The sequence below is a fragment of the Gavia stellata genome, chromosome 19 (genome assembly GCF_030936135.1).
Source record: "Gavia stellata isolate bGavSte3 chromosome 19, bGavSte3.hap2, whole genome shotgun sequence".
NCBI classification, from domain to species: Eukaryota; Metazoa; Chordata; class Aves; order Gaviiformes; family Gaviidae; genus Gavia; species Gavia stellata.
In genome coordinates, this window is record NC_082612.1 from 3,182,101 (window position 1) to 3,297,318 (window position 115,218).

Here is a 115,218-nt window from a genome sequence, read left to right on the forward strand (position 1 = left end):
TGACTTTAGTCAGCAAAAGCAACTGACTGCTTTTAAGCTAGGTGACAGGTTCCTGTGCTGTTACCAGATAAATTTGTCTAATTTATGAGGGCTGTGTTGACCGGAGGTGGCAGCAGCTGTACTCTTCTGAGTCACTGATCTCCAGAAAACTAGGTTGAACTTTGTTTCCCAGAAGGATTTTTAAGAGGTTTCCTGGTAGTTTGTTTTTCTTACTGACATGTGAACAAGAATATAATGCCCAAAGCTCTTCCGCCATTTAATGCTGGCAGCTCTGTGAATGTCCGTTCTCATGCACAAAGCATTTTAAGTTCAAGGTAGTCATCTTCCATAACCTTGTTCTGGCCTGATGGTAGTAACAGCTTGTCTCTATACAAACTACTGACTGTTCTCATTTTTGGGGTTTTTTTATCTAAAATTAACAGAAATCTGAAAAAAATGAATAAAATGGATTTGCTAACTACTAGTCTGCAGAGTAAATATCCGCAGTGGATGCTTACACAAGACCAAGAGGGAACTTTGGGTGATAAAAAGGTATGTTGTCACATGGGGGGTAATTCAGTTGGTTGTGGGCTGCATAACAAACCAATGTCGGACTGCATGCTTTGTGTTAGACCTGTGCCTCTATGAGTTGTGAATGTTTACAGCTCTTTCCTGCTATAACTGTAATTAAATTTAGTACTTGTGTGTTATTACTGGTTGAATTAGCTTGTTAGTCTCTTTTTTGAATTAAAATATCATGTACTGACCCAAGGCTGTTGCTACTATCTCTGTAGAAATGTCTTTCTGATAATCTTGAATTTCGGTGGCAAAACCACACAAGTATAAGGGAGCTTTTGATGCACTGCTCACCCAGTATTATGGGCTGTACACCAGCAAGAGCTGGGGATTTTTTATCTATGTAATTTGAGAACTCAAAATGCAATGATGTTGAGTTATAGCCTGACAGGGGTGTTTGTTCTGGTAAGGCCCTCTGGCTTTCTGCATTTGCATATCTTCAGTACTTCAGAAGGTTTTGCAGCTCAGAGGTATTGGAAGAATTAATTGATCATCAACATTATGTCAATTTCTGGTGTTCCAGGAAAGATAATGTGTCTTTGGATGTTTTTTCTCCATATGTGAGTGGTTCCAGTGTAAAGTTTCCCACTAGAAGGGACCCCCCATAACATCTGAAACTGCTTTAACAGTTAGAAAGCTAATTCATGAGAGAAAATCAGAAGAGTCAGTTCAGCAGTTTTCCTTTTATAAAGCGGGGGTAAGAAATTAGTAGCATGGATATTAAAAAAACCTTCAATTAAAATCAACCTGACTTTGATTTGCCGCAGTACAGCCTGTGTACTGTGGCACCCTGCTTCAACAAGCTCTTTGAGGAAGGGTTTTGATTGAACTTTCACCCTTCATTAACTGGAAGAAATGTTTTGTTGTGCAAGCATGAAATCAGCAGTATCTTCATTTGTTTCAGAATCTCACCCTTCCAGGCAACTTACTGTTTCTGAAAGTGTACTGAAACCTATTTTGTGGCCTCTTTTGACAAGATAGTTTTGTTCTTTGAGTGTTATTGTGTGATACTTAAACATATTTGCTATTACTGGTGTCGTAGCTTACTTGCACATTTTTAACCAACCTGCAGGTTTTTCAGGCAGGTCGATGTTATCAGAAGCTTTGCAGCTCAAGTAAGTTTATCGGTTGATAACTTGAGTAAGAACCCTTCTGAAAGGGGGGGAGAAATGCCAACTGGAGTGTTACATAAAGCTTCAATTTGTAAACCAGTATTCATCAGTTGATGGAGGATATCAGTTCTCTTAAATATTGCACACAGTTTTACATCCATGGCGTTTACTTAGACCTTTGTGAAGTCCCTGACACGTATTTGGCAGGGTTAGGTGAAGTGGGCTGGCTGAGGTGTGGGACCAAGGAAATGGGTAACTGAGCTCTTCGGTACAGCTGTGCCGAAATAGAGATGCGACAGCGGATTTCAGCCTGACTAGATTTGAATGACTTGAAAAATGACTTAAGGAAATTATTGTCTATATTTCAATATTTTTTCCTTAAATTTGAGGTGTGCAAGTGCTACAGCATTTGAAGTAGTTTTGAGGTCATTTTGACACTGTCAAAAATGAATGTTTTCTCTAACCTTGTTCTTGGAAAGCTACTGTATCTTTTTGGTGGGAAGAAACCAACTAAACTAAATTGAGGTGAAAACTCAGCCTGCATGATTTCAGTCTGAGTGCTTGGGGTTAAGCAAAGAAGTGAGGGCACATTTTAATGAGGGGAGGGCTATCACCCTATTGTTAGTTGCCAGTGATACTGGCCCTGTGTGTAGACCATGGTTCTGCTGCGAGGTTTCAGTAACGACCGGTGACAGCCTTGCTGGGATACATCATTAAACTTGCATGCAGCAGTGCTGATACAACTCTGTGGCAAGGTTAGTTGCGGCCGGTAACCGAGAGTCTTCCAAATGTTGTTTGACAGAAGCGTACTGTTCAGAGGAGTGTTTTGGAAGATGGGCTACCATTCCTAGAGTTCTGCGGCTCTGTCATTTACAGCTACGAAGCCAGTGACTGCTCCCTTCTCTCAGAAGATATCAGGTAATAGGTCTTAGTCTGTTTTTTCTTTGAGTGCTTTTTCCTTTCTGAAAAGGACTTGGCTCTTATCTCTGCCTCCTTCTGGCTGATTGTGCATTTGATGTGTCCAGAGGTCAACAGATCAGCCAGAGCAGACATCTGGTTGTGTTGGCTGTTTTGTTATGTGTGGCAAGTGTGTCTGACTGGTTGCAAGCACAAACTGAACCTATTCCTCATTATGGTGAGTTATCTCTGTGAGAGGGGTCCCTTGTTAGTCTACAGTGACTGTCACTTTCAAAATACCTTTTTCCGTTGTGCTACGCAGTTAAGTTTCCCATTTGGTCTTTTTATGGGAGATGCCATTGCCGAACCTTGCAGTCCTTTTAAGCAGAAGCAGTAAAGGCTGTAACACAGATTCTTTGCCTTTCGCAGTATGGATGATTGCATGAACTTCAGTGATTTCATGGGGAAGTAAGAGCTGTAAGAAATCAAGCCTATGTGTTAATTCATAATTGGGGGCTGTATGTTTGAAGAAAAGGTAGTAAATTCATGATGCAAATTGATTTTCTTTTTTCCCCATTTCTGCATATGCTCATATTACTGGGGAAAAAATTCTATACAAAACTTTCGGTGCAGTTGGATAGGTAAAGAGCAAGCTTTCAAGGGAAAAATCGACCCTTCCATCACCTTTTGTATCTGGCTGTTTCGTGAGGCTTGCTATACTACTGTTTGCATGCAGTAAGATCGGCTAAGCTTTGAAGGGTTTCTTGCAGCTTTGGGACCAGCAGAAATTTCACCTCCTTATGGTCTTGTTTTTAAAATGGTTTCTGTGTCCTGTACATGAGAGAAGAAAGCTGCACTGGCTGTGATTATCTGAAATGATCTTTATGTAAGATGACTTAAGCCTGGTATTTTGAATACTGCTAGAAGAAGAGTTAAATGTGAAGAATATCCATTTCTTTTCAGGCAGAGTTTATCAGATGGGGCTGCTGTTGGATTTGATATTGAATGGCCACCATCATATACTCCAGGAAAAATGGCGAAAATAGCTGTAATCCAGATATGTGTAACTGAGGAGAAGTGTTATTTGTTTCATGTCTCTTCAATGTCAGGTACTGTACTTCCTCTCTTCTTATTAGTTAGGGCATGAGTTGCCCCCTGTTTCGTGTCATGAAGTTTGAACTTAAGCCTTGAGCAACAGTCAATGTTTTGCAATATGTTGGGTAGTGAAAAATCCTTGTCCCCTTTCCTGCCTATAGTAAAGGGATTTATTCTTTGAGTATTGCCTAGGGGGTCTTAGCCCAAGTCTTGCCCTGTCTGCTGGCATACAGCGTGTTAGGTTCTGAACAGGGCAAAAGAATCTTACTTGAGGATTATTTTTTCTCTGGGGAAGAATATTTTAATTCATTTTTTAACATTTAATTCCCTGCTCGTGTAATGACCTTTGTTTAGTGCCAAAATAAACAACGAACCGAAATTTAGCAGGCTGTGTTTCTTTTTAATTTGGCTCCAATAAGAAAAACACTCAAAAATGATGGCTGTCATGCTGTTAGTTCCTAATACCTGCATTTTGTGACACTGGTTTTCAGAAAGAATACTGGATACCTGGTGTGATGCAGCTGTGGGGAGAGAAGGGGGTGTGCTCGACAGCGTCTGAATTCATTACGCATGTGACTAAAAGGTTCTAAATAGGGAAAATAGGAATGAGGGGAGGAGGCTGCAATTTTATAACCTTTGGTTTGACTGTTAGATTGAAACTGTGCCTGTGAGATGTCTCTGATTTCCCTGGGGTGTGCATGCTGAGGTATAATAGCGATAATTTTAATGTTGGTGTTCAATCCTTTGTCATTTATAGCAAATGGGGTGGAAAATTTAATTGCTGGAGGCTATTCAATTCAGGAGGCAGAAAGGTACAAGTGCACAAAAGAAGATGATTTGAGGAAAGGAAGCTAAGGCAAGAAGAGTCATAAAGAGCTGAAATACTTTTGATTCTGAAAGTGAAGATGTTTGTGTGACGCTGAGTACAGTTCCATGTGGGCTACTGTCTGTTAAAGCAGAAGATGCTGTTTCTTCCCGAATAATTTCCTCAAATTTCTGTTCTTGCCAATGGGAGATGCACTTTGAACTGAGTGAGATGTCAACCTTTTTTGAAGGAACCACAGCCAATTTCTGCTTATTTTGCAGAATAAATTTGGTCTACAGAAATGTAGATGTTGGCAGAATTAGCCAGTTGGATAAGACTTAGAGTTTTTTCCTTGCAGAAAAAAACCCCAAGCTTTCTTCTACAGTAGGAAGAGAGTAGAGAGTTCTTGGACTGTGTATAAAGGACAAAAATTACATATATTTGTCAGGAAGGTTCTTGATAATTTCCTTTTTTTAACTCTTTTTTCCTTAGACATCTAAGAACATGTGGCCTATTCCTCAGATTGTAGCCTCTGTATAGTCTTGGACTTAGACCTTTTTAGTTCATATGGTCACTTTACTAGAAATGTGGTGGTGGAAACGGAGCAGAAGTCCTCTACTGGGAAGTTCCCTTTCTTAAAGGTTTTAATGATGATATTCTTAGGTGAAAATCCCTTGGTCAGTAAGTCAGCTGTGTATGTTGCATGCCATTATTCAGCTCAACTGTATTTATCTCCTACAGAGGATTTTCCATGTTGTGTTATGGCTGAGATGCTTTGGCAATGTTGCACTTAGTCTGCATCTTACAGCACCAGGCTGCTCCAGTTTTGTGGCTATTAACAGTAATTTCCTAGTGTTTTGAATTGGACCTGCGACTTGACAGTCCACAACACAGCCGATTGTGGCTATAGTTGCAAAAGTGTCTGTATAGTGTGTCAGCGGGAGCCATAAAAGCGTGGAGACTGGTGTGTAAAATAAAATCAGCGATGCAAAGTGGTTGTTGAAGTATATCAATGCATATTACAGTAGTGAAAAGGTGACATTTGAAACCAGAAACAAGCCAGATACCGAGTACTACGCATTTGTGCAATACTGCGTGTTTGTAGGTACTAAATTACACTTGAGACTAATTCAGGGTATCCAGCTGTGTGTTCCTGAAGGTATGTATTTAAATAAGATGTTCTGAATTTCAAATGGAAACAAACACAGAGGGGAGAAAAAGGCTGCCTTTGTTCCAGTATGAAGTGACTGTAGCTGTCCCCTCCTGTAGAAAAATAGATATGAAAGCTGCATGCTCTTATTGATTCCTGTAAAAATGAAAATACCCTTTGATCCAGGACTGCTGTGCCATCAGTTTGGATAAATCAAAATATAATACTTAGTATCTGTGTACATCCTTCAATATTTTTTCTCACTTAGAAGACTGACTTGTTTGGGCTTGGTGGACAATCTGGTTGGCGAATTCTGTTTTCCAAATACTATTGTTGGACCAGCCCAGCGTTAGCACTCAATATGCTTCCACAGAATCTGTTTTCCTGGTGATTCCCTATGCTTATGGTTTAAACTGTTTCCCGGGAATGTGGAGTAGCAAAACCTGGAAGGAATAATGTGGAAAATAGTAAAATAATATTGCCTTTGGTTTCATGAGCATCCAATTCTGACAGTTAAAATATCTTTTCCAGTTAGAGGTTGCCTTTTTATGTGATTTAATGATCAGTAACATAAATGAAATAAGGTGGTTTAACTTCTTTTACTTGATTTGTTTTCAGATGTGGAATGAACTTGTATATTTCAAATATTTCATTCCTGCTTGTCTGGAGATCCTACATTACAACCAACTGGTGTTTCCAGTCATTCCAGAGTATGAACAGTCACATAAACAGAGCAACTTTGGGGGCTTTTCCTCTAAAAGCACAGGTTTTTGCGGATGGCCTTTGTGCGAGGATTTTGGCATTTCCATTAGACTTTCTGGCATCTTGCAGTATTTAGTTTCTCATGTTTGGGCTTAATCTATTTTAGGTTTTCCCAAGGGACTCAAAAGACTGCTCGAAGATGAAACAATTAAAAAGGTTGGCGTAGGAATTGAGGGAGATCAATGGAAGCTGATGAGTGACTTTGAAATCAAACTGAAGAGCTTTGTGGAGCTGGCTGACGTTGCTAATGAGAAAGTAAAACTTAAAACCTTTTTGTTGTGGGAGGGAATCTTTTTATTGTGCTATACAAAAGGAGGCTTCCTTGTCTTCATAGGATTTCAATTCTGATAGCAAGTATTCTGTAGAATAAAGCAGAGATGTATTGTAACTTAGTTAAAAGAAGTTTAAAAACAACTCTCAAGAAAGTCTGCAGAACTAAGTACTGTCTTTCAGCGAGTCAGTTCTTAATGAACTTTTGTCCCCTTTCAGGTCTGTTCACCTTTTGCATTTACAAAGGTATGGCTGCTTAATTCAGCTGCAGATGCTTTTTCTTTACTTCTTAGTGATGGAAATTGCCAGATTGTGTCAAGTCAGGGTTCTACTGGCAATGGTGTACTTGTCCCAGCAGTGACTGAACCTTTAAAATAAGATGTGGGAAATGCTGCGGAGGCAGTGAAGGATGGATGCCTCTTTGAAGGGAGGCAGCCCTCCTGCCGTGGCATGCTTGGTGCTGGAAGGAAGTATCAAGGTCTTCCTTCAAGTCCTCCATGTGGAGGTGTTTGCCACATTATCTGGAGCTGTAGAAATATCTTCATTTCCACGACTCTAAAGTTGGTGTCGCCTCTGCTCTTCTGTGGGTGCAGTTTCCAGTGCCTGAGGGCCCATTGTTTAGAATAGTGTTGCATTTGGTGCACCCTGAATTTCAGTTTAGTTGGATTTTGGTTAGGTATAATTTGATGTAGGGAGATCTGTGCTGTCTTATTAGGGAAGAGAAGAAAATGTTCGTTAGCTTCCAAATCATCCTGCCATTCTTATTTCTAGTGTGTCTCTTAAAGCTTTTCTGTCTTTTTGCATATGCAAGGCTTTTCCTTACCTATACTTGGTCTTGCTGTGCACTTCTCTTTCCTTCTCTGCATATTTTTTTGTTTGGTAGGATAACACCAACAATTGTAGTTTCCTGGTGGAGCACAGAGGTCTATGCCCAGAAGTAATACTACTTTAAACCTTTCTCTGTTCTGTGCTTTACGTACCCTGTGTAATTAAATCAGAGTGGGGGAGAGGGGAATGTGATGTATCATGAGCATTTGGGGCAGAGCTCTGCATATAAGCCACCTTGAAGTTTCAGTTCCCAGTGGGTTGGAAGTTGGCTCAAGCAATAGAAGGAGCTGTTTCTTTTCAGACTTGGAGTTTACTCATTTCACACGCACCCTTTTTTATCCCAGCATCCAACTCTGGGATGATTTATTAAGATGAGCAATGTGATCTGAGAGCTGCTTGAAGTCTTCTACTAAAGAGAAAACAAGCCAAAAATAAACTTGGAAGTGAAGCTTGAGAACAAAGAGTAGGATTATATATAATGGCACAATGCGAGGGGGAGGGCTGGGGGAACCTAAAATGAACACTTGGTAGGTCTTTTTATACCAGATCTAAGGGGATGAGGTGATAATGCTGCACTGCTGCTGTTAGGCTTGGCAGTTCTGTGCGTTTTGCAAGTTGGAATAGCAGAAGGCTGTGCCTGTGAGTCCTGGATCCTTGGGGTCTGAAGGAAAGTTTCCCAAACTGGCTCTTAAGACAATAGTGTGTAGCAGCCGTGATTGACAAGTACGATTACAAAAGCAATTGAAAACAGCAGTGTGGTGGGGTGACTTCTAGAGACTTCTGATGAACTGCTTCCCAGCATACTGAATAGTGGTTAGCGTGGTCTATAACTGTGCTCTTTTGCTTGCGCTGTGGTCTATAGCTGCACTCCTCTGCTTGTGCTTGATTTCGGACTTGCAAAAGGTGACAAAACACTTAGAGGCAGACTTCAATATTTCTGTGTCTATATTAAATAAGTCCCTGGTGTTTGATACTGAGTTTTTCTAATTAGAAAGGCAAATAATAGAGAAATCCTGGAGGAGAGAGGGGTTGCTGTTTAAGACTAATGCTTTTATTTTATCAACCCGGAGACTATGTTGTACAGATATTTCCTATTTTTGGTAGCGTGACAGTACCATCTCACGTTGCGTGGACTCATCTGGTCCTAATGCCATCTTTCCAGCTTGACAATGTCGGTATGTCCCCTAAGAATACAGTTTCAGGGCAGGAAAGTACAGCTTTTGAATGGCCAAACTGCCTTTTAAAATTATGAGAGCAGAATTAGGCCTGGAGAACAGTTAATGCTTTGAGAAACTAGTTTGTTCTGACTAACCCAGAGCTCTTTGCTTCTAATGAGGGATTAAGTATGCTTTGCCACTTCTAAGAATATGTTCTGCCAGGTCCAATTGCCTCCCCTTTAAACAAGTTATCTGTTTTTTTTCTTTCCTCAGCTGAAGTGTAAGGAGATATGGAGTTTAAATGGTCTGGTGAAACACCTTTTTGGCAAGCAGCTTTTGAAGGATAAGTCTGTCCGCTGTAGTAACTGGGAAGAGTTTCCACTCAATGAAGAGCAAAAATTGTATGCAGCTACAGATGCCTATGTACGTACAAGAGATTACCATTCCACCCGTATCAATAAATTCTTTCTCTAATGTGCTGTTAGCTGCTGGTTTTAATGCCTTTCTGCTACGGAACATAACAAATGTAGGAAGACTGAGGTCCACTGTGGATATGGGATGCTTAAAGGTGGAAACAACACCAAGTTTGCTGCTGACCAATTCCTTGCCTGTGTTAAGTTTTTTAACCTCAGTGTTCATCCAGAGCTTCATGATATCTTCTCTGTTGAAGATGGTACGGCTTGTACCTGACTCGGTAACCTGTCATGTTGCTGAGATTGCTTGAAGAGGATATTGTGGTGAACTTGTTGCGTAGAAAGCTGCATGTATATGGAAGAAAGAAACCCTGTTCCACAGCAGCCTTGAACCTCCTGTGAGGTCCTTACCTCTTAATGTTTCATGGTGTTGAAAGATTTGACTTTCTATTGAGGTCTATTTACGAAGCAGAGCTCCTGGTGTGTTCAGAGCACAGCAGAACTCGCAAGTAACGCGGGCACCAACAAGTGTGTGCCTGAGAAGTGTCTGTCCGTTTGTACTTACCTCAGGGTGAGGTTGTCACCTCAGGGAAGTGAGGTTTTGATGGAGCCATCAGGTGAATTTTATATCTGTCTGTATGGAGTAAGTCTAAATTCTTGCAGCGTGATTATCCCACGGAGGTATAACATGGCTGCTGTGTATTTAAGTGCAGTAATTGCTTATGGAAGTGAAGAGTGGGTAATTAGTTTTTGGCTCCTTTGTCTGCAGGTATTCAGTGTAGCTTGTTAGCGCTTTCGGATATGTGTTCTACTGGGGTTTTCGGTCATCTTTCTTGAGCTGCTTTTGAACCAAAATCCTGCTAGATATAGTATGTGAGATAAAATTAATAAGCAACTTTGAGGAAGTGCAAACTTCTCTGGTGGCTAATACAGCAGAACCACAGTATGGATTACCAGAAGAGTAACTTAGTTGTATATAAATTTTTGTAGCTCTGTAGAAGTCTCTGCTTTTTCACCATTTGGAAAAGAGTGTAGTTTTCCTGCAGTTCTGTGAAAGGATTTAGCGATATGCTGCTGGATGCTGCCTGTTTCCTGGGAGAAAACTGGTCTTTATGGCAGCAAAATAAAAACCCCTCAGGCTTTTATTTCTGTGATGAGATCAGACAGAGGAAGGCAAGTGCCACAACGGTCTCTGTTTCCTTCTCTGACTCGGGAAACACTGTGTATTTTCCAGTTTAGATAGATGTTTGAATGTGGAGGGTTTAGCACCTGCAAAGACCCAAACCAGTAAGGAAAGGAGCTCTATTTTTGGTGCCTGGTGTAGCCAGCTTTTTTCCAGGCAATGCCTCTTTCTCGCTGTGCTCTTGGTCTGCCTTTTGGAGCCACACAGGAAAACACGAGGGAGTAACTTGTTTCTTTCTCTTTCCTCTTTAAGATGCTCTGGTTAACATGTGTAGCCTAATTAGCGCATTCCTGGCTTTAGGCTGCATTTTTCTGTTAGAACTTATTATTCATATCAAGGGAAATATCAAGCACACAGAATCTATCTTAGTAGGTTCATAGCTATTCTCTTGGAGCACTACATAAAATCTGAATAAGGTGGAGCAGATGGTGAGACTGGGAGTGGAGTACTTGAAGCTGTCTATTTGCAGTTAACTTTCTAAGATAACCAAGCTGGAGTCTATATAAGAGTATCCACTACAATGTGGACCCCAAATCAGGATTCTGCCTTAGGTGAAGCATTTCATAAAATGTAATCTGGTTGTGATGAGCAGTGCAGTAAGGTAGACCATTGACTGTTGTACGGCATGGGTCAACAACTCAGAACTTGATGTGCCCAATGTATTCATGCTGTGGTTTGCTGAATTAATCCTTGGGTTTTTGTTTAGTCTCTTAAGATGTTGTCTCTCTGCGGAGTACTGAGTAATAATTTTTTCCTTTTCTTTTGCAGGCTGGCTTCATCACTTACCAAAAACTGAAAAATATGAATAACAGTGACCGGAAATTATTTTCTGTAAGAGGTAAATCATATGTTCGAGGATAAGGAAGTTATTCAATGTATGAGTGAATGTTCTATTTCCCAACAGGTTTTTTCATAGTATCTTTGTGTCAGGATTGCCTGGCTTCTTGGTGATTAGAGATCACTTCCAGAGAGAGCAGACTGTAAAGACTTATAGGTGACCTGGCTTATCATACTGCGTAGCTATTACCCATAGTGATGTAGGAATGCAGTCTTGGTATGTTTTTTGTTTCTGCTGTATACAGAGATAGTAAGAATTCCCGCTGTCATTCCAGTTTGTTTATGGAAACACTTCAGTGAGTTAATTTCAATTCTTTTGATGCAGGGACAAAAATCTAGGTTAAGAAGAAATAAGACCACAAAAAAATACGTGTTATGAAGTAATGCTTTTCTTGAGGCATATAAATAAGACCCAAATTTTTTTAGAGTGGCTTAGCATTACTTACTGGATTAGAAAAGTGGTTCTAAAATCTTCAGTTCCATGCTTGATAAGGGAAGGTGAGTACTGTATGTAGCTTATGGTTGGAAAAAAGGGTGGGGGGAAGTTTGTTTCCTTTTTGTAGTGGTGGAATTTCACTTTTCTGTAAAAGACAGAAGTGGCAGTACTATCACCTTAATATGAGGTGCAATTTTTGGCTTTGGTTTAGTCAGCAGATCTGTGTTAGCAGCTCTTTCCTGGAATCTTGAGCATATAGTAGGGAAGGATCACTTGGTAATGGTCCTGTTCTGTATCTTTTTTCCCTGAGCATGTGTAATGGACCACTGGAAGAGATGCAGTGCTGAAATACATGAAGCTTGGCCTGAATCTATGTACTTGATTTTGAAGCACTGGAAAAGGCCACCTTATCAGCTGTACATCCTGTAGAAATGCAGTTACTTGAATGGAACTGTCTGCATATAGATGTTAGATCTCAATTATTGTGAAATAACTCTGCTGGCACTTCTTACAGATGACATGTTGCCAAGGGGTGTAAAGGAGCGCTTGACTTCACTAGCTGAAGAGATGATGGACCTGGCTTATCGCATCCCTGACTCTTCTGGACAACTTGAAAATTTGCCGAGGTTAGATTCTTGCCAGCCTGTCTCTACCTGTAAGATCAGTGTTTTGTTCTTGATCCCTGAGGTCCCACGCAACGAAATACGTGTGTGTGTTAACAGCCGTGTCTGTTACTTGTGCGTCCTTTTCCAAGAAAAAGCACTGTATGCTCGATGGGCAAATATTGTCTTTATACAAAGGAACATAGGCTTTCACTGATCTAATTGCAACGGGTTTGACACTCAACTTCTGCTGAGTATGTTTTCTTCTTGCTGAAATGCACAGCAAGACCTTATTTTGTACTTGGGACTCTCGCCTGACTAACTAATAAGTCTGGAGACTTGATATGAGTGTGGGGGCAATACTACAAACAGTGTTTTTAGAGAGTCTTTATAGGTTTCCTTCAGTGTAAGGAAATTAAACTTCCTTCTCACAGAAGTGGAATGGCAATTGCGTGTGAGTCATGAGCCTTTATATGTGAAGTTTTGGACAAACTCTTATCTGGAGAAACAGACTACTTCAGAATCCTCAGTTCTGCTTGTGGCTGAGATGTATGTAGTAACTGTGTTTATCATTTTGGTTTAATTTTCTTGTTTCACCCTTTTAGGGCTGCAGAAATACTAGCTGATATAACAGAGAAAGTAAATGCCTTAAGAAGCACACTGTTTGGTTCAGGTTCCCTTCCTGTACTGGAGAAGAGCTGTGGCGCAGCTCCAACGAATCTTGAAGCAGAGTCAGCAAATGTTGAAGCACGAAGAGTTGAAATGCCTGAATTTGCTAAACAACTTGAAGGTGACTTCAACATCTGCTCTGATGCAACACTAGCTGGCCTCCGGGAGGGAGATGGTAATGAAGAGGCAGAGAGAGGTAATGCTGTTGTGGAAGATGAGCCTGTAGCAGCCAGCGCTAAGGACAAAGCAGACAGTGATGACTTCATGTCACTAGACATTACTGAGCAAGATCTTCAGATGTTGGAACGTCAGGCTGTGAAAGAATTGGTCAACAAAGCTGTGCCTGAGGTAATGAGAAAAGCCTTCATTGATCATGGATGTTCAGCAGAGGAAGTGATCTTATCCTTCATTTCCCCAAGTTTTTTACAAGTTCTGTTCCTGAGAGAATATTAAGGTGGGCTGGAAGAAGGGCTCAGAATCTGGAAAATATTCGTGGAGGTAGTCAAGCACTGAGCCGCTCTTCAGTCATGTGGTTGGAAGGATTAGTACTGGATACAGAAGCTCTAGATAATCTGATTAGTTTTCCTCTTTCAGTTGCTATTATGTTAATCAAAGAATTTCTTGTGGTATGGGAAGAGTTCTGCACTCAAGCATCTCCAACTTGGTCATGAAGAAAAAGCAGATGTTTTCCTAATGTATCTGTAAATAGCAGTCCTTCCAGTGACGGCTGAATGCGGATTGATGCCTCTTAAATCAGCTTATAATTTCCTTCTGTTCCAAGTGTTTAACACATCTGGTGATGATTCTGGTTTTGTCTTTTACTACAAGCCCTTATTATGTTCTAAAATTTCTTTCAGACTCTTTTAGTGGGCAGGCTTCAGAGCTGAATGTTGAGCTTAATTATTTTGGTAGAAAGTAAAAGCATACAGAGAAGTTTTATAGTATGTACAGGAGGTTGAAAGTTTCTGGGTAGATGGAAATAACTGCTGATAATTATTTTCTTATTAGGAGGCCTGCTTCACAGACAATGAACAAAATATTTCCTGTGACATTGAAAGTGATGAAGAACTGGAAATGGAGATGCTTAAAGTGAGTGCCTCAGGGTTTTGGTTTTTAAGTTTTTGTAATGATGATGCTTTTGGGTCACACTGGAGTGTAGTTGATGGGCGAGAATATGAAGCAAAACGGTGTTGCTTATGGAAGGGGGGCAGAAGACAGATGTATGTGTGGATACCTGAAGAATTGAGTTTACTACTGTTAGACTTAAATATCGCTTGCATCCTGCTGCATCGTTACTATACCAGCTTGGACTTGATCCACCCACTTATTGCATTTGTGTAGATAATCATTCGTAAATGGATCTGCTCCAAGTGCTGTGCATTCAAACCCTTGTCCAAGGGGTTGGGCTGATGGGGGCGGTTTGTGCGCTGCCGATGCTCCTAACCTGGTCTGTAGGTCGGCTTGCTTTGTAGCCATGTTATGCAGGCCTCTCTTAAAGTGTCTTTACTGGTATAACTTATTTTCTGAAAAGAAGATATAGATGTTGAGTCTTCTTTTACTTGACCCGTTTTTTTCCTGATCGCCCAGAGAATGGTGTATGTATTTTAAGTCAAGTGACTGAACATGTCCACCAGAGCAATCATAAGTGTTTGTTTGCTTGTACATGTGTGAAGGTTAAGCGTGTTGCTTTGCAGCTAAGTAGGAAGCAAGACTGAAAGGTCTGGGGAAAAAAGTTGATTTTTCTTCTAGGGAAGGACCAGGTCTCTTCTGGATGGTTCTCAGTGCTGCCTGTCCATCTTCTATAAATGCAATTTTGGTGAAAAAAGCTAGTCTGAGTAGAAGGGGTTTAGTTGGTGTTCCTTTGAGTATCATGTTTTGGAAACAGTGAGTGGAACAGACACTGGGATCCCATCCTTTCTGTTTCTGATGACTAGCATCCTAAGTCACTTCCCAGTGCCTTCATCTAGTTGAAAGCCAAAGAAAAACCCCAACCATTTGTTTCCTAAAGTAACAGATTTTCATGTCTTTGAAACTTAGAAGACCTTTATGCAAAAAAGAAACAAAAGATGTTGTAATGGTACCCAGGACACGGCTCTTGGAATTTGACTGCTACCAACAAAGTATTTTGATCACTGTGCTTTTCTTTGTGCTGTGAGCCAATATATCTAAGTTATGGCCTAAGTAGATTAAAACTCATGGATCCCTGTATCATTTTACCTCAGACATGCATTTTATCTACCCTTTCATGCTTCAAAATAAATTTTGCTTCTTATTTCTCAGTCTTTAGAAGATGTAGACGATTCTGAAGGAGTTTCAGTGGAAAGAGAGGGCGATAAAGCCAGGAAAACTCCTGAAATGGAATTGAACATGGCACTAGATGGTGATGAAGATGAAGGCGTTGTAGAAGAAGAGGAGGAATGTTTGGGTATGTTTTAAAATATAGTGCACGATTAAATAAGATCTACTGTCCATAGAAGCAGATATGGAAGCACAGTAACATTTTGTGCCTGGTTTCCTAAAGCAGAAAGTTAGAGCTCATCTGGGTTTCGAAAGGAGGAATTGTCTGTGTGTGAAAATCAAAATTTAAAGGTGTCCTTGGCAACACATGTTGACTTCTGTCATGATTGGTAGATGTTATGTATGCTTAATGGGAGTTGAACTGCTGTGGCGATGTGGAGGTCGTGCAGAATGGATGGTACCTATTGGGAATGCAGCAGAGGGGAAGGTGGCACCTCCCCTACCTGCTTTTGTTCTGTTGTCCCACCATTCCTGCTTTGGGGTGGGATTCTTAGGAAATTCTGGCTTGGGGGTGATCTTGACCTAATGCTCTGGAGCTGGTCCTGTGGAGACAAATCAAATGGGGGAAAGAGGCTGAAATGTGAAGTGGCTTGTCTGGACTGTCACTGTGTGAAAGCTTCCTTCCCTGGTTGTGTAAGTTAGGCTGTGGACCTCGACACTGAAAGTAACAGCATGAGACAGGAGAAAAGCCGCTTGCTTCTTCCAAGTAGAGCGTAGGCTGCTAGATGGGGACAGATGAGTTAATCGTTTCTTTGTTCGGTTCATCTCTCTAAACAATAGCCAGACAGGCTGTTACAGAGAATGTGTGCTTGCCCAACAGACAAGAACTAGGTGGAAATATCATGCTTTCTACTGCTGAATGTTAATTATAAATTTCAACAGAGATTCTTGAGTATGTTTGTTCAGCGTTCGCAGTAAGATCAGAATCCCCTTGTATGTCATTTTTGGACCTTGACTTTGTTAGCAACTTGCAGCGTTGGGTATTGATTAGTGTAACTTCAGTAGGGTCTTCAAAGGCATGCCTAGTAAAGCATCTCTAGTACCTCATCTGTGTTGAATAATGCAGCTATGCATTACAATACCTATTGCTTTATCTTGTTAATCAAGCCATATGTTCTCCTCATGCAGGGTCTCTGAGGAGCCTGTTTGCTTTTTTTAATCTTTTGTTCTAGCTGGTAAATGACTTTAGAGTTTGATGTCTCTCTTCTCACTGGAGTTGCTCAAATCCTAGGCCCTGGGCATCACTAACCGCAAGCAGACTGTTTATCAAGATAGTGCTTTGTCTTTTTAAATTTTAATCACAGTTGAGGTTTTTTCCTTTCTCCCATTAAAGATCCATTGCTGCCAGTACCTAGTGAAAGCCACATCACATGTCTGAAGACGTATTTTGGGCATTCTTCTTTTAAACCGTAAGTATATTTTCTGTTAAAATGTACGCTCTAGGGTTCATTTTCTTTCCCTTCTTTCAACTCAGATGATTTTGTATTACTACTTCAAAAACCGCTAACAAACTAGGACCTGTGCAAAATCCCTAGGGGGAAAAAAGCATCCTTTGCCACAACAAGATGTCAAAATAAATCTTATGGAGTGTTAACTACAATACTGTAATATCACAGTAGAGGATCAGTTTCTGGACTCTTCTGATGGCATACCTCCTTTGATTGAAGCTTTATCATATCAGGTCTGTTTCAGGTGTGTTAAACAGCGAGCAACAAACTGTGCAAATGTTATTCTCTGTATGATAAACTTTCTTAGTCTGGTTACCCTTTGTTATGTGGCCCTAATTAAGGAGGGACAGGCTGTCTGTCTAGTGTGGCATAATCTCAATGCAGTATGTGCTTAGGTACTTGAGCATTGCTGTTAAAGTTCATGAATTCAATGGGAATGGGATGAAATCTTCCCGGATAAGTGGTGGTGGAATGCTTTCCGTGCAAAACACGGCCCAAGAGCAACACTTGGGGGAGAAGCTGTTTTACTCAATTGAAGTATTTGATAAGCTTGTGGAAATGGGGGTGGGGGATTTTTAATTGACTACAGTTACGTGCACTTGCGGGACCACAAAAGGATGAAAACTGTTTGGCAAAATAAAGGTCTTGTTTAGAATCTCTTGCCTTGAAGATGACTGTAGTTTTCAGTGTTTGTGGATCAGGTATTAATGTATGGGAGACTTGGCTTGTTTTCTGATCGATATGCAGTTTCACTAAATTTACATGTTACATGTGGTGGCAAAAATAAAATATTCCCCTTTGTTTAATTTAAAGGGTCCAGTGGAAAGTGATCAATTCTGTTTTAGAAGACAGAAGAGATAATCTTGTTGTCATGGCAACTGGTAAGTTACTTTTACATCTTAAAAAGCAGTGAAAAATCGTTTCCTTTTTGGGGAGAGTAGGACTCAAACTTGGAGACTGCCCATGTGGCTCATATGAGGAGGGTGCCCTGATTGAGATGGTGTAAGTCTGAGCCAGCTATGCTGGCTACTTGTTTTTCTGTCCTAGCCTTTGTCACTGCCCTTGGTGTAGAGAGGGGTATCGAGTGGATGTTGCCCGTATTTATTTTGCATCTTTGTTCCTCTACTAGCAGAACAAACATCAATTTTTATAGGGCTTAACAGAATTGTCTTATAGCTGTATAGGAAGCACGATGTTTCAATTCTGCCTTTTTTCTTTAAGGCTATGGAAAAAGCTTGTGCTACCAGTTTCCTCCTGTTTACACTGGATGTACAGGAATTGTCATCTGTCCTCTTATCTCCTTGATGGAGGACCAGGTGCTGCAGCTGACGTAAGTAGTGCAAGTAGTAACAAGCTGCTGCTGTATTGCCTGTAGAAACCCACGGGTTCTGCTTGTGGCATTTCTTGGTGTTTAAGGTTGCAGCTTCATACAGCAAGCTGTTTGTGTGTCAGCTGTAAAGCATATGTTTCTCAAGGAATGCATGCAAACTGTGTAAATAGTCTCAAGATCCCTGGATTTGCCAATTATATGAGCTGTAGGCTGAATTTGCAAAGGATCTATGCTAGTGGGTGTTACCTGAAGGTGGATCTTTCTCAAGTATTTCTGGATTCACAGGCCCTTTTTGTGCAGAGTGAAGTGATGGAGGAGCCTCACATGCTGTTTCAGCCTGTGAGAGTTAAGACGAAGTTTGGTAGGGCTTGCTTTGGATCTGAGAAGTAACATCTGAATGACATAGAGCTGGAAGCTGTAGGCCATTCAGATCAAAGTTACGGCACAGACCTTTAAGACGGACAGTGTAGTAGGTCTCCGAACACCTGGCCTCTTCACTTATTGAAAGGTCTCATGGGGAAACTAGTGGGTGGCACTGAGTTGCTCTTAGACGAGCAGTTAGAGGTGTTGTCAAGATATCTCTTTGATTTTAATACCTGATAATGCTTTCTCTATGTGTACTTGCTTTATGTTACAGCAGTTACTCACTTATGACATTTTTTCATTTAAGCTGTGAGAATCGTGCTGAGTTGTCTAGTTCATTCCTGACTTGCCCAACTTAGGAAGAACAGGTCTTTTGTGAAAGAGGGGATATGAAGATTTTTTTGAAGTAAGGATCATCAATTATATGTGCTATTTCCTGCTGCACATCATAACTGTGTGCAGATGAATGGCTGGACAGCCTAAGCTGGCTCTATAGCCAGCTCCTAGTCTGACTATTAATCAGCAGGGTGTCTATATGTATTCAGCTGCTTCTTTGGCTTTTATACTGTTTTCCTCAGTGGAAAGGGTTTACTCACTACCTTCTCAGTGGGTCATTCATTTTGAAGACTGAGGAGACGGAATTTCTGCAACCTGATGCAATTCAGTAATTTGTCTGTCAGTCTGGGTGCAGTTCTGCCCAGTACTGAAACACAGAGGAATGAAGGGGGAGAAGCTTTTGAAACGAAGGGCTGTAATGAAATGCAGTGGATGGCCAAGTTGGGAGGACAGGGGTTGCGGGGTCCTGAAAGAGGGCAAATCTGAAGTGGCTGAGCTGGTAAGCGTAATTATTGAATCTGTCATTAAAAAGCAGCCACCTGATTGAAAAATTAGCAGGTATAGCACCAGTAGCTCCCAAAAGACTGAAAGGCAAGGCAAAAAATTGCAAGCTAGTAAGGCTTACATCCAAATGCAATGAACTGCATAACATACAGCTAAAGAAAATATATCTTCTTGTTTTGGATGTTTTATTGTAAACTTAGCTCTTGTGCAAGGAAAATGGCCTTTATTTCTCTGATTCCTTATTGTGCTAATAGAGTGTGTTGTGGGGGACAGCTGGAGGCAAGTGGGAGAGCATTTGGGTGGCAGGAATAGCCACTGACCGCTCTTGCTTTTTCAAAAGGCTTTTCCCACAAAGGTCCTTGGAAGAAGGTCATATCTGACCTCGCAGCTTAAACTTCCTTTAAGACATGCTGGCATAGGCTGAAAGCTAAGGCAGAAAGTGTTGAGAGTAAATCTGTTCATGACTGTGCGTTTTATTTCTGCAGGATGTCAGAGATTCCAGCTTGCTTGCTTGGTTCGGCTCAGTCAAAAAACATCAAAGAATGCATTAAAGCGTAAGTCTTAGCTCAGCTTTCTGGGACTGTGGGTTCTGACGTAGGTGTATTTGAGATGTAGGATGTCCTTCTGGTCTGTCATTGCTGAAACTTGTGATTCTGGCTCAGACCTGGAACCTGGCAGTCAGTGATTGTGCTTGTATTCTCCCAGGCTGAGCATATGGGAGGCTATAGCCACCGTCTTGTGCCTTCTGGCTAGGGAGGTGGGGCTTGTTGACTCAGCTTTATGTTGTGACTTATACAGGATTTTACACAGGTTTTAGACCTGAATTTGTCACCAAGTCATCACAACAGTCCCTCCTTGTTCTAAAGGCTACTAAATCTCTCTGCTCTTTTTCCTTTTCTTGTAACGCAGTGTCCTCCATTGCTTTCCTACTGTTCTGGACTGCTTTCTACAGTCTTGACTTGCTTCCTCTTGTTCCCTATTCAGAAGCCTGTACTTGTTTTCATTCACATCATCATAGACGATCACAGTTTTGTTTCACTTGGTTGAGTTGTCCGGGGCTTTTCTTCCTGTGACAGTGTATTTTCTTGATGTTTCAGGGGTCAATACAGAGTCATATATATGACTCCAGAGTTCTGTTTGGGGAACTTAGAGTTACTTCAGGATCTTGACCAAACTATTGGTAAGTGGGGGATAAGGTTGTGGGTGAGTTGGCAGGCAGCTTAAATTCATAATTATGTTTAAACTTTCTTAATGCTTGAACATTTTTCACCAGTTCCTTACCACTAGTGAGCTCAGAGGCTAGTGTAGTGACGGCCAATAAATGGTGTCAGGAGATCCTGTCGTTGATGAAAAAAAGATCATATGTGAGTAGTGTCTTTAGCATGGTCTTGGCATGGGAACGTTGGAAAAGTTACGGTGAACAGAGGTGCTAAACCACTGATCTTAAATCACAGGAAGTGAAATGTATATCCCTAAATGTTTTAACCTTTTAAGTATTCTAGTATCTCTGGTATTTCTTACAGTGTAACAATGAAATTGTGTTTTGAAAAGCTATAGTGCATCTTAAATTCTCTTTTCATCAAAGATGATGCAGCTGATGCTTATCTCATAGTAGGGTAAATTCAAGGCACGTAAACTCTAAGAATTTTTTTGACTAAGGAACTGAGTTTCTAGTGCTGTAGGCAGGGAGGACTATCTAGGGAGAAGACGAGCCATTTGAATTTCTGGAGTCCCAAGAAACTGTATACTTGGCCTCTCTGACACTGGTGTGCTTTGAACGTGTGGATTAGAATGGGTTATCTGTACTCGAGGGGTTTTTCTGATTTGGAAAATGTAAGGTGATTTTCTGGGGGTATCTCTAACCCCTCTTGCCTCATATTATTCTGGACTTTAACTTATCTCTTCAGTGCAGACCTGACACTTGGGCTTTGTTTTACAATCCAGAAAAACCTAATGACATCTGTAGTCACAAATGCTGATTATTATTAAGAAAGTCTGAGCAGCAGAGGGTGGGAAAAGGTCCTGTCAGAGGTAGCTCAAGATATTTTGACCTGTTGTGTGGGACATTGGAGATCTGGAGCTTAGAGAAGGGAGCAGAGGTGGTGGTGGTAGTCCGTAGAAGCTCTTGGGCCTTTTTTACAGAAGAGGCCATATAAGAATGGGCTTGGGGAGTTGGTACAGCAGAAGGCATTCTGGAAACAAAAAATTAAGGAGACTGCTGCTGCCTTCTCAGGAAAGCTTGTAACTGAGCAGAATGGGGTGTTTGTATTTTGCCACTTCCCATGTTGGTTTGTCTTGTTAATGTGTCCGTGCTCTGGTTTTGTGCCCACCAGGTATTACCCTCATAGCTGTTGATGAAGCTCATTGCATTTCTGAGTGGGGCCATGACTTCCGAAATTGCTTTAGAAGTTTAGGCTCATTAAAGAAGGCGCTGCCATCGGTGAGGTTTTGAAATGTTTGATTTCCAATGTCAGACAAGGGTACTATCTCATTTTATATGATAGTTTGAACCATCAGTCTTCTGATGTTGCTCTCTGGGTGTACTTACTGTGTTGTTTTGGAGTTTATGCAGTCCCTGTCAGTGATTGAACGTTGTGGGTTTTTTCAAATGCTTAAATAAAGGATATTCTGATCCTGGGCTACCAGAAACTTCTGAAAGTTCAATTACTTAGTTGGATCCTTGTGCTGTAGAAGATGATGTCCCTAAGCTTCTGGTTTAATATTGAGGTATTTTTTTAAACTGGTTGGCTGAGTGGCTTGCAAGAGCAAGCAACTGTGATTGCTAGACACTCATCAAGCATTTATCGTGTAAGGTCAAAAATTTAGACCTGAACTTTACGTGCTTCTCTTGGAAGTTTCGTCTGGTGTTCCCTAAATTTAGCCAACCACATCAGAAAATTACTGTAGACTTGTTGAAGGTGTAACTAAAGAAAGAGCACATTGAGACTAAACCCTTATATTTCAACAGTGTTCTGTCCCTGTCTACTCTGAACAGTGTAGACCAAAGCTCTAGAAGCTAAGTATTAGCTATATTTTTCAAATAGCTGAGCTGATCCAGTCATCATAAACAGATTTAAGTGCCTGTTTACATGCTATTTCAGTTTTGACTTGTGATTATTTTTTTTGGTTAAAAAATTCTCAGTGAGAGCTCTCAGACTTTTTCTTCTACTTCTCGTTGCAGGTTCCCATTGTGGCTTTAACTGCAACTGCAAGTCCATTGATTAGAGAAGACATAGTGAATTGTCTGAACCTGAAGAATCCCCAGGTCATGTGTACTAGTTTCGACAGACCTAACCTGTACTTAGAAGTTGGACGACAAAGTGGAAACATCATTAGGGATTTAAAGCAGTTCCTTATTAGGAAAGGAAGGTAAGGATTTAAGCCTGTTTTTGATGATCCCTCAGATGTACTTAAGTGTTTTGGTAGTGTGTACTAAGAATTGGTAGCAGTCTTAAACTGATTTGGTGAGGAGGAGCCTGGGCCTTCGCTGTAGCTTGGCTCAGATACCATGCTAGTCACTTATTGTGTTGCGTGTCCCAAATTAAAAAAAGGCTTTTGAGGCAAGGCGCGATGGACTCTCACTTTTTGCATGTTGCTAACTTAAGGATCTTTAGGTTCATTTGATCCTCAGAGGACCTGCTGATAGTGCAGCAATTTGAATGATTATGATGGAGTGGCTGGTGGCTAACTTTCCAAACAGTACTGTACAAAATGTGAGTCCGTTATAAATCTGTGGTAGGATTATTCTTTTAATAAAGCTAACCTGAGCAGAAGAATTGTAGTCCTCTTCTGTTAGCAGACACAGTGGTGCACCCATTCTGGCCCTGGTCCTCCTCCTTGTTGCAAACTACAACGCCTGCCTCTACAGCAGCATAAAGGAATTTCTCATCACTCATTTGCACCTTGTTACGTAAATGTAGACCTTTCAAGTGACAGCTGTAAAAGCATATTTCCTGTTGACTTTAAGGAACTTGGGAGGCCTTATCCTGCTGCTTCTACAGAGACCAAAATCTTATGTGTCTTGCAAAATAAACTGAAGAGCACCAAATGACTTCCCAGTCCATTTTTCCAAAGGACAGACAATTTGGGCATGAGTGGACCAGTAAAGATCTGTTTCAGTTTCTAAATCCCCAAGAAGCTGAACAGTTGGAAAAGCTACATTGCCTTTTCAGCTAGGTTCAGTTGGACTTTTTGCAGAAGGGTGGCTTCTTCTCTTCCGTGTCTTGACATGTTGCTATTATTTCTAGCAGTTCTACATATGAATTCGAAGGCCCCACTATCATCTACTGCCCTTCGAGGAAGGCCACTGAACAGGTTGTGTCTGAGTTGATTAAACTCAATGTGGCCTGTGGTGCATACCATGCCGGTATGGGAATCAAACAACGCAGAGACACCCATCACCAGTTCATGAGGGATGAAATTCAGGTATGCAGGAAGCTAAATCCACTTAGTCCTATTTATAGTTGCGGAGTTTCTGGTAGAGAAAAGCATTTGGGAATATGAGCATGTGTTTCCTGTTTACTCTGTCTTCAATTCTGGGGGAAGAAATTGCTGGTCTGGGCTGACAGTAATAGGATTCCTGGCTTATATTTCAAATTCCTTCAGTAAGTCTCTTAAAAATATATAACATCTGAGGAAAATAGTGGTGGCTGGAACAATATCATCACACGTTCTGTGAGCTACTTCCTCCCGCAGCTAAGCAGGCAAAGACTTATCCTGAGACTTCTTGTCGTCTTCTTCACGATAGGTTTTGTGCCTTTCATCTGATAACTGCTTGAAAATACTCTGGCATTTGTCATGACACATTATTGCTCTCATGTTTACAATCCTATGCTCATGCTCTGACCAAAATCAGACTTAACAACAGTTCTGTGGGAGTTGAGTGTGAGTTTGAAGCCATTGTAATTTAGGCTGAATTCTGAGTCTGTAGCAAAAAAAGTTGTCACGAAATGTGTGAGCATTAATCCAGGCTTATTCTTGATGCTCGTTTCAAAACATTCAGCCTGTGGCTCCTGTTTTGTAGTGTGTTGTGGCTACAGTGGCATTTGGAATGGGCATCAATAAAGCAGATATCCGGATGGTTATTCATTACGGTGCCCCTAAGGAAATGGAATCCTATTATCAAGAAATTGGGAGAGCTGGTCGCGATGGGCTTCCTGCTTCTTGCCATGTCTTGTGGACTGCGACAGACTTGGCTTTTAACAGGTAAATGAGTGAAGACAACTGCTTTGGCACGGAGAGCTCAAACATACGAAAGAAAGAGGAGCGGGGTGGGTTTGGTTGAAAATGTGTTGACTTGGAACCGTTCTGAGAAATTCTTTTCCTGTGTACATGCAGTACTAAGTATGCTACTCTTTTGCTAGAAAATAATCCACAAGTGCACTAATGTTCATGAGTTTGTCCTTGTTCCAGTTCTGCTTTCTGAAGATGCTTTGCAAGGCAGGCAGTGATAAAACCTGGTCAGTTGTCTTGTAAATCACCTGACCTGGTTTTAGACCTGTCATCACCCCTTAAGAGCGCTGATGCTGTAGGATTACTTTTTTTCTCTCCACTACCTAGATATGTAAATGGAGAAATACCTTTTTTTATTCTGGGTGGGGGAGTCCTGGTTGTAGAGGTCTGCCGTTAACTTTGTCTGTAGCTGCTGTAGGACCACAGAAATGTCCGAACTCAAGTAATTTGAACTTGTGTCAGCAGACTGCCAGAGTCTGTGGAAACTGTATAGTTCCCTGCTCTCTTTTTTCCAGGCAGGCAGAAGCTTCCTTAGCTCAACTTTGAGCTGGAATGGTGTAGCTGCATTAATGTGGTGCCCAGCACCTGCAGTATTGGCTTGTCTGCTGTGCCGTGTGGCACAGTGAGGGTGGTTCAGATGGTAGCTCGGGTTTGGCTCATGCAGCAGCTCAGAGCATGGGCAGAGTGCGTACTCCATACACCTATCAAGTACTCTCACGCTATTTTCTCAGTTGGATGCTTCCAGCGACTACTATGAAGTGTATTTAATTAAGTAACAGGTAGATGTGTCCTAACATGCTACCTCCAAGTTTCTTAAAATGATGGTATCTTAGCATATTTTGTCATCTGGCAGTGGCATTGATGAGAAATTACCAGAGTTTGTCTGGAAAACTAAAGACTGAGGGGAAATTGCCCTCTCTCAATGCCCTTTGCTCTTGGTTTCCTACTCTGTGCCTTCTGACATGGATTTCTGGAGCTTAGTAGCTCATGGGGTTGGAAGAAGCTCTCTCTCTCCTGCCCTGTAAAGAATAATTGTCATATGTAGAGGAATATGAACAAGGTCATCTTCTGAGTATGCCCTATGCTATAAGGATCAAGACCGCGGAGAAACAGGGAGGCAGTTTGGGTCTGGTTTTAGTAGAATTTTTTTTCTCTAGCTGTTTATGGTGAATTTGACTGAGACAGTTGTCTGGCATATTTAATTTTTGGTGTCAGACGGGGGGATAGTGGTCAGTATTTAAAGCTCTTTGTTTTTCCTGTTGACTGACAGGCATCTTCTAAGTGAGATTCGCAATGAAAAGTTCCGGCTGTACAAACTGAAGATGTTGGCGAAAACGGAAAAGTACCTTGTGTCAAATAGCTGCAGGAGAAAGTGAGTACTGGAATCTATTTAATGCTTTATGTCATTTCAGTCAGCTTTGATAAGAGCCATTGTGACTCGGTCACAACTGGAGGTTGTAACCAGAAGGCACCTTACACTCACGGTGTGTTCCGCAAACACTTTTTACATTAAAAAGCGGTATCAAAAACCATGGCCTTGAGCATATTTATGCATACACATCAAGTGTTTCCTTATTTACTTCTCAAAAAAGCCCCAACTCTTTCTTTAGAGAAATCAAGGCCAAATAATTGGCTCCCCAGTGAATTAATTAATGATGCTGATTTCACCTCTGTTTTCTGCAATAAATTTAATGTGTAAATTCTTGGTATTGTATTTAATTCCCTACATTCCCTTGGGTAGAATCATCCTGTCTCATTTCGAAGACAAACAACTCCGAAAGGTTTCCTCTGGCATCATGGGCACGGAAGAATGCTGTGATAATTGCAGGTCCAGGTAAGCTTTCTTCCCCTAAGACTGATACAAAAGGTTACGTTCTCTCGTGCCGATTTACAAGCAAATATCTAAAAGAATTGACTTTTGATGCATCGGATCGTGCAGATGTTCAGCCTGAAGTTTATCTTTGAACGACTGTCTCTAACCTCCTCCTGCATAGTTGAGCAAGCCATGAGGCAGTTAATAAGCTTTAAGTTAGGCTGCGGGGAAAGCCTGTAAACGAAGTATGGTCACAACTCCTAAAAGGGTTTAGAGCAACACTCTTAGACGGTGAAATACATTTTTTTTCATCAGTTGAAGTCCTGTTAAGTAATTATTCCAAAAGAAAACACTTGCAAGTGGAGCGTGATACCATATGTGTAAGGCTAAATTGCTGGCGTGTTAAGGGAGCTGTCCTCCTGTTGCGGCGTGTGCTGACATATGTTCTTCCTAGCACTGCTGCTAATCTCGTAGATGTGCTGAAGGGAAGCCGGGGGTCGGTAGTCACACGGGTATGAGCAGAAACACCTTCCTCGGTTTCTTCTGTGTGCATGTACACGCTTTCCCTGAAGTTATAATAAAGGATTCCTTGTTCTTGCTGGTAGCCTGAGGCTTCCTGGTCAGAGACAAGATGTTATGCTGTGTTGCTTTCTGGAAAAATGTTATCAATTCAGCTACACTTCCTGTATGCTCAAGGATTAAGAAATCTTGCCTGACCTCTACTAAAACTAACCAAGAGGAGAATTTGAAAGATCGTAATTTCCATCTTTGCAGTCATGTTGCTATGCCAGTAAAAAGCCACATAATGAATTTGTGTTGCAGAACTGAAATTGCTTGAAATAAATCATTGTCCTCTTTCTCCTGCTTAGAAGTGATTTGTGCCAATAATCTTTTGATGGGTTTTTCCAGTTGGCAATAAATGCGTTAACAAACCCTAAAAAAATCTTTAATGGGGTTGCTCTTCTGTTTTTTTCCCCTGTGTTATTTAAAAAAAAAAAACAAACAAAACCTCTTTGCTCTTAGATGCAATTAAATAAATGTCTTGTATGCCTAAAACAGTCCAAATATTCAAATACAAAATTCAGGAGATTGCTGAGACAACATTGTTCTGTCACAGCAAGTACCATGAAAAACTGTTTATTGTTGGGTTGGGTAACGGTCTTAACCACAAGTGATTCTTGACTTGAGCTTGGTCTCATGTTTTCAGTCCTAGTTCTTTACACTTAAACATGTTTAATTGTTTATATTTAACATCAAGTGTGTATTTTAGTTACCACTTGATAGACAAAATTTGAAAGAAGGGGAGGGGACTTTAGGGGGTGTGTGTTAAAATTGATTTTCTTTGTGCATTTCAGAGCCTCTTGTTTTGCAGTCTCCAGTGACTCAGAAGGTGGTTTACAGGACTTTGGGAAGCAAGCATATCAGCTGCTGTCTGCAGTGAGCGCCCTGGAAGAGAAGTTTGGAACTAGAGTTCCCATTCTGTTTCTCCGAGGGTCTGTAAGTGATAGTAAAAAAAACCTTGTATGTGTTCTGAGAGTGGAGGGACTGTTACAGTGTCCCTCTCACTGATACACCAAACAGTATATTGATACACTACATTTTTCTCGGAGAGATGGATGTCTGTAGAGAGAGGTAGTCTAGGCTTTCTGAAGCTGCTCAGCAGCACTTCCCATGCAGCAAACTAGATGGTTGTCTTTTTGAAGGCAACAGCCATAAAAATAGCGGACCTCCGAAGCACGTTGTACTTAATTTCATGCACATGCAGCAAAGGAACAGTTTCTGCCTCCAAGCTCTTGCCATCTCAGTTTTGTTATTCTTAACAGTGCAATTTTCAGCCCTCTATGATGCAAGAGTTCAGCTTAGAAATAGTACCTGTTATTTGCCTGCTGTGGAGCTGTCCTGTATTTTGTGGGTTTTTTGAGTTGGTTATTGACAATTGTCTGTTAAACACATGAATGCCAGGCCAAGTATTGGCAGAAGTTCTAAAGCTCTAACTGTAAGACTTGAGCTTTTGTTTTCTTTACGAAAACATCAAACTCACTGTAGAGACAGTAAGTGTTTTTTCGTGAAGATGCATGATTTCCATTATCCTGACAGGAATAGCCTTTTTAGAATGAAGAATAAAAACATCTTTGCTTGGTAATTGGTTTATGTTGGAATAAAGCAAATGATGGCTTGCATTCTAGTTTTGTACTGCTGGCTGACTTGGAGTAGTGAGATGGGAAGTAGGATACTAGAATGAGTATAAATGATATCTACATACCTTAATTACAATGTTTTCTAAATACTGGGCAAGAAATTCACCAGAAATAAAATACAAGAGTAAGAACAGAATTGCTCTTTATGTTTACAACCTGGGGGGAAAAAAATCACCTGTAGCACTTGATAAAACTGTGTGAATGATATCCTTTTTTTCCTTGAAATAAGAAAGTTAAGTTGCTCGTTGTCACACAAGTGTATCTAGGGAAAAATATTCTGTAACAGATTTTCATGTAGTCTTGATTTGTTAATTTATTAGATGTGAAGATGATGCCAAATTTGCACTGCAAATAAGGAATAACCCTTTACTGCCTACAAGAATACCCTTTTCTGGGCTAACATAACTTTAAAAAATGTTTCTTTACTTCGTTGCCTCAATGTATACTCTAAGTGAATGTATGAAGTAATCAATATCACAGTAAATTTACATACTGTATCTGTCTGAGGCTGACTGGTATGTTGCTTTTAAAACTTGTTTATATTTTACAGAGAACTCATACTCTCTAAGTTAGTGGTATTTTTTTGCAAAATCCAGGCTGCCTCCAACAGGCTTTGGGTGGACCACAAGGGAGACTGTGTTTCATTCAATATTTGAAAGCTAAATCAGACCATAAAAGCGAACAAGGTCCTCTGGGAAACTGAATTAGAGCTCCATTGGCAGAAATATTATACTAACTCTGCTAGACGAAGAAGAATATGCAGCTCTTAAGGTCTCCTTTTATCAGCAAACAGGGGAATTTGCAGCTATTTCAGCAACTATTTTATTGTTGTTGGTAGTCTCAGTGACTGGTTGTGAGTGGCTTTTAGTAGTACCTCTAGCATTTACTAAGTTGTACAATGCTGAAATTGCTATTTTGGCTTCTGTTGGTCAGTCCTATGCCAAGCTTAATTGACAATGCTTAGCCCAAGCATGGGCACAAAGTTTACTATTTTGCCTCTTATTCCTTTTATAGTTGTTTCCCTTGTTGAATTTGTTCTCTACGTCAAAACCATGCTCTGAGAATGTGCAGCCTTTGGAGTAACTAACATAACTGGTATAAGCGAAAGGTTAGGAATGTAGTCATGCTTTGAAGTAACGTGTGTTAAAAGTTGAATGAGGGCTCTCTAGAAGAGAGGATGTGGGACTTGGCGCTTTCTCTTTGCCCGCTGACTAGGTGACTCCCTTGTGTTCACCATCAGGACTCTGCCCTGGTCCCATCCAGCAGCAAGCTGAGTCCCTCTTGCCTGCGGCTGGTTGCTCCAGCTTCCATCCCCTGCTGCTAAAGGTCTGAAACAAGCCCTTCTTCCTGCTGCTTCTCTGACTGTGCGTGCAGGATAGCAGCTCCTTGACCGTCTGAAATTCACCAAATTGCTCCTTACTGTGATCCCTGGAGATGGTACGGAGCACAGCAGACCACTGTGTGCTGACCGCTGCCTATCCTGGATTTCTTTCACTTGGCTTCCTCTTTTCTTCTACATCAGCCTGTCCTCTTGTCCTTGATAAGGAAAACTGCATTGTTGGGATAGGTGCTCTGTGTTGGCATAGTGCCTAACACGAAGGGATTCTGGTAGAAGTACTAACGTGAATCTGGAAAACGTGTGTTAACAACCAGCCCTATAAATGGCGAGAGGTGAGCCTTCACCCCACTGTCTCCTGTTGTCCAACACTGTAATGGTTAGTCACACCCCCTGCTTTTTTTCCTACCACCCCCTCCCATGGGATGTCTTTATCGAACCAGCATCACAAATGTGTGTGTGTGTGTGTATATGCGTACGCTTGCTGGAGGATATGATTGGTGTATATACATGCACATGTATATAGTAAAAAAAAATTACTTGTTTGACCACGTAGTTTTCCCCAGTGGAGAGGGATTCAGCAAGTCTACAAATAACAGGATCTGAAGCTTGCCTTCCTGTTGATTTTATGTTCTAGTGATAAATTGGAACTTCGTTCTGTCTGAGATGCTTTTACCTGCTAATGCCTGATTACCCTGTTACTTCCCTGTTTCCGAAACTTTCTCTACTCTTCAGGCTCATCCCAGGAGTTAATCTTTCTGTGAATGGGGCATTAGTCCCTTGATATCCATTTGGGCCCCAAGTTCAGGGTGGGCGAGAACCCATCAGATGGGAGCTAATCAGCTCTTTTTAGAGGCTGAACCATTGGTAAGAGATGAGTAACGTGGAAAAAAAAAACCAAAACCCCAAACAAAGCCCAGCTTTCAATGAAGGTCAGAGGAGGAGGAGTAGAGCAGGCATCTGTAGTGAGCTTGCTTCTGGCTTTGTACGCCTGTCCTGGGATTTAAACAGGACTTCCAATTTAGTTTTATTTCTGTAAGCTCTTTTTAATTAAAAACAGGACTGGCAACTGCTTCTGTTTGAACTCATGCAGTGTAAGATTGACCTGAACTGGTTCAATACAAACCACACTAGATGACTGACTTCATTTGCTGCTGTGGATGGCTGGGTCGTTCCTGTAACCTCCTCCATATGCCAAGGGAGTTGTTGTAGCAGTTCTGTGATCTAAGTGTGGGTTTGTCTGGGGTCTTACTACAAAAGCAAGTCATGATCTTGTCACAGCGTTGGCAGAAGGTGCAGGAGTGGATTAGGTTAGTAGAGGTAAAACTGCTCTTCAGGTTACATGAACGAGGCAATAGGCATGGTTTATGCTCTTACCATTGAGGTGCTGTAGGTGTGGTTATTGTAATGGGTATTATGTAACTGGAATGAAATATTTTGGCTTGTGACTTTTCCTGTAAAGCTCTTCTGTGGAGAAAAGTTCTCGAGGACATGCTCCTCGCATCTCAGGTTTTGGTTTATTGGTTATATTGGAAACTTTCTTCCACGAGGACTGGAGAAGCCTGAGCAATTCTTTCAATGATTTCAGAGTTCTCAACGCTTGCCAGACAGATATCGAAGACATCCTCTCTTCGGTAGTGGGAAGGACTGGCCGGAGAACTGGTGGAAATCGCTCTGCCAACAGTTGATAATGGAAGGATTCCTCAAAGAAGTCTTTGGGCATAGCAAGTTTGCGACTACATGCGTGCTTACCCAGAAGGTACTCTTTGTTGTGAAAGTACCCATCGACAGCTTCTTTGAGTAATCTATAGCTAAGCCATATGGTTTATTTCTTACAGGGTAGAAATTGGCTGTTAAAAGCTGGATCTGCCTCAAATCCAAGTCTTCTATTACAGTCCAGTGAAGACCTTAATCTGCATAGACCTCTTAGAAGGTAATCATAGTACATATGTTATCTTCAGTGCTTGTTTATTAATTTAACAGCAGATCAGTTTCTGAAGCCGTTCTGAGACAGCTAGGCTGGAGAGGAGACTTCTGCACTTGATTTTTCTAGCGAGAACTTTCCCTTAAGCAATATCGTGATACCAAAAGAAGTCATTGGGAGTGTCTGGATAGACACCTCTAACTGCTGGTATGAAAGGTGACATGTTGTCTGGTCTTCCTGAGAGCGCGTGGCTCGCAGCTTAAAGTCTGACAGTGCCTCATCACCGAGGCCTTCAGTGGAGCTAATCGGATAGTCGAGTAACTAGGAACATTAATGGGGAAATGTAGTTGAGCAAAACTACCAAAAAAACCCAGTGATTTTGTGTAGCTTAGAAGCATGTTGTGGCAATGCATCCTCCTGGAGAAAGTAATCAGCTGAAGACAAATAAATGTTAGAGGAAAACCCATCAAGATTTATCTTGTTTCTAATGTTGATGAGAAATTGTCAGACTTCAGAGCAGCTAACAACTTGCTTTCGCAATTACGCACTTGACCTACTTTATCATAAAATTTAAGCTGAGAATGAAACAGAAAAGCCTTTATTCTAAAAAGAATGGATTCAACACAAATGTGTAGTAGTTTGTCTGTCTTTGTGTATTTCTTTCTGTGAAATTTTAACTATTTAAAGTCTTGGTGAGCAAGTCTGCAAAAGTGGGGTGTTTTTTCAGTGGTGGTCAGGTATTTGCCATCAGGGTATATAGCTCCAAAAAAAGTATGTGAAGTTTTGCTTGCCATCTTTTGCTTCTGGTTATATTTAATAAAGAGCGTTGTGTTGGTCTTCACAAACACTGATTCTGACCAGCCCTTGTAAAGTGAAAAATGATCAACTGGAGGTTGCAGAGGCTTTGCTGTGACAAGAAATAATATTAGAATAAAGCTCTTCAGTGCTGGCCTTAGGAGCCTGTTCTGGTGTCTAAATTGTCTTAGTGTGGCAAAAAAAGGAAAGTAAACCGGGTAATGACAAAGTACGATTTTTCTTTTGCCTTCTAACATTCTACTGTTGTGGCTCTTTCAGCTACTGTCTGCAGGTCTTCTAGAAGGAAAGAATTGCTTATTATTAAACAGTAAACAACAGTGAAAGCTGTGTGCTTAGTACAAACCAGAGAGTTGGTAGTTGTTTGTTTTCTCCAGTGACAGGATCTTTAAAACTGAATCTTTTTCAAGTGTTGTCACAAATTCCATTTTTGTCACCAAAATCTTTGTTTCTTCCTTAAGACAAGATTCTTGGTCCTTGTTAAAGTTCTAATATTAACAGGCTTTGAGGTCCTCAGTGGTTTCTCACCAAGAGTGGTTCTAATAATTGAAAAATAAATAGAATTTTTGATTTGCCAAAGATATCCCTGTACCAAATTCAAATCAGTTTGCTTAGCAAAATATTAATTTCTTTAAATGGCAGTGTCATTATACAAACTACTCGGTCTGATTTGATTAAGATAAAATTAATTTTACTACAGTGGTAGACCTTCGCCTGTGCGCTCCACACAGCTCTCCCCAGACACAAAAGGAACAACACAGGCATCAGTCAAGCAGGTCTGTATGACTACAACCCCTCTTGTGCTCCGTCCTTGTTGGTATTAAAAAAAATCTTGTGAGTGTATTATGGTGTCACAAACTAATATTTTGCTGTTAATGGCAACTTCAGTGGGAAGACTGGTAAATAAGCATTTGTTTGTTCTTTTTTTATAGATGTCTCTGTATGAAATGTTTTCATATGAGAGAAAAATTAAAAATTCTCCAAGAAGTAATAACATGCTTAACAGGTACAGTATTCTAAATTAAAACAGAATTATCGAATTTTGACTGTGTTAACAGGGATACTGTTTATAGGATGAACCTTAAAGCCAGCGTTCTCCTTTGAAGTGACCATAAAAGTGTTTGATTAAGTACTTGCCTTTTTCTTTTTTAATACGTTAAAATTTGCCATACACTGCATTATAATTCAAAAAATTAAACCACTGCAACATTTAACACGCTTTGTGGAATTTGGCAAGTTGTGTTAAATTTCAGTATACTTGCGGTGTGGGTCACAGGCGAAGCAAGTTTTATTAATTGCTGAAGTGCCAACTTCCTCACTGGTATTACTGCAAATTCAATAGCAAGGAAAACAGCAAGTGTTGATAAAATGAAGCAATAGCAGATTTATATCGGATACTTCTACTGGGCCTACATTTTTTACTGTCTTTCATGTGATGGTTGAAACTGCAGTGGGTTTTAACTTGCGATGATAAATAAGAAATGAAGAATAGTTGGTTTTGAACAGTTTGCAAATAACTGACAAAGTTGTGACTCTTAAAGCTTCAAGAAGTGAACGTATGCCTTGTGCAGGGACTGTAAGTGAGCATGTAGGTTTTCTGCCTTTCTATATGAGTCTGGAGAAGACCGAGATCAAGTTGAGGCTCTCTGAGGTCAAAAGAAATAAAACAAGCTTTTGCAAAAAGCAAACCAATTAATTTGTTTCCCTGGGTTGTCTGGTGCTTAAGATGAAACCCACCTTGCATTTCTGAGCAGTTCAATTCTTCCTTCAGGAAGCAGCCTGATGCTGGCAGATGACAGAAAAATAGGATATGTCACTGAAGATGAATAATTGCCACTGTAGCCATGTGAAGCAAAATCATTTTAGGGAAGCTACCATCCAAAGCAAGTGTTATGCCACACTTAGCTTAGGAAAGGACGCTCTTACTCCAGCTTGTCTACTAACAGATATTGCAGTATAATCATAGCAGTCTAATTAGGGGTAAATGTCCCCAGGTACATGAGCCTGTGGACTGGTAGCTGTGGTGCTGCTCTCTAGGCAGATGTGCTTAGTGGTAACATCAGCGAATTCTGCTTACGGCACACAGCTGTGTCCTTGTCACTGATGCTTTTGAAGTTAGTAGTTCTTGTTGGCCTAGATTAATGTTCTCAGCCATGGGGAAAAATGTAAGGTGTTTCTCGTGGGATGCTGTCAGAATAATGTCATGAACAGAAAAGTGCTTGTAAGAACGTGCTTTTGTTAACAGTATGGGAATTCAGCTGTTGGTAGGGATATTGGTGGGTTGGTTTACTTGTTTTCCACAAAGCTGCAGTTTAATCTGCTTGAGCTTTGTACAGTAAGAGGCTCTTTTTCTAAGTTACAGGTCCAGACACAGATGATTTCTGTTACATCAGGGATACTGCTGATTCTGCCCCAACCAGCTCAAGTCCTGTATGAGCGCAGCACTAGCATGAGGTGCCAGACCACAGTCTGGTGCTGTCAGAGAGCAGGCAAAATCAGTTGGGCTGCTGCTCTCCCACAGCCTTGTGTGAAGTTCCTGATCTAACGCAGGACTTAAGTCACACTTCATTTATTTTTTTTTAGTGTTGCAGAGCACTCACCAGTGAAATATTCTCCTTTGAAGCCCCCAGAACCTGTTGCTTCATCCCGAGAAAAAGAACTAGAGGTAAGTTTTTGCAAGAGGGAGTATATCTGTGAATTGCGGCAACCTGCAGACCACCGTCCTCCTGTGCTGGAGCAGCTGGCTTGGGCAGCTCTTTGTATTACAGAGATGTTTTGAGTAGAAGTCCTAGAAGAGGATTTTAATATGCTAAGATGAATTAATGGATGGTGTTTTTTTGTTATATTAATGGAAAGATAAGGGAAGCAATAACTTTTCCTCTCATATTACTTATACCTATGTGAGTGATCTGGAGCTGCTTCATGAGAATTTGGCTTTCTTCACAGACTGCTCTGTATGGCAAGTTGTTGACTGCTAGACAGAAGGTAGCTAATGAGAAGGTAATTCCTCCAGCTGTCTTAGCAACCAATAAGATCCTGGTGGAGATGGCCCGAATAAGGTAAAGCTAGCATGCATGCGTGTTGTACAAATTGAGAAGGCTGCAAGCCAAGTCACAGATAACCTTTCTGCTTTTTTGGGAGAGTATGCCTCATTGGTAGCAGAGCAGCTCTTTTCCTGAGGATCTTCATTTGCTCTAATACCCTTGTAGACCACTGACTGGTTTAAGTTAAACGGTTATGGCTGTCAGACTTGCTTCTTCAATCCAGTTATTTAAAAGAACAACACCAAATGACAACTTTGCTTCTCTTTGTATCCAAACCTCCTGTTAGGTTGGCCAGTCAGAGGAGGAAGGTGTAAGTTTTCTACTAATCCTTACCTTGCCATCTGCTTCTGTCCAATGTGTTTTAATAATTTTAGTATGCCCTTATCCTGCTAAGGATCACCTACAGGTCAGGAGCTGTCCCCTAACTTGCATGGGTAGCTCTGTAGTGTAAAAGAATAAGCACAATGTAGTGTTGCCTTCAACTACTAAAAGGAGGGGGGGGGAAAAGTCTTCGGGTTTTTTTTCTCACTGTGTGAGAGGGTATTGTGGAGCAGCTCAGTTGGGAAGGCACCTCAGGTCCCTTCCCCAGCTACTAAAAGGCATTAGACAATAAAACTTTTGGAATGTGTATGTTGTTATTCCATGGAAGAGCTCTGGGCTTAAGTGCTCTTGGGAGGTGAAAGCAAATTAAGATGGATGTGGTAAAGTGATCCTCCAAAGTATTAAGCAGCAAACTTGAAGTTTTTGCTGTGGTTAAGCTTCACGATTCAGAAGTGGAAATGGTGAACTTAACTAGTTGCTGAGACGATGAGGGTACGGTAATAACATTTTAAAGTTTTGGCTAATAGATCTGTAGTCCAGGCACGTGTCATTTGGAGACGCTTGATGTTTCAAAGCATTGGCATAAGATGCTTCCATGGCTTTTACTATTCATCCTAAACCAGGCCTACAAATGTTGAGAATGTGAAGAGAATTGATGGTGTATCTGAAGCAAAATCCACCATGTTGGTCCCTCTCCTGGCTGAAATTAAGGACTTCTGCCAAGTGAATGGTTTGCAGGTACGACTTAGTAAAGTGTCTGCTACTTAGCAAGAGCCTTAAAGACATAATTTTGCCTGCAGCTGTTGGACTCTGGAGTCTTCTTTGTGCTTTACAGAAAGCTATTATGATCTAGGAACGGGGACCAAAAGCATTCCTGCTTGTTTGTTGGGGTGTTTTAAGAAATCTGTGTTGAACAAAAGATTAAAACAAATGGAGGCCTTTTCCCGTACTAAGCAGCAGACTGAATACCACAGTTTGTTCTGATGGAATAGTTTGACATGTAAGGAGCAACACCTAAGAAGTTGTGTTGACCTGGACGCTGTTTTTCTGGTTGTTTGGTTTTTTGCAGTCCCTTGGACGATCCCGTGCTTGTTTTAATAAGATGGGAGTATGTGGGTTTCCATCTGGATTCCCGCTTTGCTTTGGGTTTTTTGTGGAACATGGACTTGTGGTCAAAACCACGCTCTGTAGAGATGAATGACTCGATTTATGTTACTCTTTGAAATCACTTCAGATGATGGGAGGGTGATCCATTGGTTGTCACTAGGATACAGTTCTTCTAAATCCTCTTTGTCTTGCTTAGACTGACGCATTCCCCACATCTGGATCTGAAGATCAGAAAGAAGCATCTCCTTGGAAGCGTCCTAGAGCCCTCTCTCCCTCAGAGCATGTCACGTATGTCCTGTTTCAAGAGAAAAATCTCTCTGTGGTAAGCTCTTCCCTGTGGATGTCCCTTCCTTTTTCAAAGCTAATGGTGGGGATGCTTTATCTAGAGGAGAGGGATTTGCAAGTTCTCTTGAGTCTTCTGCCCAGTGCTGGGGCGGGGTTGCTTTAAAACACTGAGGCAGTATCTTTCCTGGCAAATGGTAGCTCATGTAACTTAATTCTGTAGACCAGCAAAAGCATGAAAAATGGGGCTCGCTGTGAGGTGGGATACAGTGAGGCAAGATACAGCTCCTTACTGGTTACGATGCCTGCACAGATTGGCAGGGCATCAGGCAGAATTGTTGCTGTTACTTTATTGGCCTGTTTCAGTACAGTTATGAAGTGTGCTTTTCTAGTGCAGGTGTCAATTCTGCCTGTTTCTTTTTTTTCCCTTTTCACAGTAGTAAGGGCATACTTCACTGATCCAGTGGAGTGCTGGAAAGGACACCGAGCATGGGGCTGTATATAGGCATATCTTTGAGGTTAATAACCACTTGGGATAAATTTCATTAACTCTGTTTGTGGTTTAGGTAGCAAATCCCTATCCCTTTGCCTATGCCACATCCACGTCTAAGACTTTCATGTCAAGAAAAAAAGCTCATGGGAAGATCCAATGCAAAACTAAAGTCTTAAAACGAAAGTGCTAAGTGTTATCATGGCTTTCTAGTTCAGAATTTGGAAAGCTGTGTTTCCTGTTATGAACAGAAGTTGAGGACAAGTTACCTGTCACATCTAAGCTATTGAAGTGCTACAGGGCTGTGGCTGAACTGGCATCACGGCATGTGCCCTGTGAAGATGAGCCTCATGAGCCACTTCGATATGGTTTTATTTGTTGCTTTTTAATTCTACTGTAGGAAACTGAAGTTGCTTTGAGTGTTGCTTTGCCCCTCCCAAGAGTATGGGTAAATCTTTCCAGATAGTGTACCTAAGACTGATTAATGAGAAACAGTTGTATAATGATTAATGGGTAACTTGATGCTCTGTATCCACTAATCCTGATGATGATATGCACAGTGTATGTATTGTCTGAGGAGAAATCAGTAGAAGCTTGAAACCTGCTCTTTCGAGGACAATGAGTAACCAGTTGGAAATCTCTCCTTGAAAAGTACAAGTTTAGGTAGATGGAGTTTGAGATTTTTCTTCAAGGCAAATGTTTTCAGAAAATAATTCATCTAACAGATGTGAAAATGAGGGGGAACTTGTTTCGGCATGTTCTGCATAGATGTTATGAATCAAATGGGCCACTGGAAGGTTGGGTGCATCACACTACTTAGCAGGAGACATCTGAAGCTTTGACACAAACTGAAGTAGGAGCTTGGTTGATACTCTGACTTAACTGTGAGGCGAGAGCATCCGTTTCCTTTGTGGTAGAAATTGCTGGGATTCAGCTGCCACAGGGTGGAAAGGGAGCGGTAGCGAGTGCTGTGACACAAGGGATGTGAGCTATAAGCAGGCTGTAGTAAGCCTTTGAGGTGGCTGCACAGCATCCTTTCTGTGTAGAACCTCTCTTCATCTGGAGTAAGGTCAAGCTGAGAAGTAGTAGCTTCAAGAGAAAAATGTTCTTCACAAACTGGCAAAGAAATGAGAAATACTAGGAGTCACAAAATGTTTTGAGAACTTGGCACTGCTACATGCTAGTATCCCCTGACTGCTTTTTGGGAAAGGGAAGTGCCACGTTTTGAGCTTTCGGTTGTATTTCGGACACTTCTGCCACCTCAATTCTTTCTGCCTTTGTTTCCCTAGAGGACTATAAGTGAGAGCAGATCTCTGCCTCTTTCTGGGGTTGGTGCTCACCTGTTGCAGGCGATGAAAGCTGGCTATCCTGTCAACCTGGAGCGGGCTGGTTTGACTCCTGAAGTTCAACAGATCATTTCTGATGTTATCCGTAATCCTCCCATTGACTCAGGTGAGCATTACAGCCCTTAACTGAACCTTCTCTTGACAGCAGCATACAGATGAAGGAATGAAAAACAGACAGCTCAGCTGCTGCTTTAGGTAGAACCCATCAGTTCTGGAAGGCCCATGGCTGTGGCAAGGCAGAGCATGATGACGCCAGGGTCATTGCTTTCCTTTCAAAGTTATGTTGTAAAATAAGGCAGTTGCAGAATCACAGAATCATTAAGGTTGGAAAAGACCTATAAGATCATCAAGTCTAACCACCAACCCAACACCACCATGCCTGCTACAATTCATTAATTTTGATTATTAAAGAGCAAAAATGACTCGTAGAAGAGCAAAAGAGGGTAGCCCTTTACAAATCCTCTCACTCAGTTGCATGGCTGTTGAAAAGATTTGGGCATCATCCTTAAATCTGTATTGACTCAAATGGTTTTTGGGGAAAAAAACAGCAGCCTGACAAAAATCTTCCTCTAAGGATGGGCTTCTACAGAAAACTCAATAAATAAGAGCTGTAGAATTTCCCCAGTGCAACTTATATGCAAGGTATTTCTTTGTGATAAGGCAGAGAAGTGCAGGAAAAACAGTTCTTCCTTGTAATACTGTCATCTGGTGCCATGGACTAGTTCAGAGGCTGAAGACAACCATGTACTGACTTATGGTTCTGAGACTGAGTGACTTAAAGTTCAGTCTTGCCCTAGTAGTTAAATTTCTTAAGTTGGCAGAGTTTGCTGACTTGCTGGCTTCATTACTGTTGTCCTGTTGCGTATTAATATGTCTCTTCAGTAGCAGTTACAGCTCAACCACACTCTCAGATTGCTTTCTTACATCTAGTGCCAAGCTGGAGTGGAGAACTGGCATGACACTATATTTAAGAAAGCAGAGAGGCTTTTCAGCCTGAGCTAATATAGCCTTCCTCTCAAGAGAAAATGTTTGATGGGCCATGCAGCTCAGAGGCAGATTATTCTGATGTTTAGACTCAGTTTGAGGACAGCAAGTTTGTGTGAGCACGCGTGAGGTGGGGATGTGTCCCATGAGCTAATGATGTGTTTTCTTATGAGTCAAACCTGTAAGTTGTCTTATTTTTTTGTCTTGTCTGTGCCTTAATCTATACTGTGCTTTAATGAGGGACAACTGATATATTTCACAACATAAGAAAACTGAATGAGGGGCAAGAGGATTAAAACACAACTAATATTGTATTTATATTTTTTCAAGACACCACCAAAATTCAAGCAATTAGAAAACTTGTTCCTGCAAATATTGAACTGTATCTCATCAGGATGACTATTGCTTTACTGGAGAAAGAGGATAGAAATAAGTCTCGGGGTGGCTCAGGTGTCAAAAGGATGTTGGTGTGGTCAGAAGGGGAGCAGGAAGAAACAGGAGCAGATCAAGCAAGCAGGGACGATGCTTTGTGGAGTAAAACAAAGGTTAGTAAAAGGTATAAAACTGTTTTTGTGAAAAGAATGTTTCTCCTTTGTAGGAGCAGACTAAAAGCCCTTCTATGTTGTTGCTGTTTGCAGTAGTGTTTAGTGTGTTGTCTTCACAATCTGTCTTTCCCTCAGCTTTGAGTAGGACTGCCTCCCTCTCCTCTAAGAGCAATGCTTAGAGCAGAACCAGAGGGTTCCCCTTGTAGAAGTTTTGACCTAGGAAGAGGGCTGCCCCTGTGCGGCCTAGCTCTGATCTGTTAAATATGTCACCTGAAATGATCTGTTCCCATGTGGGACTGTCAGCTTATTTCTACCATAGTAAGTCCTGGACATGGGAGGTGAGGCAAATGATGGTCCACCACTGTAGACCATCACAACTGCAGCTTAATAATGGCCTCGGAGAGGAGGGATGAATGCTTTCTGCTGATGTCCAGCCCTTTGGGATGTAGATGCAAAAGGTCCCCTGTAAAATCATAGAGTTGTAGAATGGTTTGGGTTAGAGACATTAAAGATCATCTAGTTGCAACCCCCCTGCCATGGGCAGGGACACCTTCCACTAGCCCAGGTTGCTCAAAGCCCCGTCCAACCTGGCCTTGAACACTTACAGGGTTGGGGCATCCATGACTTCTCCGGGCACCCTGTTCCAGTGCCTCACCACCCTCACAGTGAAGAAATTCTTCCTTACATCTACTCTAAATCTACCCTCTTTCAGTTCAAAGCCACTACCCTTTGTCCTATCACTAGATGCCCTTGTAAAAAGTCCCTCTCCAGCTTTCTTGCAGGCCCCCTCCAGGTACTGGAAGGCTGCTAGAAGATCTCCCTGGAGCCTTCTCTTCTCCAGGGTGAAAACACCAACTCTATCAGCCTGTCCTCCTAGGAGAGGTGCTCCAGCTCTCTGATCGTCTTGGTGGCCATCCTCTGGACTCGCTCCAATAGGTCCATGACCTTCTTACATTGTGGGCCCCAGAGATGGATGCAGTACTCCAGGTGGGGTCTCATGAGAGCAGATGGGAGGAATCAGCTCCATTGACCTGCTGGTCACACTTTTTTGATGCAGCCCAGGATACAGTTAGCTTTCTGGTCTGCAAGAGCACATTGCTGGCTCACGTTGAGCTTCTCATCAACCAACACCCCCGAGTCCTTCCCCTCAGGGCTGCGCTCAATTCATTCTCTGCCCAGCCTGTATTTGTGGTTGGGATTGCCCTGACCCATGTGCAGGACCTCGAACTTGGCCTTGTGAAACTTCATGAGGTTCGCACAGGCCCACCTCTCAAGCCTTTCAAGGTCCCTCTGGATGGCCTCCCTTCCTTCCAGCGTGTTGACTGCGCCACACAGCTTGGTATTGTCAGCGAACTTACTGATGGTGCACTCAATCCCGCTTGTCCGTCTTGCTGACAAACATGTTAAACAGCCCCAGTCCCTATACTGACCCTTGAGGCACACCCCTCATCACTGGTTGCCACTTGGGCATCGAGCTGCTGACCACAACTCTTGGAGTGTGACCATCCAGCCAATTACTTATCCACCGCGTGGTCCATCTGTCAAATCCATGTCACTCCAATTTAGAGACAAGGATGTGTGCATGACAGTATCGAATGCTTTGTGCAAGTCCAGGTAGATGATGTCAGTTGCTCTTCCCATATCCACCAATGCTGTAACCCTGTCGTAGAAGGCCACCAAATTTGTCAGGCACGATTTGCCCTTAGTGAAGCCATGTTGGCTGTCACCAATCACTACCTGTTTTCCATGTGCCTTAGCGTAGTTTCCAGGAGAATCTGCTCCATGATCTTGCTGGGCACAGAGGTGAGACTGAGTGGCCTTTAGTTCCCCCGGTCTTCCTTTTCTTCCTTTTCAAAAATGGGGGTTATGTTTCCCCTACAGTAAATCTTGTATTTACAGTAGCTGGGGCAGTGGAGGAAAAAGCTGCGATTCCAAGTTCTCCCCCGTAGGAAAACCTTTGATAAGCTGGATCCTTCATAGCCACAAAGTCCATGGTCTGCCCTTGCCTTGCTTCTGTGCCTTGGTACCTGATTGCCAGCCTGATGTGGCAAAAGTGATTCTCTTGCTGTGCGGAGAGCTCTAAGACAGCAGAGAAGTTTGGAGTGTGAAAAAGCCAGAGGCAATGCCAGCCAGAAATGTCTCGCAGTCTTTTGTGGGTGCCTCTGTTGCTTGAAACTGCTGGGCGTAGCTGTGATAAGAGGAAAAGTATCATGCTGTAAGTCTGACTCATTGGGGAGAAATCTCAGGAAATAAGGAGCTCTTTGCTGTTTGAGAAAGGCCAGGCTAGTCTTCTGAGCCCTCGGCTGGCCTCTGTGTCTCCCAAGTCCCAGTTCAGCACCTTGTACAAAAGGCCACCCTGCACTGAGTGGCTCCTGGTGGGAATACTAAAAAGAAATTCCCAACTCTAAAACCTTCAGATGCCTGTGCTAGGATTTCATGTCTGTTCCTTACAGGGTTTGGGGTTGATTACATGAACTCTGGCTCAAACAACTTTTCAAGCTCTGCCATTTTGCCAAACTGTTTGTTTCTTGCATCCCTGAGTGCTGTTTTGTTTCTACAATATCTGTGTCTGAGCCTTCTTTTTTCTGAAGCTGACCTCCTGGCTAGTCCAATTGTGTGAGCTCTAATTACACTTTTTTCTGCTACTGTTAGCTGCTAGAGCTAATAACAGGAATGACATGCTATTAGTAATCAAATTAATATTCTACAGATAAGTAGACTGCAAATCCAAAAGCTAATCCAAATAGTCTTTATTTACTTCTCCTTCAGAAGATATCCTGCTTCTAATAATTCCCTGCAGCAAACAGCTTTTAAATCTGCTAATGAATGTTCGTGGATTTTAACAACCTTACATTACTGCTGTTTTTACAGGGTAATTTGATCAACCCGACATTGAAGGAAGGAACAGAGAAAACCCATCTGCAAGTGGTGCCTTTGGCTTCGGTAAACAGATGTTCTTACTGTAATAAAGCACGCGGTAGACTTGCCATTAGCGATGCTCTCGGTAACACAGAAATGCGTAGTTGATCCAAAAATCTCGGCTGTTCCTACCTATGACCAGCAGGCATTATATAGAAATTAGAAGTTAATGTCTCTGTGCCCACTATATGCCATTTTTTAACTGATACCTTTTGCTGTAAAAGCACGTTTGAAAACACAGCACTCGAGGACTTGAAATGCTTGCTTCTGACTCACAAGAGCTACAGGGATAGAGGAAGTATTCTTCTCCACTAGGAAAAAAAAGGCCAAGTACAAGTTGCAGTTCCCTTGTGTTTGAAGTGGATGCACTTCACTTGCTCAAATTTTATTGTGGTGAAATGAATAAGGAATAGCTACTGCTCTCATTAAGCAGAGGTGTTGGAACTCTGTTTATAACTACAGACTGATTTACTTCCAAAAAAATCCCCTCCAGAACGCAGCCTTTGCATTGAGTCTGGTTTGTGCGGACTTAAGCTTTAATGCTGTGCTACATCTAACAGCCTGCTTCCTTACTGTTGTATGTAAAGGCTGTACAGAGCATGGATGACTGCCAGCCAGGTAGCAGAGGGGCAGCAAGCTGCCCCAAGCCCATCACGCTGGCCTCCTGGAACCAGCCTGCCCTCAATCCCGATGAGGAGGAACTGTTTGCTGACTCTCAGCTGAAGGTGAGACTGCCTGTAGCTCTGTGCCAGGAGCAGAGCCCAGACCTGATGATTTGGGTGTTGATCTTTAATAAAGCAAAATCCCAGCTTCTGTCTGGGTTCTTTACTGTGCCTAAAACCTTGGCCTGGATTGCCAGCCAACTTCACTTGTTGATACCCTTGACATAGTGACAGCAAGCTGCTTTTATTGCCCTTGCTGTGCTGGAATATACCTTTCTTATGGCATCAGCCTGCTACAGAAATTTTTGTTCCCTGGTACATCTTGTCAGCCATGTAGTGGCAGATGCTTCCAACACTTAAGAGGAGGTCTGGCTCCCTTTCCTCTTTCAGGTATAGGGTTGTGTGAGTTCGTATGCTGATCACATTAAGGATTTTTGCACTGGTGCTTGTATAAACACAAGTTGTGTGAGCATACATACTGTGTTTTCTCTAAAGGGAGCTCGTGTGGCTCTGACCAGCACTACTTGCTGTGCAGCTCACTTCAGTTTGAAGCTGGACATTGAGGCGAGTGTAAAACATGATGCAGACAAATCATTATTTGTGGTCTGGTCAGTGTTAGTAAGTATAACTCCTAAATAGCACAGCAGCTATCTTATTTGAAACACTAAATGCATTATAATGTTACTTTTTCGATCGCTGGTGATAGCTTCAGATCAGTTCCAAGTAAATCCCCTTTGTGACACAGAAACAAAGCACAATCAGGGTAACGGTCTCTGCACCCTTCCTGCTTCACCTAAGCTTGGGCTGGGAGTCCTGGTGTTGTGCACACACCTCTTGATGCAGGCACTGGAGCAACCTCTCTCCTGGCTGTGATCCATCCCCCTGATGTGTTTTCCAAGGGCAGCTTGCCAGCAGTCTTGTTCATCTTGAGATGAACATCTCAACAGAGATTGGTCTCCCATTATTCAAAAACTGGTGGCTGAAGGAAAAACAGAAACCCATTTATCCTGTAGCTGTAACCTCTTACAGGAATTCATGGCTTTGTGTTGCCGTAGTACCTCTTCCCACCCCAGTGCAAGAGATGCACCCACCTGTCATAGAGAGCATCGTATGTTCAGGCTCTTCTTGGGGGTACATAAGCCCTGAGTGAGTCCTGTGGAGCTTGTAACCTTTGAGAGGAGAGGGAGGGAAGAAGGGTGCCTTGCTCCCTCAGCTGCATTTGTGGGTTTCAGTCCCTGTGTCTCAGTAGCAGGTACTGCTGATGCATCACTGGTTTGGAGCATCTACTTTCATCCTGCTGCTTGGGGCTGTAGTCTTACATGTCACACTGCGGAGCTGTAGTTCTTTTATTTGTTGTCTTGACAGTTGGGGTTGGGTTTCTTGTTTTTTTTAAAGGGGATTCCTGAAGGAAGGTGTGCCAGTGTGTTTTGTTTCAAGCTAAAGGTTTCCCAGCTTTGTTTTTCTCACTGCTCTAGCATGACTTTTTTTTTTTAGTACCTCAATTACTTGAACAAGCTTGACATAAGCTTTCCACTAATACTGTAGAGAGTTCATGTCTCTTCATAAGCATGATTTGTTTGGTTTTTTGGGTAGAGCTATGCTGTTAGTGAACTGTAAATGTTTGTTTTCTTCTTCCAGAGCTCACATCCCCCTTCTAAGAGGAAGGTGCCAGAATGGTTCGGAACCTCATCAGCGCCAGTTCTACCTCTAGCCCAGTCCAAGAAATCCAAAGCAAATCTTGGAAAAGGGATTTTTAGTTGAATATAGAACTGAACATATCCCTTTTTTTACCTTTCCCTCCTCCTCTAAAGCCCATTTTATGTACAGAAGGCCGCTTCCCTCATCTAGGTTAACCACCTCCCCCTCACTCTTCCTTCCTCTATCTGACTCCCCTCTCCTCTTGCATGAGGCGAGAGGGCTTCGGCCCTGGCGCCACATTTACGCTTTTCACTGCGTGAAATTTCTTATTAAAGAATAAACAACTCGCCGCGGCTCAGTGTCGCAGAGGGGTGCAGGAACCGGAAGCAGCCGGCCGGCGCGTCGCCACGGCAACGGCGAGCCCACTTCCGGGGCGGGGCGTACCCCCGGGGGCTGCCGGGAAGGCGGCATGGCCCAATAGGCGGGGGGCGGCGGTGCTCGGCCTGCGCCTGGCGCTCCGGCGGGCGGGTGAGCGAGAGCGCGGGCGGCGGCGCGGGGAGGCCGCGGCCGGGAGGCGCGGGAGGAGCGGCGGGCCGGGCCCGCCCGCCCGCTGTGGGACAGGCGCTGGGGAGGGAGGGGGAGAGGTCTCCGGCCTTGCGGGGGTCGGAGGGGCGGCCTCCCCAGGCCGCTGCTCGCCGTGGGCGCTTCGCCCGCTCCCGCGGGTACCCTCGGGCCCGCTCCCGGCCGCTGGTTTCCGGGTGGTCGGTCGCCTTGCTGCCACAGTTTCCCCGCGTGTCCGTGACTTTCAAGTTCCTTGTTAACGTCGGGTGCCTTTGAGGCAGGTGTGGGGTCTGGGCGGGCTCCCCCGGCGCTTTCCCACATGGGTGTGAATTGAGGGCTGGTTGGGAAACCACCTTCTCTACCTTCAGGTTCTTCTTTGGGCTTGAGGTGGTGTTCTGACACTAAATCCCCAGACATGCCAGTTTCTTAAAGTCCATGCCCAGGAAGAGAAGGATCCGAGCGAGAAATAAACAACTCTCTAAACGGCTATCTCTGCTCTTAACTGTCTTATTGACTCTAATACCTCTTTCTTGCCTTTTTCTCTCTTACATCTCATGACAGAACTATGGATCCGAGCTTATTGAGAGAGCGAGAGCTATTCAAAAAGCGTGCCCTCTCCACTCCAGCAGTAGAAAAACGTCCAGCGCCATCTTCTGACTCCTCTTCCTCAAAAAAGAAGAAAGCAAAGGTAGAACAGGGTGGCTCCTCAAGCTCAAAACAAAACACAGGTCGGTGAGAGTCTCCTGTTCAACAGCTCTTTGGTATTTTCCACTGTCTGACTCTAAGCTATGGTTTATTACTATGAATCAGTCTATCTGTGAATTTTGCTAGTGGCTGTTGTCATTGTTTCTCTTAAATTGTCGCTTTTTGTTAAGAAATTCACTTGTGCGATGGGAAAAAACACTTTTGCTGCCACCTATACATGTCAGGCCTCATCCTGTGACTTGATCGCTGTTACTCAGTTGGAGGAATAGCTACTGCCAAAATATTATTTCCTATGAAGCTGAGCTTTGATTTGTGGATTTCGGTGCTTGCTAGACCCGCAGGACAAGCAGTAACAGCCGTCTCCTTCTTTTTCTCTTCTCTGTCTTTCTGGCAAGAAAGCGCCTAAAACTTAATTTTATTAACTGTAAGTCATTAGCTATCCATCTGTGACATGGATTTTGCAACTTGCATCCTGTCTGGCTGGCGTATCGTGATTAGCGGTCGTTCTTGTTTTACCTGGGAGCTAATCTTTGTTTATGAACACCAGGGCTTCTGTAGGTTTCTGTCTGCCTTGGTCAGGAGTTTCGTCATTTCCCTGGGCTGGTGGCGCTGATAGTGCATCTCTCAATATCAAATAAGCAGTTAATAAAGCAGTACCGAAATAGGGTGAGCAAATGAAAAGTGGAGCAACTGGAGCAGCAGGGAGAGAGAGGATTTCTGTGCACCCAGCAGCGTGCTCGGTGTTTGCTTTCACTGTGCGAGACACATAACTTGGGGGGGCCTTTTCACTTCTCTGAAAGCACTGACTTGTTCTCCGATGCACTCTAAAGGTCAAATCAAACGTCAAGAGTTGCTAAAACACAAAATACCCTGTTGTGCAAACTCATTGCATGCTCATGTTTTGAATGCTACGTGTGGCTCTCTTCTAAACTTCAGCAGAAACAACAGAGCTAAAAACAACAGAGAAAAACGTCAAGGACAATGGGAGGAGTGGAGCATCTTTTGTCTGAGGGAAGAGCGGGGAGTTTGCGTGTGTATCTCCAGCTTCTCCGGGCACCAAATAAAGTTATCGGTCAGATATTTTAAAATAAATCAAGGGAGGCCAGGTTTCCATCGGTCCCTTTGCCACACTCTCCTCTCCAAATAAAATAAAATTCTACGTGGAATATCCTAAACTGCATATCCTCCGTGAAAGTGGTTTGCTGGGAAAGAGGGATGGGGAGGCAGGAACAGGGCGGACAGTTCAAATGTGAGTCTGACCTGGAGGATTTGAGTAGATATGTGGGCAAGCAGCAGAGCAAAGAAAGTGTAATTCATTTTCTGTGATTTTGTGGGCTGGGTATTTCTTTAAGTGCTTTTGCAGTTGTCAAATGATTAGCTGACACAAATAGGAACGTGTGGCTGTGAGGAAATAACGCTTTATCTTTTACGCTGCTGGCTTCATTCCAGACGATATCAGAAAGGTTTCAGGGTTTCTGTAATGTTTTTATGCAGAATGAGTTCAGCCTCCTTTCATTTTCCCCTAGAGAGTGTTTCCTAACTATTGCAGAAGCAGCCAGGGTGGAAGAAAAATAACGTAGAGGGAGCGCACCAACTTTCTCCCTCTCGTTCTTGGGAATTAGCTCAGAACAAGTGTTCAGGCTGGCAAGCAACTGAGCGGGTTAAGCAGCCGCAAGCAGCACAAGTTGCCCTGTGATGCTGCAGAGTCACGGTCCTTTGCCTCAAAACCCGCTTTTTACTTGAATCGCCAGATTGTTAGGTGCCTATGCATGTGTCAGAGATGGGTCTTGGGGAGGTGGAATAAAAACCTGATATTGAAGAATCCCTGTTCCATCCCCCCAAAGAAATTAAAATTAAGATGGTCAGTCCTAGTTTTGTTGTGTAGCGACCACAAAGATGGTAAATAATGTCACGGTGCTTATGCGTTGGCATTGATAGTCCCTGGGTATGTAGCACCTGCAGGTTCTCCATCCTTCTGTGATTCTATGACTTGGAGAACCCGCCCTGGTCACTTTTTTTGGTATTGAGATTATGCTAATCTTCAAATGACCCCATAGCTAACTCTGGTCTGTACGTGAAGATTTGTTGTAAGCTTTCCAGCGAGAATAGCTATTACTATAGTTATTTGAAATGATTATTCGAGCAAGTTATTTGAAAAAATTCAAAACTGCCTTGTGTATTCAGTTTAGAATAGTAACTGGAAAGAAAATAAAGGAAATAGATTGTATCTGTTTGTTTCTTTTTATTGATCAATAGTAAGTTGTGGCTGAGATCTTAGTCTTTATGTTAAGACCTTTAGTGATCTTAGCCAATAGTAATCAAGAGCTGAAGTCTCCAGGAGCTGTTTCACGACTTAGTCTACATGTGGGAAAGGATTATCCTGAGGCTCTAGGGCTGTGCAAGGGGAGATCTTTGTCTTCCGTTCCTTGGGCAGACACCCAGCCCCCTTTACAGAGCTGTGAAATAAGTAGCTGGAATGAGTCCCAGTATTTTTACTTGGGTGTGCTTCTCAGGAAGGCGTAAGAACACAAACCCGGCGTAGCAGAGGCTAGCCACGTTACTTCCTGCACACTGCCTTCTTGTGTGCAGTGATGATAAGCGTTTCGCAGGAACACTGCAAGTAGCCAGCAGTCCTATTGCCGTTCAGAGTGTTTGCTTTCAGGTAAGAGGCATGTTAATTAATTCAGTGCGTCCCGATGGCTACTCTTGCCTCTCTTGAGCAGGACACCGGTCTTTCAGGTCTGACGCTGTCAAATACGGCAGAAGGTAATGAGGCATCTGCCCAGTGTCCCTGGCAGCAGAAGCCAGCATCATCACTAACGTTACCTTCGTCGTGTGTCTTGGGTGAATCCTAAGTTGTCTTGTACCTGGGGCGTCAGCTTCCGGTAATTGTGCTTATAGTTTGATTTTTTTTTTTTTTTTTTTTTTTTTTTAGCTAAAAGCATTCTCTGCATGTGGGACTGGTGATGGCAAAACTTCACAAGTGTATCTGAGATGAATGGTTGCAGCGGTAGTTGTGTCATTTTGCGATTGCAGGAAGGAGGTTGCTTCTCCAGGTGAATCGCTGGACTAGCTGTGCAGGTTAGCAGTGGCCTGGGTATCTTGTGACTCCATCTCGCCAATCAGGAAGAGCACAAGTCAAATTAGCAAGTCTTTCAGCGTGTCCAGAACTTCTGGAGGGAGCTTAGGCATACTGAACCTGATAGAGGGAGTTTACATATTTAAAAAAAAAAAAAAAAGGAAAGAGAGAATTATAGGCACTGGCCATAGCACAAAGGTGTTTCTGACATGGATAGACTGCGAGATCGGTGTTGTAGCTTACTTGTCCGTTTGGCCTTTAGGCGGGTTTTGCTTCCCTAATGACAGGAGTATTATTTGGGGTTTATATAGTTAAATATCATGTCTCACATGTAGCTTTGGTGTGGGATGTTTCTCGCTGGCCTGCTTCTCTATGGATTCAGGATTGTGAAAGACTTACCGGGTATTAGCGATGGTCACGGTGTTGGACAGAGTTATTACTGTTGTAACTGCAAAACTTGTACGGTTTTAAAAACTATAGACACAACGCAGCTACAGAAGAAAAATAAGCGGTGAGCTAGAGGTCCGAGTGTTACGCGGTCAGTTTGTGAGAAAGGTGTGAGTGTGAACTCTCTGGGATGCATCGACAGGCTGATGAAGCAAGCTGAGATTCTCTTGTGCAAAATGAAGTCACTTCTCGCTGCGCACCCATCCTGCAAGGCTTATCCTGGTGTGGCCTCCTTTGTGAAGCATGTCGACACGTGAAAGCTGCGTGCGGGCTGGGCGAAATTACTGTCATCGGTGTGGGAGGTCTGCGACTCGTCTGCTTGTGTTTCTTGGCACGAACTCGGTCAGTTCCAGTTCAGCTTTGAAAAGTTGAGATAGGGATGATATATCCAACGTGTCTTACTCCCTGTAGTGTTGTAGTTACCATAGAGGCAGCAGCCTTGCGGCAGAAAAATGTCCCTGTTTCTTCTAGACCGTAGTACCGCTACAGTATGCTTTTGTGGAAATAGTCAGATATTCTTATGGTAGGTAGTGCGTTAGTCACGTCTCGACACCTAGAAGTTATTAAACAGGTTGCATACGAAGTAAGGGGAGAGCAGTTCTCTGGGACTGGAGAAGGGGAAGGGAGAAAGGGTCAAATTGTACCACAGGAGGTTAGAAAAGATCGGTTTAGGGATACTTTTCATGTTGGCTTACTTTTCCTCCCACCACCCTCTCTTCTAAAAGCAAAAAACCCGTAATAAGCTGCCGAAGGCAAGAATTCGCACAAGCCTCTCCTGTCTCATGGGATCTCTCGCCGTTCAGCCCTTCTATCTCGTATCTTTTTTCTCACCCCTTGTATGTGTTTCCTGTCTCTGTGTGGTTGACCTCAGTGGGAGGACGCTGCTATGTCTTTGCACTATGCGGGATCAGATTTGTTGAGCATTTTTATAAACGTTTTCTCCAGTTAAGCAACATAGTTTTATGCATGTTAGGCAACATTTGTTCCTTCAGGTAGACAAAGATCTATGCTAGTAACTCAATGTAATCAACAAAAGTTCATTTAAAAACAAAAATATTTTCTTCCCCCGTAACATTGCAACAGATCATCCTGCTAAGCACTCAGAAAGCCTTTGCCAATTATTCAAGTTCACATCCAGAGATAAAATGGTAACTGTTGATGTTATATTTAAGTCCAAAAGAAAAAAAGCGCGACTTGCTCACTCATAAGATACAAGAGGCTTCATTTAAGGTGTTAAACGTTCTTCAAGTGCTGATGCTCAGTCCTTCCTACACCACCTCTGTTTCACGCTTTCTGAAGCTGTTCATCATTGCTCTAACAGGATTGGGTTCATTCTCCAAGTCTTTCACAGTTTTATTTTTCACGCAGCAGCAACAGTCTAGCAGTTCATAGAGGAAAGCCAACACCACCAGAGAAACTACAGTAAAGATGAATATGATCAGAATAACAAAGCAGGCAGTGTTCCAGTTATCATGGAAAGGGTAAATTTTTTGCACTTGAAAGCCCAGATATTGGGAAATGGATGTAGTCTCATTCCAGTGAGTGGTGTTGAGGGTTGCCATTGTTGAAGAGTTGTCTTAGCGTGCTCGCTGTCACAGATTTGGGGGCTGAAACAGAAAAACAAAGCTGTTGAGGACTCCGTTGATCAAGAACATGCTGTGATTTGTATACCAAACTGTAAGAACTTAAGCTCAGACAAAGTTCTCGCACCTCCTACAAACATGGATTGTCACATAGTCTTATTTGCTCACAAAAGTATCAAACTCCAAATGTATAACTTTGTCATTTGTCTGGAACGTTTATTTTGGTGACGGCTGGTCCATGCATGTATCATGTAGTGTGAGCTATTCTGGAATGAGAGCGTTTTTCTTCTTTATTTCAAGTATATGCAAAGACAAAAAGGCTACAAAGATAACTTTCAAGGTATACAGTGGTTTCAATGACCTGTCCATGGTTAGTCTTGAGGCTGGTACTTGCAGGGTGTGAAAGCCCTCAGCGCTCTTTGTGGCATTCTTAGAAAAACAAGAGATCCGTGTACCACCCTCCCATACCTGAGTGATTAGAAGAACATGTTAATGGCATTGGAGTTTTTTTGCTTGTTTGGTTTTTTTTTCCTCCTATTTGGGAGAAGGAAAGAAATTGCTCTTCAAAAAAATGTACAAATCATAACTATTTTGGAGGATGTTTCCAAAGAATGGAACTGAAATTTTGGTTGTTCTTCTAGAACAAAATAACGATCCTGGTTCCTTAAAACTCATTATTTTAGAATTGCCTATTAGCACAGACTTTTTAACCCTGCAAAAAACTCTTTTGGCTTCAGAAGGCCAGATTTCCCGACGTGTTCATTTCCCTGCTGTTCCTGCTGTTGAGTAGAAGTTTGTGCTCGAGAAAACCAACTGCTTCGTTCAGCTGCCCGCACGGCACTGAGCGCATTTGGAAATCTCGGCCCGTTTGTGGTGTCGTGATCATTAGAGATAACAAGGAAAACCCAACCCTTTCTGAGGAGTTCTGATTTCTTATTTTCAACTGCATTCTCTGCTTAACTGCTAGGAAAGGAATGTCGTCTTTGGTCCAATACTGTCTGTTTGTACCCAGCAGAAGAAAAGAGTGCTTTGTGGTGTGGGGGAGAGAAAACACGGAGTTGGCTTCAGCAAATCTGCCTTTGGCGCAAATGGTATTGCTGTCGAGATGTGCTGTTTTGGAAAGGCCATTGCTCGAAAGCGTGAAAGTAGGCTGTGCCTCGCATATCTAGAACAAAAAAGCATTTTTGTCTGTCTCTGAATTTTTCTGTGAATTATGGGTAAGGAGGCAGATGAGGCATTTGGCAATAACATCTTTACAGTTATGCATCTTGTTTTTCCCCCGGTTTCCTTCTTGCCCTGGCTTTGCCTCCCAAAACTGAGGGAACTTACGGTACTTTCAGTATATAGTCTAATGTAATAAAAAAATGTCCGAGGAGCCACGGTAACTTCTGGTTACCTGTCGTAGCATACTGTAGGATGCCGTAATAACCTTTGAATCCTTCAGGCAATTTAAAACTGGGTGTGGGAGAAAGAGATGGAGTCAGATCTCTGTATTCCCTTGAGGAAACAGCAAGGAGTTTTTAGGTGAGACGTGGTGGTGAGCAGCACTGACGGGCTAGCCTGTGCCCCGCATGTAAGCCTGTCGGTGAGCGTGTGCTGGCTAAGGGGCAGCTCGCAAAATGCGCTTTTTTGCTGCTGGAGTGCCCCAGAAAACGTGGGATTATGGAAAGGGAAGAGAAACGAGATGGTAACTTTGTAGAAACCCAGAGTCTTATTGCTGTGCCTCAATGAAAGGTTTTTTTGGTTTGAACATAAAGCAAAAAGTGAAAACGTAGCTAGTGCGTCACAAAACGACCCTGGCTACCCACAATTAGTTTAATTTCATTCAGTAATCAAAACTACAGAACGAAGGGGTAATGCTGAAGTTTTCTTCATTAAACTGTGCTCACAGGTAATGCTTTAATGAATGTTGCGTATCCCAGAAATAATTGTGCGATCGCCCTGTTTAGACAGTGAAAATTACAAAATGCCTGAATAAGTGGGAAGTGACAAAGGCGAGGTCTCTACTAAAACAGGTTACGTAAAGCAGTCTAAGCACCTGTCATTATTTTTGTGTCATTATTAGAAAAAAGGATATTATGAAAACCAGGATGATGCAGCCAAACCAGCTTGTACTTTATGTCTTACTTTTATTGTTCAAATATTATACATTTTGTTCTTTATCCTTCTGCCTTTAATGGATTTAAATTGAAATGGACTAGCTTTGTTGTTGGGAAGGTACCTGGCGCTAGCATTTGATACAGACATTTATTGGGGCAGTTGCAGTAACTTACTGTTTCCTCTGTTAAATCTGTAACTGAATACACAAATTTGTAATAGCAGACACAAAGTATGACTGAGATGGATAGGATTAATTAAACTGTTTGGGTTTTGTCTTAAACAAAAGTTTACAGAGCAAATCCAAGCTAAAAATACTCCTGAGTTGGGTTGGGTCCTGGCTTTGACAGCGTGGCTTGGTTTGCTGACGGTCTAGGAAGGAAACTAAGCTGACCTGTTTTATGGGGCTGAAAGTCAGGAGGGTTTTTGAAGGGGTGGTCTGAAGACTTATCTGAAGATCTGTGAGAGAGAGGGGGCTGAATAAAAGGATTTGGGGTCCCCTTTGAGGGGTAATTAAAACAAGCAGGATTTAAATGTGTATTTTAAATGGCAAGAGAATATCCTGGGGAAAGAAAGGAGAGGAGTTTTGTTTTGTACTTTTTAAACAGTTTTCCAAGACTGAGGATTTCATTGGAATCTGTTACACGTAAGTTTGCTCGCTCTGTAAACACCAGGCACAAAAATTAACTGTGTCTGCTGATACGGAATTTATTATTTTCGTCAAAAGAGATCAAGGTTTGGGGCCGCTGGAGAGACTGGGCACGTTTACATTGCGCAGCCGGGACCCTTTGCCAGCAGAGCTCTCTGCTAAGGCGGTAGCTCTGTTCCCGAGAGGAGAGGAGCATCTTCGGCACGGCATGGCTCCCCAGGCAGGAGTCCCTGCCGCTCGGTTGCCGGCGCAGTGCAGCAGCCGGCCCCTTCCCACTCCACAGCCACCATTAGGGCAGCGGTTTGCACAGCATAGAGAAGCTCGTCTTTACGCAGGGGGTTGGAATTTAATGCCCGTGCCGGAGGTGGTTCATGCTTCTCGAGGATGATGATGATCTCCTTAGGTTTGAATGAGGCGAGGCAGATAAATATCAGCTACTCGTTGCTGTAATTATTAAAATGCAAGACTGAAGTAGCTGTTGCCGAGCCTTCAGAATTAACACAGCACTAATAAGGTTAGCATCTTTGAAAGATGTCAAAAATGTCCTGGTTTCATGCAGTTTTACTTATTTTGTAATGGCACAATTTTAAATTCGTGTTGTAAGCCAGTCCGATTTGAATGCAATTCAGCTATTGTATGTATCCAACATGCAGCGAGTTAAATATTTAATGAATTGGCTTCTCTAATATCTGTATGAGGTTTTAATTTAAAAGCATCGTTGTCTTTAGACGCTGCAGAGGAGCATCTTTATTTGAAATCATATTCATGGAGCAGAGGGAAATGACTGGCAAAAAATCATTTCAATGCAGTACTGAGGAAGTCCTGTTTAAGAAACCACTGAACAGGCATCTTGGGGTAATAGCATTTACAAATCTCGGATGGATTCTAACCTGTCTGTTTGTATTGTCTTGATCACTGCTCCAGTATTTACAAGGATAATAATATGCAACGGGATTTTCTTCCTAGCCTAACGTACCAAATTTCTAGAACAGGTTTCTAGCACATCCACGAACATAGATCTCTTTTAGGCAGCTTAATTGATACGGTTTACGGAATACCCACTGGGGAGATACGTTTCTTAAATTTCAGGTTTAGCTGTCTTTGTTTTAAGGAAAAGCCTTTCACTGTCATTTCTCTAAAAACATATAGAATCAATTACAAGCAACGTGAGGCTGCAGGAAACAAGCTACCTCCCCAGTAAGCATGAAATCCATTTTGTTTACTGAGTCTTGGCTTGGTGTATTAGCTTTTCTGTAAGATGGAGTGGTCATCAATTTTCCATTAGTGCACAGATGGTGAAAGTGCTTGTCTGATAGTGCAAGACAAGCTCCTCTGCGTTCAGCGGAATAAAATCCTGCTAAACCTAGAGAAAAATCATTCTGATTCTAAGAAGCTTTTCACAGGCTTGTAGGTTACAGGCATATTTTCTTTCGGTAATCAAGACAAACCTAAGACAATGTTATAAAATGATACACACCTACCTCTTGCCTGAAAGGATGCTGAAAGAGCGCTGTTCTGGTCCCTTTTTTTAATGCAGCCTATGGCACAGCTAAGATGGAGCTTTCCTACCATTGGCCAGAGCATGATGCTGCTGACAACTTCCTTTATGCTCATTTGCATCAAGCCCTCAACCCCAGGAGTAAATCATTCATAAATTTGACTCTTACTGCCTCGAATAAGAAACAAACCCCTTGCCGCTCTCATTTTTGGGACGCTCTTTGTGCGTGATGAGCTTGTTAGGGGAGAAGCGCGCTGGGAGCGCGACGGTGGCCGTGACCCCGCTTCGCTCGGCGCTGGAAAGCAGCCGGTCAAACCGTGACGTTTGAAGTGTTAATATCTGCAGATTTCCAGCTTCGCCGTGTGGTTAGATTTACTTGTCATGAACTGTAGCAGGCTGTAGCCGGGCAGATTAAACAAGATAATCTTCTTGATTCAATCGACAGAACAAATACACGATAAGTCGTCGTAACTATTTGTTGTACATCTGAATTTATTTTAGTCGCTTTAGATGTCTCGTTACACGTATGTTTTTTTTTATTTATAAAATGCCCTGCATAGATGTTAATTCTTAAGGACAAAAGGGGACCCTGTAGGGGAAAATCCCTATAGGCTGTATTTTCAGGGGGAACTGGCTTTTGTTTTTCTCCCTTTTCCCATCTTAATTTAGTAACCAGAATAAAATGTTCTTCTGTAGCTGGAGTCATACTGATTCTTCTACGTTAATTTTAGAATTGTTGTGCTATGTAAAGCCTCTAATACGATGTCATGTAATAGCTTCACAATTACCAGTTACCCATAATTCAGATTGGGCATTTGTTCCTTCGGCATTGTTTTTTGCTATACTGGTACCAGTTTCCATGAAGTCTTCCCAATAATTATCAAAACTGGATTTGTTTGAAATCTGACTACATCCAAAATTCCCGCTTTGTAGTTTAGTTGTCTTTTATAGTGACTTACAGATCAACTTAGAAGTAGGTCGAGATGCACTGGGACAGACGTGAAAACAATTCACCTGAAGCATAGTGACTTCGGAAACTTAATTTGGAGTTTGCTGTTAAGAACTTGGCAAGGGCATCTAAATTTAAACACGGTGAACGTAACACACTTTCTCTAAGCCTGCCGCTTACTCCGTGGAGGCGACGGGTCTTTGTAGAACGTCTTAGGTGCATTTGCTGGAATATGATGATTTTTTTTTTCTTTTTTTCTTTCTTTTTTTGCCACTGCAAACCCCTGAGCCCTTCCACTCCTCCTTATCACCCTTCTCATCTGTATCCTCCAGCTACCCAGCAGAGCAAAGACTTTGCTTAGCAGCTCTGCTCAGCACCCGCTGCAACCTCTCCCTCAGTTAATGCACTAACTTTAATTGTTCTTTTCTCTTCCTCGACTGATTTTTCCACAGAAATAATAGGAGCTCAGTATCTCTGAGATACTTACTGTCCTGTCAAATGTGGTTAGAAATTGCCAGTGGATGAAAAAAATCCCTGCAGTGACAAAGAGGAAATGTTATTTTCTGGAGTAGCTGAAATTCTGAAAAGCTGTTACCATTAGGTTTGAGCAACGTTAGGCTGGTAATGGGCCTGTGGCTTTTGGTAGTGGCTTGTGGATATTTCTGTTTAATGCGCTGTGCTATAAAATTAATAAAACGATAATTAACAACCTTGCAAGAATTTTTGAAACAAGCCTTACACAGTAGCAAACCTCACGATACATTAAGACAGAACCAGACTTGACAACAGAGGGGATTCTGAATTGTTCCAGTGGTGCAACGCACCAAGTTGAATAGTTTTGAATTTTTTATTTTTTTTTTTAAATAAATTCTCCACCAGAGCTACTTTAAGGAGAAAAAAAAAAAGCCCAGCACAACAAGCATAGCCTTCCTTTACCTGGTGTGTGACTGTTGAATACCTTTTGGGAATAAGTGAAACTTTCTGCTCCTATCTCAGCAGCACGAAGCTATCAGTAGAGCTAATCGTTGGGCAAAAATGCAGCGTATTATTTCAGCGTGAATTAATGTAGTGTAAATGATTATGATATGTTAAGCCACAGAGTAAAACGTGTACTCTTACGGTAGTAATGCTGCGGCAGCTTGCTGTTTTCTTAAAGGTCAAGTCCCAGTAACTTTATATTTATGGAGCTCTGCTCAGAAGTGTTCCAGAGCCGTGTCTGTCGACAGGTAACTCTGTGGGTCTGAACCAACACGTGTGCTGGCACAGAGTCCTCTGAGGGTGACCGCTCCCGCAACACACGTTTCTGTTCGCAGTTGTAATTCTGAAAGCTTATGGAAATAGAGTGAGAAAGAGACGGAGTGGAAAGCCAACAGGGTGTTGTTGAAAGTATCATTTAATTGTTTGTTTTCTCCTTTTGTAGATCACAGCAATGGATCATTTAACTTGAAAGCCCTTTCAGGAGGCTCTGGCTACAAGTTTGGAGTCCTTGCTAAAATAGTGAATTATATGAAGGTACAGTGTTTTGATGTAAAATTATAACGCTTTTAAATACTTTAGTTAGTTATTCTTCTGTGGTAGCTGAAAGATGCTGAATATTTCAAACTCTAATATTCTTTTACTGCAAGAGTAAGAATTTCAAGAAATTGCTTGTTAAATTCAAAATGCTGTCAGTAAACAAAACGGTCAGCGTATCGTTCCATTATTGAAATCCTAATTATTCCGGGTCACTTTAAAACCAGGAGGATGGTTTTTATTTGCAGTAGAAATAGGGATTGCAGGATGCAGTCAGCTTTTAGGATTCGGGAGATATTTATCAAAATAACGTGTAATTTGGTGCTTGGCAGGTGATGTTGTCATCAATCTCAGCTGGTACTAATATTTTTTCCTCATATTCTCAAAACCCCCAAACTGAAACTCATATGCTATGTGTACCGTGTCTGTCCTGGTTTTGCAAAAGTTGTTTTGTTATCAAGTAATACCATTTTTAGTTACTTAGGATAATTGAGTCGCTGAATAAAACAAGTACAGAACTCTAATAGATCTTACTTACTTTTCCAGACTCGGCACCAGCGTGGTGATACACATCCATTAACCCTAGAAGAGATTTTGGATGAAACACAGCATTTAGATATTGGACTCAAACAGAAACAATGGTTAATGAGCGAGGTAAAGAAAACATACGTTTAGATTTTAATCAGAGATCAAAGGATTATGATAAGCCTGAATTATACATGTTTGTTTAATTACAAGCTCGACAAATATATAATCCCCCCTTTAAGAAACTACATTGATTCACGTGTCTGTCTGTCTTGTACCTCCTGCTGTTGAGGTAACTGTGAAATGAAAGCTATTCTGACATTTTTAAAGACCTGTCAGAATTGTTACACAGAGAGTATATTTTATGTCTAGTGAATTAATTCATTACTAAGTTTATATAAGCAAGCTGTTTTTCCTAAGGAATTTCTTTTAAAAAAAATTTCAAGTGGAGAGCTCTACCAATATCGAGGATGTTAAATTAACTAAGCCAAAGGAGTATGGCACAAAAATCATAGGCTTACAGTACTTTGTTACTTACTGAAATGAAGAACTCTGATGTGAAATGTGTGTCTGAAATTATGGGGTAATAGATCTGCAAATTCCACTGCTGGAGTTCATTAGTCTCACTCTAGATGCTAGGTTTCGTTCTTACGGATTCTCTGCAACTTGCCACCATATTCATCCTCATGCTTAATTGATCTGAATGTCTTCCTGGAATTTTAAGATTAATAAATCGGCAAAATACCGTATTCGGTATTTATACTTGATTGGCGTACCTAGTTTTGCTCAGATCCTATTTAAAATCCTTGCAACAGAGTAGTAAAGGCTGTTGAGACATGGGGAAAAAAAAACTCGGCGTGGTAGAACCCAGGTGGTTTTAACTAATGCAGCCTATAGCATTCCTTTGCTACCAGTACTAATATTCTGGCGTACAGAAACCTCCAGTCTGGCACTGTTGCTTATGATGGCAGCTTGACTTTGCTGACGTCTTTCAAAAGGTAGCTCCAGGTTGTTTCCATAATGAACCAGACTATCAGGATGGAATGAAAAAGCTCCTCCCGAGAAGTGTATATAAAATTATCACCGAATTGTTACTGGATGTGAAAAGGTGAACAAATACCCTGCAGCGCCATAGTTAGTTACCTTCTGTTACAGGTGTTTTCTCCCTCCTTTCTTCTTTCTGTGTCTCTTCTTTTTCTCCTTTCAGGGTCAGGCTGGCATCTGCAGAAGAAACTAAGTAGAGTTGCCCTCTGTTACAGGTGAACTTCCATTGTGGTACTGGCTGCCCAGCAAAACTGATTGGGAGCGTATCTTAAACCATTTCAGTTGTCCATGAACTCTGGTCAGCTTCGCTCTGAAGCTGGCGTCATAAGTAAAATCCTACTGTGCAGGAGGTCTGCTCTTCTCAATTTCTTCTACAGCTGCTGGTGCCAATTGACAGCAGTTGGGGAAGACTGACTCCTGTTTTGTTCATCCCAGGTTAATGCCTTTCACGTTCCTAAAATCCATATGACCCGAGCTTGATATGCCGAGTTGTGTGTTTGCATTTTATATTCAGCCAAAGCACACTTTTTTGCATTCCCTCTTCTTTTTATTTTCATTCCTTTCTCAATAAGTAACGTGTGGCTTTGTGCTGTTAGAGGCTTCATGGACCTTCGAGCCCAAAGGCATTAAGGGAATGATGCTAAGCCTCCTTTGGTGCTTTGTGCTTTATGTTGTGGCAAATTATGCCTAGGCTCATGGATCTAGGATCCAAGGATTTAAAATCCGTTTCAAACTCAAATCTCCAAACTGGCAGCTGTAACGTGTGGCTGATGTGCTCTAGCTGCTCAAAAGCACACTAGAAAAAAAGTACTAGCGTGTGCTCTTTTTCAAGGTTTAAAATTTATGTCCCTATTACAGGCTCTAGTCAACAATCCGAAAATAGAAGTTGTAGATGGGAAGTATGCTTTCAAACCCAAGTACAACTTGAAAGATAAAAAGGCTCTGCTCAGGCTCTTGGACAAGCATGACCAGCGCGGGCTGGGAGGAATCCTTTTAGAAGATATTGAGGAAGGGCTACCCAACGCACAGAAAGCTATAAAGGTGAGTAGCGCGTGTCTGCGATTCAGCGAACCCATTCTGGTTAGCTTCTCAAAGGGGAGGTAGGGGCTAAGAGAGAATTTTCTCATGAGTTGTTTCTGTTCTTCTGATAACTCAAAAGCTGTTTCAGAAGATGTAGTATTGTAGCTCTTTCTGTATGTCATCCCTCACTTTCAGATTTGGCCTGATGTCTCAGCACAGCTGTCAAAGCTCTTTCTCACAAAAGACTCTTGATCTCCCACATTCCAACTGTAGGCATTTAGTTCTGCTTTTATACCTTGATCTCAGTCCTCCGTATCTCATCTTTGATTTATTAGTGTACTTATCGTCAGCATCTGCTTTGGATGCTTTCATTGGCAGTTACTTTGCTGCTGCTTCTCTAGTTTGTTGTGCTTTTTGTAGCGCAAGATCTGGGTCTGTTGTTTAAGTTGGAATCCTTATTCCTGGAAATGAAGTGATTTTGAGTTGTTCTTTTGCATTTGTTTTCGAGGCTTTAGGGGACCAGATCATCTTTGTTAATCGCCCTGATAAGAAGAAAATTCTTTTCTACAATGACAAGAGCTGTCAGTTTACTGTCGATGAAGGTAGGTGTTTGTTTACATATGTTTCCACGATAGTTGATTTGAATTCATCTTAAGCACCTATATGTATAAGCGGTCTTCAGGTATAGCAGTCTTTTAAGGTGGTAGTGAAATATTAGGTATATCCGGATGTCAGGAGAATGGTTTATATGAACACGAGGCTAACAAGACTAGCGAGCGACTTCAGGGGTAATAGCCTCTGTTTTATAATGGATACGTTGGAACGTGGCACCAGGAATCCAACAATTCTCTTCAAGTGTAGGGGTACAGAAGAGACTAAAAATCACCTGACTGTGACTAAAGTGGCATCTAACATTTTGCTGTGTACAGGGCAGCCAAAAAAACCCAAAAGAATGGCTTCTGGATGCAAGTTTGTTGTTTTTTTCCCAGCTTATTAATCATGTGCCTTTTATTGGCGAACGTGACGAGAAGCCGCAAACGGAACAGAAGGAGGAAGCAAACGGGGAGGATGTGTGAGCAAAGTCCTGAGAAGGGGTAGTTCACAACTGGGAGGAGAGCGCAGATGTGGGGTAGTGCTGCTGCCTGAAGCTGGAGTGGATTTGGGACTTCAGAAGTTCAGCACGTGTTTTCTGTCTAACAAGTAGCGGTAAAATCCTCTGGTGCAATGTGCCTGTTTATGCACAGGAATTAATTACACAAATCGGGGGGTGTTCCAATAATGACGTTTATGCCAACATCAGATGCCTCTAAGTACAGAAAGGAGAAGACGACCTGTGTCAAAAGATCTTATTTTAAATGGCTCAACAACACTGAACACTTTCTGTAGTTAAGATATTGTTCTTGTAACATGCCACAGAATGCCATCTTATCATATAATGTCACATTATGGTAAAAAAAAAAAAAAAAGGGAAGAGTTGATAGCAACTTGAACTGCTCTACTTGCAAGACCACAGGACAAAGCATAAAGCTCTTTTTTTTCTTTGACTAGCTCAGAGAAACTCTTTATTTTCAACAGAATTAAGCAACTGGAAATGTATATCATTAACTTACTTGTTAGGTACCACACTTTTATTCTCAGTAATAATAGCTTTCTTCCACAAAGATAATTAAGTAGATGTGACATCTACAGCATTTAAAAATATAAAAATTGTTTCAAAATATTGAAGTGAATCTCTTTTTAAACCATGATTTCTGTCACTTCTTGATAGTGGCAGTCGAACTACATGTGAAATACAGAATTAAAAGCCTTTAGTCTGCATTCACTGGGGAATTTCTAACCTCCCAAATGCCTGTGAGTTTACCATTAACCCTGACATCCTGTTCAGTGTCCCTTCAGTCCATCAGCCCACAGCTTTTAGGGATCCAAACATGGCCAAAACATTTAGAAATCAGTGCTGTTGCAGTAACTCTTAAGACAAAACTTTTAAGTTTTTAGCAGCTGCTGGTTGTATTACAGTCACGATGGCTGGTCATTTATTACTGTGCAATTTTTTTCCATATAACTGGCACCCAACCATCCTAAATGAGTTAGCAGAGGGAGATATCTTTGCAATAACTCCAGGATTAACCGTGAAATTTAATAAAAGAGCCCATTTTATTAAGATGTAGCGAGAGACGTCTGCCAATTCTTCATCTTGTAGCTAGTATAAATCCAAGGCTGTTCATAAACGATACGTTCTATTTTAGCACACCCAGCACTGGTCTGTGTTTAGGAACAAGCAATGAAGACTATTGCTATGAAAGGCAGGGAAAAGGTTAAAAAAAACCCTCTAAAAGCCCTTGAAACAAAATGTGTAAGCGGTTTGGCTCAATCTCCCCATGAAGGCAGGCATTTAAGCCTGCAGTGTCTGTAAGGAAGGGACCGTCAGTGTGCAGTGTTTGTAGTTCAAGGTGGCTTTGCTTTCTTTCATCCGCAGGTGGCAGCATGTTCCCATCTGATCAGAAAGTGGGGAGGTTTTTTTGTTCTGTTCCTACTGGTTTTGGTTTTTCTTTTCATGCGGAAGATGATGCTTTGTTCTGGGAGAGGGCAAGAATACTTTCTCTTTCGTGAATTTTGTGGTCTGCCTGCATACGCCACAACTCTTAAAACAGCCCTGAGTAGGTTCGCTTACTTACTGCAGCTGGAACCGGGCCTTTTTCCAACCGTATTATCCCGCGATGAAGAAAACCCATCCTTCCCGAGCAGTTTTACTTTACGATTCTTTTCAGAGCACCAGAAGCATGTCTCTTAGGGAGTCATTGGCAGAATTGTCTGCGTACAGGATGAGTTATGACACGTTTCTGCGTTAGCAGTGCTGTTTCAGCTCATTATCTCCAGCAACATTAAAACAAAGTTTTTTAGAAGACTGCAAAATAAGCCTTGAAGTGGTGTCAGACTCTTTGATCTAGCAGCTGATGACAGTTCAAAATATGTTTCTAGTTTAATGTTTATCCTTAGAAATAAGGGCTCCACGCTCCTCAGTGCATGATTCTGCCGTATGACACTCTCCGGTTTCAAACACATGTTGGCTGGGTTTAATATCATCTGAAAGTTAGGCGTCCTCTCCCATCGCTCTCTGAGCTCCATCAGTAGTCAGCAGAGAAAGAGGAGCTGCCAGGGCAATTTGGAGCTTGCTGTCTGAAGTAGTGGGAGGAACTGCTTTCTGGCAGTGCCTATCTCTGCCCTAACTACAGTTGTTTTGATGGCTGAACAAGCTTTTCTTTCTCCCCCTTTGAAAATAAATCCCTTCAATGTACTGCAGCAGTGGTGCAGTACCTATATATCGTGATCTCAAGGGTACGGGAGAAGGTTTTTGCAGTAAGGAACGGCTTTTGTTCTTCCTTTTATGTGATTAGCCGAGGAAGGTTCAGATTGCATGTGTTCCTTCTTGACTTCCTGACTAATTAATCTTCTGTCAGTAGTGTGTAGCTGAAAGCGTTTATAAAAGCCGGGCTAGATTTCAGGTGGTTCAGCCAAGTAAAGCTGGGGTAGTAAAACCTTTTTGTGCTGGGGCTAAGCACTTTGCATGTGAACCAAGCTTTCACCCACTGAACGCTGAAAGGCAGTCTGATTGCTTAACTGTTAGAGATGGTATCTTTCACATCTGAATGCAATATAGGAAGTATTTTAAAGCCTAAAAATTTGGATACTTAATTATACAGGTTGTTAATATTTTTCCTAAGCACCTTTGAAGAAATTTAAAGAATGGCCAAAGCCTCTTAAATTTAACACTATAAAAACTGCTTGGGATCAGTGCTGACATATGGCTCTGGCTTTGAATTCCAAGATGCTCCGGGGCAGCACAGACTTAATATCGAGCGCCTTTTCCTTCTGGTATAAATCTAGTCCTGTGCTCCCTGGGACTGTTGTGAAGCAGGGCTCCATCTTTCCTGCTACTCAGTTGTTTCTTCCCTTCTGCCCTGTTATTGTTTGTTCTTGTCCCGTGCTCAGATTTTGGCTCAGGTCGGTGAAGATTTTTAAGCTGTTTTTAATCTCTGGCAGATTTTATTACCAGCTTGATGTAGCAGTTTATCTTCAGAAGCCATCTCAACCTTTTTGCAAGAGCAGGTGAAGCAGTCAGAAGTGTGGGATAGCTGAACTGAAGTCACCATGCAGCCATTTACCCATGACTTTGTTCCCCAAATGTAAGCGTTTATAGAAAGGGAGCGTGTTAGAGTGTAATCACTCAGGCAATCTGAGCGCAAATTGTTTTCGTATATGAGGCATCTCACGGTGCAGTAAAGTTGAGGTAACTGTGCATCCTTACCCCTTGGGTGTTTTGGAGAGAGAAGGTGTTTGCAAAATCTTTGTTACGCTGCCTTCTGCTTTGCTGTGTGTTGGTTACTGCTGATCAAAGCTCATTGTTTTAAGTCTGTGCGTGCAGGCGTTGTGGCGCTGGAGATGTTAGCAGGCATCTAAACTGGCCTTTCAATCAGCTTGTGCTCTCATTCCCTCCTCTTGTTGCTTCAAAGACCAGAAGTTAGCTATCTGGAGGAGCAAGGGAGCAGCCTGTGAGTAGTGTTGGTTCTGTCAAGCTTCTGAGTTAAAATATTTTATTGATCAAATTACAAGGCACTGCATATAGGATTTGTTCGTAGTCCAGGCAAGACACCGAGGACCTGCCTCTGGTACTGGGATCACAACCTCCTGCCTCTTCTGGGGAAGATCTGCATAGGCATCAGGACTTAAAAGCTCTGCGGAAAATGTGCATGTCTCCTTGAGGGTTCACAGCACCTGTGTTGCTTTAGCCAGAAGCTCTCTGGAAATTTCTCCCCAGGGGATTTTTTCTGGGCTCTGTCTTGTCATAGCAACCTAAGCGGTAGGAGAAATTGTCAGCTTGTCTGAATGCAGCCTGCTGCGATCAGGTGAAGCCTTACTGTCTTGACTGCTGGACAGTTTTTTCCTTCCATAGCTATTATATGCTTGTTCTGGCTGATCTATCAAATAGTTCAGTGGCTCTGATAGAAGACTCTCTCACCTTCGCCGTGGTCTGATGGTGTAAAGATCACCCAGCGGTTGACAGGACATGGAGAAGGAAAATTGGATGTGCTCTGTAATTGTAATGGTTACGTGCGCCGCAGGAATGCGTGCATCTGAAACCGTTCTCCATGCCTGGCTGAAGCAGGCCAGCATGCAGTGAGCCTTCTGCCCCAACAATCCCCTTCCCGCTCCTCGCACCAGTACGGAACTCCCTGGGCCCTGTCCACAGAGAAAAGAAAGACATTGTAAAAATGGATCCGGTATATTGAAACTGTCTCTAGGAACTGCTTTCTGTCACTGTTGTCTGCTCTTCAGACACATTGGCTCATCACAGCATTTTTCTTTCTGTCTTCTCCCCTCCCCAGAGACAGGCCAGCCTGCCCCATCCTCCTGCCTGGCCAACCATAAGCATGGACACTGCTCCAGAGGTGGTGGAGGACAGTAGCAGGGTTGTTGCGTGCCATTTCCTCCTCCCCGGCCCCTCTCATGAACTACTTTTTAGAGGTGGTGACCCTCTTTGTTGCTTGGAGCCACGGCAAAGGCCGGGGTGACGGTATTTCAGATTCTCCTCAAAGAAGTTGGAAAAATCTCTTTATGTCTTGGGTCAAGGGTATGAATACGGAGGTGCGGAAATACCACAGCTACAAATGCAGAGGGTTGTTTCTTGAGAGCTGTAGTCATTGCCAGCTTTTCCCATAGGTTCTCATATTTCAGAGAGGATGTCACAGTAATTCAGACAGCGTATTCCCAAGGTCTAAACTTCCACTAGCTGATAGGGGCATAGTCCTTGGAGACTTCTGAATAAATCTGACAGGTAATGTGGAAATGGTTCAGTGCCAGCCAGACAGCTGCTCTCTTTCTTCAATTCTTGCATTTAGCTCAGTGTCTGGTGTTACACCGAATCGGTTTTGTGATGAGATGACAGATGTATCTCCTTTTCCCTTTAGATGGCACCCTAAATGCAAACAGCTAGTATGCACAGCTGTCTGAAGGGTGGCAGCTCTGTATGCTTCTCCACCTTTATCCTGTGCTTTTAGTTCTGAACCAATCCTTTAACATGGAGTATTTCCTTGGGGGGGGGGGGGCCGTGTTGTTGTGACTCCCCCCTTTCCTAGGCAATAAGGTATTTTAATGCCCTACATGGAGCTTCAGCATGGGAGGAAGGTTCTTTTGCAGTTACCGCAATCAAAGCAATAGTGCTGAAAGCAGCCTGATTTACGGAGGAAATTCTAAATGGAATTGCAAAATACTGTATAGTGACTCTGGTGGGGCCAATTAGTGGGTTAAATTATCTCTATGTAAAGTCCATTTTAGCTTTGCGGTTTTGATTCTTGGGGACTGTTACATTCGTATTTCTTGGCCAAGTTTAAAAGGTGAATGTGAAGCTGTAATGATTGTATAACTGCTGCATTACAAGAAATGCAAAACGCTGTGGTTAGATATTAACTGTGATCCGCACTTCTGTGCATGTTGATCCTTGAAGAGCTGACCATTTATTTTCTAGTGTTTAATTTTTCACTTCTGTTCCCCAGAAGAATGTAGACCAGTTTAACCTTAAGCACCTACCCTCAGCCTTTTTTTTTTTTTTTTTTTTGCACTGGGGCATATTTGTCCATATATCATGAACTCTAATAAGGAGACACATCATCTGTGTTTGTAGCAGAACATTATCAATAAAAGGACACTGACACTGTCATGTAGAAGTTCAGAGTTATCAAGTGTCTCATCTGCTATCGCCTCGTGTACACGCGCCTGTCGTGCATCTTGGAGGACTGACCTGCATCTCTTCAGCTCCCACAGGAGTCATCTGTGCAGAGTCATAGGCAGTATAGCACAACACGACCTCAAAGTATCTCTAACGGGGATCTGTTTAATAGTCATGCATTTATGTGCAGACTTGTCACGTCATGTGTGAACTGCAGAAACATACAATTTGAAATGCGGTTACTCGCAAAGTGCGATACTGCATTTACACACCCGTCATCTTGATTCATCTTTCCAAGCACCACCGGGTCTTGGTGTCCAGCTGAGTCCAGCTTGGGTGTTCAGGACAGGGAGGGGGCATGAACAGAAAGGAAATAGCTTGAAAGAGCATGTTCTGCTCAGTCTGGAGGATGCAGTAGGACCCTTGCGCAGGCTTCTGCTGTTAAGACTTAATCTGAGTGCTCATTGCTGAGAAATCTCTCTCTTGCATGCTCAGCTTTGATCATAACACAACCTTCTCCACCTGCCGCAACAGGATTAGGTGAGAGATGATCTGCGATAGCAGGCACCGCAAGCTATGCCGAAAGCCCGGAATCGCACTCAAAATGGATGAGCAGATGGAGAATGTCTTGACTACAGTGTCAGTCCTTGCATTAAGTTATCTGAAAACTGCAGTCTCAATGATCCCGCTGTGCTGTATAGCCTGTATGAGAAGCAAGCTGAGCGCTATCTCCATGTAACCCAAAGCGCTGTTTTTACAGGATTTAGTTCTCTTCAAAAACACTGCATTACCAAAAATGAACATTGTTGTTCTTCGCTGGTGAAATTCCTTTCTTTTGTTTCCTGGAAAGCTTGAACAGCCCCTAACTATTGGCAATGGGAGGAAAAGAAAGACCTGAGACTTAAAGCATGTGCTTTCATAGAAAAACAAGATACCATTAGGAAGGGAACGGGTCCAAGTGCAGGAACCGAGTCTTGTTACGTACGCCTTTGGTACAGTGCCGTTTTGTTGCAGTGTGTCTAGAGCCAGTGTATCTGTGGCAGGCAGTCACTGGAGCGTTTCATCGCCTGCTGCATAGGACAGCTTCTTAAGCATGCAGAAGTTGTGGTTGTTTTGACAACTGTATACTAAATTTATCTGGAAATAAAGGGAAAAATTTAGTCTTGCGTTGCTATGTGTGCCTCGTGTTTTATTTATAGTTTGTTAGCCAAACCTGCTGACAGGATATATCTAACTAACTGCCTGGGGAATGAAGGGAGGTAGGATTGTACCAGCCGCTGCCTGGAGAAGGCATTCCAGAGGCTCTGTGAAACTTTACATGAGGCAGAAAGTGTGCAGGCAGATGGCAGCTGCTCTAATTAAGACTTACTGTCTCTGTCTTTTTTCCTGCTGCTGTGGCTTTTAAGGTATCTCTCTTCTTTTTAACACCAGAGGAATTTTGGTAATTTATTGTCTGTACAGCACAGTATGTATTATATTACAGCGATAAATGAGCTTAAACCCACTGAAGTAAATGTCTTGAATCTTCAATAAATTGGACTATGAGATGACAAGCCTCGCAAGACAATGGCAGCTGAAGATGTGTAAATGAAGTTGCCATTTATGGTTAGTTATTACCCTTCCCCAAGAGCTTTTGAACTGAGGCTTGTAAAACGCCTTGACAGTCTACACAGCTATAGAGGTGCTAAGCAAAAAAGAGAGACTCCGTAGCAAATTAACATTAAAAGCACATGTTGCCTGTGGGTGCTCCTGATGCTGGGGTGCTGGAGTGCAGTTAGGGCAGATGAGAATCCGCTCGTCTTTTTCCGTTAAGTGTTGGGGGTGTTTTGTTGTTGTTTTGTTGGTTGGGGTTTGGGGGGTTTGTTGGTTTTTTGTTTGGAAGTGCATCCGGCATTTGGAGTGGGTAAAGGCTGGGCTAGTTGGGTGCTTGCTGGCGGTGACCGCTGCCTCTGTACAGTCACAGGCTGATATGCCAGAATACTTCTGCGTTTGAAATCGAGTCTGTTTCTTTCCTTTTGTGCGGGGGGCTTGGCCCAGGGTCTGTTCATTGGGATGTAAAACGAGGGTTTGTTTGGTATTCCAGAATTTCAGAAGCTGTGGAGGAGCATTCCTGTGGATTCTATGGATGAGGAGAAAATTGAAGAGTATTTGAAACGACAGGGTATTTCTTCCATGCAAGAAACTGGACCAAAGAAAATAGTAAGAGATACAAATTACAGATATTTCTAGGAGATTCCCCCTTCCTGACCCTGCAGTGTTAATTCCAAAACATGTTGGGTGAGCCTATGCACAGCTGCTTTGTGTAGCTCAGGGAAGTGTGACCAATTTTAAGAAGCTGCAAAAAACAACGCTGTAGCCAGCAGTCAGTGTTTTTATAACTTGTTTAAGCCAGTGTAATCCAAGCAGCATCAAGAAGAGGGCAAATGCCAGAAATCCCTGTGAGCTCCGAAGTGGCAGCTTCTGCTTGAAGCTGTACGAATCAGTAGGACTAGAAGAATAGTTACTTTTTTGGGAGAAGGGTGGGGGTTTTTTTAGCTTTTTCTTTTCTGCTAAATAGCTTTGAAATCCTGATGAGAGCCATGTAACGTGCCTCCCACCACACGCACGCTGTTCTCCAAACTGGGTGCAATGCGCTTGTGTTTTACTGGGAGGCCAAAGTGGCTGCAAGCTCTCCAAGGATACTTTCTTCCTGGCTTCAAACAATTTAACTTTTTTACGTGTATTTGTATGTGATATATCATGTCTTCTCTCTTCTGCGCTTGGCTTCCAACTGTCCTTTCACGAGAGCCCTTCCACATGGGACTTGTTCCTGGTTTCTGCTAGTCACTACATTAGGTGCTTTAATGCCTGTCGTCTCGTAGGCACTCCTCGTGGATTCTTTATATGCTAAATGTGTCTTTGAGCATGTAATTGTGGATAGAATTATGGGGCATGTACCTGCTTCTGTAGCTGCATGGGAGCGTTTGGAAATTTCACTTACAAACGCCAGCTTTACTACTGTGCGTGGGATACGGAGACTCTGCTCTGTCCCCAGGGTCATCTCCCTGCCTGGATTTGAATTGAACACTGTTGTTTCTTGCAAAAACAAGCAAGCACCTTCCCCGCCTGCCCACCCCTGGTTCATGCAGGGCTCTTCTTCGCAGAAGTGATGACTAGCACAGCGTCACACATCAGGTCAGATGTCACAGCTGGAAGGCAGATCTTTTGACTACTGTTTATTTCTTCTTGTAGGCTCCTATTCAGAGGAGGAAGAAACCTGCTTCTCAGAAGAAACGTCGATTTAAGACTCACAATGACCACTTGGCTGGAGTATTAAAAGATTACTCTGATGTCGTTCCTGGCAAACAGTGACCGGTTGAATTCTGGAGCAACCGTGCATTTTTATACAAGCTTTTTGCCATTCGGGCTCAGTGTCTGCTCACAGAAAGACTGACTGTATATAGTAATGTGATGTGTTTCCCCCATCCCAGCAACTGCCAAGATGAAACAGGTCAGTTTAAGAGCAAGTATGGACTACTAAATTTAGAGTTTAATTTAATTAGCTAATGGGAAATGTGTCTTTAAGTAAGAGGTTCTCACTAGGCCTCTTGGCATAGAGTGATAAATGGTGCTCAGCATGTAATGCAGGAGTTCCTGTTCAGTGCTTAACTCTGCTTTTACATTGCTTAATGGGTGTTTACCTGGAATTACTTACAAGGGGCTTTCTAGTGGAATTGAATACAGCATTTGTTTTACCTATTTCAGGAAAACCTTTTCCTAAAATCACTGCAGGCAAGTTTCTTTCACAGTCAAATACACCCACTGGTTTGTATGCTTCTTCCTTGCCATGGGACTGAGCTTTACTGAACGTCGGTGATATCTGAGGCTCAAACTCGGAAAAAACCCTCTCCCGAACTCCCAGTACGCTGCAGGATGGCAATGCAGCTGTAGCTTTCTAATGCTAATCAGAAATTGCCCTCAGCGATTTCTCATCACTGTAGTGGATGCACGTGTGTTGCACAGTTCTACTCTATGGATAGGAGGGAAATAAAATGACAGTGTAGTACTGAAGCATTTTTTTTTTTTTAAAGTAATAAACTTACAATGCTGGTTTCCAGTGTTGCTTCCTTAAAGAATGAGAGAACCAACATCTTTTGTGCTTGTTGTGTTTTCCTTTTCAAGGAGGTAAAGGAATCTTTGCTATATTTTTGTCTTCTCAATGACTTACTGTTCTGGGCCAACACTATCATCTTTTTATCGTTCTTGGTTGGGGAGGGGGGAGGAACCACCTTAAATGAAAGCTCCCTGTAGATACCTGATGTTCTGTGCCGTACAGACTAATGTGGAATGTGGCCAAATTATGTCCTCTTGATAACTTATTTTTATGTACTGAACCAGAGTCAATCAATGCTGATATTGTTTTCATGGCACTGCGGGAGAGGACCTGTTTCTCTGCTCTTCTAGGGTTAGGATCAAAGATAAAATAGGTGACTGTGATACCCCACCGACAGTAGATTGCTGCTGCGTGCACATGAGCTGTTGTCTTGCTCGATGTATCGGGAGTTGAAGCAGAGGCCCTTGGATCTGGACACATGAACAGATGAAGAATAAGGCTTTGTTGCTGTCGCACTGAACGAGTTACGTCTGCTTGGGAAGTGCAGGAGGAGAAATATACTTCTGTAAGTGTAGCATTTATCCTCCTGATTTTAAAGACTGCTCTTTTGAGAAACAGACAATACTTGCAGCATTGCACATTTCAGTCCTGTTTAAAGAGTTGCTAAATGCCACTAGGAGGTTTCTTCTATTATTTTTTTATATTTTTTTTTTTCATGCTCTTTAAATATATATAAAAAAACCCATGCTGCTCCAGCTGGTTTTGAAACTGTTTTTCTTTCCTATATCTTCCAGGTCAGCACAAGCAATTGCTCTTGGAGTTTTTTAGTTTTCTGTTACAGCTCTGCTTTAAAGCACCCACGGCCCACTTGCAGAACTGTTCACCTCTCTTCTGTCATCTTCACTCAACAAAAAAAAAAAAACCAACAAACCAACCCCCAACAGGTTCCCTTCCATCTGCTGGATTTTTGAGCAGTGATATTATTTTTTTTGTGGTGGTGCTCGGACAAAAGCAGAGCTCTTAATGAGCTCTGAGTTGCCTTTCATACCTTTGGGGTTTTTTTGGGGTAACTTCCCAGTCACCTTACATAGCATTACCCTTTCTCTCTGAACCAAAGCTTGGAAAGCAGACTGTAAGGTAGGCTACCTGTTTTGTTTCTCTGCTCAAGTGATTAAGATAATAGGGGAGTCTAAAGAAAACGCCTCCAGCTACCTTCAAAGATTAAAAATGTGTTAGGTCAAAAAATAGGAGAGCACAAAAGAAGATTGACTACCAGCTCTGTGTGCTGTGCTGACATTGTTAGGCTCCAGTGTTCAAAGGAACAAAACAGCCCAGTTGATGTCCAGTTGGAAAGACTGGATTAGATGCTTTGTCTCACTGGAGGAAGTCTTCTCCTCTGCTGTACTAGCAGAGAGGGCATAATAAGTTTTACAGCTTGTTAGGGTACGGTCTCAAAAACAGCTGAAGGGAAGCTCACAGTGGCCCATTAGAGGTGGCGTGGAATATAGACAAGCACTCGTGAAGGAAACAAGTTCAGAAAATAAGCATGAGCTCCTCCCTTTTGTATGGGTTTCAGGAGTTGGGTTTTGTTTCTCTATCGAAGATGCTCCTCATGGTCCTTATGGGTTTTTTCCAAGACCTTTTTAAAAATCAAATGGTGCAACTTAAAAATGTCTCAGACTGTATCAATGGGAGTCTGTTTGCTGAAAGCATTTTGGTACCACTCCAGTCCACTTCAGTCTCCTCACAGCGTAACATCTAAATCAGGCTTTTCGCTGAAGTTCAGCGTAAGGATTCACAGCTGTTAAAACCTTAAACCTACTTCATCTTCCTCCAGGGTGTTCTCGTGTATTTTGCGTCTGACAGGATGGCTCTCCCACTAGCCAAAACCATCATGCCCTCAGCTTGCTTTCTTTGGCAAAATCCTTCTTCCCTCAGTCTGGCAGTGCGAAGGGCTGCTGAGAGGCATCATGCTCTCTCCTGGGGGCCATGGGCCTATTACTCCATTTTTTTCTTCCTTCCCTGGAATCGTCTGCTGCTAACCAGGAAGATAAGGGGACTCGAGCTGCCTTGGCAAAGATAGAACATAGAATAGAATATTCCAGTTGGAAGGGACCTACAATGATCATCTAGTCCATGGCAGGTACCTTCGTCTCGTGCATTTCAGGAAGGCTCTTTGACAAACCCATCTCAGTGCGGTCTTTACCTGTCCCTGCTAGGTGAGGACTTGCCTCTTCCACTCTCTTGAGGCTCCTCAGGTGATGCATGTCCTGTCCAGCGAGGACGTTGTTCCGTCAGCTCCAGGATTCTGTGTGTCGATCCTGGCGGGGCTGTCTTCTTGGCCTTTCTAACCCTCTGGGGCAATGGAGCAATGCAGGCACCGATGAGCAGTTCTTGTATTGCAGCATCCTCCTCTTCTTCCCCTGTCATACAGGCCAGCAGCAGAGAGGCATTCAGCTCCCATCCCCTGTGATGTTGAGGGACATACAGACAGGGCCCTGGGGAAAAGGAGGATGCTCTTTCTCAATGATGGGAGCTCTCCGAGATACAGCTTGGCTGTCTGCATCATCCTTTCGCTTGCACGATTGCATCTTGAGCCTGTGGCTGCGAGGTCAGTAGCTGCAGCAGTCGCTAGAGCTATTCCCAAGAGAACACAGCCCTTTTGAGGTCTGCAGGCAGCCGGAGATGTGCACTCCATCCTCTGTTTCCCCCTTGATACTACACTAGTTCATCTTGTTGGGAGAGAGGTGTGCCGACTCTGCCGTGATGAAACTGGGAGAGGAGGGAGCTGATGGGGTAAGCCGGGTCGCATCGCTGATCGCTCTTCCTCTCTAGCCGGGCGTTGCTGGTCTAGGATCCGATTCTGAAAAGGTATCCTCGTAGGCCATCAGGTAGCAATGTCAGCATATCTGCCCGCAGGAATCAGGGGCTGCACTGTCCCTTCCGGAGGAGCTCATTAGGACTTCTTTGTGTCTATATACGTGAACCAGACCTTTTATTTCGTCTGCTCCTCCTCACCCCCAAAGTAAAAGCGCTGTTGTTTTTTTAAGGTACAAGTTGAATAGTCCAGGGGTGTCACACCTCTAAACATGGAACTCTGCTGGCTTCTCTCCTAAAAGTTGCTCTAACTGAAGAGTTATTCCACCTCCTCCTCCCTTACCATGATCATTCTGGAAGGGGATGGAAAACAGCAGGATTTTGTATGGTCGAATGAGAAAACTGACATAAGGCGGTGTGTACCAGAGCTAATCTATAATTCATCATGATCATTCAAGGCTTTTAGAGAGCAGAGGAGAGAGAAGCAAGGGAGCCCTGACAAACCGTATAAAGACCCTGCACATAGATGTAGCCAGCGAGGGCTGTCACTTCACATGAGCACGGGCAGGCGGTGCAGGGCCACCCGGGAGAGCTGGGCTCCCGGTACCTGCTGATGAGGAGGGGCTGCATTTGCAGATGACTAGAAGCAACTATAGTACTGACATCTCATTATTTCCAGCTTTGTTGCTTGCTTTCCGGTCGCTGCTAATGTACCAGGCCCAAATTCCTTTGTGTGTTGCTGCCTCGGGGGCCTCTGGCAGCTACTGCATTTGGGGGAGGATGTCCCGTAGGGTTGAGTGCTTACTGTTGACTGGTTAAGACCGGCAAGGCTAACCGCTAACAACCATCAGGGAGAGGAGAGCTCAGACCCCAGTCTGCTGGTACTGGCTTTCTACTGCTGGCAAAGTCAGGGATACGGTTGGATCGTCGAGGCTCGCCGCTGAGTTGTCAGCAAGAGAGGGATCAGCCTGAAAACAGTACTCCCGGCCGCCTCAGGTAGCTGGCATTGCATTGCTACAGCACTGCCCAGCCTGGTACTAGGGGTGTTTGCAGAAGGCAGCGCCGCACCAGCCGGGAGCCCTGGGCTGGCTTTTTGTTGTAATGCAGAAGGCCAGGTGGTTTGGGGCTCGATCTCCTCCCAGGGGAGAGAGGGTCTGCTTCTGTGCTGCTTCTCGGGTCTGTTGTTCTGGCTCTGTAGGTGTGTTCCTAACCGTGTCTGTCTTGTCAGTCCTGCGCAGGCTCTCTGGACAGGTCCCTGTAAAGCAGGTAAGGAAGAACGGCAGTTTCCCAGAAGAGAGGACTTGTCTGGACACAGCAGGGCTCTTGGCAGGAAGGCAGCTTCTCTGTTGTGCTGGGTATTGCATAGCCATAGCAGCTCTCTTCCCAAATGAGGCGAATGCAGCCTGCGCCGCTCCGGCAAGGGCCAGCGGAGCGAGGGAAGCTGTTGGCTCTTTGCTCAGCACTGGGGAGGTTACATATGGAACCTGTCCAGTTTGGGCCTCCCCCCCATTCAAGAGAGATGCAGGGATGCTGGGGAGGGTCTGGTTGGGGCTTCTGGGCTGGTCAGGGCTGGGGGCAGAGGGCTTGGGAGGAGAGTGGGGAGCTGTGACAGCTCGGTGTGGTGAAGAGGCGGCTGGGGGCATATCTAATCACAGGTACAGCAACGTAAAGGGCCGTTAGGAAGATGATGCAGTCAAACTCTTTTTGGCAGCCATGGCAGATGACATAATAGGGGAACATGGGAAGTTTGGCTTGGATATTAAGAAAAAAAAGCTGGTGGGGAGGTGTCTCTATCCATGGAAGTTTCAAGCATCGCCCAGGCAAGATCAGGCTGCCCAGATCTCTTATTGGCAACAGTCCTGTTGCAAGAGGGAGTTTGGATCAGAGACCTCCTGCGGCCCTTTTTACCTGTGTGCTCCTCTGGGTCTGAGCCCCAGTTCTTTCGGTGCCGCCCGGCTTGCTGTAAGAGCAGTTCTTGTTTCTCGCTGGCTTGTATTGTGCTGCTTTGGTTTGCAAGTGTGTGCAGTGGCCTCTGTGTTACCCAGCAGCGCAGAAAAAAACAGCCGTGACTCTGAAAACCCATCAGCGCTTCTGTGGTTGGGACCCACATGTTGGACTCCGCCAGCCTCGTGGGTTGGATGTTGTGCAGAGTGCAAGGACAGCAGGGGAAAAGGATGGTTGAGGCAGGAGGTTGTCCTTCCATTAAGTTAATTTTTTGACTACCTGCACTTCTGGGCTTACATCCAAGGCCTGAAGTACTTGCGCGATTTCCTCCTGCCTCCATCAGTTATGTTGTATTCTCTATTCCCTCCTGAGCTAGTTATTAATTATGGAGACTGCAGAGATGAAGTCCAGACTCTGCTAATGGTTGACTTCCCCATGTATTAGAAGCAGCATTTCAGGGATCTGCTAATGGTATTTCTTAGCCTTGCTTTTTAAGCTCCGCTGTCATCTTGGTTTCTAGCCTGAGCGTGGCAGCGAGGCAGAGAACGGTGTTTAAATGTTGGCTGAAGCCTGGCTCTCCGGGCAACCTGCAGTTGCAGGGCACATATCTGCAGCACCCTGCTCATCATACTGGGTTGAAATGTCTCCCCGGTGCAGGTGCTGCCTGGCCTGGGGCTGCCCTCCCTGGATCTGGGCTGCAGGCACGTCCCCAGGGCAAACTTCAGGCTTTTAGGTGCGCTGTGCAAGCCCCTGCGTGCAGTTACCCCCGTCCTTCCCGGGGCGGTGGGATGGCCGATGCCCTAGCTGCGGGCTTTCCCAGGTGCGTGGAGCCTTTTTGTGCTGGCAGGGAGCACAGAGCAGCCTTGCCTGGCAGCATTCAGGCAGTGCAGTGACCCTTGCTGGCTGACGCCTCTCAATTTCCCCAAGCTTCAAGAATCGGGGAGCAAATCCATGGCGAGCGCTGCGCCCTCGCCCGGGCCCCAGCTGTCCTCACAAAGCCACCTCTTTGCTTTTAGCCGCCAGCTTCCCTCCCAGCCTGTGTCTCAGCCTGTAAAGGCTGGCCAAACCCCAGTGCTCGCTCATCTGTCCTCTCCCAGCCTTGTTATTCCTTCTGCCCCTCTCCCGAGGAGGCCCGCAAGAGCGGGTGCTGGGCTCACTCCTCTTCCCTGCCCCGTCCGGGCTGCGGGCACTGCTGACCAGCCTCGGCGCCGGCTCTGTCTGCCCTTTGCTCTCCCTGCCCCGGCTGGCCCGTCTCCATTCCCGCAGCACGATTCCCTAGTCCCCGCCACTGCTGCCCGCTGTCTTCTGGGAGATACAGCTCTCCTCCTCCCGTATTGTTCCCGTTCCTCCGCCGCTTGGTTGTGTCGGTCCGATGTGGGGAGTTAGCGCTGTGTTTTTTCTCCGCAGACCCTGCCAGCCTGTTCCCTGCTTTCGCCGTCGGTTCCAGCCTGCTGCCTGTCATTGGGCAGCCTTGGGGCAGCAAACTTCTGCGCAGGGATGCATAGGAAGGAGCTGCTCGCATCCCCCCCCTCCCCAAGCTTGGCCTTGGCCTTAGGGCGATGGGGAGAGAAGGACTTGGGAAAGTGGAAACAATGAGAGTGTGAAATTTTCTCATTTTGGTTTTTCCAGCTCTGCCTGCTCATACCCTCTGGGACTTGTTCCTGGTATCGGATGCCAGCACTGGCCCTGGAGTCCCTGGTCCCGTTTTGCAATCTCCCAGTGTCAGCCAGCAGCTCGGGGCCTTCCTGTAAGCGCCCCGACGGTCACGGGGAAGGAATGTTCCTCCGGCAGCATGGGGAAAGGTCACCACGGGCAAAGGGGACACGGGGGCCGGGCGAGCAGCTTGCCACTCCCGCCCCTCGCTGATGAGGGCAACGCCGATCAGCACGGAGCTGAAAACATTTTGGCTTATGGGGGAAATGAAAAAAAAAAAAAAAGATTCGAGAAGTTAAATATTTTCAGCAAGGCCCCGCTTCCTTTCACAGGGCAGATCCGGGAGCAGATGCTGTGCCCAGGCAGAGTCCAGGAGGATGCGTGCCTGTTTCATCGCTTTCTTAGCTGGGGGATGTTTGCTGTTGCATCCGCTCCCGAAAACATCTGCGTGTCTTGCTAAAGCGGTGCCTGGGACAGTGGTGTCAGCCAGTTACCGCCGCTCTGAATAGCTGTTGGGCTGAGCAATACGTTCGCGTTGCGCTCGCAGCTTGTTGCTCTCTTCCCTTCCTACCCCGGGCCTGCCAACAAACCTCTCCCCTGAACGCAACTCGGAAAGAAAGCTGTGACTTGCGGTGGCCGCGGGGGGATTAGCATCCGACATTAAGGGCTTAACTCCCCGGCTCATCCCTGCCAGCCGGGGGTTTCAAGTAACACCACCATGCCTTTTTCTTCCGCCCTCGGCAGTTTGCAGCCTGCTTTAATAACGTCCTCTGCGCGCCATTCTCTGGGCTGTGTTTGCTAAGCTGGAGCTTGCTCCTGGTACTGTGTTTTCGGAGTCTGGCCTGTTGGCTGAGGTTCCTGGGGACACTAGTCGCATTTATCGGGGCGGAGCGGAGGAAGGAGGAGGAATTTCTAGGTTGGGCTTATGAACGGTTTTTCAAAATTCTCGGCGTGTTAAAAAAAAAATTTAAATAATCTGGCCCTTCGTTTCTAGGTTACGTTTGCCTCTGCTGTGGCTGAGCTCATGGAAAATCGCAGCTTAGCTCCTGTGCTCCGTGCCAAGATTAGTAGGTTTAAAAACTAACCGATAACATCTTTGTAAACTTGGAGTCATTTCTTTAAAGCCTGCTGATCCTTCCAGCCTGGATTTTTGAGCTTTCCTAAAGATCCAAGCGGGACGGTGTCTGCCCTGAAAAATCACCGTGTCCCTCAGGAGCGTTACCTTCAAATACCCGAGGGAGGAGGGAGGCTGCTGTTCCCCGAGGCCCTGAAGGGTGTGTGTGGGGATCCTTCCCCCTGTTCCTAACCAGATACACAGCACACGGCGACACTCTGCGCGTAATTTATAATAATCACTGGTTTTATTTTTAAAAAATTACAATAGAAAAGTACCTTTAAACATAGTTCCAAAAGCGGAGTAGACAATGTGGAAGCTTCTCTCCTCTCCACAAGACAAAGTACAGGAAATAGTTTGCTAAAAGAGTTAGTCCGTCGCTTGGAAACGCTGGTATCGTTCCTTTTAGAGCCGCTCAGAGGTTTGTCTGGGAATTGATTTCTTCTCATGTCGCCTTTATCAATCCCGCTTTTTACAGAAGACCCCAACGGGACAGTTTCTCGTCGCACCATCTCACCCCCCGCCCCGGCTCTGGCAGCCAAAATCTCAGCCGTCTTATTTTGGCCCACCCACAGAATAAAAGGAAGGAGGAAGAAAAAGGTTATGATGTTTAACGAGGCCACAGGCACCCTGTGTCTTCAGTGCAGCTGGAAAACCAGCTACGGCGAAGCCCAGGCAGCGGCTGAGCTCGGTGTGCCCTGCAGCAGGGCTGGGCAGGTGGGAGGGGAAGGCAATGAAAGGAGAAGTTTTATGCCTCCTTTTGCAAGAAACTGAAATCTGTTTGAGGTCTTGGTTTGGTTTGCTTTGCTCTTTCTTTTTCCAAATTCCTCCTGGAGCAAGGAGAGCTTAGTATGTCAAGCGGTCTCTTTGCTGGTCCGCTATCTCTGTAAAGGTTACAGATACTGCCCCAGGGGTGTTAGCAGACTCCCTTCTTGTCTTTGCACACGGCAAGATGGAAATGCGACGCAGCGAGCCGCCGGACCGGCAGAACCTTGACGCTAAAACCCCAGTTCAGCCCAGCGCTTTGGCGTAACGGTAGGCACACGTCTAAGCCCCTCGGCTTGCTCGGGACTCGTGCCCAACCTCGAGTAAGCTAGCGAGCCAAGGGTTTGTTGGTTTTTTTTCTCATACAGCAGTTTACGTTGCCCGTAACAACTTCAAGCAGTCATGGCAGGAGGAGGAGGCAAATTGTCACCTTGCTACATTTGTGGGCTGTCTCTGCCCGTCCCTGATCCGAGCCGTTGTACCATGCCGAAGCTTTGCACAGCAAGCTATTAACGTAGCCCTAAGGTAAAAAAAATGACCATAAGAAAGTTTCTGATTGTCCTGCCTGGTTGTCATTTGGTACAACTGGGAAGAAAATGGTAATACTGTAAGTGTCCGCAGACGTCTTGCCGACACAGCCGGAGCACAATTCCTGTGCCAGAGAGAGCACGATTCCTACAAACCCGAATGGTGGGTCTCGACATCTGCACGCACGTGAACATCATGCCTTCGACATGCAGCTGACGGGGCCGGGGGGATAGAGACTCTTAATTACACGCATTCGAAAGTCAAGCACAAAACCTGTGGTCCGACCCAGTGTAAGATTGTCCTATTTAGGAGGTTTGGTACAAAAATACTTGCTCTCATTTTGCTTTTTTTGTAGTCTGCTTTCCTATGGTTCTGTTTGAAAAGACTTTTCAAACGCTACAGCAATGCCTGTCAAACCATGCTTTCAGAAGTAACACACTCTTTCTTACAAATATACAGTGTAAAAGAGGAAAATATTATTACTAGGTATGCTTTTTGTTTTTCTTCTAGGAGAGCAGATGTGTGATAGAGGCTGTGGGAAAGTCTTGGAGGAATCCAAACTTGTGTGAGGTTTTTTTTTTTTTTCAAGCCTGTAACAACAGAAAGAGGTGTTAAAAAAAAAGAAAAAGAAAAAAAGGCAGCCGCGATCTTGGGCTGAGGCAAAGCGGAAAAGGAGCTGTGGTTAATCTCTCTTCCTTCATGGGGAAGCTCCCGTGCCGCAGCCTGGGGGAGAGGGAGGCTTGTTTCGGAAACGGGGCAAGGAAGGGTGAGTAGCTTGGGCCGGGACCGTGCTCCAAAGACAGTTGTTTAACGGGGAAAGGGGAAGGTGGGAAATGCCCGTGGGGAGAGCCGGGGCTGTCGGCAGCCAGGGCTCAGTCGGCCGGGCAGAGGGGAAGGACCCCACTGGTCCCAGTTTGCCTCTCTGGATGGCTGTAGCCCCTGGGGTTTTAATTGAGGGGGCACCAGCTGGGAAACTGAGAGTTAAGTAAGTTTGAGTTGGATTTTGCACTTAAGAGGAATTCAGTCTCTGTTGATCCAAGGCAGGAAGCGAGGACGGCAGCGAGATGAGATTACCGGGGGTAATTCAAAGCCAAGAGGCATTCCTCGGCTGTCGAAACTCTCGCCCCAGATAACGATAAACGCGGGAATGGCAGAGCCATGGTTGGGTGCTAGAGGCGCCGTGCCATGCCGTAGCAGGAGCAGCGATGCCACCCTGCAGGGATCAGTCCCAGGGACGCGCCCGCCTCGCTGCCCGTTTCCTCAGGGACATCGCGTTGGCTCCCTCACCCCTTTACCCCCTCCCCAAAGCAGCAAAGCCCAAGGGGCCCTGTCCCCCTTGGGCAGCCGGGCGCCGTGCTGCAGCCTTACCAGCACACTGTGGTTTTGCGGAGAGCACGCCAACCCAGTAGCCGCCTTGGAAGACTCCATTAATACCCACAAGACTGACTGTAGGCCACCATCACACACCTGAGACCTGTGAGAAGACACGGCAGAGGGTTAGGGACGCTGGCAGGGGCAGCCAGGGGCTGAGGTCGGTGTGCTGTGGGGAGAGGTTATTTTGCGGTTATTTGGGGTCGGCGCTTCCTAAGGGGCCAGTTTGCAGCTTAACGCTGCCCTGATGGGCTCCACGCGGCAAATATGGGGAGGATGCAGGCGGGAGAGCCAGCGTGGCAGCAAAACCCTTCGCTGGACTGTGCTGTAGCCCTTCCTGGTTGGAGGAGCCTGGTGGGGAGCGGGGAGGTCCCAGACCCTCCATCCTTGCCGCCCATTGTGGCTACTGGGGTTGCTGCAGGCAGATGGACCTGTTCCAAGGGATTCACTCATCTCCCCTTCCCAAATACGGCTCTGCTTACATTTTAGCTGGAAACATTGGCACGTTCCATATTTTGGAAGAACCACTGCTTCCCAAAGCCTCGCCACTCCCTATTTTTATCTGCTGGGCCTAAAATAGCCGGTAAACGCTTTGCGGATCCAAGTCTCGAGTCGGCTGCAGGAACGGCCAGTCCTCCTGCCCTCCCCGGGTGAGTGAGCCTCGTGGCCACGGCGCAGGGCTGCGGGTGCCGGGCGGAGCGGTGGCACAGGAGCACGGGCAGCCGATGCCGGAGCCTTGCCGCCTCCTTGGATCCGCTGGGGTTTCTCCGCAGGTGGGTGCGGACGTGGCATAGGAGGCTTCCCAGCAGGCAGCGGCGGGGACGGCAGCTGGGATGGTTGGGACAGGCTGAGATCACGGGGCAAGCGATGCTCAGCATCGACCGAGCCTCTTACCCTCTTCCATCTGAATCCCCTTTGTTTACTTAGCCATGAAAGGCTGAGTTATTTGCAGAGCCTATCTTGCAAGGCTTTTTCTATCCAAAGAGGTCCCAGGCGTAATGGAACCAGCCCCTCCCTCCTGCCAGGCAGCCGGGCACTCGCTAATGCCGCGCTTCTCCTTTTGGCAGCCCCGCCACCCCGGGCTGCCAGGATAGTTTTCGTTAAGGTTTAATGAGATGTTTGTGTTGCCCTGGGAGGTGGAGGTTGCCTTCAGCTGGGTGGCCCTGCTGCAACAGCAAGGGCCAGCCACCGACCTGCCTTTCCATCCTCTCCAGGGTTATTTGGGAAAGCATTGGGGTGGACGGCGGCAGAGACATCCCTTTCCCAATGGCAAGCCTGGTGCGGGCAAGGAGAGCGCCCGGACCTATAGTGCCTGCCGGAAAGCGGCCCCACGGGTGCAGGGCCTGGATGCCCACCCCAAGCTGCCGGAGACCCGGAGAGGCGCGTGGGGGGAGCTCAGGGTAAGGGTGGAGGTGGCCCCCAGCCCGCCACGCCGGCGGCGGAGGACAGGAGCGAGGAGGCGGCACTCACCCGGCATTCAGCAGAACTGACGGGACTTCCAGCCCTGAGAACCAGCCTCGGAGGGAGGGAGCCAGCGCATCTGCAAAGACAAGAGGGGCACAGGGTGAGAGGGGTGGTGGCCACTCACTCTGGCAGGAGCCAGCTGCCTCTGGGCTTCCCTTTCCCGGCCTTTCCCAGGCACAGAGCCGAGGGAGGTCGAAACGCAAAGAGTACAGCCACCCCAGCTCCGGTTTGGACAGTAACGCCGGCTGGGGCCGAGTGCGGCTCCCGCCATCACTGCTCATAGCAGGACCGAGCTGGGATGGCAGCACCGCAGTCTCACCGCGCAGGAGGTGGGCTCATCCCCTCCTACCACCTGCAAAGCCCGCGTCAGACGGGGGGGGGGGGCGAAAACGTCAGACGCCAAAACTCGGCGGTTCTCACTGCCTGTCTGTGTCTCGGTGCTCTGCCGGCTGACACCGCATCGGCCCCGCCATCCTGAGGTTCCCCATCCCGCTGCAGGACCCAGCCACCTGGACCACCCCGCAGCGAGCAGCTCCGGTTTGGGTGGTGGCACCCCTCTCCAACGCCCCCCCCCAAAACCCGCAACGCTGGCAGCTGCGCGGGGGGACGGGGACGGGGACAGGCTGTGGTCCCCAGCAGGAGAGCACTGCCCGCTTCACCGCAGCACCCAGGGGCGACGGGGAAGGTGCTGCCACCATCCTCCCTGCTGCGCTGGCTCTATAACCACGGCGGGGAATATTTCTTCTAACAGGGTCTAACATCAGGTTGTCAGGTCCCAGGGGGCCCTCGGAGCCTCCGTTTCCTTCGCCGGCCATTTCCCCGGCCTCCCGAGCAGCGCAGGTGCTGCCTGTTAGGCATTATTTGACAAGGCAAGTACGTAGCTGCAATAATATTTACCGCCGCTCTTTCCGGAGTTTCATCCAAAGGCTGCGGCTGGTTTGTACGCCGAGCGCTTTTCCTTGCCCTCCCGCTCAAACCAGACCCCGGCTGCCTCCGGCTCCCAGCGATGGCGGCTCTGGATAACCGGCTATCCCAGCTCAATCCCCGCGGTCCAGGGCCAAAAGCCTTTCGGATGCGGCTTATCTGGCAAATCTGCTTCCGTGCGCTAGTTTCCTCCTGCTCGCCGCCAAGCCGGAGCCGGCGGCGAGGAGCGAAAGCCGGGACGATGTCCGGCGCGGCTGCCTGTTTCCCCCCGGGGGTGGGGGTCTCTTCCTGGCATCCCCGCGACGCTGCTCTGGGAAACGTCCCGCAGGCTGGCACTGCGAAGAAATCCGCTGCCACCTCCGTTTCCACTTCTTCTCTTCTTCTCCCCACTCCTCTCCCGGGGCGGGTGGTTAATTTTTAACGGCCGCGTGCTGCCATCGGGGACCAGCGGCGGTGGCAGCCAGCAGAAAAGCGCTTGTGACAAGAGAGTGCCTCGTCAATAAAAGATGGGTCCTCCATTTCTGCTTCGCTTGCCCTCTCCTCCCCGTCAGCGTCGCTTTGCTTCACGCCCCGTGTCCACCAAGCCGCATCCCTGCGACGCTCGAGGGGCGGCGGGCGGCTCGGGACCCCCCATCTTGCACTGTGGCGGCAGCCGGACGGGTCATTAGGTGCTGGGAACGGTGGAGGCGGTCCAGCCCCGGCGAGCATCCCCCATCCCTCCCTCCCTCCCGCTTGCCCCCGGCGCGGGCGAGAGCGAAGGTAGGAAGGCAGAGAGAGGTGTTTGGGGAGCGCGCCCCGCTGCCAGCGCTCAGCTTGGTTTGGGTGCCATCCCTAAATCTCGGGGAGGGGGGGAGTGAGTGCCTGTTAGCCGGGCAGAGGTTAGTGGTGCGGCGAGCACCGAGGGGAAGGGGGTCCGGGAGGGTGAGCGCAGTGGTGGCGGATGGGTCCGGATTACCTGGGCGTGCAGCGAAGCGGGATAGGTGAAAGCAGGAGGAGGTAGAGCAGGTGCTAACTCCGCTGGGTACAGAGGGTACGGCCCCCACACTTCAGGGCTACTGGGGTAAAGTGCGGGCACTGTGAGCTCATCTGCAAGAAAAGAAGAAGGAGAGTTAACGGCGACCGACGGGCCGCGGTCCCCGCCACGCCACGCGCCCATCAACAGCACCGCCGGTCATTCCTTCTCCCCCCAAAGCAGGCAGGGACAGGAGCAGAGCTTCCCCCAGAGAAGTGCAGCGTGCCGGTGCCGCCGGCAAGAGCCGACCGGCGAAGCCGACGCCGAACTCGCCCGCTGGGAAAACGCAGGGGTCAGCCGGTGGCGAGCAATGCCGTGGGGCTGGGTGCATCGCTGGGAGGCCGGCCTGGGCTCGTTGTCTCCAAGAGGTTTAATTACCCCAGAGATCCGGCGGTGGCGGGCACGAAGGAGAGCGTGCGGCTCACGCCTGTGCACAGCAGCGAGGTGAGGAACCGGCATCCGCGCAAAAAACGCTCTTTTGGTAGCGGAAACAGGTATGGCGCGCTCACGGCAAGACATTGCCAAGGTCTCTGCCAAGACCCCCGGCTGCGACTTGGAAACTCCCCGGCGCGGTGAAGCAGCACCGCGGGCTCATCCCGCTCCCACGCGCCGTGCCGAGCCGGCTGTCGCCTGCCTCTGGGTCCTCTCCAGCGTTGGCTACCATCTTTGGGGACGCCTGGCCACTGGCCGGCACGTGCCACCGCGCTTGCAGCAAGCAGGCGCTGCTCCTTCCAGTTGGACCTGGTGTTCCCCATAACCATCCCCCCGCGGCATCCCTGCTCCCTCCAGCATCCCGCGCCCGGGGCCTGGCATCGCTACATCCACCCGTGATCTCCGCACGACATCAAACTGCCCGAATAAGGTGTTTTCCGGAGGCAAATGAGGACGGGGGGTGACTCCTGGTGCCCACCACCCCAAAACCTGCTGGCACTGCCGTGGTGGCAGGTGGGGAGGACCAGGGCCGGTACTTACAGGGCTCCCGTGCGATGAACTGAGGTACGGCGGTGGGGAGAGGCGTGCTGGGGTTGGGGGTGCCCACCAGCTTGCTCTTGGCCATCTTGGTGTTCGCCTTGGCGAACTCCAGCCGCAGCGTCTGGGGGATCTCGGGGTCGAAGCGGATGCCCTGCGGGAGGGAAGGAGGCACGGCGGGTGGGCGAGCACCGCCGCGTGCCAGCCCCGCAGCAAAAATAACTCCCAATTATTTATTTTTTTTCGACTTCCAGCCTTGAAATGAGCTAATTTGCCGGGCCCCGAGGCGGCTCGCATTCCTCCGGCATCTTTAGCATCGGCACCATATTTGGCAGTCGGCATCCCGCATGGCCGAGCTCTTATCCAGAGGGATTAGAGGAGCCAAAAAAAAAGTTTTACATTGAAAATGAAGACAAGGGGGAAAAAAAACACCAACCCAACCCAAAATCCGGGGAGGAATTGGAGAACCGGCGCCACGCGGTTCTCCCCGTGACTGTTTTCAGGAGGTTAACTCCGCAGAGGTAGGAGGGAGCTGCTAAAGGAAAGCGAAATTTGCTTTTTCTTTTGCAGCTTTAGCTGGGATTTTTCCCGCTGAAGAAATGGGAAAGGCTGGGAAAGGCGTCTCTCGCTGACTGGTATCTAAGGCTCTAATCCTTAGGGTTCAAGCGCTCCCGGATTGCCCTGGGAAAGGCAAGAGGGACGCAGCCCCCGGGGAGGAAGGCTGCAGATGAGAAGGAGCTGATGGGGATCGACTGGAGAGATGGGGATGCGGTGGGGCCAATTGTCACCGGAGATGCATGTCCCTGGGACGGAGGAATGGGGAGAGTATCCCGGGACAGGGAATTAAGGGGGAAAATCCCGAAAAAGTGGAGCGGCCGGGGCACGCTTACGTTCAGCGCGTTCTTCGCCGCCTCTGCCTCGGAGCGGCTGTCGAAGCTGACGAAGCCCACGGGCTGCGGAGGAAGGAGAGGAGGCACCATCAAATCAGGCTGGTGGGGAGCAGAGGGGGGACCCCCCTGCCCCAGGGACTGGGGGTGCCGGGGGAGGGTGGGAGCACGGCATGGGATGCTCGCCCCGTTTTGAGCGGCTCATACCTGCTTGGAGGTGAGTTTGATGAGAGACCCTTCGTACCCCTGCAAGAAAAGAATAAAAAAGGGTGCTTGGTGGAGACCAGCGCCATTCAGCTGCCCCTCGGAGAGGGAAACCTCCCGCATCCATCGCCCGGCAGTCCTGCAGCTGGGGGGGCATGGGGCAGGCACGGCGGGGGGGGGAGCTTGCCAAGGCTCAGCACCGGCGCGGGGACTCGCTGCCACTGGATTTTTGTAGGAATGCTGGATGCCTGATAATATTATCCTTCGTGTTTGAAAAGAGCCTGTGTCTGAGCTGTAGGTCTGGCAGGGCGAAGAGACCGGAGAGGTCTGCAGCCAGCGCTCTTCTCCTGCTAAATGGGGCGCAAGTCAACGCGCAATTAAAATCAAAGCACCCGATGCCATTTTCCTATGGTTTATTGGGGGAGAAAGGCACAGAAACTTGTTTCTGTGAATAAAATGACCGAATTAGACTTCTTTGGGGGAAACCAGCCGGCTCCCAGATCCCACCAAGGTTGGTGGGGCCATGGGGATGGGGCAGGGGGTCAGCCCTGCGCTTCCAGCCCCCCTCTCCCCTCCCCAATCCGGTACCTTAAAGGGCCTGAAGAGCAGGTAAAGTTCCCGGGGCTTGATGTCCAGAGGCAACCCGCTGACAAAGAGCGTCCTCACCTAAAAAAGAAAGAAGGAGCTTCCTGGGGACCCTCCCTCATCCCTAATTTGGGGATACCCCACGCCTCCTGCAGCCTTAGGTGGTGGCACGGGAGAGGGATGGTGCCAGCCCGAGGGGAACCTCGTGGGCAGCCAAAAGCCTTAAGCCACACTTGGGGGATGCGGCATTTTGGGAAGAGCATCTCCATCCGTTGGGTGACCGCAGAGCAAGCTGCTAAGACCCCATGGAAAGGTAACCAAGAGCCGTCCTCACCGCAGCGAGTGCTCTCCGGGTCAAAAAGGCTGCCAGCATCCCAGCGCCTTCCTACCCTGGGCTGGCAGACGGGATCTCTCCCGGCATCCCCAGCAGAGCCCTCACTCGGCAGACAATGCCTATTGTCTCTCTTTCATTGCAGCAGCTCATTAAGGACCGGGAGAAGCAAACCCCAACTCTTCCTCCTGGAGGAATGGCCCTGTTTTGGAGAGGGCTGGTTTTAAGCAGCCTGTCCCCTGGTTTATAAAAGTCACCTTTTAAGGGGTTTTAACTCTTTTTGGGTGGACCTCATGTTTGCCGTGGTGTGGCATCCGCCACGCCAGGGCGATTCGCAGAAACCCTGCTTCCACTGACCCCAAGCGGGGACGTGGGGCTCCTCGGGGACGGGCAAACCCCACCTGGGCAAGACCCGTGCCAGGATGGTTTTGCTTTACAACCGGCTCGTAACTGGGGGAGCAGTGGGGCGGGGGGCAGGAGAGCGACAGCTGGAGCTGCTGCCGGTCCCTCTCATCCCCAAAATCTCAGCTAAACACTCTGGTGACCAATGGCCGGGACCCCGTGGGAGCCTGGGGTTGATGATGGGGTGGGGGTCCCCACCTGGACACCCCCCCCACGGCCCCAGGGCTGTATTTAGGCTCCGACCTCACTGCGGGGGAGCTGCCGGCTTGGTCTCTGTTGCGTCCTCGCGGGTGGGTCTGACCCTGGCTGCCGTCACCCACCAGCACCTGGGGACGGTGCCCGTGTCGGTGGGGTCCCTGCCTTGCCATCCCGCTCAGCTCCAGGCTTGCTCCTGAGCCCGTCCCGCTCCTGCTGCTCCCATAGCACCTTACCGGGAGGTAATCGGGAGGATTTGCTGGCTGTAGCTTATTTTGTCAGGCACCCAAATGCCTTGTGAGAGCTGAACTGGAGGGGCTAGCCCAAGGTCACCCACCCCCTGGGTGCCAAGCTGCCAGATTTGTTCTGGAGGAGGGGAAAACCTTGATCATTTTTGTTTTATTTTAGTTTAGTTTTTGGCCAGGCACCCTGCCTGCCCCATTCCCAGGGGCAGAGACATGTGAAACAGCCAGCCCAGGCCTATTCTTCTGCTGACATTTCTTCTTTCTCTTGTAGATAAGCTATCTACCCCATCTCCCAGCCTGGGAGCAGCAAACATTCCTGCTTTGTGTAACAAAACCTCTGGCTGACCTGTATCTATTAAATAACAAAAGGTACTTGGGACCATTTGCATATAGCCCTTGTGTCAACAGCCCCGCTGTTGCTGCTGCTGCTGCTGCTGGTACCCATCGTACCCATCGCTGCTGGTACCCATCACTGCTGGTACCCCGCATCATACCCATTGCTGCCGGTACCCATCGCTGCTGGTACCCATCGCTGCTACTGGTACCCATCGTACCCATCGCTGCTGGTACCCATCACTACTGGTACCCCCCATTGTACCCATCACTGCCCGTACCCATCGCTGCTGGTAGCCATCGTACCCATCGTTGCTGGTACCCATTGCTGCTGCTGGTACCCATCGTACCTCTCGCTGCCAGTACCCATTGCTGCCGGTACCCATCGCTGCCGGTACCCATCACTGCCAATACCCATCGCTGCCAATACCCATCGCTGCCAATACCCATCACTGGGTGCATGGGGGCTGCCAGAAGACAAGCCAGCTGTGAAAGTACGGCCATACCGTGCTTGACTCGTCCTGGAAAGCAAGCCCTCCTCGGACCAGGAAAGGATGCTCAGGGCCTTGCCCAGAGGGATGTTGAGAGCTCCGGGCTGGATGGGATCAGCGCAGGCATGGCCTCCCCCCTTCCTGAGCCAGGGCTGCAGATAGGCACAGCGTGGTAGCCCGTCCCCTCTACTGGGACCATCCACAGTGGGCTGGAAGCCCCCCCAAGGCACCTTGGAGGACCCCCCCACCAGCTTTCTGCCTTTCTTCTGAGATCAGAAGGTGATGGAGCATCCCAAGGCGTTCAATGCTGCACCATCTCCCCATGGAGTCACTGCCCGAATTTCTCCCAGCAGGGGAGGGATTCATCCAGAGGAGCTTCTCCTTGTGTCCACGAAATTCCACGTAAAGAAGGCAAATTTATCCTTTCCTAGCAAAAAAAATACATTCTCCTTCAGACAGGTCCGCCTGAGCGCAGGTGCCACCTGGGAAATGGGCTCGCCAGACACATCCACCCTCCCAGCTGGGTTTGCCGCCCGAGGCTGAGCATCCCTGCACGGTCCCCCCTGTCTCCATCATCCCTCGAGCCGCCAGTCCTCCTTCCCCGGCACGCTGGCTTCCCGCCTCTCCTCTCCCGGGGGAGCTGCGTGAAACACCAGCAGCGTCGGAGCCGGCTCCAGGGGGGAGAACCCGCCACCAATTTGCCGCGTTCCTGAAATCCAAACCCTTACGAGCCTCGCGGCAGAGAGATGGGAGAGATAAAAGACCCTGAAAAACCCTGCGAAATTCGGCCTCGCAAAGGAAGGGCTTCTCTTCGGTAATGACTTGTTTTCTTTGCAAGTTCAAACGCGGGTCGGCCAAGTTTTAAACTGTAAGATTATACAGCGGCGAGCGGGAGAAGGGCTCCAAAGGATCCCCCGGCTCGTTTCCAGCCCCCAAAGGATGTTTGGGGGCCAGGGAGGGAGGGAGGAGATACAAGGTCATGGGTGCTCCCCATCTGCACCCCGCAAAAGGGTGCCGGGGGCCAGGCGTACCCAGCCAAAGTGCCCTTTGAGTAGGTCCTACGTAAACATCATCCTTTCGCTGGGCTGGGTAACAAGCAGGTGGGAGGGTTTGGGCTGCGTTAAAATGAGGTGGGACCGGCGGAGAAAGGGAACGTCCTTGGGGATAATTCCCCGCGGGCTGGACGGATATCCTTCTGCCAAGGGAAAGATTTTAGGCGGAAATATTACTCCTGCCCTTAAATGGAAGAGGAGCTTCAGCCTGCCGAGAGCTGCTCCAGGCTTTCCTGTGCGGAGAGATCCCAGGGGCTTAGCCTCCATCCTCTACCAGAAACGCGCTCAGGGCGAAATCCTGCCCTTGCCGGGGGGGGAAAAAGCCCGGTCAGAGAAATCGCTGGCTGGCAGGCAGGTATATGCTCTTCCATAGGGAAAAATGACCCTATCTCGGAGGTGGATCGGGCGAGACACGTGCTGCCAAGTGTCTTGTGAGACGGGGCCAGACCAACAGCTCCCCAGCAAGGATTAGCGACGGGCGCTCGAGCATGGCGGTGGGATTCCCGCAGCCCAAACACCCCGGTTTAGGACAGCCCCGGCTGTTCCGTTTCAATTCCGCTGCGCAGACATTTTTCACAGTTTCTTCTTGGTGGAGCATTTCTCTCTCTCTCTCCCCTTCTTGTTACAATCTGGGGTGAAACCAAAGGTTTCTTGCAGGTCAGAAGTGCCGATGTTTGCTCCGGGAAGCCGCTGGCCACGGGCGCAGGACCTCGCAGGTGACCGCCGCCTTGATTTCCTTCACCAGGGATGACAGCTATGGGACCGCACGAGGAGCACATGAAATCCCCTTTCCGCAGTCCTCCTCTGCTCCTGCCGCTGTGCCCCACAGCTCCCAGATTTGCCAGGGCTGCTGGATCCCACCTCCGCCACCTCGCTCCTGGTTTGTTCCCTCCTGGCTTTTCTTGTCCCAGCAGAAAGCCTTCTCCTACTCTCTGCTACTCTCCCCTTCCTCGGAAGCCGTCTCCATCCCACTTCTGGCCCGTCCCTCTCACCTCTGCTCCTCTGCATCCCACCGTCACCCAAAATACCACGTCCTGTCTGGAGACCGTTTAAGGGATGCTGGAGAGGGCGTGGGGGGGGTTTGGGGGGGTCAGGGCTGGGGACACGCGAGGAGAGGCAGGGACCTGGGCCAAGAGGTAGCTGGGGTCTCTAGAACACAGCTCGAGGTTGGCCCCAGCACTGAGAGATCCATGGCAGAGCACTGGCAGCCCTCCTCGTCCTCCTCCTCCTCTTCCTCCCACAAAGCCACAAGCCAGGTTCGTCTCCGGAAGGTAAGCAGGCACCAGGGAGGCATTTGCCTGCCTTGGACCCCATCAGATAGCGGCACCCCGAGGGATGCTGGGCGCGCTGAGGGACGCCGGGTGCCCCACCGGTGCGGTCACGCTCCCCTGCCCCTGCGCAAACCACCACCCCCCCGGTAAACGTTAACAAGCCGGGGGCCGGAGAGGCGGAAGGCGTCCGGGTGATTCATTCACGAGGCATTTAATCGCCTCCTTCAAACCCCAGCTCGGCGTCCACCGCCTTGCAGCGGGGGCTCGCTTTAATTCTCTACCAGCCGATTAGCCGCTTGACTGCCTGCCGCCGGGGAGGGAACGCTGGGCAGCCGGACCCCGGCGAGAGCGGGAAGGCGATGGCACGGGGCTGCGATCGAGCTGTTAAACAGGGCAAGCGGAGCTTCGTCCCGCTCCGCCCCGGCAAAGTGGGGTGCTGCCTCCCCCGCGGCGGGGTGCATTCCAGCCCCGCGGGGATTAGTCCTTGCGTAAATAACTCGCTCCGCTAATGGAGCGTCCTCCTCGGCTGGGTTTAGATTCCCGGGCTGTGTGTACACACGCCATCAACCCACAAAACTCCCCGACATAAACAAGGCTGAGGCCGAGGGATGCTGGCTCCTCCACCCCCGGGATGCGGGAGGACCGGGCTCAGCCTCCGGCCCCGCCATCCGTAGCTGTTTCTCCGGACCGGCAGCCAAACGTCCGGCAGAGGACGGGAGGAGAGGAGCAGCCCTTGGGAAAGAAGAGCGAGTCCGGAGCTGCCGGGGCTGGAACGAGGAAGCGGCAGAGGAAAAGCCAGCGAGAAGCCAAGGGAGCAGATGGGGGATTGCAACAGAGCGGAGGAGCGGCGGGCACGGCCGGGGGTCACGCGTGGCCATATCCCAACCGGGGCTTGTTCCCAAACCCTCCAGACCCGGCGCTTCAAGGAGGAAAGGAAACAGGAGCACGGGGGGATGCGACGCAGGGGCCACAGGGTCAAACCTCACCCACCCACTGGGCACCTTCCCGCCAGGAACTGTCCCTGGGGTCCCCTCCCCGTGCCCTGGTCCCCTGGGATGAGGGATCTGGCATGGGATGGGGACGAGGGCCACGAGCCGGGCTCTCTGGAGCTGCTCTGCTACCAAATAAGGCCTCCGTCAAGCCTTTTACATGCCGTTCTCGCCCGGCCGGAGTGACGTGACCTCCTTTCCAAATTGCTCTGCACACCCCCCCAGGCTCCTCTGTGGGGAACCCCCCTGGCCCACAGCTCCCCTGTGCTGGGGGGGTCCCTCCTGGGGGGGACGGCGAGAGGGATGGGGAGGCAGTGGGACTCCAGCCAGCCTGGGGAGGAGGCGGGAGGAGCGGGGCCGAAACGGGGGCTCGTCCCACCTCGCAGCACCCGGATCGACCTTCCTTGGATGGGTGCTGCTTCTCCCTCTTTTTTGGGGGGGGGCACGAGGCTGGAAGGCAAGCCCCAGGGAGGGGAGAGGTTTGCAGGGCGCAGTAGCTTGGCAACCCCCTTCGCTTAAGCAAATACTCGACAGCGCTGGCTCTTCCAGCCGGGACTGGGAAAAACTCGCGCAAGGAAAATACCTGCCCGGCACCGGAGTAGCCCGGCTTGCACGCGGCCATCGCCCTCCTAACACGTCCCCGGTATGGCGGGGGACCCTGGCACCTCGCAGCCGTCCCCTCCAGGGACTCGTGTCTGGCATCCCCGCGGGCAGGGCTGCATCGCGAGGTCAGGGGGTCCCAGCCGGGAGCAGGGCGAGGGCTGCCCTTCGCCGGCGTGGCACGTGCCGCGCCATTGGGAAAGCCAATGGGCCTCCGTGGACGTCTCCCGCTGCCATGCCCGTCCCAGCCCCATCGCCGCGTCACCCGCAAGGATGCGGCAGCATCGTCTGTCTTGCACCCAGCGTGCCTACCGGATGAAAAATTCCCCATCATGGGAGCACTTTGGTAAACTTTGGGAGATTTCAGGCCGGAATTGCCTCTGGAATAAAAAAATCAAGGTAGGGGACAGCAGGCAAGCGGATCCACGGTGCATCCCGGCGTCATCTATCAACCAGAGCCCCCACCGAAAAGGCGGTGGGGACGTGCCGGAGCAGCGCAGCGGGTGCAAGGCGAGGAGGAGATCCTCTCTGCCCGCTCTCACCCTCCCAAAGTCCAAATTCCCATCTCAAGGTCACGGGCAAAACCAGGAACTTCGCGGTGGCGATGGAGAAAACCGGCTCCCGTCCCCGTGGCGGGGCGTGGGGACGGCCCCGGGGGGGCGGCGAGTTCTGTGCCTCCCCGGGGTGAGAGCCGCTGGAAGAGGGGCGCGGAGCCGGCTGGACGTGAGGTACCCACCGTCCCCCCCCGAGCCCCACCGACAGCGCCGAGCACCGGCCCCGGGGGGTGGGTGGGGGTGAGGCTGTTTTGCCCCCCCCCCCCCCCCCCCCCCCCCCCGCCCCGGGGCGCTGCGGGCATTGAGCGGGGCCCCCCCCGCGCCCGGCGGTCCTCCCCGGGGAGGCGGAGGGGTGTTTGCGGGGGGACCCCGCGGGGATGCGGTGCCCCCCCCGATGGGGGGGTGCTCCCCGGAGCGGGGGGGTGCGCTGCCCGCTGTTCGTGTGTGTGTGTGTCTGTGTCCCCCCGCCCCGACGGGAAACCGACGGGACCCCCCCGGGCGCGGAGCCGGCACCCGCGGAGCGCAGCCCGCGGAGGTGGCGGGTGGGGAGGGGGCAGCGGGGCCCCCCCAAACCCCTGACCCCCCCCCCCGCGGCGAGGCATCCCCCTCCCCTGCTACCTCCTCCTCGGGCAGGCCGGGGTCGGCGGGGCCCCCCTCCCGCTCGGCGGGGAGGCTGCTCATGGTGCGTCCGCTCCGGCTCCTCGTCCCGCCGGCGGCAGCCGCGTCCGGGGCGGGCGGTGCTGAAGGCGGCCGGCGGGGCCGCGGGGGGGCCGGGGCGGGGCGGCGGGGGCCGGGGGAGGGCCGGGGGAGGGCGGGGGGGGGGGGGGCAGGGCTGGGGACGCGGGACACAGGGCCGTGGAGGCGGGAGATGGGAGAGGGGGTGCGTGATGCAGGGCTGGGGACGCGGGACGGAAGGCTGGGGATATGGGACACAAGGCTGGGGACAAAGGACACAGTCCCGGGGCATGGGACACAGTCCCAGGAACATGGGACACAGGGTTGGGGACACTGGACACAGGGTTGGGGACAAGGGACACAGTCCCGGGGCATGGGACACAGTCCCAGGAACATGGGACACAGGGTTGGGGACACTGGACACAGGGTTGGGGACAAGGGACACAGTCCCGGGGCATGGGACACAGTCCCAGGAACATGGGACACAGGGTTGGGGACACTGGACACAGGGTTGGGGACAAGGGACACAGTCCCGGGGCATGGGACACAGTCCCAGGAACATGGGACACAGGGTTGGGGACACTGGACACAGGGTTGGGGATACAGGACACAAGGCTGGGGACAAGGGACACAGTCCTGGGGCATGGGACACAGTCCCAGGGACATGGGACACAGGGCTGGGGACACTGGACACAGGGTTGGGGACAAGGGACATGGTCCCGAGGCATGCGACACAGTCCCAGGAACATGGGACACAGGGCTGGGGACACTGGACACAGGGTTGGGGACACAGGACACAAGGCTGGGGACAAGGGACACGGTCCCGGGGCATGGGACACAGTCCCAGGAACATGGGACACAGGGTTGGGGACACTGGACACAGGGTTGGGGATACAGGACACAGGGCTGGGGACAAGGGACACAGTCCTGGGGCATGGGACACAGTCCCAGGAACATGGGACACAGGGCTGGGGACACTGGACACAGGGTTAGGGATACAGGATACAAGGCTGAGGACAAGGGACACAGTCCCGGGGCATGGGACACAGTCCCAGGGACATGGGACACAGGGCTGGGGACACTGGACACAGAGTTGGGGACACAGGGGGTTGGGGACACTGGACACAGGGTTGGGGATACAGGACACAAGGCTGGGGACACAGGACACAGTCCCAGGAACATGGGACACAGGGCTGGGGACACTGGACACAGAGTTGGGGACACAGTCCCAGGAACATGGGACACAGGGGGTTGGGGACACTGGACACAGGGTTGGGGATACAGGACACAAGGCTGGGAACACAGGACACAGTCCCAGGGCTTGGGACACAGTCCTAGGAACATGGGACATGGGGTTGGGGACACTGGACACAGGGTTGGGGATACAGGACACAGGGTTGGGGACATGGGACATAGGGCTGGGGACATTGGGTACAGGCTGGGGACACTGGACACAAGGCTGGGAAAACGGGACACAGTTCTGGGGACACAGGACACAATGCTGGGGACTTGGGACCCAGGACTGGGGACACAGGAGGCGAGGTTGGGAACATAGGACACAAGCCGGGGGAGACGGGACAGTCCTGGGGACACGGGACATAAAGCTGGGGCCATCAGACACAGTCCCAGGGACAGGGGACGTGGCTGCAGCAGGGCTGCGGGGCAGAGGAGGGGACAGTGCTGGGGACACAGGGCGCAGGAGGGGGGACGCGGAGGCTGTGGGACAGGCAGCGGGGCACTGTGGGCTGGCCAGGGTGGGAGGGAGGTGACCTTAGAGCGGGGGTCCCCCCGCAGCAGTGCCAGCCCTGCCCGCCCCTCCGCCCTCACCCCGGCGGGACCGAGGGCCGGTGGGGGCTCATCACCCCAACCAGCCCCACCTGCGCCCGCGGTTGCCGGTGCCTCCTCCCCACCCGTCCCCGGGGCTGCATTTAGGCTCCCACCCCGCTCCGGGCTTCGGTTGGGCTTTAGGTGAGCCCGCGCTGGACCTTGCGCCCTGCTCGCTTGGTTTTGTCCCTCGTTTTTCGGCTTGACCCCAGCCCCGCCGTTGTCCTCGCGGAGGGGTCTGCGCTCGGCTCCGGAGCAGCGTGACGGAGACTCTCGGGGTGAAAAGCGTTTGAGCAGCAGCCGCGTCCAGAGCAGATGCTGCCCGCACGCAATCTGCGGGGACCGGAGGTGACGCCGAGGACATCAGAGGGCTCTGTACCGAAGGGGTGTTTGAGGTCACAGCTTTCCTTTCCGCAACTCGGCGGCCAAACCAGATCTGCAGGCAGCTGCCCGCGGGTCCTGCCGGCCACCCAGCCGGACCCAGCCCCGCCACCGACTTAGAGCAGAGAGCTTCCAGCCTCCCCGCAGCCGCGATTTACAGAGCGGAACCTCTCGTGCTGGGAGGGAGATGGAAACGAGCCGTGCCAGCTGGATCTGGGGGAGCGGGAAGCGTCTGACTACGAGGGCAGGTGGTCTGGAGAGGGGATTTAAAGCACAGGGACCCATTTAGTTACCCAAATCCGCTGGAGCCTCTTGCTCCTGGAGGAAACACCCAGGAAAATATTGCCTTATCTTTTGTCAGGGGGCGAAGTTGGGGAGAGGAGGGATGTGTTTCATCTCCCATTGTTTTCCCCCTCCGTAGGCATCTCCGCAAAAAGCTTTGGCTGGGGCTGCTCGGGTGGGCTGGAGAGGCAGCAGCGGCCAGGACAATATTCGCAGCCCTTATTTGGACTCAGCTTTGGGAAAGAGCTGCCGTTTCCCAGCAGCGCTGGACCCTGGGTTGGAATCACAAAGCCAAAAAACGGTGGTTTTCTTCTTTCTTTTTTTTTTTTTTGGTATCCCCGCAACTGAACGCAGGGAGAAAATCCGATCGGCTCTGCTGGGCGCTGCGCTGCTTTTGCACCTTGCCGTGTCCCACCCGAAACCCTGCGTCCCACATCAAAACCCCACGTCCCGCAGCCCAGCTGGCACTTGGGGTTCTTCTGCGGGCGGCTGCTGATGCTCCCTCCTCTCTCTCCCTCTCTTTCCTACAGGAATTTCTGCTCCGGCATCAATTTCCTCCTGCGCCGAGGCAAAACATTGGGCTGTGTTGTACGAGGATAGAAGGGGAAGGTGTGAACAACATCCCTGGGGAATCTCGGGGGCCGGTGGGGAAGCGTGGACGTGTCCGAAGCTCACCAGAATGGCTGGTGAGCGGAGGAGCTTCAGCTCCGCTCTGGACCCTCTGGCAGGGAGGCCGAGCAGGAGGCAGCCTTGGGGGGCCAGGGAGAGAGGGCGGCACCGGAGCCTTTCCCACCCCGCGATCCGCATGGATTTGGGGGTGCGTGGCCAGGACACCCCGCCAGCCGAGGAGCCCGGCCGCAGAGACCCCCGCCCCGAGGCGAGGGGAAATACTGGTACCGGTGTGAGGCGGGTACAGCACCCCTACGGCCCTACCTGACCCAGAAAGGGCTGCAGCCCCCCCTCGACAGAAGAGCAGGTGACATTTTATTCCCAAAACAAAGCACCTACGATAGAGCGAGCGCGAGAGAGACAACAGATCCAAAGCTGGTCCGAGATGCTCGGCGGGATATCAATAAAGGACACAAATAAGCAAGACCGGCTTTTTTGCCAAGGATGGAATGAGGGACGCGGAGACCGGCGCTTCCCGGGGCCGTGTAGTGCTTCACAGGACCAGACGAAAGCCCCGGACAACCACCCTCGGCAGAAGGCGCTCAGCTCTTGACAGGAGTGGACGTGGCCTTCATGGTCTTCTTCAGGTGGTGGTAGTTTGGCAAGATCTTCATCAGGAAATCCAGCTGCAGCGTCTGGGGCTGGAAACAGAGGCAGGGGAGGTCAGGCAGCAGCCCCGCCGCCACCCCGAGGGTGGCCTGCGGAGGACGGGAGGGTGACGGCGTGTCACCCGTGCGTCACACCCACCTGCGGCCGCTCCGTCTGGACGCGGCGGAGGCAGTCGGCCCCGTAGATGACGGTGTTTTCGGGGATCACCTCGTAGGTGTTGATGTTACAGCAGGCCCCGATGATGCAGCCGCTCGTCAGGATCACGTTCCTGCCCACAAATGCTGCCAGAGAGAGAGCGAGCGAGAGGAATCCCTGTGAGAGCCATGCCCACGGTGCGGTTAAACCCTGCACCACCAAACATCAACAGGACAAGCTGCTCAGCGCCAGGAGCCAGCCCAGCTCCCACCAAGGCAGTAACATACGCGGGTTCTGTGCGAAAACCACAGCCCTGCGACACGCTGTGGTTTGGCCTCAGCTACAGCAAGACACCAGCATGTGCTCCTCTGCCCTTCCCGGCGTCTACAAGAGCAACATCTCGCAAGGGCCAAGATGGTACGCCGAGACTCACCTTTGGATTCGATGACATTGTTATCGCCCACCTTCATTGCTTGGGAATCTACGGGTCCGCGTTAAAGAAAACTGTAAAATGTTTGGCTTTTGTTTCACACGGTAAACCCGAACGCCGTTTTCAAACCAACACCCCGCCCTGGGCTGTTTAAACCCCGACAGAGCCCACACACGCACCCATCCGAAATCACGGTCTGCCTCACTGCGCAGCAAGGATACAACACCCCACTTCAAACACATTGTTGGTGCCAATGACCATCGGCTTGGGCTCCACCTCTTCCGTTTCCGGCGTAATATTTTCTGGATACCTGCAAGACAGAAGAATATATTTCAAGCTTTGAGATCGCAAAGATACTGCTGTTGGGCGGCTTAATTTTGCGAGAGGCTGAAGTCGGGTATGTCCCACCAAACCCGTCAGGGTTTTGAGACTCTTTGCTCTTGCGCAGGGTCTCTCGTTCTCAGGATCGGGATCCTTCTCCTCCGTCAGCTGGAGAAGGATTCACAGAGGGAGGACTTTTTCCCTAGCCGTAGTGCCGCACGCATAGGCAAAAGGTTTTGGGGGGTTGTTTTTTTTAAATTCTACCTCCCCGGAGGTTTTAGCGCCCTGCTCCTCCAAGAGCTGTAAGCACGAGCTCACCGTTGACAGGACTGACAGGGGATCCCTGTTGAGGTATCTCGGGAAACACCAACCCCCTGCAAAGCCCAGCCCGGGAACGCCGCTGCGGGACCCCAAACAACCCCTCTCCCCGTCCCGCCTGGCTCTGGGGACACCCGTGGCAGCAGAGCTGTGCGGGGAGGTGGTGGCTGCCCCGAAAGGGGATGCGGGGCTGGGGAACGACCCCCGGGGAGAGCCCCGCGCCCACCCTCCGGCTTCCTACCCACCCATTGATGATCAGCGCCTGCTCCTCGATCAGGTTGCCTTCCCCGATGACGATCGGCCCCGCTTCGGCGATGATCCTGGCCTTGGGGTGGACCACCGTCCTGGGCCCTGCCGAGGGACGGCCCCGCGTCACCCCACCGACGGCCCCGACGCCCGCACCGGCACCCCCGACGGGGCGGGGCGGGGCGGGGCGGGGGGAGAAGGAGGGGGGTGTGTGTGGGGGGCTTACCGATGGTCACGTCCCCGCGGATCTCGCTCTCCACGCACACCACGGCCCCCGGCGCGATCTTCACGCTGCGGGAACGGACGGCGCGTCCGTGAGGGGGAACCGTCGGGGCGCGCACGGGGGGGGACCCACGGGGCGGGGCGGGGGGGGGGAGCCGCCGAGCGGAGCGGGTGGAGGAGCGGTGAGGGGAGGGAGAAGCGGCGGGAGGGCGGCCCGGGAGGAGGATGGCGGGGGGGGGGACCGGGACTCACCTCTTCTGCACCTTCTCCGCCATGACAGCGCTGCCGGTCGCAGCGCCTGCGCGGTGCTGGGCGGAGCGCGCCTGCGCTGGCCCGAGCGGGGGCCGCGGGGCTTGGGGCTGTGCGCCTCGGGCTTGCGCTCTCCTCTGGGCACGGGGGTCCCCCCGTGGGGGGGGTCTTCCCACCCCGCTACGACTCAAAGGCAGCCGGTGTCCCCGGTGCTGCCGCGGGCCGGGCGGGCGCTAGGACCCGGCGGCCGATGGGCCGCCCCGCCCCCGACCACGCCCCGCCCTCTGGCCACGCCCCATCCCGCCGGCAGGGCCCGCCCTGCGGAGGTACCGCCCCCTGGGCGGGGCGGAGCCCCAGAGCGCCTGCGCGGGGCGGGGCCCAGGGAGCTGTGGGCCCTGGCGGCCGCCATCTTCCTCTGCCGCCCTCTCCCTCAGTTGCAGTGCGCGGGCGGCGCCGGGCCGGGCCGGGTCCCCGGGCGGGGGATGCGGCCCCGCGGTGGCCCCGCGGGCCGGGAGGCCTGGCCCGGCCCCGCACCGAGAGCCCCGGGCGCTCGGAGCCGCGGGGAGGCGGAGGGGCGGTGTCTGCCCGCCCCAGGTGAGGAGGGGGGATCGGCCGGGGCGGGAACAAGGGCGGGGCGGGGCGGGGCGGCGGGGTCTGGGCCGCGGTGTGCGGGAGAGCGGGGCTGCTCCAGCCCGGAGCCGCGGGACCCCGGCGAGGGGCGGCCCCGCGGGGCAGTTGCCGCGGGGACGAGAGGAGGAGGAGCGGCGGGGCTCGGGGCGCCGGGGAATAAAGCCCGGAGGGCCGGAGCCCGGCGCCCCCCGTCCTCGCCCGAGCCGCCCGCGGCCACACGGGGCCGGGCCCGCCCCGCGGGTCCCCCCGGTCAGTTCTCAAGCACCGCCCGACACCGCCGGGGCTCCCGGGCCCGTCCCGACATCACACGCGGGGTTGGGGGTTTGGGCTCAGCCGGCTGTTCCGGGGCTCAAGGGCTTGGGCCGGTTCTGGGGCTCAGCGGTGGGTGCGGGGAGAGGCGAGAGGCGGCTCCGGGGCTGCTCCGGGGCTCCGAGCGGGCGCAGGGGCTCGGCGGGGGCTCCGAGCCGGGCACAGCCGCGGGTTTTTCGCGCAGCAGGACCTGGGCTGGTGAGCTGGAGCAGGAGCTCGGGGGGCCCAGTAAGTGCTGGGGTTTGGGGTGCAGAGCCAAGGGGGTTCGCAGCTCAAAGCCCGGCTCAGCTGGCTGGGTTGGGGGCTCAGGGACCGAGTCCCCCATTTCCCGGCCCTGACAGCGGCTGCTGGGGGCTCCGGACGGGAAACAAGAGACCAAGGCGTGTGGGTTTGGGGGCTCCGAAGCAGGCAGCCTGGGCTGAGGCTGAGCTGGGCAGCTTTGCGTCCTGAAAGCAGAGACCAAGTTCTGCGTCTTGGGGGCTTGGTACCAGGCTCATTTGGCCGGTTTTAGGGCTCTGAAACAGAGACATTACGTAATAAAAGCCATGCATTTTGGGGGGCTCAGAAACAGACACTTAAGTCCTGTATTTTGGGGTTTTGGAGCCAGGCTCATTTGGCCAGTTTTAGGTCTCTGAAACACAGACATTCTATAATAAAAGTCATGCATTTTGGGGGGGGTCAGAAACAGAGACTAAGAACTCCTGCATTTTTGGAGCCAGGCTCATTTGACCAGGTTTAAGGCTCAGAAATTGAGACTAAGTCAGTCATGTGGTTTTGGGGGGGGGGGTGGGCTCAGAAACAGAGACTAAGTCCTGCGTTTTGGGGCCTCAGAACCAGCCCCATTTGGCCAGTTTTATGGCTGTGAAACAGAGACCGAGTCCTGCGTCTTGGTACCAGGCTCATTTGGCCAGTTTTAAGGCCCTGAAACTCAGACCAAGTCATGCATTTTGGGGGAGCTCAGAAACAGAGACTAAGTCCTGCGTTTTTGGAGCCAGGCTCATGGCTCAGAAATTGAGACTACGTCAGTCCTCTGTTTTGGGGGGCTCAGAGCTCGGAACCAGAGACTAAGTCCTGCATTTTTGGGGCTTGGAACCAGTCCCAGCTGGCCAGTATTAGTGTTCTGAAACAGAGACTAAGTCCTGCATTTGGGGGGCTTGGTACCATGCTCATTTGGCCGGTTTTAGGGCCCTGAAACTCAGACTAAGTCCTGCATTTTGGGGGAGCTCAGAAACAGAGACTAAGTCCTGCGTTTTTGGAGCCAGGCTCATGGCTCAGAAACTGAGACTAAGTCAGTCCTCTGTTTTGGGGGGGCTCAGAAACAGAGACTAAGTCCTGAATTTTTAGGGCTTGGTACCAGCCCCATTTGGCCAGTTTTAGGGCCCTGAAACTCAGACCAAGTCCTGCGGTTTGGGAGTGTGAAAGCAGGCTCATCCGGGCAGCTTAAGGTCTGGAGAAGAGAGACCCAGTGCTGTGTTTTGGGGCTCAGAACCAGAGACCAAGTCCTGCGGTTTTGGGGCTTGAAAGCAGGCTCCTTGGGGCAGGTTCAGGGCTCAGAGGGTGAGAGTTGTGTGTTGTAGTGCTTGAGAAACAGCGGCTGGAAGTCCTGCGTTGCCGGGGCTGGGACCCGGCTCACTTGGGCAGTGTCCGGTTTGAAAAGGGAGACCGAGTCCTGCCTCGTTGTGCTCGGCAGCGGAGCCTCAGCGCTGGGGGGTTTGGGGCTGGAGACGAGGCTGGTTGGGCAGTGCTGGGCCCGGAGAACAGCCCCGGGGCCGGGTTCGGGGGCCTGGCAGCGGAGCCCCGGCCCCGCGGGTTCAGGCTGGGCCCCGGAGCCCCCCCGGCCGTTCCCGGGGCGGGCAGGGCCCCGCCGGGGAGGGCCGAGGGGCACAAGGCGCTTCGGGAACCGAGACGGCCCTTCCCCTCCCCGGGCCGCCCCCGGTGGGTGCTGACGGGCTCCGGACCCCGGTACGGGCAGACGGTGCCGGGGCAGCCCCGGCACCACCGGCGGTTCCCCGCCTTTGTGCGGCGTCTGCGCGGAGCCGCCGGCGCCCCTTCGGGGACAGCGGCCCCGGCGGGGACCGCGCCCGGAGCCCCAGGCAGGAGCGGGCAGCGTGGGGAGGGAAGGCGGAACTTCGGTCCCCGGTCCCGGCCCGGGGCAGCCCCCGGCTCGGGCCCGGCCCCGGAGCGCCGCTCCTCCCGCCCGCGGCGCCGGGACGGGGAGGGCGAGGCCGGGCTCGGGGCTGCGGGAGAGGCCGGGCCCGGCCCCTGCGCTGCCGCGGTCCTCGGGCTCCGCGGAGCGGGACAGAGCCCCGGGACCCGCACCCCGCCGGGCGGGACTGCCCCGCCGGCTCCGCGCGCCCGCGAGACCCGGCACCGGCACCGTCCACAGCCCCCGCCCAGCCCCGCCTCACCCCCCCGGGCTCCGCACAGCCCCCGAACCCGCGTCCCGAGCGATGGGTCCCGCCCGGCGCCCCCGCCCCGGTACCGACGTCCGCCGCGCTCGGTGGCGGCAGCGTTCTGGCGGCGGAGGAGAAGGCGCGTGCGCGGGGCGGGGCGCGGAGGGGCGGTGGCCCAGGGCGCGTGCGCGGGGCGGGGTCCGGCACAGGTGCGCGGGGCGGGGCCCCAAGGCGCGTGCGCGGGGCGGGTCCTGGCCCAGGTGCGCGGGGCGGCGCCCCAGGGCGCGTGCGCGGTCCGGGGCCTGGCGCAGGTGCGCGGGGCGGGGCGCGTGGGCGGCGCCCCAGGGCGGCTGCGCGGGGCGGGACCGAGCAGATTTGAGCCCCCGCGGCCGCCGTCGGCCGCTTCTCTCGTTCCCTGCGGCGGCCCCGGGGCGGCAGCGGCCGGGCCGGGCTCCCCCGGCGGGGCCAGGTGAGGCGCGGGGGGCTCGGCCCGGGGCCGGGAAGCGGGGAAGGGGCCGCGGCCGCGCGGGTCGCGGCCCCGGGGCGGGTGTCGGGGCGGCGGCGGGTGGGCAGTGCCGGTGCCCGGGCGGCCGCGCTGCCGGCGGCTCCGCGGAGGAGGCGTCGGAGCGGCGGGGCTCGGGGCGCCGGGGAATAAAGCCCGGAGGGCCGGAGCCCGGCGCCCCCCGTCCTCGCCCGAGCCGCCCGCGGCCACACGGGGCCGGGCCCGCCCCGCGGGTCCCCCCGGTCAGTTCTCAAGCACCGCCCGACACCGCCGGGGCTCCCGGGCCCGTCCCGACATCACACGCGGGGTTGGGGGTTCGGGCTCAGCAGCGCTGACCGAGCCGGGCCTTTCCCGGTCCTGAGAACGGAGCCCCCGCGCTCTGTTTGTGGGGCCGGGAAAGGGGCTGCGGGGCGGGAGCAGAGAGCGAGTCCTGCGCCTTTGGGCTCAGAAACGGCGACCCGGTCGGCTGTTTCTGGGGTCAAAGCCAGGGGCTGGGTTGGCCGTGGCGGCGGGGGGTGGGAGGCGGGAGGGCGTTGGGCTGCGGGTGGGAGGGAGGGGGGTGGGCAGGTTGCGTGGACCCCCACCGGAGGTGGGGTCCGGTCGCGTTGGTCCCCGAAGCTCGGGAGGCCGGCATGCACCAGGCCGAATTAAACGTCTGAGATAGTTTCTGGCGCGAAAGGCACTTTTCACCCCATTTTTCAGTGTCCAACTGTTTATTCGAGGCACGTACAACCACTGGAATAGTGATTAAGTCCATATTTGGACAACGTACAATGATGACAGGTCATATTCATATACAAGTTATGACAGTGATTGATTTACGACCTGGCCAAAAGCCACCATCATTATAGTAATGAGCTGGAGCCGCAGAGCAACTGGGGCCAAAAGGAGCTGGAAGCGAAGAGGAGCAGGAGCTGGAGCCATCCACAGACTGGAGCCAAAACTGAGCTGGGCCAGGAACAAACAGAAGCCGCAAACGAAGTGGAGCTATCCAGGAACTGGCACGAAAATGAAGTGGAGCCGTCCACGAGTTGGGCCTGAAACCAGAGAGAAAAACTGGTGCAGTAACAGGAACCAGAGCTGGACCCGCAAACCAGACTGGAGCTGTCCACACGCTGGACCCCAAACAAACGGGGCCGGACACGGACAAACAGGAGCCTGAACCGAGCTGAAGCCGCAAACCGAGCTGGACTGGAAACAAAGAGGAGCCTGAACAAACAAACAAACAAGACCCACAAATGGAGCTGGACCCGAATCAAACGGGGCCCCGACAACCGACCTGGAGCCGCGCAGTCCCCGCAGCGTCTCTGGGCGGGCGCAGGCGGGGCCGTGTGCAGGGCAGGCGGCAGCGTCGGCCTCGGCACAGACAGCCCGACTTCTTGCTGGGGCTCCACACCCCACGCGGCTCCCGGCGTGGCTGGGGCTCCTCCGTCCATCTGTCCGTCCCTGCACGGGGGAAATAGACAGGACAGTCAAAGCTCCTGGCGGCACCGCCCGGCCCGGCCCAAAGAGCCCCGGAGCTGCTGCCCCTGCAAACCCTGCTGCCTCCGGGGCACGGGCAGCTCTGCCCGGCCCTGCGCCCGCACTTTTGGCAGTGGCTTCCCGGTGCCGCACACCCGCCACGGGAAGGGAGGGGGACACAGGGACGGGGCACCAGACACATCCCATTTCTCCCCAGGAGAGCAGGCGAGAGCCAGGGTCTGGCTGAAACCCCGCCACCCTGCGCAGTAGTGGCACAAACTGAGGGCCGGCACCGCACCAGTGGCAGCGGGCTCTGGGCCGGACCCCGACAGCACCCGCTCCCGTCCCCCCAAACACGCAGCATTGACCTGTCCGGCCCCGGCTCGGGGTGGGCTGTGGGGACAGGAACTACGGGGCCCCCAGGACACCCCTGCACCCACAAACAGCCACTGGCCATGGGGGGAACCCGCCTGGTGGGCGCAGGCCCCTGTCCCACGGCACTGAGCTCCCACCAGCACTGCCCCGCCGGTGCTGGGACCCCTCCTTCCCCACAAGGGCCCCGCAGCGAGCCCTGCCGGGGGACAGCACCCCCCCTCCCTGTCTCTCAGCTGCCCCACTGGCAGGATGAGGGGCAAAGCCAGCGTGCCCCGAAAACAAAACTGCTCACCGAGCTCTGGGCAGGCCTGGCTCCCTCACACCGACTCAGTCCTGGCACCCCACTCCCATGGCTGGGGACAGGACCCCCGCCTGCCCCTCCATCCCCAGGGACGCTGCAGGGACCCAGCCCTTCCCACAGCACCAGACATCCCCCAGGTCCTGTCGGCACAGCCGGCCCCAGGAGCCGAGCGCCCCGGTCCCACCGCACAGCTCCGCTCGGCCGCCGCCTCGGGGCACTCACCTCCCCAGGCGCGTCCTCCCCGCCGGTGTCCCCCGGTGCTCGCCGCCGCGGGGCCGTGCTCCTCGTTCGGGCGCCAGGATGAGTCTTCCCGACGCGTCGGCACAGCCACGTGGCATCGCCTGGGCCGCCAACACCTCCCGAGGGACCGGCAGCACCGGGATGGCCGTCGCTTCCCACCTCTGGCCAGGCCGGCTTCACCGCCTCACCGGCGGGGCTGCAGGAGCCCGTACGGATCCCCGGAGCGGCCTTTGCTCCCGCTGCAGCACATTCTGAGCTGAAAAAGAAGGTTTTCGGTCAAAGCGGGGCTTCGCACAGGGCCCAGAGCCGTGTGGCTGCCGGCTCCGGCCCTCGGCAGCCGCCTGCGAGGATGACGCCGGGCGGGGCCGAAGGGCCGAAGCCCAGTGGCAACCAGTTGCCCCCAGCAGCAGCTCCCACACTCACCGGTCCGCGCTCTCCCCGGCTGCGGCAGAGCCAGCGCCGGGCCGGGGGGGTCTGTCCTGCGGCCCCCGCTCCGGGAGAGAGCAGGGAGAAGAAACCCGCCAGTGCCTGCGCGGAGGGGCCGGGGGCAGCACCCGCCGCCTGCGGGGAGGGGGAGAGGCAGGGCCCGGGCCCGGGCTCCGGGCAGCACCCACCGGGCCGCGGCCGGTGCCCCCGCTCCCGCTCCGGGGCCCGCCAGCGCGGGGAGCAGGGAGGCAACAGCCCCGGTGCCCTCGCCCGGCCCCGGCCCGGGACCCCGAGGCCGCCCCGGGGAGGCGGGAGACCCGGGCCCGGCGCGGCTGCAGCCGGGGCCCGGCACAGCGGCCGCCTCGCCCCGGCCTCGGCTCGGAGCACCCCCGGGGGCGCCGGTGCCCGCTCGGCCGCGGGCGGCGAGAGGCGGCGGCGGCGGCGGCACCGGGAGCAGTCGCGGCGGGGAGGCAGCCCCAGCACGGCCCCCGGGCCGCCCGGAGACGGGCCCCGAGCCCGGCGGGGCCCCGGGAACCGGGACCGGGACCGCGCCGCGGCCGCCGCCGCCGCCGCCGCCGCCGCCGCCGCCGCCGCCGCCGCCGCCGCCGCCGCCGCCGCCGCCGCCGCCGCGCTTCCTCCCGCCGTTACCGCGGCGGCGCCCCCTGGCGGCCGCAAGGGGGTTTTGAAGCCTCCGGGGGGCCGCCCCGCAAGGCACCGCCCCCTGGCGGACGCGGGGGCGGCACCGCCGGGCGCAGCGCCCTCTGTCGACCTGGAGGCGGCACCGCAGCCCCCCGATACCGGCACCGAGGAGATCGTTCCGTGCCCCCTTCCCCCGGCCAGGGCTGGGGCCTGTGCCGAGCGGGGAAAGGCCGCACCCCACCCTGGGAGGGGGGACAATGTCGCTGGAGGGGGGCGGAATTTGGGGAGTGCAGCGGCACAGCTCGGCCTGACCCCCCCGCTGGTGGGGGGTGATGGCGAGAGGGGCCGGTAAGGACCATGGCGACACGTTGGACACCTTTCCGTCACCCCTTTATTCAAGCCGTTGTAAGTTTTAGCCCTCGCCCATCGAGGCAGCCGGTGCCGCAGTCCGGGACCCGCCTGCAGGTACCTGGAGCTCCTGGGGGGAGAGGGGAGGTCTTGGCCCCCCCGGCCGCCCCCCCCGGCCCCGCACACCTTCACGCGATGCCCGTCTCCAGCACGTCCTCGCTTTTGGAAGCCAAATTCTTGTTTAACGTCTCCATCTCTTCCGCCTTTCTCTTCCTACGCTGCTTCCGACAGTGGCTGGGGGGGGGTGTGTGTGTGTGTAATAATTCAAACAAACAAACAAAGGCAGAATGAGGCATCGCAGCGATGCTGCTCCTCCTCCCGCTGCTTTCACCTTGCAGAAGCTCTGCATGGGACCACACATGGTTTCCAGCCCCGAAGCGATGCCCCATGCACCTCCCAGCACCCCGAGAGGCCGTGTCCCACCCGAACAGGGCAGCCCAAATTCAACCTGCCCCAAGCTGGCGGAGGTGGGCAGGATTCACCCCCAATCTGGGGCTGCCCCTTCCCTTCCCGCCCCTCGCCCCGTCCCCGCCACGTACTGACTGCAGAGGCAGGCGCAGACGACGAGGACGATGAGGGTGACGATGGCGGCGATCAAGGAGATGATCACAATCTGGCCCCGGTCGCCTCGCAGGTAGAAGATGTCCACCCTCTCGCAGCGAGCCCCCGTGTAGCCTCGCTCGCACCTACCCCGCGGCACAGGGGAGGCAGTGGGGGGGTTCGAAAAACCGCCGTGGTGCCCGTGCCCCCCTCCTCCCGCTCGCCTGGGGAGGACGGGCACGGCATCCGCACCCCCCTGTCCCGCCGCGTCCCTGCCGGCGGTGGCTTACACGCAAGCCGGCGCCTTCTCGGCCACGAGGAAGCGACATCTCCCTTTGACGCAGTAGTGCTTGTACTCCTCCGGGCACCTGGAGAAGTGACCCTGCTGCCTCCGCTGTGTCACGTTCCCTGGGGGTGACAGGGGCAGAGGAACACCCCCCCGGGGTTACAGTTCTGCCCGGAGGCAGCAGCATCCCGGAGCTGGTTCATCCCCACAGCAGATCCGAGCACGGCCAGTTGCGAAAAGCCAGCGGCACGTGTGTCCTTGGCCGTGGTGTGCCAGCCCTGGCCGCTTCCCAGATCAGCGGATGCCATGCGGCCACGCTAGACAAAACACCTTGCCCGTCTTCCATCCCAGCACTCTCCCCTGCGCCGCCCGGCTCCTGTCCAACGCCACCAGCTCCCCCCGAGCATCCCCGCGCCGAAGCCGCTGCCTTACCCGTGCAGCTCTCGGCCGCGCCGCAGGCGAGCCCCTCCGTGCCGTGGCCGGCAGTGATGTTGGCGTCGGCGCCCACACAACTGAAAAACGCCAAGCCTGAAACACAGCAGAGGCGGCTCAGAGGGAGAGCCCGGCCAGAACCCCGGCATCGCCACCACCGCCCCGCCGCAGCCGCTCTCCCGGCCCTCGCAGCAGGGAGGGGACCGGCAAAGGGCTCCGCAGCTGCGCCCACGGCCCCCCTTCCCTGGCAGCATCAGCTTTTCCCCAGGGGCGAGGAGAAGGGAAAGCCGGTCCCCGCTTGCCTCCTCCACCCGCCAACGCCCCGGCACGGGGGTCCGGGAGCCAACCGGGCGGGTTTCGGGGGGCACAGCCCTGCCTGCAGGCAGCCAGCAGCCCTTTGCCTGGGGAGGATGTAGGGAGGGATCCCCAGGGAGGTTCGGCTCGCTGCACTGTCCTTTTTGAAGAGCCTGGGTTTCAGGGCTGCTGAAAAACACACTGGCCATGCGAGCGAGGAGACGTCAGCGCTGCGATCCAGCGCCCACCAAAGCCCAGTCGCTTCCAGTGTGGAAGGGCTAAATCCTCATTGCAGCATCGCTCACTGCTGCACCAGGGCATGGGATGCCCAGCATGAACCGCGCCGGGAAAGGGGCCACCATGCTCGCCGTGGCCCCGGGAGGAAGCCGAGGGCTGGCTCAGCCCCGGCACGTCATGGTGGCGGTAACCGGATCGCTGGCATACCAGCACTGACTCAGCACGGCCCTGCTCCCAGCCCGGCCCTCCCCAGGGATTCACCCTGCTGTGGTGGCACCCAGGGAAGCCGGGACAGGTCCTGCCTGATGGGGCAGGGTGCTGGGTGGCTCCCGCAGGGGTGGCACGCCGAGGCGGGGGGGTATTTCCATCCCGACTGGGTGCACTTTGCAGCTCGGCCACGTCGAGCCCTCCCAGAGGGGTTGGGGGAGTTTGGGCAGCTCAGCCCGCGCAGCCTCGTCCCCCGGTACCCATTTTCCCATCTGGCCCCTTTGTTGCGGGGCGGGGGGGGGGTTGCCTGGCCAAGCCTCCGGCGTCCCCCCCGTGTCCCACGGCAGAGACGTTCCCAGCACACGCGTCCCTCCTGTCTATATATAGCCACTGCCGCGCTAACAACGTGCTTTGGGTAACGGAGCTGCAACGAGGCCAGGGCTGAGCCTCTGCCGGGGCTTCCCCACCACTGAGCATCCCCTCCCCAGCCCAAAGAGCCCGGCGAGGAGGGGATGGATCCCACCTCCGCCTCTGGCCCAGGCAGCAGAGTGGGAGCTGCCCGGCGGGAGCCAGGGAATGAGCCACGGGGCCGTTGCCCCCCCGCCCCGGGAACCAGCTGCGGGCGGCGTGGGCATGCGGCGGCGCAGGGCGGGAGGCTGACTTCACCCCCGGTGACTGAGTTCGCAGCTCAGCATGGAAAGATCCCCACCAAGACGAGATCCCCACCCTTATTGCAACCAGATGCAGAGCTTTGGCATCCTCCCGGCTGGCAGCCCCTTGGCGAGGAGCGTCCCGGTGGCACCGCCAGCCTGGGGGGGGGGCGGTGTGCCCCCCGACACCCACATCTCAGCACGCAGGATCCGCGGGGGCAAAGCAACCTCGTCTCTTTGATGCACGGAGAGCCTGGCTCTGCTATCTAAGGCTGCATCCTTTCCCGAGCAGCCGGTGATAACCCAGGAAAGCATCCCAAACACCAGATTATTTTGCCGTAACGCCCCCTGCGCTCCCGCGGGAAAGCCCAAATTGTGGGAGAGCAACTGCCTGGCTCGATGGGCACCCCAGCCCCAAAACAGGTCGGCCACCCTTGATTTCCTCCTGCCAGCACAGGTTTGGCAGGTTTTGCCGAGCGCCGTCACCAGCCCTGCCGAAGGGCCAAACCCAAACTGCTCCCGGCGGAGGGGAAGGCTCCCCCAAAATCCCGGGGCTGGCACTTTCTGCCGGGGGGTATCGCCATGCTCAGCCCTACCTGCGGTTATCTCCTGCTAGCCCTGAGCCGCCCGCTTTGCCCGCTTTGTGCGCTTCCCATGCACTTAGGAACTAACACGGGGACACTCGTAAATAGGTACCGCTCCCCCCGCATCCCCCATCCCCAGTGCTGCCAAGGACGGCAAAACACTGGTATTTGGGCATCCGTGAGCAGTGTCCCATCAACAGGTAGTAAAGCATCCCAGCCCCACTCCAGGGTCCAGCCAGGACACCCTGGCCCCAAGGGATTCAGAGACAAGCGGCATGGGGGAGCACTGGGATGGGACAGTGGGGAGTACCAGGACGGGAACTGGGGGCACATGGGGAGCACTGGGATGGGTGCAGGGAAGCATGGGGGAGCACAGGGACGGGACTGGGTAAGAAACAGGCTGGGCATGGGGGAAGGACTGGGATGGGATTGTCCAGGGGACACAGGGAGTCACTGGGATGGGGCTGGAGAAACACCAGGGTGGGCACAGTGAGCACTGGGATGGGACAGGGGCAGCATCGGGATGGGGTGGGACGGGGGGGATACAGGGGATCAGCGGGATGGGAGCGCGGGAGCAGCGGGATGGGATGGGGTAGTACCGGGACAGGCACGGGGGAGCACCGGGATGGCACCGGAGACAGGTGGAGGGATCGCCAGCGTGGGACCGGGAAGCAGCGGGATGGGACAGGGGACAGCACCGGGACCAGCCCGGGCTGGGACAGGGAGAGGAGGGGGTCAGGACGGGGGGGGTGGCACCGTGCCGGGACAGGGGGGCAGCACCCGGAGTGCATCCAACCGGGCAGGGGCTGCCCTGGACCGGGACGGTGGCGGGGCAGGGGGACCCCGTGCCGAGCCGCGCCGCCTCGGGCGCCCCGTGCTTACCGGAGGCGAGGGCCAGGCAGAGCAGCAGGGTACCGGGGCCGCCGCCCGGGGCCGGGGCCACCGCCGCCGCTTCCATGCGCGCCGCCGCCGCCGCCGCCGCCGCCTCCGCCTGCCCGGTGCCCGGCGGGGCGGGCCGCGACGGGACGGGGGCGGCCGCTGCCAGCACCACCGCCCTCCTCCTCCTCCTCCTCCTCCTCCTCCTCCTCCTCCTCCTCCTCCTCCTCCTCCTCCTCCTCCTCCTCCTCCTCCTCCTCCCCCTCCTCCAGCTGCCCGCCTCCTGCCCCGCCGGAGGCATCCCTTGGCCCCCCGGGGGTGCCCCCCCGGTCCACCCCCCACGCGTGTCCCCCCACGCGTGTCCCCCCCACGCGTGTCCCCCCACGCGTGTCCCCCACGCATCAGCCACGCCTGGCCCCCGCCTGCCAGGAGCAGCGAGCGCAGGAGGCGTCGAGCAGATGCTTTGCACCAGCATCCCTGGGGATTCGGGGAGCGAGAGGGGACCCCCCCACCCCGGTTTCCAAGCGGGGTTCCGGGTGTTGCCCTCCCCAAGGGGACGGAGGGCATGCGGGGAGCCCAGCCTCACCTTCCCTGGCCCACGTGTTATGGAAAGAGAGATTTATTCATAGCGGGCTGCTAATAAAACACCCTCCCAAGGCCCTTGGCAGGGAATGACGGCAGCTCCAAATTATTTTGCGAGGGGCTGTGCCTTGGCACAAGCCTTCCGCACGCTGGCCTTGAGGGTTTTTTTTTGCCTTGGGGTGGCTGGGAGGATGTTTCTGGTCCCCCAAGAGATGTCCCAAGGAGGAGGAGAGCCCCGCAGGGGTGAAGGTGTCCCCCAGAATGCCGGCATGTCCCCTCCTGGCATCTGGGGATGCTCAGTGGGGGTGTGGTGCCATGAGCTGATGCTGTCCTGGCCCCAAGGAAAGCAAAAGAGCTTCAGCGGGCAAAGAGGTGTGCGGGCAGGGAGGGGTGGTGGGGCTGCTGCCTGCTCGGTGTCGTTACAGGCATGAAATAAGGGGGGGGAGTGGGAAATGAAAGACTGGAAAGAACGGGTGACCTCAAACCGCAAGCTGGCAGCTATTAATGCAAGCGCTGGCAGCCACCCAGCCATGCCATTTGGCCACTGGCCAGGGGGTGAGCGAGCTCCCGTGGCCCTGGCAGGCCAAAAAAACCCAGCTGTAAGCTCCGGCACGCCGGTACCACCGGCCCCTCGGCTTGCAGCCACGCTGGCTCCCGGACGGCTGCGGGGGGAGAGCCCAGCCCCGGCCCCCCACAAGCAGGCAGGGAGTGCTAAACCACCAGAGAAGCATTGCACAGCTCCAGTGGGGAGGGTGGGGACTTGGGCAAGACCGGGGAAACCGGCAGCTGGCACCTGGATGCGGCACGGGGCCAGCCACGAGGAGCTGGCCTCATGCTGGTGGGGCAAGCGAAGGCAGGGAGCGGGCAGGAAAAATCCTTGTGGCCACCAAAAGAAAACAGTTTCCCTTCGGCATACTTCATATCTGGATAAAATTGGGGAGAAAAAGCATTTTAAAGAGATTTTAAAAGATCTGGAGCCGCAAGATGTCATCAGAGGCAATGGTTTCCGTTCTCCAGTAGGAACGGGGAAGGGCTGGCAGAAGGTATCTCCAGAAAGGGACCTCTCCCTGGCCGCACGTCCTCGGCGCTCACTGTTGTCAGGGGTATCACACCTTCCCTGGGGGAGGCCCAGGGACCTGTGTGGCCAGGCAGGTGTCACCCCCAGAAGTGACCAGGCAGAGCTGGCCATGCCACGGTGACCGGGCAGGTGTGGCCCTGCCAATGAGAACAAGCAGAGGTGGCCACGCTGATGAGACCGGACAGAGGTGGTCATGCAGAGGTGGCCATGCAGAGGTGGCCGTGCAGATGAGACCAGGCAGAGGTGACCATGCTGATGAGGAGACCAGACAGAGGTGGCCCTGCTGTGCTGACCATGCTGATGAGACCATGCAAAGGTGGCCATGCTGATGAGATCAGATGGGGCGACCATGCAGAGGTGGCCAGGCAGAGGAGACCAGGCAAAGGTGTTCATGCAGAGGTGGCCATGTGGGTGAGATCAGATAGGGGTGACCAAGCTGATGAGACCATGCTGATGAGACCAGGCAGAGGTGGCCATGCAGAGGTAGCCATGCAGATGAGACCAGGCAGAGATGGCT

The 115,218-nt window shown here is 49.8% G+C and overlaps 6 protein-coding genes across 6 annotated transcripts; 2 read left to right on the forward strand and 4 right to left on the reverse strand.

Moving 5' to 3' along the window:
• The first annotated feature begins 429 nt into the window (after positions 1-429).
• WRN (WRN RecQ like helicase) lies at positions 430-46,051 on the forward strand. Its single transcript, XM_059826798.1, has 35 exons — positions 430-531; positions 2,470-2,585; positions 3,528-3,673; positions 6,483-6,631; positions 8,905-9,054; positions 10,996-11,065; positions 12,015-12,126; positions 12,708-13,119; positions 13,780-13,860; positions 15,052-15,196; positions 16,403-16,478; positions 17,331-17,398; positions 17,739-17,847; positions 19,536-19,604; positions 20,148-20,230; positions 21,384-21,490; positions 22,232-22,419; positions 23,298-23,475; positions 24,074-24,255; positions 25,553-25,654; positions 26,024-26,116; positions 27,451-27,592; positions 31,218-31,388; positions 31,468-31,562; positions 33,067-33,142; positions 33,299-33,372; positions 34,950-35,031; positions 35,313-35,425; positions 36,355-36,469; positions 37,035-37,160; positions 38,900-39,062; positions 40,271-40,485; positions 43,357-43,428; positions 43,965-44,129; positions 45,705-46,051. Exons 1-35 carry the CDS (start codon positions 436-438, stop codon positions 45,825-45,827), a joined length of 4,464 nt encoding a protein of 1,487 aa, XP_059682781.1. The 5' UTR covers positions 430-435; the 3' UTR covers positions 45,828-46,051.
• A 151-nt stretch (positions 46,052-46,202) lies between these two features.
• Positions 46,203-72,210, forward strand: GTF2E2 (general transcription factor IIE subunit 2). The gene is made up of 8 exons (XM_059826879.1): positions 46,203-46,232; positions 46,827-46,993; positions 58,693-58,784; positions 59,331-59,438; positions 61,212-61,394; positions 61,882-61,975; positions 70,181-70,296; positions 71,329-72,210. The coding sequence occupies exons 2-8, from the start codon at positions 46,831-46,833 to the stop codon at positions 71,446-71,448; spliced, it is 876 nt and encodes a 291-aa protein (XP_059682862.1). The 5' UTR covers positions 46,203-46,232; positions 46,827-46,830; the 3' UTR covers positions 71,449-72,210.
• SMIM18 (small integral membrane protein 18) lies at positions 51,765-52,058 on the reverse strand. The gene has a single exon (XM_009820674.1). It carries the CDS (start codon positions 52,056-52,058, stop codon positions 51,765-51,767), a length of 294 nt encoding a protein of 97 aa, XP_009818976.1.
• A 10,236-nt stretch (positions 72,211-82,446) lies between the features above and the next one.
• Positions 82,447-95,571, reverse strand: RBPMS (RNA binding protein, mRNA processing factor). The gene is made up of 8 exons (XM_059826834.1): positions 95,509-95,571; positions 88,431-88,508; positions 87,846-87,884; positions 87,642-87,704; positions 86,755-86,905; positions 85,726-85,856; positions 83,853-83,922; positions 82,447-82,485 (listed from the first exon to the last, which is right to left on the reverse strand). The coding sequence occupies exons 1-7, from the start codon at positions 95,569-95,571 to the stop codon at positions 83,860-83,862; spliced, it is 588 nt and encodes a 195-aa protein (XP_059682817.1). The 3' UTR covers positions 82,447-82,485; positions 83,853-83,859.
• Positions 95,572-99,015: 3,444 nt separating this feature from the next.
• DCTN6 (dynactin subunit 6) lies at positions 99,016-101,314 on the reverse strand. Its single transcript, XM_059826913.1, has 7 exons — positions 101,255-101,314; positions 101,007-101,071; positions 100,780-100,885; positions 100,117-100,205; positions 99,899-99,946; positions 99,469-99,611; positions 99,016-99,362 (listed from the first exon to the last, which is right to left on the reverse strand). Exons 1-7 carry the CDS (start codon positions 101,275-101,277, stop codon positions 99,264-99,266), a joined length of 573 nt encoding a protein of 190 aa, XP_059682896.1. The 5' UTR covers positions 101,278-101,314; the 3' UTR covers positions 99,016-99,263.
• A 7,748-nt stretch (positions 101,315-109,062) lies between these two features.
• Positions 109,063-113,123, reverse strand: BTC (betacellulin). The gene is made up of 5 exons (XM_059826973.1): positions 113,048-113,123; positions 110,194-110,289; positions 109,766-109,883; positions 109,475-109,621; positions 109,063-109,169 (listed from the first exon to the last, which is right to left on the reverse strand). Exons 1-5 carry the CDS (start codon positions 113,121-113,123, stop codon positions 109,064-109,066), a joined length of 543 nt encoding a protein of 180 aa, XP_059682956.1. The 3' UTR covers position 109,063.
• Positions 113,124-115,218: the final 2,095 nt, after the last annotated feature.

Excerpts from the sequence above, each read along its gene's own strand:
- DCTN6 (XM_059826913.1), bottom strand. The coding sequence starts at position 101,277 with ATGGCGGAGAAGGTGCAGAAGAG. Across the intron at positions 99,947-100,116 it reads TGTGTTTGAAGTGGGGTGTT|ATTCCCAAGCAATGAAGGTG; the intron begins GTATCCTTGCTG and ends GCGGACCCGTAG. Across the intron at positions 99,612-99,898 it reads CAATGTCATCGAATCCAAAG|CATTTGTGGGCAGGAACGTG; the intron begins GTGAGTCTCGGC and ends TCTCTCTGGCAG.
- WRN (XM_059826798.1), top strand. The coding sequence starts at position 436 with ATGAATAAAATGGATTTGCTAACTACTAGTCTGCAGAGTAAATATCCG. Across the intron at positions 22,420-23,297 it reads TTCCTTATTAGGAAAGGAAG|CAGTTCTACATATGAATTCG; the intron begins GTAAGGATTTAA and ends TATTATTTCTAG. Across the intron at positions 26,117-27,450 it reads TGTGATAATTGCAGGTCCAG|AGCCTCTTGTTTTGCAGTCT; the intron begins GTAAGCTTTCTT and ends TGTGCATTTCAG.
- BTC (XM_059826973.1), bottom strand. The coding sequence starts at position 113,123 with ATGGAAGCGGCGGCGGTGGCCCCGGCCCCGGGCGGCGGCCCCGGTACC. Across the intron at positions 109,884-110,193 it reads CGCGGCCGAGAGCTGCACGG|GGAACGTGACACAGCGGAGG; the intron begins GTAAGGCAGCGG and ends TGTCACCCCCAG. Across the intron at positions 109,170-109,474 it reads TGCGCCTGCCTCTGCAGTCA|CCACTGTCGGAAGCAGCGTA; the intron begins GTACGTGGCGGG and ends ACCCCCCCCCAG.
- GTF2E2 (XM_059826879.1), top strand. The coding sequence starts at position 46,831 with ATGGATCCGAGCTTATTGAGAGAGCGAGAGCTATTCAAAAAGCGTGCC. Across the intron at positions 58,785-59,330 it reads AAATAGTGAATTATATGAAG|ACTCGGCACCAGCGTGGTGA; the intron begins GTACAGTGTTTT and ends TTACTTTTCCAG. Across the intron at positions 61,976-70,180 it reads TCAGTTTACTGTCGATGAAG|AATTTCAGAAGCTGTGGAGG; the intron begins GTAGGTGTTTGT and ends TTGGTATTCCAG.
- SMIM18 (XM_009820674.1), bottom strand. The coding sequence starts at position 52,058 with ATGGCAACCCTCAACACCACTCACTGGAATGAGACTACATCCATTTCC.
- RBPMS (XM_059826834.1), bottom strand. The coding sequence starts at position 95,571 with ATGAGCAGCCTCCCCGCCGAGCGGGAGGGGGGCCCCGCCGACCCCGGC. Across the intron at positions 88,509-95,508 it reads CCGGCCTGCCCGAGGAGGAG|GTGAGGACGCTCTTTGTCAG; the intron begins GTAGCAGGGGAG and ends TTTCTTTTTTAG. Across the intron at positions 87,885-88,430 it reads TGCTCTTCAGGCCCTTTAAG|GGGTACGAAGGGTCTCTCAT; the intron begins GTACCGGATTGG and ends CTTTTCTTGCAG.